At 41.3% G+C, this 122,500-nt stretch overlaps 2 protein-coding genes across 4 annotated transcripts; both read right to left on the minus strand.

The window, feature by feature from the left end:
• Positions 1-9,236: 9,236 nt before the first annotated feature.
• Positions 9,237-11,965, minus strand: LOC123516246. 3 transcript variants are annotated; one of them, XR_006678134.1, is made up of 3 exons: positions 11,703-11,965; positions 9,981-10,168; positions 9,237-9,651 (listed from the first exon to the last, which is right to left on the minus strand). XR_006678134.1 is itself a non-coding variant. In XM_045275480.1 (2 exons), the coding sequence occupies exons 1-2, from the start codon at positions 9,843-9,845 to the stop codon at positions 9,253-9,255; spliced, it is 474 nt and encodes a 157-aa protein (XP_045131415.1). In that variant the 5' UTR covers positions 9,846-9,968; the 3' UTR covers positions 9,237-9,252. The 3 variants fall into 3 exon arrangements, 1 of the variants encoding a protein (XP_045131415.1); XR_006678133.1 differs by having other exon boundaries at positions 9,981-10,277; XM_045275480.1 differs by lacking the exons at positions 9,981-10,168; positions 11,703-11,965 and adding an exon at positions 9,771-9,968.
• Positions 11,966-31,970: 20,005 nt separating this feature from the next.
• Positions 31,971-112,966, minus strand: LOC123513916 (transmembrane protein 131-like). Its single transcript, XM_045271403.1, is given in 22 exon segments — positions 31,971-33,483; positions 34,482-36,776; positions 46,898-47,102; positions 59,881-60,139; positions 65,529-65,713; positions 66,159-66,328; positions 67,595-67,823; positions 68,290-68,481; positions 69,371-69,595; positions 71,745-71,915; positions 72,772-73,007; positions 73,957-74,109; positions 75,908-76,016; positions 83,348-83,531; positions 86,720-86,883; positions 88,026-88,148; positions 89,811-89,924; positions 92,398-92,521; positions 107,214-107,265; positions 107,268-107,296; positions 107,944-107,972; positions 112,883-112,966. Coding segments are annotated over 22 exon segments (5,838 nt in total). The 3' UTR covers positions 31,971-32,977.
• Positions 112,967-122,500: the final 9,534 nt, after the last annotated feature.

Below are 122,500 nucleotides of genomic sequence, written 5' to 3' on the forward strand. Positions count from 1 at the left end.
ACACCTGCTACTACTTATGATAAAAATGATAATGATGATGATGATACTAATAATAATTAATAATAATAATAATAATAATAATAACGTGAATAAGTAAATCATTGCAAAACCAGTGTGACTTCATTATAGACTTGCACCACAATGAAGCTTTTTTCGTCCTGATTATTTTCATTTGTAAGTTTCCTGTTTACATAACTACCAGATCATTATTAGTTTCGCACGACTTTTTCCGTCAGAGGATGCGATTTATGAACCAATCTGGTCTACGAATCGATGCGAAAAGAACGATAACGGCGTGATGATTTAATTACCTAGTTATCAAAGAAGGAAGTCAAGTATCCTCCCCATGCTGAGATTGATTGCATGGAAAAGAAAAACATGTACGAATTCAGAATACTCTTGGTAGTTGAGGTTACTTGTCTAGAAGATAATTGACAATGTTCTCCAACTTCCGAGTGATAGATATTTAAATTCGTCTTGGCAAACGCTATTCACTAGTTTCCCGACTTTCAAATTTCCGCGAAGAGTTACTATGCCAGATACTTTACCTGTGTGCACTCAAGAGGCCGTATACCTAGCGAATAAAAACATGTTTTGTACAGAATATACGAAAAAATCTTTTGTATATTGTCTATATTACTTTATCAGACATGCTTATTTTTACTCGTTTTAGTTCTTTAAACGTTCAGTATATTTACTGTTAAACATCATCAGATTTTCTGGCTTTGTTTTTACTCCAAGGTACAAAATGTTTAGAGTTGTGTTCTTGCTGAATCTTGCCACGTTGATGATCTTCGCGTTGGGCATGGTAAAGACGCCCACGCTTATAGTGGCCGCCAACAGTATAGATGACGTGGAAGGGACCTCCTCTGAAGATCTCTCTGCAAAGGAACTGAAGGTTGACGACCTCTCAGCAGAACTGGACCAAATTCATCAGGATTTGGCTGCTCTAAGCGAAGCCCAAGAAAATAAAGCAGATGACATTTCTACAAGTGAGAGCCTCAATGAAAAGGAAAACCGAAAGGTAATGAAATTAATCAAAAAGAAACTTCTTGGATTTCCTATTAATGAGTCGCAGGAAGTTCTAGCAGAAGAACCACAAGAACTCCCTTCAGAAGACATAGTAAGTTTAGCCAGCACTCAACGCAAAATTGTTAAGGATGTAGATCCATCCACTAACAAACCTGGCAACAGAAGTACTGGTGAAAAGAAAGCTGAAGACAAAACGTGTAAGAAAAACATAACACTGTCACAAATCATAAAGCCAAACCGTAATACAACTAAGGAAAAAGAGTTTGCTGTGAAATCTGAAAAGAAAGTTAAAGTAGTTCCCTCTGCAGAAGTAGATGCAAATCAGTTCATAAAAAAACTTGTTCCTGTTTTAGTTAAAGAAGGAAAAACAGATGAAATAGTCGATCCGAAAGAAGAAATAGAGATAGTCAAAGAAATAATACCTTTATTGAAAACAGTAGGAAAAAATAAAATCACAGTGACCGAAGAAGTAGAGGTCGACATAGAAATAGGATTCAAAACGTACAGAGAAATCATGATTCAAAACAAAGAAGATAAATTACCTGAGAAAGTAAGAGGTGCGGCAGAAGATGAGAAGACATCTATGATAGAATCCAACATGATCACTGTGGCTAAAGACCGATTTTACGAGAACCCAAAAGAGAAAGGTATTATTGGATTAGATGAAGTGAATGAAACGGAACTTACGTAACAGGAAACAGAGGAGTGGTCAGACTTTCTTCATACCAAACTGATGTAGCGATATTCTTATTGCTGTGTATCGCTTCACGAGTTTACTTTTACTTATTGTTATCTCTCTATCTACCTGTATATTCTATCTCATTGGTGGGTTGCCTTATTTCTTTCTTCAATTTCTTAGGTTATTGCTGTTCACAGGCAGTGCTATGCTAAAGAAATTTGACGAATATGTTGATATACCTGTGTTAGTGTTTAAGAATAGCTGTCATACTAAAAGGTTACGAGATCATAAGGAATGGAAGTGTGTGTGTGTGTGTGTGTGTGTGTGTGTGTGTGTGTGTGTGTGTTTACCTAGTTGTAGTTTTACAGGGCCTGGGCTTTATGCTCGTGTGGCCCAGTCTCCATATCTACACTTATCCAATCTTACTTTAAAAGTGTGCACACTCGTTGCAGACACTACTTCTTCATCCAAACTGTTCCACGTCTCAATACATCTCTGCGGGAAACTATATTTTTTAACATCTCTCAGACATCTTCCCTTTCTCAGCTTTTTACTATGCGATCTTGTGCTTCGGATGTCATATTCTTCTCTCAGGATTAGTTTCTCATTAACCACTTGGTCCATTCCGTTGATCAATTTATAAACTTGTATCAGGTCTCCTCTCTCCCTTCTTTGTTCCAGGGTTGGTAGATCCATAGCCTTTAGTCTCTCCTCATATGTCATCCCTTCAAATTCTGGAACCATTCTTGTAGCCATTTTTTGTAGCCTCTCCAATTTCCTTGTTTTTTTTTTTTTTTTGTGGGGTCCACACTACTGTGTGTGTGTGTGTGTGTGTTCTTTTGTGCAAACATTCATGTGGCTATATATACTATATTCAAGAAACACTCATTCACTTTACCTTGTGAAATAATGGAAGATGATTTGTTTGATGGCAATAAAAGATACACCAACATCTGCCTGAAGGATACAGTCCTCTCTCCCCGCTCCCTGCGATAAGGAGAGAAGGGGAGATATTTTTAGGCGCACAGAGTTGCCCTCCCTCACACCCGACACTCATATTTCGTGTAAAATCAGCATACAGTGAATCTTACAAGATGTAATACTCTTTTTGTCAGTATAATGTAAAGTTATATTTCCCTTGCAACTGGTAGCTTTGTAGAATTCCTATGTAGAACTCTGTACTAGATCATCTTGCTGATATACCACGTACTGTTTGCTTGAAGGAAACAGGCCTCCCTCTCCCTCGCTGTCCCTGTGATAAGGAAAGAAGATACACCACGAGCTTGCGTTTCTGTTCTCTCCTCTGCGTTGTTTTGCAAACTATACATTCCCTCTGTCCCTTCTTATGTGGCCTTCCTGGTGCTGGAGGAACATGTACAGGAAATGAGTTTCCAGTCCTACAGCTTGCAGGCGCTCCAGTCCTTCCTGAGCTGCACGGCTCTGTCTACCTGGACCTGAATGTGTAGGCACTTGTGTTGCAAATCTTTCCAGCATTTGTTTTCTGACTTTCATACTGAATACTCTTAGAGATGACTTGTTGCCTGTTTTGGTCATGTAAATGTTGCATGTATTCAACATGCAAATATCTATCATGTGGAAAAATACTTTCCTATACCACTTGACACTTATTCTTAGGCTGTCCACTGTACCTAGCTGCATATCAACTTTATCAACGAGTCTCATGTTGATGTTATAATGAGCGACAATATCAGGTTTGAAGATAGGCTCATTTGTTCTCCTGTGAACCCGCTGGGTATCTTTCATCTGGCCAGTGTGGATAGTAGAAAGAAGATGCACTGCTCTTTTATCGTGCCATTTCATTACTATCATATCATGTCTTGAATCTGATTACATCACCTTTTTTTGTTACTCCAAAGTTTGGCATATATTTTCTCTTTGATCTGACAGTGCCCACTGCACCAGTATTATTATCATGTAATACCTTGCCAGCTGAGGACTCGTATACCAATTATCAGTACACAATACATGGCCTTTTCCCAGGTAATCTTTCAGGAGTACATCTACTACTGAGCCAGAGAATCCACTAGGATTGTTTTTAGTCGAATCATCAATGTTACTGCCAGAATGGATGCAAAAATCCAGCACAATTCCGGTTTCGCAATCACATAGCACATACAATTTGATTCCAAAGCGATGTCGCTTTGATGGTATATATTGTTTGAAAGCTAATCTTCCCTTGAATAGCATCAGTGATTCATCTATAACAACATTCTGAAATGGGTTGAAGTAAGACTTGAATTTATCTGTAAGACTTTGCAGCACTGGTCTTATTTTCCAAAGTGGATCAGCAGTTTCTTCACTAGAAAAGTGAAGAAATCTTAGAATATTACTGTAACTGTCTCTTGTGATTTGTCTTGCAAAAAATGGCATGTATAACATCTGAGCCTTGCTCCAGTAATCATGTCTAACAGCCTTTTTAGAATGAGGCATTAGCATAGTCACAGCTATGAACGTCAAAAGTTCATCTCTTGTGATATGTAGCCATTCTTTCTCGTGCGAGCGAGGGGTTACATCAGATGTTTCAGCATACCGGGCATGATATGCGTTGGTTTCAGTCACTATATGATCCAGTAATTCATTATCGAGCAATGCCAAGAAATAATCACACTTGTCGGTAATGCCAACAGGTTCTCCAGCAAACACAGGCATTGTTGGAGTAAAATCCTCACACTCATCCCAGCAAAATATATCTTCAGGTCGAGCAGCACCTGTGAAACCTTGTGCTGCACTTCTAGGCCTTGATACACTTCTGCTACGCCTTCGTGGCCTGCCATGCCCACCAGGCGCTCCACGCCCACGAAATCCTGCGAGGCGAGCATGTGGCGGTGGTGCAGTTTCTGTATCACTGAGACTGAGAATATCATCATCACTACTGCTATATTCACATCCTTCAGTCACTAAGTCAAAATCACTGTCTTCACTCTCATCAGTGATGTGAAAGTCACTGTCAGATTCATCACTTTCATCAGAAAAAAGTGGGGTAGATTCACCCGGTGGGTTGTCTCCACCCGACACGCCGCGGGAGGTGCCAGGTCTCGCCTCCATGACGAACACAAAGTCTCTGAGGCGTGTGTGAAAACAGTCAAACTGGCAACTCAGCTAGTAGAGAGTGATGCCAGATACTGAGCCTCACTTTTCCATCCTACAGCCCCGCGCCAATCTTCAAATGTCAAGCGGGAAAAATCATGATTACCGATACGATCGCCGTCTCTCTGGACGGAACAATATCATCATTCATGTACGATCACCGTAAGCCAAGGGTTAAGATAGTTTGTCAGGTTTTGAGGACATTTTAAGACAATTTGACATCTCCTCCTCCTCCTCCTCTTCCTCCTCTTCCTCTTCCTCTTCCTCTTCCTCTTCCTCTTCCTCTTCCTCCTCCTCCTCCTCCTCCTCCTCCTCCTCCTCCTCCTCCTCCTCCTCCTCCTCCTCCTCCTCCTGTGCTAATACAATTACTATTATTACTATCCCAGTGTGACCTGTGTGACCTCTGACCTTTTGCCACAGGATTCCCTGGACTGCGACTTCACTGTGACCCGAGAGGAGGTGGCCACTCAACGCTGAGGTCACACGGCTCTCTTCCTTATGCAGGTCAGTGGTGTGGTGTGAGGTGTGGGGAGGTGTGGTTAGGTTACATTAGGTTAGGTTGGGCGGTTAAGGTTTTGAGGGAATTTTGAGGCAGTTTGTCATGTTTTGAGGGTATATTTAAACAGTTTGGCATATTTTAAGGGCATTTTAGATAGTTTGGCATGTGTTGAGGGTATTTTGAGACAGTTTGATGTGTTTGGTGGGCAGTTTAAGACAGTTTAGTATATTTTGAGACAGTTTGGCATGTTTGAGGATATTTTAAAACAGTTTGACATGTTTTATGGCCATATTGAGACAGTTTGGCATGTTTTAAGGGCATTTTGAGAGTTTGACATTTTTTGAGGGCATTTTAATACATTTTGGCAGGTTTTGAGAGCAATTTGAAACAGTTTGGCTAGTTTTCAGGGTATATTAAGACAATTTGAGAGGTTTTGAAGTGAATTGAAGACAGTTTGGCAGGTTTTCAGGGCATATTAAGACAGTTTGGTATGTTTTGAGGGCAATTTTAGACAGTTTGGCAGGTTTTGAGGCCAATTTAAGATAGTTTGACATGTTTTGATGGCATTTTAAGACAGTTTGGCAGGTTTTGAGGGCATATTAAGGCAGTTTGGCAGATTTTGAGTGCAATTATATATATATATATATATATATATATATATATATATATATATATATATATATATATATATATATATATATATATATATATATAGTTAGGCATTTTGCATTATTGTAAATAACAGCATATTCTTATTTGATTTATAATTAACAGTGGTAGTGGTAGCCTTTTCCAAGATATCATACTGGAATAGGTGGAAGCTTGAATTATATATGTATATTAATTTTAATGCAAGTTTAATTTTTGAGTTACTTGTGTTAACCTAAGGATGTAAAATTTCCATAACTAAGAAAGTAACAATTCTGTTTTGTAATCATGTGCATTGTGTATAATTTGTTGCATATTAATTATTTAAGATCATAGCAATACACTAGAAATTTAGAATAAACTAAACTTTTTTCTATTTAATTGAAAAGATTAGGTGAAAGCTCATTTTTCTGAATTGGTCTACTAATGTGTAATGAATTAATATCAAAGGATGTCAGATTTAATTAAAGAGAAACATACACAACAAAATGAGTTTCTTTTGCTAATATTTTGTCTGTTTTACAATTTTTAATAATTTAAAAAATATTTTTGACCGCCAAAATATCGTCAATAAAATTAATAATGAAAATGCACAAGACCAAATGGTCGCTAAAAGAGTAAGAAGTAAGAATTTAAAATAACTGACAAGAATCAGAAGACTGAGAAGATATTCATTTCAATTACTGAGTAATTTACCTTTGCAAATGGCTTCAAAAAGCTTCTAGAATTGCTCCTATTTCACAAACGTTCTCAGAAGGACTCACAGCATCCCCCAAAACAAAGCCTCCCATCTGATAACGCTTACCGTCCACCAACTCATCCTGGTGTCCAGTGCAGTAATCACTATAAGTAGTAGTATCGGTATCGGCCCAATTAGGTGGTATTGGTATCGTTATCGGAATCGGCCAAAATTTTGGTATCGGTACATCTTTAATTTGAGACAGATTTGGCATGTTATGAAGGCATTTTAAGGCAGTTTGTCATGTTTTGAGGACATTTTAAGACAGTTTGGTATGTTTTGAGGGGATTTTAAGGTAGTTTGCCAGATTTTGAGGAGATTATAAGACAGTTTGATATGTTTTGATGACATTTTAAGATAGTTTGTCATGTTTTGAAGACATTTAAGACAGTTTGGCATGTTGTGATAGAATTTTAAGACAGTTTTGCATGTTTTGAGGTCAGTTAAAAAAGTTTGACATGTTTTAACGGCATTTGAGTTGCATTCAGTTCAGTTTACAAAATAGTTAAGGTGACTCAATGTAAACAGTGCACCTCTCATTACAGGAAAGTCAAGTCCCTGAATGCTGCCAAGGAGAGAGACTGCTGCTGGAACACTGCACCACCAAGCCAAGACAAGACAAGCGACAACACAACACAAGCCTTCTACAACACCTGCAGCCATCAGCAACACCCAGAGTACAAGACAACACCTGGAGCCATGAAGAATAGTTAGGATAAATTAGCAGTTTGGCATTTTTATTTTAAGGACATTTTAAGACAAGTTTGGTATGTTTTTATGGTATTTTAAGACCATTTGGCATGTTTTTATGGTATTTTAAGACCATTTGGCATGTTTTTGAGGGCATTTGAAGAAAGTTTGGTTATGGTAATACCCTTTTATTGACATTAACCCCTTCAGTACCATGACACATTTCCATATTCCTTGTGGTGACTATTTGGTGATTTTGTACAGCTTTACAAACTCATGTGGGGGTGAAAATTGTGAAGACTGTGGCCATTAATTTTGTGACCTTCATAGACCTTCGATAATGTCAATAAAATGGTCTAATGGTGCACAAATCTCAAGGTAAAAATGTGTCCCAGTACTGAAGGGGTTAAGAAGGGTGTATGGAAGTGACAAGATTAATGGGCACAGTCTTCACTATTTCAATTCCCCACATGAGTTTGTGAAGCAAGTGTTGGATTCTCTGGACAAAGATGCAGTGTGCTTGTTAAGAGATTGACTCAGCACTCACTCACTCCTTCACTTACTGAACTCAGAGGAATGAAGAATGTGCATTGTTGCTGCTTGTGTGTCAGACAAAGGCCTGTATTCACAAACACTTTGGTGTCTCAACAACACGCCTTCCAAGGCCACAGAGATCACTGGCAGGGTTTTCATGAGTGTTTCTCCACTTAATATTGTAGAAATGTGACTCTGCCTCAGGAACCATAAAAATACCCTTATTCTCTCACCACCACTGTTTTCCAAGGCCACACAGATGACTGGCAGGGTTTTCAAGACTGTTTCTCCACTTAATAATACAGAAATCTTGTCATTCTGCCTTTAGAACTCTCTTCTCTCTCTCTCTCTCTCTCTCTCTGAGTACTTGGTACTTGTTATTTTTATCTTTGAAGTTGAAATTTCTTAAAATTTTGAACTCTGAGTACTTGGTACTTGTTATTTTTATCTTTGAAGTTGAAATTTCTTAAAATTTTTCTTAAAATTTTGAACTCTGAGTACTTGGTACTTGTTATTTTTATCTTTGAAGTTGAAATTTCTTAAAATTTTGAAAAGTTGAAAATTATTGCAGACTAATTCTTTTTAGCAGACTTTAATTCTTTTTATTAAGCTGAAAATCATTGTAGACTGAAAATTTGTGTAGACTTTCACTATTTTGTATATTGTTTTATTCAGTTGAAAATATTTGTGGAGTTTTTTTTTGCAGGCAATGTGTAATAAATAATAATGTAAAAAATTGAATAAAAGTAAAGTGTAGGGAGACTGTTGTATTAAATTTTTAGATCCAATATGCCACCTTATCTCCGGAGACTCTTTAGAGTATTTTCGACTTAGTACGTTTTTAGGGCCCGCTTTTGGGCTTTTTTCCGTTTTTTAGGGCCCGCTTTTGGCCTTTTTTTGCCGTTTTTCTCTAAGATTTTTATTTTTTTTTTGGCCAGTAGTAGTACTGCTGTAATTTTAGACCGTTTGAGGATTTTTCAGCCAGATGGATTTTGGGACCATTTTTTTTACATTAAGTTATGGATGTGTAATTTTTTCTCGCTTTAGTTTAATTTTCTAACAACCACTTTTCGTATTGCTTATGATAATAAAGCTTCAAATCTAGCGTTTTATTTCTGGGGTGTGATCGTTTAGAGCGAGTGTAGGTGGTGGTCAATGGAGGCAATATTGGCGTGTCAGACGGATCCAAGCCAGCTTGAGGCGACTACTCACCGAAACCACCCACAACCCACAAATATTCCCAGGAAATGAAATTTAACAAAACCCACAAATATTCCCAGGATAGGAAATTTACCGAAACAAAAAGGATTTCTTTACACTTTATTATTCAGTAGTGACAACAGATCCAAGCTTCAAGTACAGTGACACCACAATAATGAGGTGGTAGTGGCAGCAAGCGTTGAATAGGAGGATGTCTGCTATGCGAAGCTGAATCTCTCTGGACTGCGGTGGTGGCGGCGGAGTTAGTGGTGGTGGTGTAGCAGGTGTTTGCCAGGCCGCTGCGAGGCGAAGTCCCTCAGTGCCAGTAGCGGCGACGGCGACACGTATTAGCGGGACGGCAGTGAAGGCCCAATGCGAGGCAGTGCCCCTCCGAGTAGCGGTAGCAGCGGCGGCGGCGGCGGCGGCAACGGTCAATGTAGGCGCAGTGCGAAGCCAGAGTACCTTTCCTGATGGTGCAGGACGCACGGGATCGCTGCAGTCACGGCTTCGGATCACCAACTCCTGTAATGGACAAAAATTAACTGATTATCTCCATATGTACCACGCCACACTGTCCTACAATACACACTTCACTGCCTCAGTCAGCCTCACTCGCCCTCCTCGATCGTTATTCCACTTACACTCCAGTTACACCCTTCTCCCTCGTTCTCCTCCCAGCGTCTCCCGTGTGACGTAGCATCCTGGCCCTTCACCATCCTGACACTCCCATCCCTTCATTCTCACATCTCCCACGCCAGTTTCAGTAAACCACACCACGTCAAACCCCCTCAAACTTCTCCCACACCCGATCCTCACACCCACACAACCAATCTTGCCACACATTCATCTACCTGGTTAGTGGAATCTTCCGTGTCTGCCGTCATCTGTAGGTTCTCGTCTCCAATCCTCCGCCTCACCACACCTGCCTCGCCTCTATTACCCACTCATCCAGCCAGTCTCCCTCAACGGCGGCAGCAGCGGTGGCGGTCGTTAAGAGTAGACCGTGTGCGCGATGCAAGGCAGCGAGTCCTTCCCCAACCTTGCGGCGGTGGCGGAGGCGTTAGTGTTGGTAGTGAGCATTGTCCGTTAAGTGCAAGGTAGACGAGGCTCACTACCGCTGTGGAGTCAGGCCTTTGGATCGGCAACGCCTGTAATGGACAAAAATAAGCATGAACAAAGCAGTACCTTGTTTACTTGTTCATTATTATCCCTACAGCTAACAAGCAAGATTGCCCCCTAAGCAAACTCCTTCACTGCCTCAATCAGCCTTTCACTCTTTATTCTACGTATTCTTACCACCACCACCAATACCACCACAAATACATGAACAGCAGTATCTTTCACTAATTATCTCTAAATCTAACGCCACATTATCTTAAACTCCTTCACTGCCTCAGCCAGCCTTTCACTCGTCTACACATTTTGACCAACACCACACATTCCCTTCATGTCTTCACTTCCATCTATAATATACCCTAACTCACTCAAACACTTTATTCCCCCTCTTTGTCCTAAAACTCATCACTGCCTCAGCCAACCTTTCACGCGTCTCTACTCCGTTACACTTCAGTGCCCTAACCCAGCCAAACACTCGCACCACACCATCCCTTCTGTCTCCTATTTTATCACACTGCATTCAGTTAGTTCCCACTCTGCCTCCTCTTGCCACGAGCCATTCACGCTCACTTCATTCCTCCCAGCCATTCTCAACCCTGCCCCCCCACACACAAACCCTCCCACCGTCACCCGTGAACCTCAAACCATTTACGCCTGCCTACCACTTCAAGAACTAATTTCATGGTTATATCCCCAAACTTACCGTTATGCTACCACATCTCGCTTCTAATGCACGTACCTTGAAACACCAGCCTCGTTACGTTAGGAAATCCTGTCCACTCATTCTTTTCGCCGTTTCTGGTACCTATTCTATAACGAGGGAACCACAATGACTAGATAACCTGAAACATTTTAGCCTCAAATATAACTTGGAGTTCTATAGTAACGCGACCCGTTTAATCCCTTCAGCACCAAGACGCGTTTTCATATTCCTTTTGTTACTATTTGGTGATTTTATACAACTTGAGAAACCTTGTGACATCCATACACGCTTTGTAACATCAATAGAATGATCTAATCGTACACACATCAAGGTGAAAATGCGTGACAGTACTGGAGAGGTTAAGCGTAATTCTTCCTTTCTACACGACTACAATGACCACGAAAACACTCCACTTGTTACAGCCATTACACAAATCTATTCTGAACCCACGTTACTCTAACCACACTAGTGAATGAACGACCATCTGCCCTTATTGACAACTAGACCAAGTAAATTTAACACGTAGCGATGGTTCCCGATACATCCTACATTGACACACAGACAGACATCGTACAATTAACCTTCCAATAGACACAGTGCACATCCTACACATACCCAGTTATCTTTATCAGTCAACATTGCTAACAACCTCCAAGTTACTGACTACCAATTTCCTATCACCACTGCAGTGTTTACTCGCACACAACACCAACACCTCATACCTACACTGTTCATTTACATAAAAACCACTAACCTCTCCTGTGCTGTGCTGTGCTGTGCTGTGGTTTGGTGTGGTCCGATAACCTCACAGCAGCGGCACGTCACCCCGCCGCACGAAAACGGACGCAGATCAAGCTTCCCGTTGCTGTTCCTGCCGCTGCTGAACGTCACACCCACAAGACACAGACGGACACCGGGCTGCATAGACTCAAGGGGTCGGTGGTGACGTGGAGGCGTGGTGACTGGAGAGGTGTAGCGAGCGTGGTGTCTCAAGTAATACTGGTCCTGCTGGTATTCTGAGCTACTGACCTTGCTTCGTTTACGTCTCCCGCCCCCCTGGATATAAACTAGCCACGCTCTTTAACTCCATCCAAACCAACCATTACACACACTCAATTGCATTAATTTGTTTCATCAATCATTCTCACCTTCCGTGTAGTACTTACAATTATACACGATTTTTTTTTTTTTTTATCATTATGTAACAGTTTGAAGCTTCCTTCGTAATAAATGATTATGATAAGACAATAATAATAATATTCTCTCTCTCTCTCTCTCTCTCTCTCTCTCTCTCTCTCTCTGTCTGTCTCTAAGTGAACCCTGCCTGTAAATCAACGAATAAAGAAAAAAAAAACCGTATCATTAACGGGAAATTGATTATAATAGGTAATAATAATTCTCTCTCTCTCTCTCTCTCTCTCTCTCTCTCTCTCTCTCTCTCTCTCTCTCTCTCTCTCAAGTGAACCCTGCCTGTAAATTAACGAATAAAGAAAAAAACGTATCATTAACGAAAAATTGATTATGAAAGATAATAATTCTCTCTCTCTCTCTCTCTCTCTCTCTCTCTCTCTCTCTCTCTCTCCAAGTGAACCTTGCCTGTAAATCAACGAATAAAAAAAAAAAACGTATCATTAACGGGAAATGAGTATAATAGATAATAATAATTCTCTCTCTCTCTCTCTCTCTCTCTCTCTCTCTCTCTCTCTCCAAGCCTGCAAATCAACGAATCAATATTAAAAAAAATTAGTAAAAACGTATCATGAACGGATCACTTTTCTAAGGAAGCTTGAGTTGAATTTAGTTGTAAAGACGGAAATGCAACACGTTAGGAGAATAACTGAGACGGAGGGAGGTGGAAAAGGAATTAGGAGGCAAACTAGTGGTGGCTCACACGAGTGAATGGATAGCTAACCCTTTCAGTACCGTGACACATTACGATATCCATGCTCTACGCTTACTACTGGGTGATTTTATACAGCTTCACAAACTTACGTGGGGATTAAGATAGTGAAGACTGTGGCCATTAACGAGAGTGGTGATGGAGCTGGTGCGATTGTTAGCCAGTCAGGCAGTTAGGCAGGAGCGAGGAGGCATTAAGCTACCTCTCTTAATGAACCCCTTCAGTACTGGGACACATTTTTTACCTTGAGATTTGTGCACGGTTAGACCATTTTGTTGACATTACCAAGGGTCTTTGGAGGTCACCAAGTTAATGACCTGCAGGGCTGGAGCTGGTGACCTATGCTTCTTTGAATTATTACACCGCCGATAATGGTGATTGTAGTGATGATGATAATGATATGATGATGATGATGATAATGATGATGATGATGGTGATAATATAGCAGTAGTAGTAGTAGTAAAATAATAATATTAAATAAATAAATAAATAAATAAATAAAATAATATTGATAGTAGTAGTAGTAAGATAAATGATAATAATAAATAAATAAACAAACAAATAAAATAATAATGATAGTAGTAGTAGTAGTTGTAGTAGTAGTAGTAATAGTAGTAGTAGTAGTAGTACAATAAATAATAATAACAATAATAATAACACTAACAACCACTCACAATAACAATCACTAATGCCACAATAATCAGGCAATGTAAAGGAGAAAGATGACTTTAAGGAAATGATTAGTGAGCAGAATGAAAGGTTTGAAAGGGAATGGGAACTGAAGAAAACACAATGGACTGAGTCGAGGGAAGCAGAGATGGTTGGATTACAAGAAATAATTAAAGATCAGTTGAAGGAAGACAAAAAAGAAAGGTCCAAGGAACTGGTTAATGTAATGAAGAATAAGGAAACATTGATAAGAGAAATAGCAGAAAAGAAGAAGAGTGTGTTAATATTTGGGATGAAAGAACAAAATATAACATATAAGCCTAAGAGAATTAAGGAAGAATTAAAACGGTAAGAGATCTGTTCAAAAATCTAAATGATGATGAAAAAAAGACCTACAAGAAGAAGTGGAAGAGATCCATAGACTGGGTCCGTATAAGGAGGAGTGAGCAGACCGATTAAAGTAGTACTGAAGTCACAACAATCTGCGGAGGATATCCTATATAGAACATCAAAGTTAAGAGAGATAGAAGGTTGTAAAGAGGTGTTTGTGAGAAAGAATAGAAATGAGGAAGAGAGGAGAAGATATAAGGAATTGGTGGAAGAGGCGAGAAGGAAAAATGATGAGCGGTCTGAGGAGGAAAAAGAAAAGTTTTTCTGGAGAGTTATAGGGGAGAGAGTCAGAAAGTGGTATGTGGAAAGAAGGAATACGGAGGAACCCCTAGAGGAGCAGTGGGTGGACTAATGTATACTAATATAGATGGGATACTGTCAAGCAGATTGGAATTGCAAGACTATATGATAGTGGAGAAGCCTGATATAGTGTGTTTGACTGAGACAAAATTGCATGAAAAACAAAGATAAATTTGGATAATAAATATAATATATGGAGAAAGGATAGAGAGTAAAGGTGGAGGAGGAGTTATGATTATGACGAAGAAATAAATAAATGTGGATAAGGTTTGGTATGGGAAGAACAACGCAGAAGTGATAAGCATAAGGATAAAAAGTGATGGAAAAGAATTAATAATCATGGTGACCTATGTACCTCCTAAAACAAATTCTTGGACATTAAGGGAATACGACAATATGATCAAGGATACTTTACAGAGTTTGGAAAGTGTATTATCTGGAAAAAGAAAGGTGATACTAGTAGGAGATTTTAATTGTAAGGAGGTGGATTGGGAAAATCTAGTAAGTGGTGTTGGAGAGGAAGCATGGGAGAGAGATTTCTTAATCTAATGATGGAAAATATGATGGAACAGAGGGTGAAGGAAAATACTAGATATAGAGGAGATGATGAACCGGCTAGACTGGATTTGGTGTTAACAAGAGAAGTGTACCTATGTGGAGATATACAATACAAATGTCCTTTGGGAAAGAGTGATCATGTGGTTATGGAAATGCAGATAGCAACAACACAGCGAAGGAAGGACGAGACATACAGGAGTGGTAGATTGAATTATAGAAAGATGGACACAGAAAGTTTGAAAAATTATTTCAGAAAATTAGATTGGGAGGAGATGTTACAAATCAGAGAAGTGCAAAAGAAATATGAGATTTTTATGAAATATTATAAAGAAGGAGTTATGAAATTTGTACCAAAGTATAAACCGAGAGAGGAAGGAAGAAAGGATTGGTTTAATGCAACTTGTGTTAAGGCTAAGGAAAAGAGAGATGTGGCTTGGAAAAGATGGAAAAGAGCAGGAATATACTAAATAAGGAGAATTATAGAGTGGCGAGAAATGAGTATGTGAGGGTAAGGAGGAGGAAGAAAGAAAATTTGAAAAGATATTGTAGACAAGAGTAAGGAACATCCAAAATTGTTTTACAGGTTCATAAATGGTAAACTTAAAAGAGAGAGTCCATTGAAAGATTAAAAGGAGAGCAAGGGATAGTAGATGACCCTAAGAATATAGCGGAATTGCTAAATAATAGGTTTCAGCAAGTATTTACTGAAGAAACAATGTTTGTAAAGCCTCAGAATGTACAAGGAAATGTGCACATGGATGACATTAAGATACCTAAAAGGAGTTATATAAAATGTTGGAGGAACTTAAAGATGATAAAGCGATGGGACCAGATGAAGTTTCAGGAAAATTATTGAAGGAGTGTAGAGAAGAATTGATTGATCCATTATATGATATTATAAGGTGCTCATTAGAAACAGGGAAGTACCAGTAGAGTGGAAGAGAGCTGAAGTGGTGCCCATTTATAAGGGAGGCAGTAAGGAAGAGCCTCTTAACTATAGACCTGTGTCTCTAACAAGTGTGGTCGGTAAGATTTGTGAGAGGGTGATAAAGAAATATTGGATACGGTTCCTGGAGGATCATAAGTTATTATCGGATCATCAATTTGGCTTCAGGAAAGGGAGGTCATGTGTAACAAATCTACTGAGCTTTTATTCAAGAGTGGTTGACAAAATACAAGAGAGAGAGGATGGATGGACTGTGTATATTTGGATTTAAAGAAAGCTTTTGACAAGGTACCTCACATGAGACTGTTATGGAAATTAGAGATTTATGGAGGACTGAAAGGAAAAGTGTTAAAGTGGATGGAAAACTACTTGAGATGGAGGGAGATGAGAACGGTAATAAGGGATGCAAAGTCGGACTGGTTGGTGGTGGAGAGTGGAGTCCCACAAGGCTCAGTGCTGGCACCAATACTTTTCCTTGTATATATTAATGACATGCCAGAGGGAGTAAACAGTTATATTAATTTGTTTGCGGATGATGCGAAGTTGTGTAGGTGTGTGAAGAGTGAAGAAGATTGTGAAATTTTACAGGCAGATCTGGATAAGATTTGGGAGTGGAGCAAGAGGTGGCAAATGGAATTTAATCTGAGCAAAAGTCATGTGATGGAGATGGGAAGAGTGGAAGACGGCCAAGAGGGTCATATAAGATGGGTGAAGAAGTAGTGTTGAAAAAGGTGGAAAAGGAAAAGGATTTGGGAGTGATAATACAAGACCATGGGCAGTTTGAGGCTCATATTGATAAGATGTTTGGAGAAACGTATAATTTGATAAAAATATTGGATTAGCCTTCCATTATATGGATAAAGATATGATGAAGAAATTAATTAGTACGGTAATTAGACCAAGATTGGAATATGCTGGAGTGGTTTGGTCCCCTTATAAAAGAAGCATATAAGGAAGTTGGAGAGATTGCAGAGAATGGCAACAAAAATGGTTCCGGAATTGGCAGAAATGACCTATGAGGAGAGATTAAAAGAAATGAATTTGCTTACCTTGGAACAAAGAAGAGAAAGAGGAGATTTAATACAGGTTTATAAACTGTTGAACGGACTGGATGAAGTGGATAATGAGCAAATGATGTTGAGAGAGGAAAACTTAAATAGAACTACAAGATCGCATAGTAAAAAGATAGCCAAGGAATATGCTTGAAGGATGTGAAGAAATATAGTTTCCCACAAAGATGTGTGGAGGTGTGGAATGGTTTGAGTGAGGAGGTGGTGTCAGCGAGGAGTGTGCATAGTTTTAAAGGAAAGTTGGATGTGTGTAGATATGGAGACGGGCCACACGAGTATGATACCCAGGCCCTGTAAAATTACAACTAGGTGAATACAACTAGGTGAATACACACACACACACACACACACACACACACACACACACACACACAGGACAGGAAAGAGATGGTTGGGCTGATGGAATATATCTGGATTTAAAAAGGCCTTTGATAAGGTACCACAGAGACTGATCTGGAAACTTGAAATGGTAGGAGGAGTGCATGGCAGTTTACTAAAATGGATGGAAGACTTTTGGTAGGAAGAGAAATGAGAACAATAATTAAGGACAGACCATCAGAATTGGTGGAGAGTGGAGTTCCACAGGATCAGTGTTGGCACCAGTAATGTTCGAGTCTACATAAATGACATGGTGGATGGGGTGTCCAGTTATGTGAGCCTATTTGCAGAAATGAAAATTGTTAAGAAAAGTGAGATGTGACAAAGATTGTGAACTACTAGGAAGACTTGGACAGAATATGGAAATGGAGCTGTACATGGCAAATGGAGTTCAACACGACAAAATGCAAGAAATTAGAGTTTGGAAGAGTGAAAGAAAGAAGAATCAGGAGTATGTACAAGATAGGAAATGAAGACATAAAAAAGTCATGAAGAAAAAGACCTTGGGGTGACAATTACCAATGACCTATGAGAGAGACATATAAACAAAATAATTGGAGAAGTATTGAACTTATTGAGGAACATAAGAGTGGCGTTGATATTTAGATGAAGAAATGATGAAGAAAATAATTACTGCAATGATAAGAGAGGCTTGAATATGCAACAATACAGTGGGTGAACTTAAAACACATAAGGAAACTAGAGAAAGTACAGAGGGCTGCTGAAAAAATGGTGCCTGACTTAAGAGATTTGACTTATGAAGACAGACTGAACAGAATGCAACTTGATGGAAAACAGAAGAGAAAGGGAGACCTGATAGCAATATACAGAGTGATGATTGGCATGGAAAAAATGGATAGGGAAGATCTGTGTATGTGGAATGAAAGAATGTCGAGAGGGCATGGGAAAAACTAAAATGGCCACTTATAGGAGAGATGTGAAAAATAGCTTTTCATAGAAGGGTGGAAGCATGGAATAGTTTAGACGTGGAAGTGGTCAAGAAGGAATATTCATGATTTTAAGAAAAGCTGGACATTAGTAGATATGGAGAGAGGACAAGTGAGCATAGCTCTTTTTATGTTATGTTACAATTAGGTAAATACACACACACACATGTATTCCAACATAAATGGAGTGATATCGGGATTTAGAACTCAACGATTACTTGAGGATAAGAACCCAGATATTGTGGGTCTTACTGAAACAAAACTGAGAGAGGAGAAGACCTGATGATGGTTGGAGAAGGAAATATAATGTTTGGAAAAGAAATAGAGTAGGTAAGATGGGAGGAGGAGTGATGTTGCTGGTTAAAAAGATATAAAGGTGGATCAAGTGAAAGAAGGTATGGGAAAGGCAGAAGTGCTAAAGATCAGAGCAGAAACTAATGAAGGAAAAAGAGGCACTACATAGTGGTGTACGTACCACCTAAGACAAATGCATGGTCAGTACAGGAATATGAAGAAATGATAAGAGATACAGGAACATGTCTGGAAGAAATGTTGGGTGGCTGTGAACGAACTATAATGATGGGAGATTTTAATTGTAAAGAGGTGTGTTGGGAGGACTGGTCAATGGAGGATCAGAGACAACATGGGAAATACACTATTGACACTGGCAATGGAAAATGTGTTAACTCAGTGGGTCAAAGAAGATACTAGGTTTGGAGGAGAGGAGCATCGTCAAGACTGGATTTGGTCTTTAGTACAGAGCCAATGGTCATTGAGGAGATGAGGGTGGAGTGCCCTTTAGCAAAGAGTGATCATGCAGTTTTGGAGTTCAAGGTGATAGATGAAGAGAAATCTAGAAGAAATGAAGAATATAAAGTGGGAAGATGGAATTATGCCAAGACAGATTTTGGAAACCTAAAGAAATTCTTTCAAGAGACAAATTGGATGAAATTCAAGAGTGCTAAGGAGCAAATGAAAAGTGGAAGGAATTTATAAAAATATACAAAGAAGGTGAGAAAAATTTGTACCAATAAGACAACATAGAGAAGTTGGAAAGCAGGACTGGTTTAACGATAGATGTGAAAAGGCTAGAACAAGAAAAGAGGATGCATGGAGGTGGAGAAGGAAAAGACGGATTAAGCAGTGGAAAGTTACAAAAGAGCAAGAAATGAATATGTGTTGATTAGAAGAGAAGAAAGAAAGAAACAAGAAAAGGATATAATTGATAAATGTAAAGACCAACCAAGGCTTTTTACAGACATGTGAACAACAACATCAAAATAGAGAAAGTATTGAAAGTTTAGAAGTAAATGGAGTTTGCAGTGAAGATCCCAGGAAATGGCAGAGGCTATGAATGGATGCTTTGGAAGGTATTCACAAAAGAGACTGCTTTTGACAAACCACTGGTAATGGAACAGAAAGGGATTATGAAGGAGTTTCAAGTAACTGTGGAGGAGATCAAGAATATGATGGGGAGTTTAGAAGTGAGAAAAGCTGTGGGACCTGATGGGGTATCAGGATGGATTTTAAGAGAATGCAGGAGCAACTGGCAGAAAAAGTTTGTGAAGTAATTGATGCCTCATTAAGGGAAGGTGTAGTGCCCCAAGACTGGAAAAGAGCTAACATTGTCCCAATTTATAAATCAGGTAACAAGAGAGACCCATTGAACTATAGACCAGTGTCACTTACAAGTGTGGTAGCTAAGATGTGTGAGAGGGTGGTGAAGAATAGATGGACAGACTTCTTGGAGAAAAATGACATACTTTGTGAGTGTCAATTTGGTTTTAGAAAAGGGCGTTCATGCACGACAAACCTGATATGTTACTATTCGAGGGTGATAGATGTAATACAGGAAAGAGATGGTTGGGCTGATGGAATATATCTGGATTTAAAAAAGGCCTTTGATAAGGTACCACACCGGAGACTGATCTGGAAACTTGAAATGGTAGGAGGAGTGCATGGCAGTTTACTAAAATGGATGGAAGACTTTTGGTAGGAAGAGAAATGAGAACAATAATTAAGGACAGACCATCAGAATGGGGTTTGGTGGAGAGTGGAGTTCCACAGGATCAGTGTTGGCACCAGTAATGTTTGCAGTCTACATAAATGACATGGTGGATGGGGTGTCCAGTTATGTGAGCCTATTTGCAGATGATGCAAAATTGTTAAGAAAAGTGAGATGTGACAAAGATTGCGAACTACTCCAGGAAGACTTGGACAGAATATGGAAATGGAGCTGTACATGGCAAATGGAGTTCAACACGACAAAATGCAAGAAAATAGAGTTTGGCAAGAGTGAAAGAAGAATCAGGAGTATGTACAAGATAGGAAATGAAGACATAAAACCAGTCATGAAGAAAAGACCTTGGGGTGACAATTACCAATGACCTATCGCCAGAGAGACATATAAACAAAATAATTGGAGAAGTATTGAACTTATTGAGGAACATAAGAGTGGCGTTCGTATATTTAGATGAAGAAATGATGAAGAAAATAATTACTGCAATGATAAGACCAAGGCTTGAATATGCAACAATACAGTGGGCTCGAACTTAAAGAAACACATAAGGAAACTAGAGAAAGTACAGAGGGCTGCAACAAAAATGGTGCCTGACTTAAGAGATTTGACTTATGAAGACAGACTGAAAAGAATGCAACTTCCGACCCTGGAAAACAGAAGAGAAAGGGGAGACCTGATAGCAATATACAGAGTGATGATTGGCATGGAAAAATGGATAGGGAAGATCTGTGTATGTGGAATGAAAGAGTGTCGAGAGGGCATGGGAAAAACTAAAATGGCCACTTATAGGAGAGATGTGAAAATATAGCTTCCCTCATAGAAGGGTGGAAGCATGGAATAGTTTAGATGTGGAAGTGGTCAACGCAAGAAATATTCATGATTTTAAGAAAAAGCTGGACATTAGTAGATATGGAGACGGGACAGTACGAGCATAGCTCCTTTCCCGTATGTTACAATTAGGTAAATACAATTAGGTAAATACACACACACACACACACAACAAAAAAAAAAAAAAAAAAAAATCTATTTGTTAACGCTAGCGAATAAAGAGCTATTGAAGGAAAAAGTAGAGATGGAGAAAGAAAACCAACAACTAAGGAAACAATGTGAGGAGATGAAGGTTAACTCATGAAAATAGAGATAAAAGTATCCGAAGTGGACTTCAAGAAAGAGGAATGTCTTAATCTAATTGACACCAGGATGAAAGAAGTGAACCATGAACATCAGGAGGTACAAAGGTCCTTTAGGAGATAGTAAAAAGCAGGAAGAGGAAAATAAAGGGATTACGCAGAGGGAAATGGTAAAGGCACTAAAGGAAAATGAGTATGTGGTGAGAGATATTGCTGAAAAGAAAAATGTGTGATCATAATAGGATTGAGGAGGAAACTAACAGAACTGGCAGGACAGGAGGATAAGGAAAATGACAGGATTAAGTCTTTACTGAACAAGATCTCTGTGGAAGAAGAGGACCTATATGCTGAGGTAGAAGAAAGTGTGAGATTGGAGCTTTTGAGGAAGGCAAGAATAGACCATTAAAATTGAAATTAAAGTCTCAGGTGGCAGTGGAGGCCTTGTTGAGGAGGGCTTGGAAACTTAAGGACTCTGAGGAAACCAAAACAATTTACATAAGAAGAAATATGTCACAGGATGAGAGAATGAAAATGAAGGAGCTTGTAACTGAAGTGAAAGAGAGGAATGACGAAAGAACAGAGGAGGAAAAGACCAAGTTTTTGGAGGATGAGAAATGGGAGGCTAAAGAAGTGGTGGATAAAACAGACGGAATAGACATTACATGGAAGAATGAGACTAGGAATGGAATAAAAGTGACTTACACGAACATAGATGGATTTCTGTCTAAGAGGCTAGAATGTATGGATTACCTAAGAAATAACGAACCGGACATAATGTGTGTAGTGGAAACAAAGCTAAGGCCGAAATAAAGCTAGACTGGTTTGTTGTAAAACACTACAAAGTATGGAGAAATGATAGAAAAATAAAGGAGGTGGTGGTATAATGGTTCTTACTAAGGAAGATCTGATAGTGAAGGAGGTGAACTATAGTAAGAGAAATGAGGAAGTGATAAGTATGCTTATAACAGATGGCAAGAGGGACATTAATATTATAACAGTATACATACCACCCAGAACCAGTGCTTGGGAATATGAACAGTACCAAATGGTGATGAGAAATACTCTAGACAGAATGAAGCAAGAACTCATCAGAAAGGATAGAGTGATGATAGTTGGAGACTTTAATTGCAAAGAAATAGTGTGGGAAGACTACAAAGTGGTGAATGGTGGTGAGTGGGCAAAAGAATTGTTAAAGGTTCCAACAAATAACATGATGGCACAGTGGGTGAGATCACCAACAAGGTGCAGGGGACAAGATGTTGCAGCAAGGTTGGATTTGGTATTTACCAGGGCATCTCTAAAAGAGGAAATTGAACATGAATGTCCCTTGGGGAAAAGCGATCATGATGTCCTAAGCTTTGAGCTGGATACAGAATTAAGCATGAATAAGATTGTGGAATGCAGGGAGGAAAAATTAAATTATATTAGGGCAAATTATAACCATATAAGGGAGTTCTTTAATGAAATTGACTGGTCCGTGGTATACCAGGAAAGGGATATGCAATTGAAATATGATAAATTTATGGATTTGTATAACTCTGCTGTGAAAATGTTTGAGCCATATCACAGAAAGAGGACTTTAAATAATAAACAGTGGTTTAATAGGAATTGTGAAGAAGCAAAAAAGAACAAAGAAAAGGCATGGAAGAAACTTAAGAAAAACAGTGATGTATTATCAAGGGAAGGCTACAAAACAGCAAGGAATAGATATGTTGAAGTAAGGAGAACAGCACAGAAGGAATATGAACAGAGGGTGGTGGAAAACTGTGATAGTGACCCAAAAGGTGTTTTACAAATTCATAAATGGAAAACTAAATAAAAGGGAGGCAATAGAAAAGGTAAAAAACGGGGAAGAAGTATATGAAGATGCTGGAGAGATAGCTGAAATTTTGAACGACAACTTTTGCAAAGTGTTTACAAAGGAGGAGCATTTTATGGGAGGAAGGCCTACGGAAATAAAGCAAATGCAGGACATCATGGTTACTAAGGAAGATGTAAGGAAAATTATAAGCAATCTGGATATTAATAAATCAATGGGGCCTGATGGCATATCTGGGAGGTTGCTAAATGAATGTAAGGATCAATTGTTGAACCCCATATTTGATATTGTGGAAACCTCCATACGAACAGGATTAGTCCCGAAAGAGTGGAAAAGAGCTGACATTGTGCCTATATATAAGAATGGTAGTAGAATGGAACCGCTAAATTATAGACCAGTATCGTTGACTAGTATATTGTGCAAGGTATGTGAAGAAGTAATTAAAGCTAAGTGGAGTGAGTATCTAGAAAGTGAAAACATTCTGAGTGAAAGGCAGTTTGGTTTCAGAAAAGGAAGATCGTGTATCCAATTTATTATGTTTTTATTCAAGAGTGACTGACATACTACAACATAGAGAGGGATGGGTGGATGCTATCTACCTGGACTTGAGAAAGGCCTTTGATAAAGTACCACACAATAGACTGATGTGGAAACTAAAGATGATTGGAGGAGTAAATGATAAACTAGCAAAATGGATGGAAAATTACTTAATGGGAAGAGAAATGAGAACAGTGGTGAGAGGAAGGAAGTCCGAGTGGAAGAAGGTAACCAGTGGAGTTCCACAAGGGTCAGTGCTTGGTCCCATCATGTTTTTGATTTATGTTAATGATATGCCAGTAGGAATTGACAGTTACATGAACATGTTTGCGGACGATACTAAAATTATGAGGAGAGTAAAGAATGTGGAAGATTGTAACAAGTTACAGGAAGATCTTGATAAAATATATGAGTGGAGTAAGGAGTGGCAGATGGAATTTAATATAGACAAGACCCATGTTATGAAAATGGGAAGAAGTAGATACAGACCAAACAGGGATTACAGGCTGGGTGATGAGAAAATTAAAGAGACCAATGAGGAGAAAGACTTAGGAGTAACGTGCAAAACACTTTGTCACCGGAGAAACACATTAACAAGATTTTTGGGAAAACATACATGCTTCAAAATATTGGCCTTGCATTTCACTACCTAGATGAAGGAATGATGAAGAAGATATTATGTACCTTAATAAGACCCTAGGTAGAATATGCAGTATGTGTCTGGTCACCACATATGAAGAAAAATGTGAAAAAGGTAGAAAGGGTACAGAGGCTGGCAACAAGGATGGTACCAGGACTCAGGGAGTTAGACTATGAGGAAAGACTGAGGAAGCTGGGGCTGACCACATTAGAAGAGAGAAGAACAAGAGGAGACATGATGACTATGTATAAATTGGTGAACAAGATTGACATACTGGACTGAGAGTTGATAAAGGTGACCCCAAGTAATCATCTCTGAGGACATGGAAAAAAGCTAATAAAGGACATCTGTCTAAATGACGTGAGAAAATACAGTTTCCTGCATCATAGCATTGATAAGTGGAATAAACTGAGCAGTCATGTCGTTGACGCGGTGTGTGTCAATCAGATGAAAGAGAGACATGACAGGAATGGACAACGAGACAGGACACAGAGAGCTTAGCTCAGGCCCTGTAATACACAAATAGGTAAATACAAATAGGTAAATACACACAGTCCGGTAGCTCAGTGGTTAGAGCGCTGGCTTCACAAGCCAGAGGACTGAGTTTTGATTCCCCGGCCGGGTGGAGATATTTGGGTGTATCTCCTTTCACGTGTAGCCCCTGTTCACCTAGCAGTGAGTAGGTACAGGATGTAAGTCGAGGAGTTGTGACCTTGTTGTCCCGGTGTGTGGTGTGTGCCTGGTCTCAGACCTATCCGAAGATCGGAAATAATGAGCTGTGAGCTCATTCCATAGGGTAACGTCTGGCTGTCTCGTCAGAGACTGCAGCAGATCAAACAGTGAACACACACACACACACACACACACACACACACTGACAGACAGACAGACAGTGGTGGTGGTGGTGGCTGAATTGAAGTAAAGTGGTGATTAGTGACAGTGGTCATATGAAGGAGGAGGAGGAGGAGGAGGAGGCAGAGGGTGAGGAGGAGGAGGAGGAGGAGGATGAGGATGAGGGGGATAGGGGAGGAAGAGGAGGAGGTCTCTCTCTCTCTCTCTCTCTCATGGGTCAGTCAATGGCAGCAGGTTTGGATGTGGGCTGTTCATCCGTGACTACATCTCTGCCAGTCTCTACACTGACACTGAGGTTTCCAGGCGGCTCCCTGCAACCATGTCTTCCACTAGAGCAGAACTGTATGCTGTACTGGAGGCGCTCCACATTGTGGCGCCTCTCCATAAGAATGTATATTTCTTTATTGACAGTCAGGCTGCATTGTATGCTCTTCAATCCACCTCTCCAATGGACTGTGATCTAGTTAATAAGTGTCTTGATCTCATCCACGCCCTAGAAGGTGCCGGTGCCATGATCCATTTCATCTGGATACCCTCTCATGTGGGTATCCCGCTAAATGAAAAAGCAGACCACCTTGCTCAGTGTGCCCTACAAGATGACACAGTGAACCCTGGCACTGAGTACACTCTGGGTTATGTTAAGAGTAGCATTAAGGACTTTGTACAAAGTAGCATTAGTGATCAGTTGGAGCTTTGTTGCCATAGGGGCAGTAGCACTAGTCTTCACTATGCATGTGTCTCCCATAGCTGTGCCTACACCTACGGGAGACACTGCATCACATGACAGGGTGGCAATGAGGCCCAGATTAGGCTACAAATACTTTTGGGAAGTCAGTGCTTCTCCTGGTGTGTGCTGTGTGCTGCACCAAGGGGACACACTCTGCATCACTATATCATGGAATGTCCTCTCATTGCTACATTTAGGCCACAAGGTCAGCATGACTTGTACAGCCTTATTGACCATCTCCTAGACTCTGCCACCCTTAGGGATATACTCAGGGAATATCCTCAGTTTGCTCCCAGACTGTAGGATGTTTAGGCAGTAAGGTGTGCAATGTGTATTTATTTATTGAAATAGTACTTGTATTCTTGTTGTGTATACTGTCCAGAATTAGATTTGTGATACTTTAACCTTCTTTGCCCAGGGGGTGGGTGGCAAGGCCCATCCTCCTCCTTTGTTGTAATTATTTATTAATTCAACAATAAATGTATCAATCAATCAATCTTTCTCTCTCTCTCTCTCCACACACACACACACACACACAGCTATGGGCAGCGTCATCATCCCCACACTCACTGCCGCCCATGCATGCTCACGCCCAGGCTTCCCCAGTCAGCCCATGCGCCGCCACAGCCGCCTCATTATATAATGAAGTGACTCAAGACACACAGATCCACGTGTTCTGGAGAAAACTGACGTCTGACAAGCGAGGAGTGTTTGGCCTACGGTAAGTGAAAGAAGCAAATATCAGCTGATAATATAGACATCTTGCCTGCCCCACCCACCGTGAGGATACAGTATGGTGAGGGGGGTATGGCATGCCACCAAGGGGCTCCGGCAGAAGCATTTCCTCACTGGCAGCCTACAGGAGGACCAATCCTGTGTCAGGCCTCCGTGTGACTCACGCAGATGCAGTGTTGCTGATGCTCTCCATGGCCTCCCCTGCCTAGTTGCATGCATGGGGGACTGCAGTGATGGGGGGTAAGTGGTGACATAACAATATCTTCCCAGTTTCTCTCACTCAGATCTACCTGGAAATTCTCCCATCCTACATCCCTTAGCCTTCACTTTCTTTTTTTAGCCTTTTCTTTCCTCTCTTCCAGACAGCTTACACTCCAGCACCAGTATGTTATGGTCTGAGACAATGTCAATCATACCATCCTCATCAATTAAAATGTGGTCCACAATCTCCGCCAGTTTTTTTTTCACCCCTCCAATTGCTAACACTGTACTGTCCTTGTATCTATAGACTGTGAATACAAGTCAATGCACACTCAGTGAGAGGACCCTCCACATGCACAAGAAAAATACTCCATACGTGGGCAGATAAGGCCCCTTTGGACCATTTGGAGGGTGAGAAAATTGGTGAAGTGACTCAGAACGCCTAACTTCATAAAAGCCGTTTTAGCAAGAGATGAGATGTGAAGTTTCCAGTTTAGATTATGAGTAAAGGACAGGCCAAATGTACGAGAGGACAGTTGATTGTCATTGAAGAAGAGGGAATAGTTGTCTGGAAGGTTTTGTCAAATTGATAGGTGGAGGAATGAGTTTCTGAGGTAAGGAACACTGCCAAGTTTTCTGTCCCATCAAGAAATCTTAGAGAGATCAGAAGGGAGGCGTTCAGTAGAGTCCCACATCCAGCGGCAAGCAGCTGACATTGTTCGACATGGTTTCATATTGTACTGTATTTGGTTATTGTGGAGCTGTGGCACTTAATTTATGTGACAAAGATGATCAAGGAGATTCTGTAATGTAGCAGAATTATTTAGATATAACAGATATTCTATAAAAGGAGGTAGTGAGCCAAAATGAGTCAGTCTGTCATTAGAAGAACAGTGATTCAGGAGGTGTCAAAGAAAGGGTTAGTGAGAAGAGTAGCAAGAGCAGAGATAGTGTTGGACTCACTGCTGTTATATCCAGTTCTCTTGCACAGGAAATTCACAAGTTCTCCTTTTTTTATATCCTGGCTTACAACACTTGTAGGTAACTTGAAGAGTACTGAAAAAGCTGTTAAGCTTCCACCCACTAGTGGCACAGGCAATTTTATTTATAGTAGTACTTATATTAGGACCCATATCACCACCCAAGTGCATCTTTGGTGCAACCGCTTAGAACCTGGGTATCATGGTGACATGTAAGTAACTTAAATCACATGACAAATGGCAAAGTTCCAAAGCCATATTTGATAGGATTTGAACCTACAGCATATCCTTCTCCACAGATTGTTAACAGTCTCCTGGTGACGACACTGCAGGACACAAACCCAGTGAGAAACTCACAAATGCTTGGAGTAATATTAATAAATGCATACAATAGTCAATGGCTGAAGGACAAGGAGAAATAAGCCTAAAATCATCCAAGAGATAGATTTTAACAAAGATTTAAGAAGAGTTCAGCGTTAGAAACAGATGTGATGCAAGCGGTGTCATCAGGATGATATAAAGGAGGGAAACATGACAAAATTATTGAAGATGTTTTTTGCCAGATGTCAGAAGTCTTAAGGGGAGTTAGAGTTTGAAAGATTGTGACATTTTCTTCTAATGAAGGAGTGTTTGGCAAGTTGGAGAACAGACTTGGCATGATTCCAGGAAGAAATATAAAGGACATTTGATTCAGATGCTAGAAGGCTCATTTACTTTTTGTGAGCAACCTCTTTATCATGTACAGTAAGAGAGCAGGCTGTGCTAAACCAAAGTCTGGAAGATTTTAGGTTAGGGGTTCTCAACTTGGGGTGCACATACTCCTAGGAGGAATTTTAGGGGTATATGGCAGGTTTCTCAAATACTTCAGTTTTGAATAACTGCAAACCTGTTTGTAGTATTCAATGTGGCCTACATGTGCTAGGCTAGATGTGTCCTCCACTAGAACCAGGACATGTTAACAATGTTAGGAAAGAAACTCTTGGAGTTATGTCATTTAGGAGAAAGCTCTCTTGGACTACAGTTGTCACACAACCTTGCAAACCTATAATTAATTGTTTTATTATTTGTATATGCTATTCATTCACACAATTACTTTCATATCACTGTTACTAGTTACAAGTTGCAACTAGCTGCAAGCAGCACTAGTTCACTGCCACAATGACCAAAAATTGTCTGATATAGTGATGTTTTGGTAAATGTATTGCAAGCTAGTCACTGTGTTTCCCTGTGAAGTATTAGTTCCTATCGACACTACCTCATAGTGACATACTCATATTAATTGAAAATTTTGCCTGCTCCACATATATAATGCTTAATAAACTAAGCCAATAAACCATACATTTATTTTTACCATTCCTGATGCTGCATTGTGGGTAAGAGGTACGTGACCAATACTGAAAGACATCAAGGGGTACATAAGATTGAAAAGGTAGAGAATCCCTGGTTTAGATTTAGAGAAAGAGTGAAGAATGTACGCCTTGATGCCATACACTATCACCTCCACTATGCACTCAGCAACAAGATGGGTCTCTGACACAGAGCATTCTGTGGTCGGATCTTCATTTTTCTACCATGCCTAGTAATTTTGCTTTTTTGTATTCTAACTTACCATTTCACTTGTTACTGCTTTATATTAATTTTCAGCAGGGCCATATAACCACAACATTGCAGCGCCTTCACCCAAATTAATCGATCAGTCACACATTCCTTCTTGTTAAGTGGATGAGGAAAGACAGATGTTTAGGTCTCAGGGCTCTTTATTTGTCCATCAAAAACACGCTTTTATGATGCCCTTCTACTAGGCCAGAGTCGCCTTCACGCTGGGCACAGCAAAAAAAATGGCTTAAGACGTCAGTGAGTGAGTATCATCATGTTCATTCCAAATACTGAGTAGGTCAATACTGCTGTTCTTGCCATAAACGTCAGGTCAAGGCGATGGTATGGAGTCAAAGTCTTTAAAATAACCCACCAGAACTCTCTCTCTCTCTCTCTCATTGTTTCTTCCCTAATACTGTAATTCCACATGGTGTCAATACTAAGCCAATGTGAGGACAGTGTAAGGTCAGTTGGGCTTTTTAATTTGAAGTGGAGGTTGGGCATGTCTGGTGGTGTCTTGGATGGAGCTCCTCTACTTCTTATACATTACCAAGATACAACTTCAACTTGTGACCTTGAGAATCTCCCAACTTAAATTAAGCCAGTCGTGAGGCTGGGAAAGTGTCTGTTGCTTTGTGCTGTGCTTGTCTAATAAATAATATTATACAGAACAAATTATATGGTGTGTGTGTGTGTGTGTGTGTGTGTGTGTGTGTGTGTGTGTGTGTGTGTGTGTGTGTGAGTTGAGCAGGATAGCATGATCCAGTTATGTGTGCTGACTCATAGGTGGCAATGGTGGTGGTGGTGCTGGTGGTGGTTGTGAACTTGGTAAGCAATGTTACTACTTCCCAGTGTACAAGTGAACCTCATAAGAATAATATGAATTTTGTCCTCAACCCTGATTTCCAAATGCAGAATTTGCATTTACAAACAAAATTTACAATAACTGGAAATGTGCTGAATTACAAACAAAAACAACCTTTCAATACAAGAGGTAAGTCTCAAGTTGAGATCTTATACAAACAAGTTAATATGGTTTTTCTCCTGTCTTGATTTTCAAATGCATAATTTTTTGCAATAACAAAAAATAACTTAAATCCTGGAAATGCATTGAATTAAATAAATAAATCTTTAATCTCTCTCAAATTTGTGAGAGTATGTAAGTATGTATTCATATATATATATATATATATATATATATATATATATATATATATATATATATATATATATATAATTATTTTTTTCAAGGAACATAATGACTTACTTCACTTTACTAATCTCAGTCCACCTGTACATTTAAGTGTAGCTGTGTGTGGCCGTGTGACAGTGGTGTGTGGAGGAGAGAGAGTGTGAAGTGTGTGATAGTTATTGCAAAGTAACAGTGATTGGGTTAATGCTGTGCTCTGGTGGTGATGGTGGTGGTATCACGATAGTAAAAATGGCAGTGTGGTGGAAGTGTGCTATATTAGTGTGGTAAACATGTGAAGTGTGTGTGTGTGTGTGTGTGTGTGTGTGTGTGTGTGTGTGTGTGTGTGTGTGTGTGTGTGTGTGTGTGTGTGTGTGTGTGTACAAGTTAGCTCCCAACATTTCCACACATGTGGCAGCAAATGAGGTTGGTATCAGGAGATAAGGCTGCTCACACAACAGACCAGAATACATCAGCAGGGTTACAGTAGTAAGGATGCAGTAGTTGTTGTTGACAACACTGACTGAGAAAAACCTGTGTGTTTGTCTTAGCAGTGTTACTAACAGCTTCACCGTCCTTATTATCATAACCTTAGACTAACATCTCTGTTGTGTGGCTTGGCCAGATCATCCCTTCACCTTACCATGACAGGTTCCTATACAGACTCTTGGAGTCACCAATACTAACAAGTGTGATTGTGATGGCAAAGTAATATGCATGCATGTGTGTGTGTGTGTGTGTGTGTGTGTGTGTGTGTGTGTGTGTGTGTGTGTGTGTGTGTGTGTGTGTGTGTGTGTGTGTGTGTGTGTTTCACTGTTTGATCTGCTGCAGTCTCTGACGAGACAGCCAGACGTTACCCTACGGAACGAGCTCAGAGCTCATTGTTTCCGATCTTCGGATAAGCCTGAGACCAGGCACACACCACACACCGGGACAACAAGGTCACAACTCCTCGATTTACATCCCGTACCTACTCACTGCTAGGTGAACAGGGGCTACACGTGAGGAGACACACCCAAATATCTCCACCGCCGGGAATCAAACCCCAGTCCTCTGGCTTATGAAGCCAGCGCTCTAACCACTGAGCTACCGGGCGTGTGTGTGTGTGTGTGTGTGTGAGTGAGTGAGTGAGTGAGTGAGTGTGTGTGTGTGTGTGTGTGTGTGTGTGTGTGTGTGTGTGTGTGTGTGTGTGTGTGTGTGTGTGTGTGTGTGTGTGTGTGTGTGTGTAATTCACTGTTTGATCTGCTGCAGTCTCTGACGAGACAGCCAGACGTTACCCTACAGAACGAGCTCAGAGCTCATTATTTCCGATTTTCGGATAGGCCTGAGACCAGGCACACACCACACACCGGGACAACAAGGTCACAACTCCTCGATTTACATCCCATACCTACTCACTGCTAGGTGAACAGGGGCTACACGTCAAAGGAGACACACCCAAATATCTCCACCCGACTGGGAATCGAACCCGTCCTCTGGCTTGTGAAGCCAGCGCTCTAACCACTGAGCTACCGGGCCGTGTGTGTGTGTGTGTGTGTGTGTGTGTGTGTGTGTGTAGCTATTCATATAATGCAGAATGTGCTGTATAGCAGCAGTAATCATGCTACCAGTGTGATGTATGAGTGCACTACTATGGACTGTGGCACATGGGGGGTAGTGTGGTGTGGTGTGTAAATGTATCAATGTACTGTATGGGAGTATATCAGCAAGGTGAGAGTGTGTGTTACATTATGCCAGCACAAGTATAGTGTTCCTTTTCCAGTCGCAGCAACATATAGTCTGATCTCACACTGTCTCACAGTGGCATGGTGCAGTCACCCTCGGTCTGCCCCTCACAGTCTGGTGGGTTTGGCAAATTGGCATATTTGTAGTTTCAGAAGCGGTGAGTAATCTGTCGCAGAGTAAGGTTTTGCAAACCTTAAGTTGACTTTATGATCAATGCAGTGAAATCACAAAGAGCAGTGATTTGCTGAGATTAAAATGTCCTAAGGTGGCCATGGCTGTTCAGACAGCAAACAATAGCTCGATATGGCACAAAAAGTTAAGTAAATCAAAAAATATAAACCTCTTGTTTTTCAAATCCAAAACGCTGAACAAAACTGTCCATGAGTGTTTAGCGAGAGAATCTTCCTTCCCTCCATGTGTAGGTGAGCTAGAGCAGTGAAGCCAGCCAATCAGGCCTAAAATCTTAGCAAAGAAAAATCAGTACGTTTGCTTGGCCACGCTCACACTTCCTTGCAACAAAAAGTTAAGTAAAAGGCCGTCCTATGCTACGCTTCAATCTTCTTCATCTGTCAGCAAAAATAAGTGATGCAGAATAAAAGGAACATACTTTCCATCAGAGCCTGCAGCTTGAAGCAAGTCAGGCTCTCGGAAAACGTCAGAATTTTTAAACGATAAAAGATTTGAAAGCTGTGTAGTGGTGGCAGCAGCAGCAGTGGCAGCTCAGACATCCTTCTTGGCAGAGTGTGGCGGCCACAGGTCTGTGGGGTGCGTGGCCGGGGAGGACCAGATGTTCCCCACAGAGTGGAACGGATCAAACCCCAAGCCTTTAGAGACGGCACCGCTGGCGTCATTACCTACTGCCACACTCTGCTGCAGGGAGTTATTCCATGGAGACTGCTGCTGCTGCTGCTGCTGCTGCTGCTGCTGCTGCTGCTGCTGCTGCTGCTGCTGTTGCTGCTGCTGTTGTTGGTGGTGTTGGTGGTGTTGGTGGTGGGAAGCTAGCTGATTCTGTCCTTGATCTGCCCCCCAGAAGGGAGGTGACCAGATATTAGAAAGGGAGTCCCACAGACTGGGGGTGGGGGCAGAGGTGGGGCTCTCGGGATGGTGGTGGGGGTGTGGGGCGTGGTGAGGGTGGTGGTGGTAGCCGGCACCTGTCGCTCCACTCCCCTCAGTCCACAGCGGGCTGGCCACCTGCAAGTGCTCATAGCGGGGCCAGTCCTCCTCACCTGCAGGAAAACATGGATCAATAACCTGGCACACACACACACACACACACACACACACACACACACACACACACACACACACACACACACACACACACACACACACACACCGCGTAGTGTAGTGGTTAGCACGCTCGACTCACACTCGAGAGGGTTCGGGTTCGAGTCCCGGAGGCGGCGAGGCAAATGGGCAAGCCTCTTAATGTGTGGCCCCTGTTCACCTAGCAGTAAATAGGTACGGGATGTAACTCGAGGGGTTGTGGCCTCGCTTTCCCAGTGTGTGGAGTGTGTTGTGGTCTCAGTCCTACCCGAAGATCGGTCTATGAGCTCTGAGCTCGCTCCGTAATGGGGAAGACTGGCTGGGTGACCAGCAGGCGACCGAGGTGAATTACACACACACACACACACACACACACACACACACACACCTGGTCTCAGGCCTATCCGAAGATCGGAAATAATGAACTCTGAGCTTGTTCCATAAGGTAACGTCTGGCTGTCTCGTCAGAGACTGCAGCAGATCAAACAGTGAAACACTCACCGCATAGTGTAGCAGTTAGCACACTCGACTCACAACTGAGAAGGCTCATGTTCGAGTCCCAGGTGCAGCAAGGCAAATGGGCAAGCCTCTTAATATGTAGCCCCTGTTCACCTGGCAGGAAGTAAGTATGGGATGTCACTCGAGTGGTTGTGGCCTCTCTTTCCTGGTGTGTGGAGTGTGTTGTGGTCTTAGTCCTACCCAAAGACTGGTCTATGAGCTCTGATCTCGCTCCATAATGGGGAAGGCTGGCTGGGTGACCAGCAGGAGACCATGATGAATTACACACACACACACACACACACACACACACACACACACACACACACACACACACAGGAAGTATTTACTGACACACATACACACACACTATACATGTACACAAAACAAACAACTGCTATCACAGCTGAGAAAACTTATTCTGAATCACCAGTACTGGGCGCTGAGTGGTGGCACTCACCTTGTAGACTGGGATGGCGGTGGCTGGTGTCATGGCTCTGCTGGGGCAGGCCCGGGGGAGGCCTGAGGGCAGGGGGTGCGCTGAGAGTTTTAGGGTCCCAGGAGTGGATGCTGTGGGGAGAGGAGGGCTCCACGTGCCCCGCACTGTACAGACTGCGAGTGAAGTCATCTTTGAGAGAGTGTTGGGAGAAGGGTGGGGCAGGATGGTGGTCTGGTGTGGGGAGGAGAGGGACGGCCGCCATGGTGGCAGCCATGGTGACGGCGGGTCCCGAGATGCCCCGTAGTGCCCCCAGGGCACCCCCAGCCCCATGAGGGTTGGTGGTCTTCTGGCCAATCACTCCAAGGGGCTTCTCCACTCGCTTCACTTCAGGATTAACCTTGGCAAAGGGTGTGTTCTTGGCCTTCTGCTTGTCCGTGCCGAGCAAGATAGCAGAGTAAGAGGACTCGCGGGGTGCCAGAGGCTGGGGTTGTGCTGGGAGGGGCTTGGGGCTGAAGACTGGGGGGCTGTTGTCCTGTTCCTGTGGTGTCTGGTGAGGGTCCTCCCAGGAAGTGGTGGGAGAGGAGCGGCCACTGCTGCCGGCGGCTGGGGTGCGGGGCGTGCGTGGCGGCTGCTCCTTGTCCCGCCCAGACTCCAGGAGCCTCACTGGCTTGACACTGTACGGCAGCTCCAGACTCTCCGGGACAAAGGAATCCACCGATCCTCCTCTGCCCGACTCCCGGCCCTTCTTGCCACCCTTGGCCTTGGCAGTGCCAGACTCAAAGCCACCGCCGACACCAGCATGGCCGGCATCCTCGTGGTGCGGAATGACTGTGACGCCACGGCTTCCAGACGTCTTGGTGGTGGGACTCTTAGTTTTGGTGTTCTTCTTCTTGGTAGCTCGACTGCTGCTGCTGCTGCTGCTGCTGCTGTTTCCACCTCCACTGCCACCACTGCTGCTACTGCTACTGCTGCTGCTGCTGCTGCTGCCACTGCTACTGCAGCTGCTGCTGCTGGCCTGGCTAGGGATAGGAGGCTCTGGTTGTCTGCCGGAGCCTGCCTCACCGAGGGACAGCTCATCAGTGTTAGAGCTCTCAGTTGTGGTAGAGGACGTCTCCTCCTCCTGGTGAGTGGGGACGGGTCGTGCTCGTCGCCGCACCCTGTGTAGTGCCTCCACCAGCGGCAGGTCTGTCTCTGTGCCCACAGACTGGCGCTGTACAGCCACTGCATCCTCCCGGGTGGTAGAAGAGGAGGAGGAGGAGGAAGGGCAGCGGCGGCCTGCCTCGCGTCCCTCTCCACTGCCGCTGCTGCCCTCCACCTTGCCCACTGCTCGCTGGAAGAAACTCGTCCATGACATGGACCCCATATTCTTGTTGCTTCCTTTAATATTATTATTGTTATTATTGACGTTACTGACATTATTGTTATTATTGTTACTGTTATTACTGATATAATGATTTCCTTTGTTTTTGTTACTATTCTTAGTTTGATTGTGGGCGGCCACATGGTCCGAGGGGGGGGAGGTTGGCCCGCTGCTGTCTGCACTGGCAGCCTTCGAGTCTGCTGGGCGAGGGCAGCGAGTCTTTGTACTTGAGGAGGCAGCCGAACCGTGGCCAGTCTTGCGGCCACCGGAACCAGGCTTGCGGCCATTGGCCACCACATCCTGCATGGCCGTGGCTTTCTTGGGTCGTTCCATCACAGCGTGGCCATTGACGTAGCCATTCCTGAGTCCGGCAGAGGAACCGCGGGTGTCAGATTGACCAATGGCATGGAGATCAAACACTTTAGTCTTGTCGAAGGGCGGCACATGGCCATTGGCTGGAACAGTGGTGGTCATGGCCACCACTGTGATCTTAAGAATGTGGTCAGCCTCCAGCAAGGCCAGCACCACCGCCCCACCCAGCATGGCCACCATCAGCAGCACCACAGCATAGTAAAGCGGCGCCTCCCATGTGGGGCGTGGAACGGCCGCCCCACACTCTGCTAGAAGCTGGGCGGGCACAGTGGCCACCAGGGAGTACTCCACCTGGCCGGAGGGACCCGCCTGACCTGCTACCTCAGCCAGGCTGGTGTGGATGACGAGGCGCTGCTGCACCTTGGCCAGTGTGAAGTCTGGGGTGAAGGCAATGTCCACCCTGTGGCTGGTGTTGGGTGCCAGCTGAAAGCCTCGGCAGTCCAGCACCTTGAAGCCGTAGCCCTCACACTGCGCCTCATTCACCCTGAAGCCCCACACTTGCACCGGCAGCTCTCCCGTGTTACGTGCCACAAACGAACGTTTCACTGTGAAGTTTGGCTGGTAGTAACGGCTGCTGCGCCCACCTGCAATGCACACATGTACCTCTAAGCCTTCCTGTAATACACACACACCTCTCAGCCTTCCTGTAATGATTACCACACCTGTATTCCTCCACAGTGTCACTCAACCAAGTTAGAAACATGTCGCTTTGCAAGAAAAGTTAAATAACTCCCAATTTGGATTTAGAAGGAAGATCATGTATAACAAATCTAATAAGTTTCTATACACAGATATGAGATGAGGTGCAAGAGTAAGAGATGAATGGATGGACACAATGTAATTAGATATTAAAAAGGCTTTTGACAGAGTACCACATAGAAGACTCCTATGGAAAATAGAACATATAGGAGTACAGGAAAGCATTTTAAGCTGGATGAGGGACTACTTAACAGGAAGAGAAATGAGAACAGTGATAAGAGACACCCCATCAAGTTGGAGCACAATAGCTGGTAGCATACCACAGGGGTCAGTGCTGGCACCAACAATGTTTCAAATACAAATTAACAATATACAGGGGAACCTGAGTAGCTACATAAATTTTTTTGTTGATGATGTGAAACTCTTAAGAGTAATAAAGACAATGAGAATTGTATGGAATTGCAGGGAGAAAAATACCATGTAATGAAAATAAGTTAAAGTAATAGAAGACCTACTTGGGAGTACAAATGGGTGAAGAGCTTATAATGAAAAAGAAAGAAGAGAAGGACCTGGGAGTGATTATACAAAACACTCTGACCCCAAAAAGACACATAAATGGATTATTTGCTTTAACATAAAAAACACTAACAAATATCAGGGTGGCATTTAACTACATGGACAAGAGTATCATGAAAACGATCATAACAATGATGATAAGACCTAGACCTGAATATGCAGCAGTGGCGTAGTCATCATATATGCAACAAGACATCAAGAAACTAGAAAGAATCTGAACAGCACCCACAAAGATGATGCCAGAAATAAAGGACCTTCTCTATGAAGATAGACAAAAGGAAATGGAACTACCAACTTTGAAAGATAGACTGTAGAGAGGATGGAAAACATACAGACAAGATTTGGTATCACTGATTTAAGATATAGATACACAGACAACAGGACACTCTAAGAAGATCAGGAAAAGTCAATGTTTGAGGAACATTACAAAGTTTAGTTTTCCAAATAGGACAGTAGACATCTGGAACAGCTTGAGAGATGAGATTCTAACAGCAGAAAGTGAGCAAAAATTTAAGGAAAAGTTGAATAAAACTAGATATGGAGACAAGTCACTATGAGCCCTGCTCTAGCTCTGTAAGATACAACTAAGTAAATACAACAAAGTTACTGGTATAATTAGTAAAAGTGAAAAAGACACAGCAAGGAATATATGGAGAAAAAGGGAGGACATAAGAATTGGGGAGAATTTAAGGCAGTAAAAAATGAATGTCCAAACCCTAAGAGAGGAACAAAGGAACTATGAGAAAGATATAATTGATAAATGGAAAAATGAGCTGAAACTCTTTTATAGACATGAGAATGGAAAAAAAAGAAGCAAACAATAGATATATTAAAACTTGATAATGTCACATAAGAGGATGCAAGATCACAGGCAGAATTAATGAATATGTGTTTTTCATCAGTATTCACCAAAGAAAACAAATTTGAAGGAACAAGAACAGGTCACAGGGACAAGATAGTGAGGGAGATTCATGTGGGTGTCAAAAAAATCAAGAAAATCATGAAAAAATTGGATGTGAATAAGGTTCAAGGGCCGAATGGGTTGTCAAATTGGATATTGAGGAAAAGTAGTGAACGGCTGGCAGAGATATTACTTATCATAGTGTGTTTTTTTTAAGGAAGCAAAAGTCTCTCTAGACTGGAAAAGGGCCAATATTGTACCAATTTTCAAGGGAGTTTATAAAGAAGAACCACTGTTAGGGACCAGTGTCCCTAACATGCATAGTTGCAAAAAAAGCTGAAAAAATTGTTAAAGGCAAATGGATGCAACAGCTGGAAGAGTCACACACACTAAATGGATGACAATTTGATTTCAGAATTGGAAGATCTTGTTTGTTCTTATTGAGTTTCTACAGCAGAGCAATAGATATAATTCAGGAGAGGGACGGATGGGCAGACTGTGTCTACTTGGATCTAAAAAGAAAAAAGCTTTTCATAAAGTACCACATTAAAGATTGCTATGGAAAATAAAAAAAATATAGGATGTTTACAGGGAAAAGTACTGGATTGGATGTCAGATTTTTTAAAGGTCAGAGAAATGAGAAGTGATAAAAGATGAAAAATCAAAATGGTGCAGAGTTATAAGTGGAGTTCCACAGGGAATGGTTCTGGCCCCTGTAATGTTCATAGTTTATATTAATGACATGGTTGATGAGGTGGACAGTTATATAAGCTTACTTGAAGATGATGCAAAGTTACTGAAATGAGTAGATAATGTTGCAGAAAGATTTGAGTAAGATACACAAGTGGAGCAAGAATTGGATATAGAATTTAATACAAAAAACTGAAAAATGATGGAACTAGGGAAAAACAAAAGAAGACAGACAAGATCTTACACTATGGGAGGGGTAGAAATAAAAAAAAAAACTAAGAAGGAAAAGACCTGGGTATTACAATAAATGACAATTTATTACCAGAAAAACACAAACAAAATATTTGGGGAAACTTTGAGTTACTGAGAAAATGAAATGGGCATTTACCTATATAGATGAAGAGATGATGGAAAAAAATAATAGAAGACATGATCCAACCTAAACTAGAATATGCTGCACTTACCTGGTCACCACATAATAAGAAAGATAGAAAGGATTCAAAGAGTCGCAACCAAAATGGTTCCAAGTTTGAGAGACCTCACCTATGAGGACAGATTAAAGATATCAAAACTTTCAACATTGCAACAGATGAGAGAAAGAGGAGACCTAATTGTTATATACAGAACATGGAAGAGGATGGACACAGTTGACAAAGACGACTTATCGGTGTGGGACTCAAGAGATACAATGGGACACAGCATGAAACTGAAAAAGACTGTGTAGAAGAGAAACTAAGAAATAAAACTACCCAAATAAAAGCATAGAAATATAGAACAATTTGGATGAAACAGCATTTCAAGCAAGAAATATTCATAACTGTAAGGCTAAACTGGATGAAGATAGGACAGCACAAATATCGCTCTTTCCTGTAAAGCACAACTAGATAAATACACACACACACACACACACACACACACACACACACACACACACACACACACACACACACACACACACACACAACAATGTTTGTAAAGCCACAGAATGTACAAGAAAATGTGCACATGGATGACATTAAGATACCTAAAAAGGAGTTATATAAAATGTTGGAGGAACTTAAAGATGATAAAGCGATGGGACCAGATGAAGTTTCAGGAAAATTATTGAAGGAGTGTAGAGAAGAATTGATTGATCCATTATATGATATTATAAGGTGTTCACTAGAAACAGGGGAAGTACCAGTAGAGTGGAAGAGAGCTGAAGTGGTGCCCATTTATAAGGGAGGCAGTAAGGAAGAGCCTCTTAACTATAGACCTGTGTCTCTAACAAGTGTGGTCGGTAAGATTTGTGAGAGGGTGATAAAGAAATATTGGATACGGTTCCTGGAGGATCATAAGTTATTATCGGATCATCAATTTGGCTTCAGGAAAGGGAGGTCATGTGTAACAAATCTACTGAGCTTTTATTCAAGAGTGGTTGACAAAATACAAGAGAGAGAGGATGGATGGACTGTGTATATTTGGATTTAAAGAAAGCTTTTGACAAGGTACCTCACAAGAGACTGTTATGGAAAGTAGAGATTTATGGAGGACTGAAAGGAAAAGTGTTAAAGTGGATGGAAAACTACTTGAGATGGAGGGAGATGAGAACGGTAATAAGGGATGCAAAGTCGGACTGGTTGGTGGTGGAGAGTGGAGTCCCACAAGGTTCAGTGCTGGCACCAATACTTTTCCTTGTATATATTAATGACATGCCAGAGGAGTAAACAGTTATATTAATTTGTTTGCGGATGATGCGAAGTTGTGTAGGTGTGTGAAGAGTGAAGAAGATTGTGAAATTTTACAGGCAGACCTGGATAAGATTTGGGAGTGGAGCAAGAGGTGGCAAATGGAATTTAATCTGAGCAAAAGTCATGTGATGGAGATGGGGAAGAGTGGAAGACGGCCAAGAGGGTCATATAAGATGGGTGAAGAAGTAGTGTTGAAAAAGGTGGAAAAGGAAAAGGATTTGGGAGTGATAATACAAGACCATGGGCAGTTTGAGGCTCATATTGATAAGATGTTTGGAGAAACGTATAATTTGATAAAAATATTGGATTAGCCTTCCATTATATGGATAAAGATATGATGAAGAAATTAATTAGTATGGTAATTAGACCAAGATTGGAATATGCTGGAGTGGTTTGGTCCCCTTATAAAAGAAGCATATAAGGAAGTTGGAGAGATTGCAGAGAATGGCAACAAAAATGGTTCCGGAATTGGCAGAAATGACCTATGAGGAGAGATTAAAAGAAATGAATTTGCCTACCTTGGAACAAAGAAGAGAAAGAGGAGATTTAATACAGGTTTATAAACTGTTGAATGGACTGGATGAAGTGGATAATGAGCAAATGATGTTGAGAGAGGAAAACTTAAATAGAACTACAAGATCGCATAGTAAAAAGATAGCCAAGGGAATATGCTTGAAGGATGTGAAGAAATATAGTTTCCCACAAAGATGTGTGGAGGTGTGGAATGGTTTGAGTGAGGAGGTGGTGTCAGCAAGGAGTGTGCATAGTTTTAAAGGAAAGTTGGATGTGTGTAGATATGGAGACGGGGCCACACGAGTATGATACCCAGGCCCTGTAAAATTACAACTAGGTGAATACAACTAGGTGAATACACACACACACACACACACACACACACACTTGCATATTAACCTAGTGTAATATGCAAGATGTGTGAAAAAGTAATAAAGAAGCAATGGATCGGGTTTCTTGAAGCCAATTTGGTTTTAGAAAAGGTCGGTCATGTGTGACAAATTTATTGAGTTTCTACTCTAGAATAGTTGATAAAGTACAAGAGAGAGAGGGATGGGTTGACTGTATTTATTTAGATCTAAAAAAAGGCTTTTGATAAAGTGCCACATGAAAGATTACTATGGAAGTTAGAGGAGAAGGGTGGCTTAAAAGGAAGCACATTGAGATGGATGAAGAATTACTTAATGGGAAGAGAAATAAGGACGATAGTTAAAGATATGAAGTCCAAGTGGAGAACAGTAGACAGCGGAGTGCCACAGGGTCAGTATTGGCACCAATACTTTTCTATATATATGACATGCCAGAGGAGTGAACAGCTACATAAATCTGTTTGCGGACGATGCGAAACTGTGCAGAATCATTAAACAAAAGAGGATTGTGAAATACTACAGGAAGACTTAAACAAGATCTGGAAATGGAGCAAAAATGGAGATGGAATTCAATGTGGACAAAAGCCATGTCATGGAAATGGGAAAAAGTGAAAGACGACCAGTGGGAATCTATAAGATGGGAGATGGAGTAGAACTAGAAAAGTAAAAAGGAAAAGGACTTGGGAGTGACAATGGAAGAAAATAATCAACCGGTTAGCCATATTGATAGAATTTTCAGAGGCGTATAATTTGCTAAGGAATATTGGAGTAGCATTTCACTATATGGACAAGGAAATGATGAAGAAATTGATAAGTACTAAAATAAGACCTAGATTGGAATATGCAGGAGTTGTGTGGACTCCCCATAAAAAGAAACACATAAGAAAATTAGAGACTACAAAAAATGGCTACAAGAATGGTTCCAGAATTTAAAGGGATGGCATATGAGAGACTAAAGGCAATGGATCTACCAACCTTGGAGCAGAGAAGAGAGAGAGGGGATCTGATACAAGTTTATAAATTGATTAACGGAATGGATGAAGTGGATAATGAGAAACTGATCCTGAGAGAAGAATATGACTTTAGAAGCACAAGATCGCATAGTAAGAAACTAAGGAAGGGACGATGTCTGAGAGATGTTAAAGAATTTAGTTTCCCGCAAAGATGTGTTGAGACTTGGAACAGTTTGAGTGAGGAAGTGGTATCAGCAAAGAGTGTACATAGTTTTAAAGAAAAATTGGATAAGTGTAGATATGGAGACGGGACCACACGAGCATAAAGCCCAGGCCCTGTAAAACTACAACTAGGTAAATACAACTAGGTAAATACACACACACACACACACACAGTTATATTAATTTGTTTGCTGATTATGTAAAATTGCTAAAAGAAATCAAAACCCGAGAAGACTGTTTGCTGCTGCAGGATGATATAAGCAAAATCTATGAGTGGAGTGGGAAGTGGAAATCAGAGTTCATTGCCAAGAATTGTCACATAATGGAACTAGGAAATAGCAGAAAACCGGTATGGAACTATCTGATGGGAGAGGAACAAATAATGAAAACCAAAGAGGAAAACGATCTTGGAGTGATTATACAGGAAAATCTGAACCCCGAAAAACACATAAGTAAGATATTTGGATTAGCATATAAAATGTTGACTAATATTAGAGAGGCATTCAATTCATGGACAAAGATATGATGAAAAATATTATTACAAGTATGATACTTCCAAAGCTGGAATATGCAGTAGTGGTGTGGTCTCCAAGCTTTAAAAATGATATAAGAAGATTAGAACGGATCCAGAAGATAGCTACAAAGATGGTACCAGAACTTAAGGACCTAACATATTAAAGAAAAATTGGAGAAATAGAGACATGGAGATAGGACACTATGAGCCCTGCTCAAACCCTGTACAATATAACTAGATAAACATACACACACTCACACACACACACACACACACACACACACACACACACACACACACACACACACACACAAAACAATCTGCGGAGGATGTCCTATATAGAACATCAAAGTTAAGAGAGATAGAAGGTTGTAAAGAGGTGTTTGTGAGAAAGAATAGAAATGAGGAAGAGAGGAGAAGATATAAGGAATTGGTGGAAGAGGCGAGAAGGAAAAATGATGAGCGGTCTGAGGAGGAAAGAGAAAAGTTTTTGGAGAGTTATAGAGAGAGAGTCAGAAAGTGGTATATGGAAAGAAGGAATACGGAGGAACCCCTAGAGGGAGCAGTGGGTGGACCGTAATGTATACTAATATAGATGGGATACTGTCAAGTAGATTGGAATTGCAAGACTATATGATAGTGGAGAAGCCTGATATCGTGTGTTTGACTGAGACAAAATTGCATGAAAAAACAAAGATAAATTTGGATAATAAATATAATATATGGAGAAAGGATAGGGAGAGTAAAGGTGGAGGAGGAGTTATGATTATGACGAAGAAAGAAATAAATGTGGATAAGGTTTGGTATGGGAAGAACAACGCAGAAGTGATAAGCATAAGGATAAAAAGTGATGGAAAAGAATTAATAATTATGGTGACCTATGTACCTCCTAAAACAAATTCTTGGACATTAAGGGAATACGACAATATGATCAAGGATACTTTACAGAGTTTGGAAAGTGTATTATCTGGAAAAGAAAGGTGATACTAGTAGGAGATTTTAATTGTAAGGAGGTGGATTGGGAAAATCTAGTAAGTGGTGTTGGAGAAGAAGCATGGGAGAGAGATTTCTTAATCTAATGATGGAAAATATGATGGAACAGAGGGTGAAGGAAAATACTAGATATAGAGGAGATGATGAACCGGCTAGACTGGATTTGGTGTTAACAAGAGAAGTGTACCTATGTGGAGATATACAATACAAGTGTCCTTTGGGAAAGAGTGATCATGTGGTTATGGAAATGCAGATAGCAACAACACAGCGAAGGAAGGACGAGACATACAGGAGTGGTAGATTGAATTATAGAAAGATGGACACAGAAAGTTTGAAAAATTATTTCAGAAAATTAGATTGGGAGGAGATGTTACAAATCAGAGAAGTGCAAAAGAAATATGAGATTTTTATGAAATATTATAAAGAAGGAGTTATGAAATTTGTACCAAAGTATAAACCAAGAGAGGAAGGAAGAAAGGATTGGTTTAATGCAACTTGTGTTAAGGCTAAGGAAAAGAGATGTGGCTTGGAAAAGATGGAAAAGAGCAGGAATATACTAAATAAGGAGAATTATAGAGTGGCAAGAAATGAGTATGTGAGGGTAAGGAGGAGGAAGAAAGAAAATTTGAAAAAGATATTGTAGACAAGAGTAAGGAACACCCAAAATTGTTTTACAGGTTCATAAATGGTAAACTTAAAAAGAGAGAGTCCATTGAAAGATTAAAAGGAGAGCAAGGGATAGTAGATGACCCTAAGAATATAGCGGAATTGCTAAATAATAGGTTTCAGCAAGTATTTACTAAAGAAACAATGTTTGTAAAGCCACAGAATATACAAGGAAATGTGCACATGGAGGACATTAAGATACCAAAAAAGGAGTTATATAAAATGTTGGAGGAACTTAAAGATGATAAAGCGATGGGACCAGATGAAGTTTCAGGAAAATTATTGAAGGAGTGTAGAGAAGAATTGATTGATCCATTATATGATATTATAAGGTGCTCATTAGAAACAGGGGAAGTACCAGTAGAGTGGAAGAGAGCTGAAGTGGTGCCCATTTATAAGGGAGGCAGTAAGGAAGAGCCTCTTAACTATAGACCTGTGTCTCTAACAAGTGTGGTCGGTAAGATTTGTGAGAGGGTGATAAAGAAATATTGGATACGGTTCCTGGAGGATCATAAGTTATTATCGGATCATCAATTTGGCTTCAGGAAAGGGAGGTCATGTGTAACAAATCTACTGAGCTTTTATTCAAGAGTGGTTGACAAAATACAAGAGAGAGAGGGATGGATGGACTGTGTATATTTGGATTTAAAGAAAGCTTTTGACAAGGTACCTCACGAGAGACTGTTATGGAAAGTAGAGATTTATGGAGGACTGAAAGGAAAAGTGTTAAAGTGGATGGAAAACTACTTGAGATGGAGGAGATGAGAATGGTAATAAGGGATGCAAGGTCGGACTGGTTGGTGGTGGAGAGTGGAGTCCCACAAGGCTCAGTGCTGGCACCAATACTTTTCCTGGTATATATAAATGACATGCCAGAGGAGTAAACAGTTATATTAATTTGTTTGCGGATGATGCGAAGTTGTGTAGGTGTGTGAAGAGTGAAGAAGATTGTGAAATTTTACAGGCAGACCTGGATAAGATTTGGGAGTGGAGCAAGAGGTGGCAAATGGAATTTAATCTGAGCAAAAGTCATGTGATGGAGATGGGAAGAGTGGAAGACGGCCAAGAGGGTCATATAAGATGGGTGAAGAAGTAGTGTTGAAAAAGGTGGAAAAGGAAAAGGATTTGGGAGTGATAATACAAGACCATGGGCAGTTTGAGGCTCATATTGATAAGATGTTTGGAGAAACGTATAATTTGATAAAAATATTGGATTAGCCTTCCATTATATGGATAAAGATATGATGAAGAAATTAATTAGTATGGTAATTAGACCAAGATTGGAATATGCTGGAGTGGTTTGGTCCCCTTATAAAAAGAAGCATATAAGGAAGTTGGAGAGATTGCAGAGAATGGCAACAAAAATGGTTCCGGAATTGGCAGAAATGACCTATGAGGAGAGATTAAAAGAAATGAATTTGCCTACCTTGGAACAAAGAAGAGAAAGAGGAGATTTAATACAGGTTTATAAACTGTTGAATGGACTGGATGAAGTGGATAATGAGCAAATGATGTTGAGAGAGGAAAACTTAAATAGAACTACAAGATCGCATAGTAAAAAGATAGCCAAGGGAATATGCTTGAAGGATGTGAAGAAATATAGTTTCCCACAAAGATGTGTGGAGGTGTGGAATGGTTTGAGTGAGGAGGTGGTGTCAGCAAGGAGTGTGCATAGTTTTAAAGGAAAGTTGGATGTGTGTAGATATGGAGACGGGGCCACACGAGTATGATACCCAGGCCCTGTAAAATTACAACTAGGTGAATACAACTAGGTGAATACACACACACACACACACACACACACGAGCATAAAGCCCAGGCCCTGTAAAACTACAACTAGGTAAATACACACACACACATGTTGCATTTGCCATACTTACTATCACAGTCCTTTAAGTGTTTGGCCCCAATATTGAAAGCCAGGGGGAGGGCTGAGCCAGGCTTACGGTTGCCAAACTTGAGAAAGCCTCTCCCACCGCGGCCCTGGACCAGCATTGTGTCAACGACTGTCAGGTTATTGCGAACCAGCAGCACAGTAGTGTGGGTCCTCTCATCGGGCGGCGTGAAGGACAGACGCACTTTGACCTGCCATGGGAGAAACGAGTGAATTTTGATGTGTGGTTTATTTACCTATCTGTATTTATGCACCTTTTCTCTGAATATGTGTATGTTGGTTGCTGCAACTGCCTTCTCATAACATAAACATAACATAAATAATAGGATAACAAAGAGCCACCAGGGCCCATCTAGGTTATCCTGTATCAGTCGCACAGCGACCTCGTCATCAGTACTTAAAGATACACTTACAAGTACACAATACATTATATACTAATTTTAAATATTTGGCCCATTAACAGGGCTAAGTCTCACTCCAAATACCCACAGTTCTATGTGGAAAACTATACTTCTTGATGTTGTTTTGTCATGGGATGAACTGTGAGGTTAACTAGCAAATTACCAAATGACAAAAAGACCATGAAAATAATTAATCAAAATCATTATCTTCAATAATTTATTTATTTGTTTGTATTTACTATGATTACCATTACATACTATTATTTCCTTTAATATATCCTAAAGGAATGACGGGATTGGAAGAAATTTTAACTGCCCACTGGCGAGGAACACATTGATCAACTTGACTAAAAATAAAATTAATGTTTTCTTAGGCCAGTCACCTGAAAAATTCTGATCACAAGATGTTTTAGATTAAGACGAGATGTACCACAACTGTCAACCATTTGGAACTAAGGAAAAAATTGCACTGACAAATATATCAGAGAAATTTTAAAAATGCACTCTATTAGACTTCTATCAGGGATCTATAAAAACAAAGATGTACTTCAAACTGGTGGAGGAGTACTAAGGGTGTCATTCAGTTACTATATAAGATGGCTGAGTGCCCAGCAAGCCAGATGTTGACAGTACTTCCTTGTGACAGGTGGGCTACATCCTGATGTGATATTCTTACTTTGTTGAATGTCAAGTGAAATAACCAGAATGACCAAATTTTGAAACTTGTGACATAACTCTTCATGTCTGAGACGCTGACCATTTTTCACTGCGACAAAATTTGTGAATTCCCCAGATACCAAGTTAGTTGGGAGAGGTGGTGATAAAAATTAACAATGTAGTCTTGGGGGTGGAAAATGTATGTACCAACCCCTGCTTAACGAAGGGGTTACGTTCCTAAAAAACCCTTCGTTAAGTGAATTTTCATTAAGTGAACCAATTATAACAAGTTTAACCCCTGAAGAGCTTCCATTGAGAGTAAACAAAGCGAGAGTACATCATAGTACAGTAAAAGGTTTAATCCTTATGTTCCAGTGATTAAACTATTTTCCAATATCCCATGTCAGCTAAAAATGGTAAATCTAGAAATTGTCAGAAGACTGTTTGAATACTAATAATTATTTTCTCTTTGTTATTCTGAATACAATGATGTACTTTCTAGCTCGATGTGACCTCTGAAAGTTTAGTTATTGCCTTATCAAGGATTCCTCCTCCGCTGTGTGATCCGTCAAGCAGAAACAGCTCGGTGAGCGATGACACCGCGCAAACACACACACACACACACACTTTCACTCTCTCTCTCTCTCTCTCTCATCTTGGAAGAGAAATTAGGCAGGAGATCAGTGTTAGGCCGAAGGTTGGACCTTCTGAGGGCGACAGGGTGGCTTGGCCCTCTGTCGGGAATAGCAGAGTGGGGAAGAGGGAGCAGGCGAGCCAGACTGGGAAAGATAGTAGTCAGGATGGGCAGAGATGGCAGGTTGCGAGGGGAAGGAAAGCGGAGGCAGTTAGGGAGGATAGGACTAAACCTGTTGAGTGTGAAAACAGGTTCGGTTTGTTGGAGGGGGAGGGGGAGAGTGAGAGTGAGAGTGGAGTGAATGAAGTGGTTGTGGTGAGTGAAAGGAGAAAGAAAGGGATAGAGGAGAGGAGGAGGAGGGTTGTGCCTAGCACACCTCAGGTGTGTGTGGTGGGTGACTCTCAGGTTAGGTACTTAGATAGCACTTTCTGTGGGAAAGACAGGGATAGGAGGACGAACGTGTGTATGCCTGGTGCAGGTGTGAAGGCAGTGAGTGAGGAGGTGCAGAAGAGGGTTGGGGGGATGGAGAGGGAGGGTGTAGTAGTTTTGCATGTAGGTGGGAACGATGTCAGAGCAGATGTAAATGCCAGGAGTCTTAGGAACAAGAAGGACGAGTTATCTAGTTATATAGTTGAGGAGGACTTAGATGTTGTATGTGTCACAGAGGCATGGGTAAATGAGGGAAAGTTTAGGGAAAATAGGAAAGAATATGAAGTAGATGGATACATTATGTATTTACACCAGAGAATTGGTAGGATAGGTGGAGGAGTAGTTATTTATGTAAAAAAATCCTTCATTTCCAGTCAGGTTAATGGTATTAAGGTAGATAACAGAGTAGAGTCCTTATGGCTGGATGTTAGAGTAAACAAAAGTAAGGTTATTAGAGTAGGAGCTTTTATAGATCACCTAACCAGTCAGCAGATGTAGACAACCTTATGGTAGATGAGATAAATAGGGGTGTACTAGTCAGACAATTATCTTAGGGATTTTAATCTTAAGTCAGTAAACTGAGAGGATGGTAGGAGATGCTAGTGAAAATAAGTTTATGGAAAGTTTTCAGGATAACTATTTAAACCTACTAGGGGGAGGAAGGTTTTAGACATAGTACTAACAAATATTGAGCATTGTTTAAAGGAAGTTGAGGTAGGAGAGACTTTAGCAAACAGTGACCATCATATAATTAGATTTATCATTAATTCCAGTAGGGATAATATAGTGAATAAGACTAGAGTCCCAAACTATCAGAAAGGCAATTATGGTAGGTTACGTCAGTTATTAGGAGAGGTAAACTGGGAAGATAGTTTTGAAATAAAACTGCACAGGAGATGTGGGATATTTTTAAGGTTGTAGTAAAGGGTATAGTGATGCAGTGTATCCCTTACAAAGATATAAGGCAGAGAAACAGGAAGCCATTATGGTGGACTCATGAGATAGGTAGCCAGATCAGAGAGAAGAAGAGGGCATACAGAGAGTTGCAGAAAAGTGGGAAGATGTAGATTTGATTAGGTACAGACAGGTCAGAGATGATTTGAGTAAGGTTATAAAAAAAGTAAAAGGCAGGCAGAGATAAAACTAGCTAGAGCTGGGAGTAAAGATCCCAAAAATTATATAGTTATTACAAGGTCAGTGATAAAAGAAATAAGGATAGGATTGGACCACTCAGAAAAGATGGTGTAGTAGTGGATCAAAATGAAGACATAGTAGAATTATTGAATGAACAATTTTCTTCAGTATTTACTAGGAAAGAATAGGAAATCCTGTTACAAACAGTGCGACAGTAGTTTAAGAGCTTTAGAAAATATTGATATAAAACCGGGAATTATTAGGAAATTTATTCTTGAACTAGACGATAGGAAAGCTGGTGGTCCTGATGAGCTACATGCCAGAGTACTTAGGGAGGGTGTAGACAGTATTTCTGAAGCACTTAAGTTAATCTTTGAAAGATCACTTAGGTTTGCTGAGATACCTCAGGACTGGAAGTTAGCTAATGTTACTCCAATATTTAAAAAAGGTAGGAAGGATGATGCGAATAATTATAGACCGATCAGTTTAACTAGTATAGTATGTAAGATACTAGAAAAATCATTAAGGGTAGTATTTGGGAGCATTTAAATGAGAATAGATTAATTAGAGATACCCAACATGGCTTTAGATCAGGGAGGTCCTGTCTTACAAATTTGCTCGATATCTTAGAATATATTACCAAGGAGTTAGATGATGGAAATAGCATAGATGTTATATATCTAGATTTTAGCAAGGCGTTTGATAAGGTACCGCATAGGAGGCTAGTGTACAAATTGAGACTACATGGGATAGGGGTAGGTTAGTTGATTGGATTAGTGAATGGCTTTCTGATAGGAAACAGAGAGTAGTATTAAATGGGGCAATGTCTGAGTGGAAGGAAGTGGTTAGTGGGGTACCCCAAGGATCAGTGCTAGGACCTCTTCTTTTCTTGGTGTACATTAACGATTTAGATATAGGAATTAGTAGCAAAGTATCAAAGTTTGCAGATGATACTAAGATAGCATGTGCAGTACAGGGTGAAAAGGACAATTACAGAATACAACGAGACCTGGACAGGCTGATAGCATGGGCAGACAGGTGGCAGATGGAGTTTAATTCTAAAAGTGTCAGGTTATGCATTTAGGTAAAGACAACACAAACTTTAGCTATGAGATGGAGGGATGTTGGCTAGAGGCAGTAGAGGAAGGAAAGGATTTAGGAGTAGTGATAGACAGGACTATGAAATTTTCAAAGCAATGTTTAGAAGCAAGAAATAGGGCAAATAGGATCCTGGGTTTTATAAATAGAAATGTTAGTTATAAAAGTAAGGAAGTGGTGCGTAGCTTATATAATTCCTATGTTAGGCCCCATTTAGAGTATTGCATACAGGCCTGGTCACCCCACTATAGGCAGGATATCAACATGTTAGAAGCAGTTCAGAGAAGAGCAACTAGGATGATACCAGCATTAAAGCGCCTGGAGTATAGAGATAGATTAAAGGAATTAAACATGTTTTCATTTGAGAGATGTATAAGGGGATATGATAGAGTTATTTAAAATGTTCTCAGATACAAACTACATAGATGTGAGATCTTTCTTTACCTTAGAGGAGGGAAGTAGGACTAGAAATCATGGCAGGAAGATTAGAAAGCAAGGCTGCAGGTTAGATATAAGAAAATATTTCTTTAGTCATAGGGTGGTAGACTTCTGGAATGCATTGCCAGAGACGGTTGTAAATAGCACTAGTTTGACAATGTTTAAAACAGATTAGATAAGCACTTAAATTTATTAGATTTATAATTATGTATAGCACTGCATGATAGTTTTATAAGAAATTTACTATAGTTAAACAAGACATGATCCCCATGTATGGGGACCACAAATTGTAGAGGATTTCACTGCAGGACTTAGCCCTGTTAATGGGCCAAATATTTAGAATTAGTATATAATGTATTGTGTACTTGTAAGTGTATCTTTAAGTACTGATGACGAGGTCACTGTGCGACTGATACAGGATAACCTAGATGGGCCCTGGTGGCCCTTTGTTATCCTATTATTTATGTTATGTTATGTTATGTTACACTTCCAATGAGAGAGAGAGAGAGAGAGAGAGAGAGAGAGAGAGAGAGAGAGAGAGAGAGAGAGAGTATATTCCTTCACCCCTTTTCATATCAAGTTTCAAGCAAATAACATTTAGGTATCATCTCTCTCTCTTTCTCTCTCTCTCTCTCTCTCACACACACACGTCTTCCCAGAACACGAGAGGCATGCCTGCGTCTCCGTGAGCCACTCTGGGTTTTCAATATGATGTTTGGAGTCTGTTCTCCATCACCACTATCTCTGTCTTCTGTCTGTTCTGAGAAAACAGGTGGATCCTCTGAATCATTTTCCGAGTCTTCACTACTGCTGTCTTCACTTTCTTCAGTTTCTTCCTCATAATCACTGTCACTGTAGTCAGGCTCAGAAGCACTGCTAAATAAAAATTATCTGTCTTGTTCCATAGTGTGTTATGAACTGAGACGTCCCTTCGCTCTTATCAGGGTGCTTTCAACACAGTGGGTCGCTGGGGTTGCCAAGTGTCGCCCTCAGAATGGGAGAATAGCTTCGTTACCCCTAAATATACAGAGCTAGTGGCAACACTTAGGGTGGAAAAAGAAGCCAGATACTTCCACTCACCATCTGACTTGAGAAACCGCGCGTGGAGCTCAAACATGAGGTGCGAAAATTCTTGATTACAGGAATGATCGCCGTTGCTACGGACGCACTGATGCAATCGTTCATATACGATCGCCACAACATAAGGGTTAATGAAAGTAAAAATTATGAAGTTAAAAATTTAAGCAGTTTAATTTGACTAAATCATTAAAATGTACACTAATGTATGTATGTAAGTAACTTTATAATGTTGATGATCTTAAATTTATGAAGGGAGGGAGAGTGGAGCGGGAAATACGCTAGCTGGCAACCTGTGGAATGTAAACAAAAGATGCATCGTTGTACCACATACAAAACTTATGTACCACATTCCCACAAGGCTTTCCATTTTATACATTGCAGAGTCACGAGTTCAGGTGGTTCTTTTAGCTTGCAAGGAAGATATGATCTCACAAGCCTTCTTAATAGAGTCTGCTGATTTGAAAATGGTAGACAGTAGATGGAGTCAAGCCATGGTGGGAAGCAATGCTATTAGTTTTCTCACCTCTCTCGTGTCTGTGAATAATATCCAGCTTCACTTTGAGAGTAAGAGACTTCCTGGTCTTCTTAGCAATGCTAGGCGACATTGCAGGGCATTTTCGTAGCATGTAGAGTGAGGGAAGACGGGCTGCTGCTGACGCTGTTATTGTTTTGAACTAGGGGAATGAGTGGTGCATGTTTTGTCCATGAGAGGCGCTGGTGTATTCAAAAGCCTGTCAGCTTGCGTGATACAGCGGGGCTTTCAAACTTTCGTTAAGCGAGTTTGGTATTCGTTAAACGAGCAGATGGTAGTAAAAGGAAACCTTCGTTGTAGCGAAATTTCATTGTGTGAACCTTCATTAAATGGGGGTTGCCTGTATATATTTCTTATTTGTTTTTGAGGTTAAATTGTAAGCTTTAGTATTATCAAAACACCAGTGATACACACACACCTTCAATGCAACACCAGTGATACACACACACCTTCAATGCAACACCAGTGATACACACACACTTTCAATGCAATACCAGTGATACACACACTTTCAATGCAACACCAGTGATACACACACCTTCAATGCAACACCAGTGATACACACACCTTCAATGCAACACCAGTGATACACACACCTTCAATGCAACACCAGTGATACACACACCTTCAATGCAACACCAGTGATACACACACCTTCAATGCAACACCAGTGATACACACACCTTCAATGCAACACCAGTGATACACACACCTTCAATGCAACACCAGTGATACACACACCTTCAATGCAACACCAAAACTTGTTCCAATGAGGTTTTCTCTAAACTTAAAGCAAGCCTGGCACCATCAAACCAATATAAAGAAATATGTTAATACTTATGCTACATTACTGTGTCCATTTTTTTTGTATAGAATCCCACAACTCCAAGAAAAAACAGAGTCATTTAGAAAAAAATGGAGGGACGTGTTCAGAAGAAAAATTTATGGGAAACATTTATTTTATTGTTAATTTTTCAAATCTCTTCCAATGATAAACTTTTATCTGGTTTTCCATGAGTTTCTCCTTTAAGCGCCTGTAGATCACTCGCCTAGTTTACAATGCATTAATAAAATTTTAAATAAAAATTATAAAGGCAAAATATAACCCATGTGGTGGCAGTAACTACAAAAGTACACATCTTTTATATAATACAAAAAAAGGAGAATATTCCCCCCCTTCTTTCACTTTGAACGCTGACTCCTCTCGATCTTATTTGAGTGTCCTGTCGTCCATCTTGTTCCATCTCCTTTCACCAACACCTGGTCTTGTCTGTCTATCTTCTCAATGTTGTTCATTATTTTGTACATGGTTATTAGATCTCTTTCTCTTCTATAGTGCAAAGTTGGCAATCCCATTTCCTTCAATCTTTCTTCATAGTTTAGGTCATTCAGCTCCAGCACCATCTTTTCCAACTTCTTGAAATCTTTTTCATAAGCAGAGACCACACCACACCACACTACACCACTGCTGTGTATTCCACCCTGGCTCTAATCATGGTGGTTATGACCTTATTCATCATACCTTTGCCCATGTAGTAATGAAATGCTTCCCTAATACTCATTAACCAAATATGCCACTTATGTGCCTTTCTGGGGTCCAAGTATCTTGAATAACCACTCCCAGATCTTTCTCTTCCTTACTATTCATTATGATTTCCTCCCCAATTTTATAGTCCCCATTCAGATATTTTCTTACTTTTACCAATTTCAGTCTGAAAAGCATTTGTTCACATTAAATTCCAATATCCACCTCTGACTCCACTCATAAATCTTGTTAATATCTCTTTGTGACTCCATGCAATCAACATGTCCCTATATTACATTTAATGAGTTGCATCACCATCAAACAGATTCATATAACTGCTTGTATATCGTTAGTAGCTTGCCCGGCAAGACACTGTGAGGGCAGCTCCCTTGTCTCTCGGTCTCTTTAATCAAGAAGTAACGGATCATGTCTTTGCATCTATCCCAGCTGTCATCAATATCTAGCCTCCTCCCCAAACAAGGTACCTCAGCCCTTCTGTGGCTTGTCAGGGTGTTCTGGTCTGGGCAGATGGCCACGCGGATAACTACAGGTTCCCCTTTCCCCTCCCAGCCATGTTCCTAATCTTCATCCCTTCTTTCAGATCTAAAGCCACCGTCGCTTCCAGGCCCCGTCTTCATTCCCAGCCACTGACCCTATTGGGTCACCCACAGCCATAACACCGGACCTACCACCCCAACCAACAAGGGAGGAGCAACCAGTGCTAGTGAATCTGTTCACAGCCTCAGCCCTTTTGGCGCCAGCAATCACATCACCCCGAGCCCTCGGAGCCCCGGTGTGCCTCCACACAGCCCCAAAGCTAGCAGGCCCTGCTGCTTCAACAGAGGCTTCTGAAGGTCCCCAGGCCAGCACCTCGTATGGCCAGTGTAAGGGTGGGCTGCCAGGATCATCTGCCATGGCCTCACCTAGCCTTGGGTGTTTCCTCCAGCAAACCTCTATCCACCTTCTTGTCTGATTATGTCTTCTGGCTCCAGCCCACCAGGCAGTCTTGCTTTCTCTTCAGCCAGTCTGATTTCTTGCTTCTTACCTACAGCCACTTCATCGTTTCTCTGCTTCCTCCAAGGTGTCCCTGTCGGTAGTGCCTCCATCACAGAACTCTTTGCGAGGGAAGTGGTGGAAAGAGTGGCAGGGCGGGTCTTCCTGTCTCATCTCTTTACCATGCCAAAGAAAGACTTGGGGAAAACAAAGCAAAATTTTGGACCTGAGCACACTAAACAAGTACAGGCAACCCCCGTTTAACGAAGGGGTTACATTCCTAAAAAACACTTCGTTAAGCGAAACTTCGTTAAGTGAACCGATTATAACAGGTATAACCCCTGATTTGAACTTACATTGAGAGTAAGCAAAGTGAGAGTGCATCATAGTACAGTAAAAGGTTTAATGAAAGTAAAAATTATGAAGTTAAACATTTAGGTAGTTTAATTTAAGTCATTATAATGTACACTAATGTATGTATGTACGTAACTTTATAATGTTGATGATCTTAACTTTATGAAGGAGGAGAGTGAAACGGAAATACACTAACCGGCAACCTGTGGAATGTAAACAAAGTGCGCATCATGGTACTGCATACAAAACTTATGTTCCACATTTCCACAAGGCTTTCCATTTTATCCATTGTAGAGTCACAAGTTCTGGTGGTTCTTTTAGCTTGCAAGGAAGATGAGGTCTCACTAGCCTTCTTAATAGAGTATCTTGACTTGAAAATAGTAGACAGTAGATGGAGTCAAGCCATGGTGGGAAGCAATGTTATTAGTTTCCTGGCCTCTCTCTTGTCTGTGAATAGTACCCAGCTTCACTTCGAGAGTAAGACACTTCCTGGTCTTCCTAGGAACATTAGGCCACATTGCAGGGTGTTTTGGTGGTAAGTTGAACTAAGGAAGATGAGCTGCTGGTGATGCTGTTATGTTTTGATTGGGCAGTGAGTGGTGCATGTGATCTTGATCTTGATCTTGATGCTACAGGTGACACAGAATTTCTTCTGAGTCAGGCCTTTGTATCGGCAGAGCCTGTGTTGTCCACGAGAGGCTTGATCTTGATCTTTATTCTATAGGTGTCTCAGGATTTCTCCTGAGGCAGGCCTTAGTACCAGCAGCTCCTGATGTATTCAAAAGCCTGTCAGCTTGCATGATACAGTGGGGCTTTCAAATTTGGAAAAAAATTACCTGGATAAAACTTCGTTAAAGTGAGTTTGGTGTTCGTTAAACGAGCAGATGGTATTAAAATGAAACTTTCGTTATAGCGAAATTTCGTTGTATGAACCTTCGTTAAACGGGGGTTGCCTGTACTTGAAACCCGTTCACTTCAAGATGGTGCTGGTGACCCAGGTCTGAACAGCACTCCGGAAGGGAGATTGGTTAATGTCCCTGGATCTCCAGGACGCATACTGGCATGTCCCTATCCACCATGGTTTTGCTGGTTTTTGGCATTCCAGGTGGGGAAAGAGACATCCAATTTACCAGACTCCCTTTTGGTCTCTTGCTTGACCAAATAGTCTTCACAAGCTGGCAAGAGTGGTGGGGGCGCACCTAGCAGAGGCAGGTGTCTCCACTCTCATGTACCTAGATGACTGGTTGATACATTCACCCACCAGAGAGGGTGTATCACAGAGCGTGTGGGTGATGTTGAGGGTGTTGGCAGACATGGGGTTCAAGGTAAACTGGGCCAAGTCTGCCCTCACTCCACACAAAAGCTTTGTTGGCTTGGGATTGAGTGGGACATAGTTAGGGCCTCCTTGTTGCTAACCCCAGACAACACCCTTCTGACGCTCTGCTGCGTCACTGTCGGCTGACATGGGAGGTCAATAGATACATCCCGCTCCACCCATGTGACCATCCACAACCTGTGCCCCCGGCTGACAAGGCTCAATTTGCTGGCAGCAGCTCATCACCAATCTCAAGGGATACAGGAATTCAGGTTAGTCCCCCCAAACAATTTTAATTGTGAATCTGCCACTGCCATTACCCGTGGTAGTTTTCCACGGCTAACCTGTTCTTCAGCAGTGGCTACAACAGCAAAAACAAACTTCTCTCCAGCAACAACATTTCCCTGCCACATCACCTTAACTACAGATATCTCTCTTCACTCTATAACCAGAGAATTTTCCTTAGCTCACACACATAATATACAAGTTTATCTTCATTTCCTCTATTACTAAAATATTATGCTGGAATAAGCAGATATGTAATACCTTCTCATATTCAAAACTCTATTTAACCCCTTCAATACGGTGACGCTTATGTGGGCGTCATGAAGCCCCAGTAGCAAATACGGTGACGCCTACGTAGACGTAATATTTCTTTTCTGAGCTTTCTTCAGTTCAGTTGTCCCGTATAGTGTGTTGGATATCAACTACACACGCCGTATGCTGTCCTTGAAATCCTAGTGCTCCTCCCACCATTCTTGTCTCCACCAATCACTAAAGATAAGCTACATGCGTCCCGCCTTGTGTCTAAAATTACCAAATGGCATAGACTGTTCACATCTCTCTCTCTCTCTCTCTCTCTCTCTCTCTCTCTCTCCATTCCTCCCATCTCCCTTTCCTCCTCCCCATCTCCTTCCCTCCCTCCCCTCTCCCTCTCGAAGATAAGTTACATGCGTCCTGCCTTGTAACATTCGTGGCACACACACACACACACACACACACACACACACACACACAAATACAAAAACAACAAATTTTCTAATCTCTCTCTCTCTCTCTCTCTTTTCCTCTGAAGAGAGAAGCGTCCACTTTCTTCTTTGAAGGCGACATAGTGACTAAAAAATAGCAGCATAATACACAAAGACGACAAGTATGACAAGCTTGCACGAGTTTCCCGACTCGGGCGGCACTACCACCCGTATATCATACAGGCGGGCTTTTTTAACATCCGGCGCGAAGGGGTTAACCAAGCCTGTAGAGACTTTCAAGTCAAAATACATCACACTGTTTACTGCTTCAAAACAATTTCTTCATTTTCTTAACAACTCTATCCAGACATGCTTCTCACTGTCACTACAGGCCAACTCAACACCCACACACCCTGATGCTCCCTCAGCACCACTACAGACCCACACACCCTGATGCTCCCTCAGCACCACTACAGACCCACACACCCTGACGCTCCCTCAGCACCACTACAGACCCACACACCCTGACGCTCCCTCAGCACCACTACAGACCCACACACCCTGACACTCCCTCAGCACCACTACAGACCCACACACCCTGACGCTCCCTCAGCACCACTACAGACCCACACACCCTGATGCTCCGTCAGCACCACTACAGACCCACACACCCTGACACTCCCTCAGCACCACTACAGACCCACACATCCTGATGCTCCCTCAGCACCACTACAGACCCACACACCCTGATGCTCCGTCAGCACCACTACAGACCCACACACCCTGACACTCCCTCAGCACCACTACAGACCCACACACCCTGACGCTCCCTCAGCACCACTACAGACCCACACACCCTGACGCTCCCTCAGCACCACTACAGACCCACACATCCTGATGCTCCCTCAGCACCACTACAGACCCACACACCCTGACACTGGCTCAGCACCACTACAGACCCACACACCCTGATGCTCCCTCAGCACCACTACAGACCCACACACCCTGATGCTCCCTCAGCACCACTACAGACCCCCACACCCTGACGCTCCCTCAGCACCACTACAGACCCACACATCCTGACGCTCTCTCAGCACCACTACAGACCCACAAACCCTGACACTGGCTCAGCACCACTACAGACCCACACACCCTGATGTTCCCTCAGCACCACTACAGACCCACACACCCTGACACGGGCTCAGCACCACTACAGACCCACACACCCTGACACTGGCTCAGCACCACTACAGACCCACACACCCTGATGCTCCCTCAGCACCACTACAGACCCACACACCCTGACACTGGCTCAGCACCACCACAAACCCACACACCCTGACACTGGCTCAGCACTACCACAGACCCACACACCCTGACACTGGCTCAGCACCACTACAGACCCACACACCTTGACGCCGGGCTCCAGGGTGATGGCAATGCTGTCTTTGGCCACCCTGGTCTTGAAGTGTTCCTCAAGGGTGCGGCGGTGCTGGGCTAGGCCGCTTGTTATCTCTGGCGCCGGGGGAGGCATGTGGGATGCCCGGGTGCTGCTGCTGCCACCACCACCGCTGCTCCCACTGATGCTGTCCACGTCAATTAGAGAGAAGACGTCACTCCCGGCCAGCCCTCCGCCCTCCTCCCCGAGTAGTGTGTGGTCTTTTGGCAGTCTGTAAGGAAGGCAACAGGATCGGTGAGTCTCAGGTACTGCTGGTGCTGCTGTGGTGACAGTGGGAGCAGTCAAATGAAAGCTTTATTAGGAATTGTTCTTGTTTATATAGCAGTGGTGGTGGTGGTAGTAGTAAGCTGCACACTGTCAGATGTATTTATATAGTAGCAGCAGTAGAAGCTCGTAGTAGTGGTAGCAGTAAGGTAAACACAATTACACATATTCATATAGTAGTAGTAGTAGAGCTAAAAAAAAAAAAAAATTATATATAAAAAATAATAAATAAAAATGAATAAAAAGTGTCCTTTACTACATGATGTTGTTCTAAGTTGAAATAATAAAGCTTACTTCATTTCAATGATGAAATATTGGAAGCTGAAGGAAAAAATTTACTTTTGTGTTGAAAACTTTACTGAAACTATTTCTGCTTGAGAGCAACACTCCAAGCATGGGGACAAACAACACAAACTCTCGTTCCACCCTGAACAATTTAACCAGGACGGCACATAGCTACTGGAATAAAGCACAAAAAACTTTATGGCAGCATAATAATTTGACATAGAAGACAAGTTTGTGTGGTGTGGAAATCAGAGGAAAGGTACAGTGGAACCTCAGTTACCAAATGCTTCCCTTTTGGAACAATTTGTCTTTTTAACCCCTTCAATACAGCAATGCCTAGGTAGGGTGTCACAAAGCCCCAGCAGCATATATGGTGTCACAAAGCCCCAGCAGCATATATGGTGTCACAAAGCCCCAGCAGCATATATGGTGTCACAAAGCCCCAGCAGCATATATGGTGTCACAAAGCCCCAGCAGCATATATGGTGTCACAAAGCCCCAGCAACATATATGGTGTTACAAAGTCCCAGCAGCATATATGGTGTCACAAAGCCCCAGCAGCATATATGGTGTCACAAAGCCCCAGCAGCATATATGGTGTCACAAAGCAGCATATATGGTGTCACAAAGCCCCAGCAGCATATATGGTGTCACAAAGCCCCAGCAGCATATATGGTGTCACAAAGCCCCAGCAGCATATATGGTGTCATGGAGCCCCAGCAGCATATATGGTGTCATGAAGCTCCAGCAGCATATATGGTGTCACAAAGCCCCAGCAGCATATATGGAGTCATGGAGTCCCAGCAGCATATATGGTGTCACAAAGTCCCAGCAGCATATATGGTGTCACAAAGCCCCAGCAGCATATATGGTGTCACAAAGCCCCAGCAGCATATATGGTGTCACAAAGCCCCAGCAGCATATATGGTGTCATGGAGCCCCAGCAGCATATATGGTGTCACAAAGCCCCAGCAGCATATATGGTGTCACAAAGCCCCAGCAACATATATGGAGTCACAAAGCCCCAGCAGCATATATGGTGTCACAAAGCCCCAGCAGCATATATGGTGTCACAAAGCCCCAGCAGCATATATGGTGTTATGGAGCCCCAGCAGCATATATGGTGTCATGGAGCCCCAGCAGCATATATGGTGTCATGGAGCCCCAGCAGCATATATGGTGTCACAAAGCCCCAGCAACATATATGGTGTCACAAAGCCCCAGCAGCATATATGGTGTCATGGAGCCCCAGCAGCATATATGGTGTCACAAAGCCTCAGCAGCATATATGGTGTCACAAAGCCCCAGCAGCATATATGGTGTCAAGGAGCCCCAGCAGCATATATGGTGTCACAAAGCCCCAGCAGCATATATGGTGTCATGGAGCCCCAGCAGCATATATGGAGTCATGGAGCCCCAGCAGCATATATGGTGTCATGGAGCCCCAGCAGCATATATGGTGTCATGGAGCCCCAGCAGCATATATGGTGTCATGGAGCCCCAGCAGCATATATGGAGTCACAAAGCCCCAGCAGCATATATGTTGTCACAAAGCCCCAGCAGCATATATGGAGTCATGGAGCCCCAGCAGCATATATGGTGTCACAGTCCCAGCAGCATATATGGTGTCATGGAGCCCCAGCAGCATATATGGTGTCACAAAGCCCCAGCAGCATATATGGTGTCACAAAGCCCCAGCAGCATATATGGTGTCATGTAGCCCCAGCAGCATATATGGTGTCACAAAGCCCCAGCAGCATATATGGAGTCATGGAGCCCCAGCAGCATATATGGTGTCACAAAGTCCCAGCAGGATATATGGTGTCACAAAGCCCCAGCAGCATATATGGTGTCACAAAGCCCCAGCAGCATATATGGTGTCATGGAGCCCCAGCAGCATATATGGTGTCACAAAGCTCCAGCAACATATATGGTGTCACAAAGCCCCAGCAGCATATATGGTGTCACAAAGCCCCAGCAGCATATATGGTGTCACAAAGCCCCAGCACCATATATGGTGTCACAAAGCCCCAGCAACATATATGGTGTCACAAAGCCCCAGCAGCATATATGGCATCATGGAGCCCCACCTAGTTCACCTAGTTGTTCACCTAGTTGTAATTTTACAGGGCCTGGGTATCATACTCGTGTGGCCCCGTCTCCATGTCTACACACATCCAACTTTCCTTTAAAACTATGCACACTCCTTGCTGACACCACCTCCTCACTCAAACCATTCCACACCTCCACACATCTTTGTGGGAAACTATATTTTTTCACATCCTTCAAGCATATTCCCTTGGCTATCTTTTTACTATGCGATCTTGTAGTTCTACTTAAGTTTTCCTCTCTCAACATCATTTGCTCATTATCCACTTCATCCAGTCCATTCAACAGTTTATAAACCTGTATTAAATCTCCTCTTTCTCTTCTTTGTTCCAAGGTAGGCAAATTCATTTCTTTTAATCTCTCCTCATAGGTCATTTCTGCCAATTCTCTCCAACTTCCTTATATGCTTCTTTTTATAAGGGGACCAAACCACTCCAGCATATTCCAATCTTGGTCTAATTACCATACTAATTAATTTCTTCATCATATCTTTATCCATATAATGGAAGGCTAATCCAATATTTTTTATCAAATTATACGTTTCTCCAAACATCTTATCAATATGAGCCTCAAATTGCCCATGGTCTTGTATTATCACTCCCAAATCCTTTTCCTTTTCCACCTTTTTCAACACTACTTCTTCACCCATCTTATATGACCCTCTTGGCCGTCTTCCACTCTTTCCCATCTCCATCACATGACTTTTGCTCAGATTAAATTCCATTTGCCACCTCTTGCTCCACTCCCAAATCTTATCCAGGTCTGCCTGTAAAATTTCACAATCTTCTTCACTCTTCACACACCTACACAACTTCGCATCATCCGCAAACAAATTAATATAACTGTTTACTCCCTCTGGCATGTCATTAATATATACCAGGAAAAGTATTGGTGCCAGCACTGAGCCTTGTGGGACTCCACTCTCCACCACCAACCAGTCCGACCTTGCATCCCTTATTACCGTTCTCATCTCCCTCCATCTCAAGTAGTTTTCCATCCACTTTAACACTTTTCCTTTCAGTCCTCCATAAATCTCTACTTTCCATAACAGTCTCTCGTGAGGTACCTTGTCAAAAGCTTTCTTTAAATCCAAATATACACAGTCCATCCATCCCTCTCTCTCCTGTATTTTGTCAACCACTCTTGAATAAAAGCTCAGTAGATTTGTTACACATGACCTCCCTTTCCTGAAGCCAAATTGATGATCCGATAATAACTTATGATCCTCCAGGAACCGTATCCAATATTTCTTTATCACCCTCTCACAAATCTTACCGACCACACTTGTTAGAGACACAGGTCTATAGTTAAGAGGCTCTTCCTTACTGCCTCCCTTATAAATGGGCACCACTTCAGCTCTCTTCCACTCTACTGGTACTTCCCCTGTTTCTAATGAGCACCTTATAATATCATATAATGGATCAATCAATTCTTCTCTACACTCCTTCAATAATTTTCCTGAAACTTCATCTGGTCCCATCGCTTTATCATCTTTAAGTTCCTCCAACATTTTATATAACTCCTTTTAGGTATCTTAATGTCCTCCATGTGCACATTTCCTTGTACATTCTGTGGCTTTACAAACATTGTTTCTTCAGTAAATACTTGCTGAAACCTATTATTTAGCAATTCTGCTATATTCTTAGGGTCATCTACTATCCCTTGCTCTCCTTTTAATCTTTCAATGGACTCTCTCTTTTAAGTTTACCATTTATGAACCTGTAAAACAATTTTGGATGTTCCTTACTCTTGTCTACAATATCTTTTCAAATTTTCTTTCTTCCTCCCTCCTTACCCTCACATACTCATTTCTCGCCACTCTATAATTCTCCTTATTTAGTATATTCCTGCTCTTTTTCCATCTTTTCCAAGCCACATCTCTCTTTTCCTTAGCCTTAACACAAGTTGCATTAAACCAATTCTTTCTTCCTTCCTCTCTTGGTTTATACTTTGGTACAAATTTCATAACTCCTTCTTTATAATATTTCATAAAAATCTCATATTTCTTTTATGCAGCAGCATATATGGTGTCACAAACCCCCAGCAGCATATATGGAGTCACAAAGCCCCAGCAGCATATATGGTGTCACAAAGCCCCAGCAGCATATATGGTGTCACAAAGCCCCAGCAGCATATATGGTGTCATGGAGCCCCAGCAGCATATATGGAGTCACAAAGCCCCAGCAGCATATATGGTGTCATGGAGCCCCAGCAGCATATATGGTGTCACAAAGCCCCAGCAGCATATATGGTGTCACAAAGCCCCAGCAGCATATATGGTGTCACAAACCCCCAGCAGCATATATGGTGTCACAAAGCCCCAGCAGCATATATGGTGTCATGGAGCCCCAGCAGCATATATGGTGTCATGGAGCCCCAGCAGCATATATGGTGTCATGGAGCCCCAGCAGCATATATGGTGTCATGGAGCCCCAGCAGCATATATGGCAATACCTACATAGCCATTGTAATTTCATTTTGTTTGTGGCATTGCTGAGTGATGCTGTACTCTGTTCTGGCTGTAAGGAGAGAGTGTGTATGTTGTCCTTGAGATCTTGTTCCTCCTTCCACCATCCCTGTTCCCACCAGTCACACAAATGAGCTGCACTTTGAGGAGGGCTCGTTGGTAGACCTCATGTCGAAGTTCTCTCCTCTGTAGCCTCTGCCTTGTCCTCCATTCCTGTCTTCATTGCCCCATACCCTTACACAGGATGGGGAAAGTCAATGGGGAGAAGGACAAGGAGGGAGAGGGGACACAGATCTACTGCTCCCTTGCCCCTTGTCAGTGGTCATGCTGCTCGCCATTCTCAACTCAAGTCACTTCACACATCCTCAAGAAGACAGACTGGCAGTAGTAACCAAGAGTGCAACAAACATGCAAACCAGAGCACCACCACCACCACCACCACCACCACACCTACAACTAAGACCACAACACTAACTGGTGGTGTATGATGGACAGGATGTGTTGTGGTGCTGGGTAGTGATGCAGCAGCAGGATCTGAGCAACCACCGGCACACTGGCAGGGTTCTCCACAAACACTTCCTGCACGCTGGTGTTGAAGACTTGTGTCAGCGGGAACGTCAGGTGGGACGGGGAACACAGCAGCGGCCATTTTAATGCAGCCTGGAAGTACACACAGGATTTTCATTAAAATATATACAGTATTAGTAGTAGTAGTAGTGCAGTAGCAGTAGCAGTAGCAGTAGCAGTAGTAGTATTAATAGCAGTAACAGTAGAAGTATAAAAAGTTGCAGAAGAGTTTATAAAGACAAAAACTTTATATAATACAGTCTGGAAATATATGAAAGAATATATGAGGCAGAATAGGTGGTAGAAGCAGTGGCAGCAGCAGCAGCAGCAACAGTAATATGAGAGTTGTGTAAGAGGTTATAAAGATGGTAAGAGCTTTCTATAATGCAATCTGGACAACACAGAGAGAAGAGGTTTTGTGAAGGCAGTGGAGAAAATGACAGAAAGAAACACAAGTAAGGAAAATTAGCACAAAAAGATACAGAAGGAGGAGGAGGAGAATGAACCAAAGGACAAGGAGCAGCATGACCAGCCTTACCTGTACTGTGAAGTGGAAGCCGTGGACCTCCGATGTGTGAAGGACAATGGACGTGTTAAAGATCCCAGCGGAGAGGTTGAGGTAACGGCTACGCAACGTGGAGTAGAGAGAAGTGTCTGTGTCGGCCACATGTGAAGTGAGGGACAGTGTGTTGACCCATTGCTGGCCACCTGAGCAACACCAGAAAACAGAGAATTGGTGGGTGCGACTGAATGGCCCATGTGAGGGAGAGGAGGAGGAGACACAAAGGAAAAGGAAAACAAAGAGTAAGAGACACTGAATGGATGATTAGAGAGGAGGGAAGGGGAAGACACCAGGAGGAAAAGGAAGACAAAGAGTAAGAGACACTGAATGAATGATTAGAAAAGAGGGAAGGGAGAGAGACCAGGAAGACAGAGTAAGTGAGACTGAATGGATGATGAGAGGAGAGGATGAATAGCAGCAGGGAGCAAAGAGGGAGGGAAGACAGGGTTACTGAGCAAGACTGAAGGGGCAATGTGAGAGATGCTGCTGGTGTGAATGGAAGAGAGACAGTTAGTGAATAGTAACAGGCAATGAACAAAAGAACACAGAACATAAAAACACAAGAAACCCACAGAAAGCCACTAGGCCTATATGTGGCAGTGAAACATGCCTATCTATTGCCATCTATCATTCCCAGCCATAAATTTGAGTAGTCTTCTCTTTAAAGTTTCCTGATGACTTCACACAGACACATGATTAATGAACCCATAACATTCATCCACCTGTCTCTTGAAAAACTAATTCCCTCCTGTCTCTTTTTATTCTTCATTTTGTCAAGCTGGAGGCCATTACATCTTGTTCTGTTCTGATTACTGACAGAATTTTCCTCCAACCATCCTTGAAAGCACAGCTGGTGATAAGGCCACAACAACCATAAAAAGAGAAAGTAATGGGAACAAAAAGGGAACTAAAGCTTGACTTACTCCTGTAAAATAAATTGAAAATGGGTAAACAAGAAAGTCAGACCATCTCCTGTCCAATTGTGTACTTGACTCTTGGCACTGTCGCCCTCACAGCCAATGGCACTCCTCATTGAAACACACCTGGCAGTGCACTGTGATAACCCAAAGTAGGCGGCAGTGTCAACAGTGCCAAAAATGGAGGAAGAGGTGGAAAAGAAACACAAGTGCAGGGAGGTGAGTTTATTCCCGACTAGTTTCGCTGTTTGCTAGTTGGGAATAAACTCACCTCCCTGCACCTGTGTTTCTTTTCCACCTCTTCCTCCAACTTGTCTAAATATCTGAACAAGTGTCAAAAATGCCATGTTGACCAGACTGTCTAGGAAAAAACATCTTATACACTCTGGAATGCACAGTAAGTATACACACACACACACACACACACACACACACACACACACACACACACACACACACACACACACACACACACACACACATAGCACCACTCACTCTTGCCAGTAAGGGGGAAGCCTGTATAACACTCAGAGCCACACTCCAGCTTGGGGTCAAACACCAGGCGGCCAATGTGACTCTTGTGTCCGGGCTGCAGCGTGGCCAGCCCAGACCGACTAGATTCATATGAGAAGCGTATGTCCCCCGGCAGTGGCTTCACCTCCTTCACCGTCATGGAGTGGCCAAACGTGGACAGGATGTGAAGGTTTTGTTGCGAGATTTTGCCCTGCGGATTAAAAAAAGAAAACAATAACAAACATGGCGATAGAAGAGAAAGAGAAGTACATGGAGAGCAAATGAGATGCAAAGTAAGCCAGAAAACAAAGCTGGAGAAATACATGAGGAAAATCATTCACTAAAAAACAACAGAGAAAGAAAATTCTCAAAAAGGCTGAGAAAATTTACTGTGTGGATTACAGGAAATAAATAAAATATAAAGCAAAAAGGAGGAAGTAAAAAACAGGTGAAGCAAGTAAGAGAGAGAGAGAGAGAGAGAGAGAGAGAGAGAGAGAGAGAGAGAGAGAGAGAGAGAGAGAGAGAGAGAGAGAGAGAGAGAGAGAGAGAGAGAGAGAGAGAGAGAGAGAGAGACCTACAAAACGACTACCCTACACACACACGCGCATCAAAGTGAAGCCAAAACAAACAAAAGGCACACAAGGAACAGAAGGAGTGGGATCTGTGCAATGACTCACCGGGAAAGAGTTATGGAATACAATGGTGTTGGGCACGACACTCAGTGATCCGTCCGCTGTCCTTAATCTGAAGGGAATCTTGATCTGCTCAAACTGTGTCTGTACGTATGACTCTGCGATGAATATTCCCTCTGTGTCCGGCGTGACCACTCCAATGCGGAACACAGCATAGTGGTTTGGCTTCAGAAACAGCTGGTGGGGAGGAGAGGCTGGTTAGGGCAGAGTTTATTTAGGTTAGGTTAGGTTATATTTGACTCAGCTGGTGGTGGAGGAGAGGCTGGTCAAGACAGAGTTTGGTTAGGTTAGGTTACATTATATTTGACTCTTCTGGTGAGGGAGGAGAGGCTGGTCAGGGCAGAGTTTGGTTAGGTTAAATTAAGTCATATTTGACTCAGCTGGTGATGGATGAGAGGCTGGTCAGGGTAGAGTTTGGTTAGGTTATATTTGACTCAGCCAATGAGGGAGGAGAGGCTGGTCAGATTTGTTGTTGTTTTAATTATATTTGACAATGTTCAGTGGTGTAATGATTGAGGAAGTTATTTATGAAAGTGAGTTTCATTGGAGAGAAAAACAGTCGACTACTAGACTGTGTTTCTCTCATATACTTCCTCCCAGCCATGAACACGTGGACATCTGCCCGATCCCACCACCAGCAACGAATCCACTACACCACCGCCTCCTTATATTCATGACAGCCAACATCTAAGACAACAATGCTAAACTCACACTTCACCACACACACCAATACATACTAACACTTTTGATATCTTCTGCTACTATTTTCATACTAACTGCTATTCTGATGTTGCTAAGTGCATGCCTTCCCTCTTCCCACAGCCTCACTCCACAAGATTTTCTACTGCTTCTCACTGCTATTCTGTCCACCCTTCTAATGAAAGAGTTAACCAGTTCTCTCAACCATTCTCTCATCCCTTCCTCTGGTAACCTCTGGAACTCCCTGCCTGCTTCTGTATTTCTATCTTCCTGTGACTTGAACTTGCTCATGAGGAAGACTTCAAGGCACTTCATCTCCACCTTTAGCTGATCCTTTCTGAGCAACACAGTGCTACCAGACACTCACACTCTTAGAGGCGTAGGTCATGTTGTTGCGGGTCCTGATGGAGGTGATGTTCCCCTCCTCCACTCCCATCAGCTCCACTGCACTCCGGGTCAGGTTGGAGCCCCAGCCACACAGCCGCAGTTCCACCGGGTTCTCATTGATGGCATAGAAATAAAGGTCCCGTTGGTCGCCCATCCCCAGCGTCCCAAAGTCCAGCCAGGAGTCACCCCCAAGCGGTGGAATGTACTGTGGGGGACAGAAACAGGGACGGTTTTGTGACACCCGACACAAGAAGGACCAGAGGACATGGAAAATAACTGAAGAGAAGTGTTTGCAGAAGAGACATCAAGAAATATAGCTTTCCTCACAGAAGTATGGCAGTGTGGAATGAACTTACTCATGGCATTGTGTGTGGCATGACAATCTAGAACCCTAAGGAAAATCTGGATAAATGTCAATATAGAGACAGGACAGAATGAGCTGAGTGTGTCTTTTCCTGTATCTCACTAGACAAATACAACTAGGTAAATAAATACAGTGAAGACTCAATACTCAAATGTCCTAAAAGTCAATATTTTCAATACTCAAACACAAAAGTTCAACCTAGTACTCAAAAAAATATCAGGTACTCAAACAGCCACACACATGACTGTCTCATTTTGATACTAGTAAAACTGGTAATACAGTAATACCAAAGCTAGAATACCTTTTGCTATGCAAAACTCTTGAGAGTAATAAAGAGCAATGAAGACTGTATGGAATTGCAAGGAGATATTGACAAGATCAGGGAGTGGAGCTAAAAGTAAAAATTAGAATTCAATTCTGAGAAATGTCATGTGATGGAGATTGGTAAAAGTAATAAGACCTACGTGGGAATGCAAAATGGGAGGAGAGATTACAATGAAGAAGAGTGAAGGGAAAGACCTGGGAGTCATACAAGACACCGTGACTCCAGAATGATACATAAATGTGTTATTTACTTCAACATATAAGACACTATCAAATGTCAGGGCAGCATTTGATTACATGGATAAAAGTATGATAAAAAAACATTATAACCACTATGGTAAGGCACAGACTTCAATATGCAGCAGTGGTACCATCTCCACATATGCAGCAGTGGTATGGTCTCCACATATGCAGCAGTGGTATGGTCTCCACATATGCAGCAGTGGTATGGTCTCTCACATATACAGCAGTGGTATGGTCTCCACATATGCAACAGTGGTATGGTCTCCACATATGCAGCAGTGGTATGGTCTCCACATATACAGCAGTGGTATGGTCTCCACATATGCAGCAATGGTATGGTCTCCACATATGCAGCAGTGGTATGGTCTCCACATATGCAACAGGATATCAAGAAATCAGAAAGAATTCAAAGGACAGCTAAAAAGATGGTGCCTGAGATGAAAGACCTTGCAGCAGTTTAGCTCACTACAGGGGTGGTAGTTTAGCTGTGCGGGCGGTCATAAGCGTATTGGAGGCTCAGCGTTGGTGTGAACAGATGGAGCACAACACAACACAAGGACCAGGAGCGCTACACAAACACTTGCTGATGCTCTACATTTATTTGTTTATCCCTTTTCCATTTAACAACACTGGGGCTGATACACCACAGCACCCGACAACTCATTCACACACCACAATAAACCATTAACCTAACTGGCACTACCAGGTAAAACCCAACTTGGTGCACCTACCCCAACACAATCTGGGTTTACTCAAAAAGTGTTAGATTAACCTCAACATTGAGTGAAACCCTTGCCATAACACCTAACTCAGACCATATGCTTGGCACTATGAGCTTCCTCCCCACACTTCTTCCTCTCTGGTGAAAACAAACAATATGTTAGTTTAAGATTTTACAGTCGAGTAGGAACGAAGCTACCAAGTAGTGACGATGCACTTCAGTCACACACTTGAGATAGATATTGAATCAAAGGAGGGGGGGTGTTCAAAATACTTCACATAGCATTATCTACTGCTTAGGTTGTTACAACCTTACCTATGAAGAAAGACTGAAGGAAATGAGACTACCAACTTTGAAACATAGATGGAAGAGAGGAGATCTGATAACAATGTATAAGATAGTAAACTGTATGGAAAAGTTAGACAGAAAAGATCTGGTATCACTGACAGAATGTGGAGATTGATGGATGAGAGGACACTCCAAGGAGATCATGAAAAGTCAATGTTTGAAGACCAATAAAAAGTTTAGTCTTCCATATAGAATGTTGGACATCTGGAACAGCTTGAGTGAAGAGATTGTAGCACCAGAAAGTGTGCACAAATTTATGAAAAGTTGGATAAAAATAGATATGGAGAAAGGTCACTAAGAGCCTCACTCCAACCCTGTAATATACAACAAAACAAATACACATAGACAGCTTACCTTGGTGAGCTTTCCATTGTATGCGATGAGGGGGATCTTGATGGTGGTGATGTTGGTGTGCACCGTGAGGGAGGTGGAGAGTCTGGCGTCCGTGCCCACACTGAGGAGCCGCAGTGACGCCACGTGAGCGCTCTGCCCCTCCCCCACCACCACTGGCCCCGCCCACCCAACCTGCCAGCAAACACACACACACACACACCAGGTCAGTGCTGATGTCAAGGCATAAAATTTGAGGGGAGGATTGAGAGAGTTTAGTAAGGAGGAAAGCTCAAGACATATATTGTGGTATTTCTCGGTTTATATTAGGGACACATTCCAGAAGGGATCACATGAAGTAAAAATCACAAAGTAAGCACAATTACTGAATCAAACTGCACATAAAGTACATACCAAGTCTGGAGCTTTTCATCTTATTAACTCTTCTCCTCTGACTGATTGTCTTCAGCCTCTTTCTCATCACCACAGTGTTATATCTCTTGCTATCTTCTACTGCTATTTGTATAATAACTGCTTTTCTGATCTTGCTAATTGCATGCCTTCCCTCCTCCCTCAGCATCACTGCACAAGGTTTTCTTCTTTCTCACATCCCTATTCTGTCCACCTCTATAATGTAAGAGTTAACCAGTACTCTCAATCAGTCACCCCTTTCTCTGGTACACTCTGGAACTCCCTGCTTGCTTCTGTATTTCCATCTTCCTATGATTTGACTTCATTTAAGAAGGAAGTTTCAAGACATTTGTCCCTTTCTTTTGGCTAACTCTATGGCACCTGCAAGACAACTAATTAAGTCTGCCTTTTTTTGTTTTCATGTTTCCTTGGTCAGCTTTTCCCTTACAAAAAAGTGTCTGATATAAGAGATGAATGCCGAACACACATCACTGCACACACCAAACAACCAAACTCCCTGAGAGATATATAAAACACAACAGTGGTGAGTGCATTTCTTGACCGAAAACCACACACTACTCAGCCTAATCTAACCTCACTCACACAACCACCTCTCCACACTCGCCACTCACACACTTACCTCAAAGTGCGCTCTAGCCTCATCAGGGAGCGTCAGATTGTAGATAACGACAGGACAAGGGAAGGTGTTGGTGAGGGTGAGATTCCGAGGCTCCCGGCTAGGGTGACTGGTGCCTCCCCCGCCTCCCTCTCCTTCTCTCCCTCCACCTCCACCAAGCACCTCCCCACCCAGCACCCTCTCCGCCAGCGACCCAAGTGTCAGCCCCCCACCACCACTGGACTCTGGAGTGCGGGGGTCTGCACGGGAAGTGGAAGAAGAGGACTGTTAGAGTGCGTGTGTATTTACCTAGGTGTAGTTTCAGGAGGGGAGTAAACTCATGGTGTACTGTCTTTACATCTTTTATTGAATTTCTCCTTGCACAGTACCAGCCATTACAACCTCCTCATCAAGTTCATTCCAATTGTTCACAACTCTATGAGGGAAACTGTACTTCTTGACATCTCTTCTACAGAAACCCATTTGAACTTTAAACCATGTCCTCTTGCACTGTGTGTGTCCAATAGTAAAAAGTCCTCTTTATCCACATCATCCATGCCATTAACCATTCTATATATGTGTGTGTGTGTGTGTGAAGTGTTTTTTTGAAAGTTGTTTTTGTTTTGAATTTGCATTGAAAGTCTAGAATCTTGTGATAGTTATGCTTGTCTCTTTCCATCAGCTGAATTTGTTAGGAAATACTACTACTACTACTACTACTACTACTACTACTACTACTACTACTACTACTACTACTACTCTCTCTCTCTCTCTTGTCCACCCTTTGACTGTCACTTGTAACCATTCCTTAACAATCAATCACTTGGAGACATCTTTACTTGTTCCACAGCCACATCCAATCTTTGAACTGGGAAGAAACTGCAAATTGTATTCTCTTTCACTGTGAACATCTTGTGGCTGCTTATCAAGACAAACACAAATGCTTCTACTGCTGAAAAATTGTGTTGCAGTGAAAGGGCTAAATGTTTTCTCTCTATATATATAAATTTCTCTTTATTTAACATTATATCTCATACTCTCACTCGGCCCCACCACCCCACCTCTCTCTCTCTCTCATACCCAGAGACCCAAAGGAACCTGCATTATTTCCCCCACAGTATGTTGATGAACCCACAGTCATTCACCACAGCCCCCCACCACAATATAATGCCCATACTCTCTCTCTCTCTCTCTCTCTCTCTCTGTCACCTGTGCCTGTGTAGAACTTAGTGATGGATGTGTTGAAGAGCAGTGCCCCATGCAGAAGGTCGACAGTGAAGGGAACGCTTAGCTTGTACGCTGACACTTTACTCTTCACCAAGATCTTCCCGGACACTTTCTTCCCGCTGGTCACTTTGGAGGCTGCAGAGAGAGGTGGGTGTGGTGAGTGTTGAGGTAGTGGTGGTGATGGTGGTGGTGGACAAGAAGCAATATAATGAGGTGTGTACTGAGTGATGTCTCAAGGCAAAAGAGGGATTCCAGTGCCAAGATCTCCTGGCTGAGGCTGGCTGACTCTTTCATCAAACTAGTGTCATAATAGTAGTGGAGCAAGCTGTTTTATACCGACCATACACAAACAACACAGGTGAACACAAGACACTTCCCTCAAAACAAGGCTAATAGTGCTAAGGAGGCCAGGAAGTGTGTACTGGCTATAGATAGACAGCATTAAGGTAAACACAAGGCACTTTCGCTGTTGAACTCCCTGCCTGCTTCTGTATTTCCTCCTTCCTATGACTTTAACTCTTTCAGGACACATGGTTCAAGAAACATATCCTACAATTGTGGATGATCCTTTTGGATTTTTGGGACTGGCTGGCACCTCAGTGGTCTTTTGTTTCTTCTTATCACCCCTTGGCCAGTGCCCCTCTTACAAGGAAAAAGAGACATTAGTGTAATAATACTAAAGGGACATAACTAGTACTCTCAACCATTCATCCCTTTCTCTGACACACTCTGGAACTCCCTGCCTACTTCTGTATTTCCATCTACCTATGGCCTGAATTCATTTAACAAAGAGGTTTTAAGCCATTTATCCCGTGGGAATGGAATATTACACTATCGTAAATATAAACTTGTCAGTAAACCCACAATTGTAGACTTGAAGTATTTATTCTGGACATTTTGAGGGCCACTGCCTTCATCTTCAGCAGTACAAGGTAGAATGAAAAATACAAGTGAACTGAACCAAGAGAAGGGGAAGGGACAGAGGATGAGAGTAACGTGGCACAGTGTGATTGGCCAACCCCACCAGTGAGCTCCACCCTACTCAAACCCTATCAGGACCTGACCTGGCTTTACCACTAATCCCTAGATCTGGTAGGGATTTAGTCACCAGTGCTCTCATTAATGAATCTTCCTTAAACATGCCTTCATTTAGATTATAATTCTTATGGTTTTGTTTACAAACTGATTCTAAAATCTTACGTTTTTTGAAATTGTTACATTTGAATAACATTTGACTGGAATCCCAATCAACTGAGTGGTCATTATCAAAAGCATGGATAAAATTGGCATTCTTAGTGTGACAATTCCTTACACTTCTCTTGTGTTCTTTTAACCTCACATCCAAGGATTTGCCTATTCCTCCTATAGAAACTAAGTTGCAATCTTTACAAGGAATTTTATATACACCTCCTTCAACTTTAACACTCAAATTATTGTGAACAAGGATAGATTTGATGGTGGATGTGTACTTAAAAGCTTTATTTACATCAAGATCTCTGCTGACTGACTTAATACTTTCAAGGTTTTTAACATACAGGAGACATAAATATGGTTTGGTATTGTCTGGGCGGGAACTAGGAGCAAAATGCGTCTTTCTAGCCTTAAGATAACCTTTCTTTATGAACCAATCAGGATACTTTAATTTTTGAAAGATTGACCAAATATTTGAGTTCTCACTGTCTAGGTATTGGGGGCTACAGATTCGTAACGCTTTAAGGAACATGGTAGAAATAACATATAATTTGATGTCGTCGTTATGGTATTTATCCTATTCTCGTGGCTAACTCTCTTAACCCTGTTTGGGGACTGATATCTCACCAAACCTTTTTGTTCATTATTTTTGTTGCCCTTGGCCAGCTTTTCCTTCTTACATAAAAAAGTAAATAAAAAAATAATTTCCCATCACTGACAATGAACAAAGAGAGTGACTCACGATCGAAGGTGACGGTGGCCACTTGAGTCGGCCTGACGGTGCCCGGTGGTATTTTCATGGGCCGGAAATCGATGGTTATCGCCTCATTGACTGGTGTGGTTATCACATTCTGTTGGGGGAAGGGAGGGAATGCTGGGTTACACTGTTAGGTTGTGGCCTGCTGGAGATTCAAGAGGGTAGAGACACACATGTCACTCACAGCTGACTTGCAAGGAGTGAGAGTTGACAAGAGTGACTGAAAGGTGACTGTAAGAAGTGAGAATGAGTAATGGTTGACTGGAAGTGACTGAGAGGAGGTCTACCTACTACTGGGGTGACATGAAAGCGTCATGAAAGCGTGATAGACATTACAAGAACAACTAAGGTGTGTTTTTGTTCCTGTTAGGGTGACAAAGAGGTGAGAGAAGAGCTGGGGTGTTGTAATGAGTTGAGTGGGATGGGATGGACTGACAGTGTTCATATCAACAGGTCACACTAAGTCTTATGCCTGTGAATCAATACATTAGCTCCTGTTTAGATAGGCTTGCCCTAAGAGTATGTTGTCAGTTGTAAATAGTTTGTGTCAGGTCAAATTACAGAACAACAAGACAACAAATTCATGAGTATAAACAGATAAATTTTCAAAACCTTTCAACAGAGGATCAAAATGCTGCTCAGTTACAAACACCAAACACTGCAAGGCAAAGCAAACTGCTTCAGAGAGAAGAGAGAGAGAGAGAGAGAGAGAGAGAGAGAGAGAGAGAGAGAGAGAGAGAGAGAGAGAGAGAGAGAGAGAGAGAGAGAGAGAGAGAGAGAGAGAGAGAGAGAGAGAGAGAGAGAGAGAGAGAGAGAGAGAGAGAGAGAGAGAGAGAGAGAGAGAGAGAGAGAGAGAGAGAGATACATAACATCTGCTACAAATACCAACTCTAGAAAACAACATCTATGAATACAGGTCCAAAAAAGTTGTCGTGCTGTTAATTTCCCTGAGTAGCATCAATCACCAACCCAAACACTCACTGGAGGCCGAGGGAAACAGGCCGGCAGGACGAGGGTATTTGCAACAACAAAATTAATAAACCAACATCCACTTTTCTCACTGCCCCCACAAAACACAAGCTAGGAGGGCTGTGGGGAAGCAGGGGTGTTGGGTGGGCTACAAAAGACCAATGAAATATGGGCAATGAAAAGTCTACAGAAATTTCATTTAATATTCTGCATTTGTTCTAATCTAACTTATCTTAGCCTGGATGACCCCCTTCCCCCTTCACACACTAGGGAATTAACCCCCTTCAGTACCAGGATGCATTTTTATATTCATTCTGCTTACTATTTCGTAATTTTATACAGCTTCAGAAACTTATGTGGGGATTACAACAGTGAAGATTCTGGCCATTAATGTTCTGATCTCCATAGACCCTTCCTAATGCCAATAAAATAGTCTAATCACACCCAAACTCATGGTAAAAATACATTCCAGTACTGAACATACACCTAACCTAACCTAAAAAAACACCTAAAAAATTACATGAAGAGATTCTCACGGCGATGGAGATGTGTACAGCTTTGCACCTTCATCACTAAACATACGAAACCTTTTCTTTACATCTGTATATCACATTTCTTTTTCTTTTCTTTTCTTTTTTTTAAATGTTATGACTTATTGCACCTGTAGGTCTACTTAAAGTGTGTGGGAAGCAGTGTTCAGCTTCCACCCATTAGTGGCGCAGGCAATTTTATTTATAGAGGTACCCCATAATTAGGGCCCATATCACCACCCAAGTACATTTTTGGTGTAAGGCAATAATACCTTCACCTAGAACCTGGATATCATGGTGACATGTAGGTAACCTTAAACCAGTCAACAAATGACAAAGTTTCAAGGCGATTCATGGTGGGATTCGAACCTACGCATGGAAGTCTGCCCGATCCCACACTCACCACCTTATCCACTTCACCACCGCTTCCCTGAATCTTGAATATTGATGTTGCTAAATATCTCACATTGTGAATTTTCCTCCTGAACACTGGCACTGTTCACTTCACAACCATCCAATGAGTTGCCACAGTAACAAATGACAGTGAACCTCTACAAGAAGGCAGAAGGCCTGACTTGTCTCTTAAACAAAAGAAAACTTTAACTCAACGGTTCCCAACCAGTGGTTTGCATAGCCTTACCAGAGGTAGCTTGTGATAATATTAATTTTATCTCATCAATGTTCTTGTGAGTTAACAGATTGTAAATTAGTATGGCAGTAGCTACTGAGGTATATCAGAGTGTGATTGAGTGCGTGAAAGAGTGTTGAGGTGGGATTGGGCGAGTTTGTTGTGTGTGAGATGTGTGGGCATGACCGGAAGGTCGTTGACTTTTCTGAGTGTATGGTGTGTAGGCTCAAGAGCGAGAATTTAGTTCTTTCTCTTGAGCACCGAGAATTGCGAGAGGAAATGAGAAAGCTAAGTGAGGGGAAAAGTGCGAACGAAGTTCTCATCTTTAAGTTGAAGGAGGAGGTTAAGAGGCTTGGGGAGGCAGTGGAAAAATTAGGCAGGAGATCAGTGTTAGGCCGAAGGTTGGACCTTCTGAGGGCGACAGGGTGGCTTGGCCCTCTGTCGGGAAGAGCAGAGTGGGGAAGAGGGAGCAGGCGAGCCAGACTGGGAAAGATAGTAGTCAGGATGGGCAGAGATGGCAGGTTGCGAGGGGAAGGAAAGCGGAGGCAGTTAGGGAGGATAGGACTAAACCTGTTGAGTGTGAAAATAGGTTCGGTTTGTTGGAGGGGAGGGAGAGTGAGAGTGGAGTGAATGAGGTGGTTGTGGTGAGTGAAAGGAGAAAGAAGGGGGTAGAGGAGAGGAGGAGGAGGGTTGTGCCTAGCACACCTCAGGTGTGTGTGGTGGGTGACTCTCAGGTTAGGTATTTAGATAGCACTTTCTGTGGGAAAGACAGGGATAGGAGGACGAACGTGTGTATGCCTGGTGCAGGTGTGAAGGCAGTGAGTGAGGAGGTGCAGAAGAGGGTTGGGGGGATGGAGAGGAGGGTGTAGTAGTTTTGCACGTAGGTGGGAACGATGTCAGAGCAGGTGGGTCGGAGGAGTTAGTGGCAAGATTTCGGGAAATGTTAGGCAAGATAAGGGAGAGTGGTAGGAGGTGTGTAGTGTCAGGAATCTTGCCTCGTGTGTATGTTAGCAGGGAATGGTTGTCTAGAGCCATTGGTGTGAATGATCGGGTAAAAGGGATGTGTAAGGATGTGGGTGTCAGCTTTGTGGATGTATGGGATAGGTTCTATGGGCGAAGGGATTTGTATGCTAGGGATGGTGTGCATCTGAGTAGGAAGGGTGTGGATGTGCTGAGTGGATGTCTGGAGGGGAGTTGGGATGGAGTGTAGGGGTGAGGTAGCAAATGCATTCCAGAAGAAAGATGTTAGACATAAATTAGATAGGATAAACAGAGATAGTGAAAAGATTAGGAAAGATTTCCAGGTGCAAATAGGAGAGAATAAGATTAGGATTCCAAATAAGGAGACAGCATCTAGGAAGGTAGCAGGACTTAAATGTTTTTATGTAAATGCCAGGAGTCTTAGGAACAAGAAGGACGAGTTATCTAGTTATATAGTTGAGGAGGACTTAGATGTTGTATGTGTCACAGAGGCATGGGTAAATGAGGAAAAGTTTAGGAAAATAGGAAAGAATATGAAGTAGATGGATACATTATGTATTTACACCAGAGAATTGGTAGGATAGGTGGAGGAGTAGTTATTTATGTAAAAAATCCTTCATTTCCAGTCAGGTTAATGGTATTAAGGTAGATAACAGAGTAGAGTCCTTATGGCTGGATGTTAGAGTAAACAAAAGTAAGGTTATTAGAGTAGGAGCTTTTATAGACCACCTAACCAGTCAGCAGATGTAGACAACCTTATGGTAGATGAGATAAATAGGGGTGTACTAGTCAGACAATTATCTTAGGGATTTTAATCTTAAGTCAGTAAACTGGGAGAGGATGGTAGGAGATGCTAGTGAAAATAAGTTTATGGAAAGTTTTCAGGATAACTATTTAGTGCAGATGGTAGATAAACCTACTAGGGGAGGAAGGTTTTAGACATAGTACTAACAAATATTGAGCATTGTTTAAAGGAAGTTGAGGTAGGAGAGACTTTAGCAAACAGTGACCATCATATAATTAGATTTATCATTAATTCCAGTAGGGATAATATAGTGAATAAGACTAGAGTCCCAAACTATCAGAAAGGCAATTATGGTAGGTTACGTCAGTTATTAGGAGAGGTAAACTGGGAAGATAGTTTTGGAAATAAAACTGCACAGGAGATGTGGGATATTTTTAAGGTTGTAGTAAAGGGTATAGTGATGCAGTGTATCCCTTACAAAGATATAAGGCAGAGAAACAGGAAGCCATTATGGTGGACTCATGAGATAGGTAGCCAGATCAGAGAGAAGAGGGCATATAGAGAGTTGCAGAAAAGTGGGGAAGATGTAGATTTGATTAGGTACAGACAGGTCAGAGATGATTTGAGTAAGGTTATAAAAAAAAGTAAAAGGCAGGCAGAGATAAAACTAGCTAGAGCTGGGAGTAAAGATCCCAAAAATTATATAGTTATTACAAGGTCAGTGATAAAAGAAATAAGGATAGGATTGGACCACTCAGAAAAGATGGTGTAGTAGTGGATCAAAATGAAGACATAGTAGAATTATTGAATGAACAATTTTCTTCAGTATTTACTAGGGAAAGAATAGGAAATCCTGTTACAAACAGTGCGACGAGTAGTTTAAGAGCTTTAGAAAATATTGATATAAAACCGGGAATTATTAGGAAATTTATTCTTGAACTAGACGATAGGAAAGCTAGTGGTCCTGATGAGCTACATGCCAGAGTACTTAGGGAGGGTGTAGACAGTATTTCTGAAGCACTTAAGTTAATCTTTGAAAGATCACTTAGGTTTGCTGAGATACCTCAGGACTGGAAGTTAGCTAATGTTACACCAATATTTAAAAAAGGTAGGAAGGATGATGCGAATAATTATAGACCGATCAGTTTAACTAGTATAGTATGTAAGATACTAGAGAAAATCATTAAGGGTAGTATTTGGGAGCATTTAAATGAGAATAGATTAATTAGAGATACCCAACATGGCTTTAGATCAGGGAGGTCCTGTCTTACAAATTTGCTCGATATCTTAGAATATATTACCAAGGAGTTAGATGATGGAAATAGCATAGATGTTATATATCTAGATTTTAGCAAGGCGTTTGATAAGGTACCGCATAGGAGGCTAGTGTACAAATTGAGACTACATGGGATAGGGGTAGGTTAGTTGATTGGATTAGTGAATGGCTTTCTGATAGGAAACAGAGAGTAGTATTAAATGGGGCAATGTCTGAGTGGAAGGAAGTGGTTAGTGGGGTACCCCAAGGATCAGTGCTAGGACCTCTTCTTTTCTTGGTGTACATTAACGATTTAGATATAGGAATTAGTAGCAAAGTATCAAAGTTTGCAGATGATACTAAGATAGCATGTGCAGTACAGGGTGAAAAGGACAATTACAGAATACAACGAGACCTGGACAGGCTGATAGCATGGGCAGACAGGTGGCAGATGGAGTTTAATTCTAAAAAGTGTCAGGTTATGCATTTAGGTAAAGACAACACAAACTTTAGCTATGAGATGGAGGGATGTTGGCTAGAGGCAGTAGAGGAAGGAAAGGATTTAGGAGTAGTGATAGACAGGACTATGAAATTTTCAAAGCAATGTTTAGAAGCAAGAAATAGGGCAAATAGGATCCTGGGTTTTATAAATAGAAATGTTAGTTATAAAAGTAAGGAAGTGGTGCGTAGCTTATATAATTCCTATGTTAGGCCCCATTTAGAGTATTGCATACAGGCCTGGTCACCCCACTATAGGCAGGATATCAACATGTTAGAAGCAGTTCAGAGAAGAGCAACTAGGATGATACCAGCATTAAAGCGCCTGGAGTATAGAGATAGATTAAAGGAATTAAACATGTTTTCATTTGAGAGGAGATGTATAAGAGGGATATGATAGAGTTATTTAAAATGTTCTCAGATACAAACTACATAGATGTGAGATCTTTCTTTACCTTAGAGGAGGAAGTCGGACTAGAAATCATGGCAGGAAAATTAGAAAGCAAGGCTGCAGGTTAGATATAAGAAAATATTTCTTTAGTCATAGGGTGGTAGACTTCTGGAATGCATTGCCAGAGAGGGTTGTAAATAGCACTAGTTTGACAATGTTTAAAAACAGATTAGATAAGCACTTAAATTTATTAGATTTATAATTATGTATAGCGCTGCATGATAGTTTTTATAAGAAATTTACATGTATGGGGACCACAGATTGTAGAGGAATTTGCTACAGGACTTAGCCCTGTTAATGGGCCAAATATTTACAATTAGTATATAATGTATTGTGTACTTGTAAGTGTATCTTTAAGTACTGATGACGAGGTCGCTGTGCGACTGATACAGGATAACCTAGATGGGCCCTGGTGGCCCTTTGTTATCCTATTATTTATGTTATATGTTATGTTATGTTATGTTATGTTATATGTTATAATTACATTTTTATGCTCTTACATTTTTTTTTTCAGTGCAAAACAAAATGTTTGCTACATTAGTTCAATGTCATTAGGTGATATTATGGGTGCATGTATACATGCTTGTGAGTGAGTGAAAATTAAGCTGCTGATAGTAAGCCGTAAGTAGGGAGTCACATGGGTTTCAAACTTTTAGGTAAGGGGTCGCGAGTGCCAAAAGGTTGGGAACCACTGCTTTAACTGAACTGACCATGGAAAGCTGTCATTGGTGGCCCACGACTGGCCCCACGACTGGCAGTGAGTGACTGGCTGGACAGGTCCATAGATACCATAACATCCCAATACTCTGCCACCCACAAATCCCAGTTATAAAGAAAAGATAATCATTCCAGTGTTTACTCATGACTGCTGCACACCTTGCTGGACTTGGAAGATCTTGAATTTTGCCACACTGGAGTGCTATCACAGCCGCACTACAGGCATGCCCCGATATTTCTCTGTGTTTACGGCAAGGTCATCAATCCTTCTACGTGATAAGTGAGTTTGGTGCTTGCATCTGATTTGAGAGGATTAGAAGCAACTACCTGATAGAGAAACAGGCAATAGTAAATTTAGTTTAGTACAAATTAAAATATAGAAAAAAAAGAGAAAGAAAAATTCAAACACTTTCATGTCAGGAAAAAGTGAAGCAATGAAACAAGAACACGATTTCCTCACTGACCACATAACACTGACAAAAATAAATGAAACCTCCCAAAAAAGGAAAACAAACAAACAAACAGACTGGCAGGAAGAACAAGAACAAAAAACAAGAACAAAAACCAACAACTACACAAGATCAAGATCAGCGCATTTCAACAGAATAATAATAATAAACATGACATAAATCCCCGACCAGAATGACTTACTTGAATGTGAATGTGCTTGTGGGCCGAGTTGAGGAGGTGGAGGGGGAGGGTGGTGGGCGGGTCATGGGGGGTGCGGAGGCCAAAGTGGAGCCCGTCGTGGGGACAGAAGAGGCCAGGCTGACCCGACACCTCCACCTCCACGGGAACCACCAAATAGTCGCTGTCTGTCTCGCTCGTCACAATCCTAGGTCAGGGAAAGGCCAAGCACAGGTCAGACAAGGGCGGGTTAGCGGTTAGTGGCACGATTTAGCAGAGTTAGGTTAGGTTAGGTTAGGTTGAGTCAGTTTAGGCTAGGTTAAGTTAGGTTAGGTTTGGCTTGGCTTGGTTAGGTCAGTGTGTGTTGGTTTGGTTTAGTTTAGTTTGGTTTGGTTTGGTTAGGTTAGTGCGTTTTGTTTGGGTTGGTGTGAGTGTTGCGTGACGGCTGGGGAGCTGCTTGGCTGTCAGGGAGCACGCCTCACTCCACTCACCATCTCACCCGGGACAAATTCACTGGGTCACATCTCCAGTGCATCTCTCCTCCTCACTCACATCCTCAGCAACAGTGACCACCATTCCTCACCAGTGTCGGTATTCACTGTGTGTTTGGTGATGTTTATTTGTTTTTCTGTCTCGGGTTGAAATACATTTTGTTGTGTACATTTTGTGATGTTTGTGGTGATGAGTGCAAGACAATCCAACTCAGTCATGGATCTTCACCTCTCAGGCTTTAATGTTGTAGATGTAGCAAAACAACAAAACCTCCACAACATCATACTTCTTACAATTTGTTAAGGAAGGCAGTGTTTACAGGCACGCTGGTAGCAACCCTGCTGCTGCTTCCCTTCAGCTGCCTTGCCATAACTTAGAGCAGAGTCCATCTGCCTTCAAAGCTTCTAATGGGGCCGCCGTGGTACAGTGGTACCATCCGCACTTTGGGGTCCGAGGGGTCTCCAAGCGCACGGGTTCGAATCCTGTCCACGGTCTGAGTGTAGGTTGGGGTTCCTCACTCGTGGCAATGGTTTCCTAGCGGGTGGGCTTTGAGATAGGAGATACCCCAAAAAAGTATCTCCTTTAGCTCATAAATTCCTGTAAAAAGCCCACGTGGTATAAAGAAAAAAAAAAAAGAAAAAAAAAGAAAAGAAAAGCTAGACACTGTTGGGTAACAATAAAGTGATGCCACTACTGAGTTTGTGAAAATGCAATCACTCGCTGCCTCACTTCACAAATTTTTGTATGAGGTTTTGCATTTTAAATCTAATTATTTTCTATACCAACACCATTCCAGTCCAACAAGTGAAAATCCACAAGTGAATGGCATTACTATGACCAGTCTGCCTGACACTCACCACTACAAACATCACACCACCAAGAGAACACAGCACTGCATTCCACCCTGGGAACAGAGCCTGTGACACACCACCACAGACACAATGAACAATGACACTGGAGACCTGCACACTACTGGTCACTGCTGCTGTGGCCATGAGTGAGGAGACACGTATTTCAGATGCCAAAGGGTCAATCTGTCCCAGCCCATTATTTCCAGCTTGCCGAGAGGGTGAAGTAAAACATGCAGTCCAAGTAGCCAGTGCCAGCTCAATGCAAGACAGGAGGTTAGCTCAGTATTGCTTAGATAATGTTAGGTTAGCATAGCATGTCCCTTTGGCCAAGCTACACTTTTCTTCTTCCTCATGTCCTTCTTTTCCCACGATAGCAAGGTTGGACATGCAATGACTCTCCTCCACTCTCTCCTGTCTTGTGGTGATTCCTCATTCACTCCCAGCAGGTTGAGCCCCATGCTAGTGAGTCCCTTGGTTAGGTTAGGTTAGCTTAGGTTGAGGTCCATGCTGGTGAGTGCCTTGGTTAGGTTAGCTTGAGTTAATGCATATGGCCAAGGTGTGTCTGTATAGGTTAAAGCAGTGTTCAGTCTTGCCTTTTGTTAGGTTTTATATTTTTAGTGTGTGTGTGTGATTCACTGTGATTCACTGTTTGATCTGCTGCAGTCTCTGACGAGACAGCCAGACATTACCCTACGGAACGAGCTCAGAGCTCATTATTTCCGATCTTCAGATAGGCCTGAGACCAGGCAGACACCACACACCGGAACAACAAGGTCACAACTTCTCGATTTACATCCTGTACCTACTCACTGCTAGGTGAACAGGGGCTACACGTGAAAGGAGATACACCCAAATATCTCCACCCGGCCGGGGAATCGAACCCCGGTCCTCTGGCTTGTGAAGCCAGCGCTCTAACCACTGTGTGTGTGTGTGTGTGTTAGGCAGGGAAAAGCGAACAGGTTACAGGTTGAGTCTGGGAGAAGAAAGATAGCAAATGAAGAAGAAGAAGAAGAAGAAGAAGAAGAAGAAGAAAAAGAATAATAATAATAAGATGAAGAAGAAAACAAAAAGAAAAGAAGAGAAAGAAGAAAAGGAAGTAGAAGAAGTATAAGAAGAAGAAGAAGAAGAAGAAGAAGAAGAAGAAGAAGAAGAAGAAGAAGAAGAAGAAGAAGAAAAGAAGAAGAAGAAGAAGAAGAAAAGAAGAAGAAAAGAAGAAGAGAAGAAGAAGAAGAAGAAGAAGAAGAAGAAGAAGAAGAAGAAAAGAAAAGAAAAGAAGAAGAAAAATAAAAGAAATAAAAATAAAATAAATGAAGAAGAGAAAGAAGAAGAAGAGAAACAAAAACAATAACAAAAGGAAGAACTAGAGGACAATAAGAAAGAGAAACAATAGAAAGAACAAGAAAAGAACAAGAACGCCAAACAAAAACAACAACAACAACAACAACATACAAAGAGGGGAATGAGTCACACCAAAATAGGAGAGAAGAAACACAAACAAAGAAGAAAAAAACAAACAAATTCAAAAGAGAAGATTAATAACAAAGAAACAACAAAAAAAAAAAAAAAATAAATAAATAAGAAAAGTTTGAACCAAGAAAATAAAAATAAATGAAAAATGAAAACTGAAGGAAAATAAAAACATAAACTAAAAAAAATAATAATAAATAAAAATAAAAATGAGAAATTACAAAAATAGAGGAAAATTTGAAAAAAGAAAAGAAAAATACAAATAACAATAAAAGTGAAATTATGATAAACTACAAATGAGAGAGAGAGAGAGAGAGAGAGAGAGAGAGAGAGAGAGAGAGAGAGAGAGAAAAACTTCTGATTCTGAATATAAATAACAAGAAAACAAATAATTGACATCTCTCTCTCTCTCTCTCTCTCTCTCTCTCTCTCTCTCTTATGTTCCCCAAAATGCACAACACAATACAACAATTCAAATCTCTCTCTCTCTCTCTCTCTCTCTCTCTCTCTCTCTTATGTTCCCCGAAATGCACAACACAATACAATAATTCAAATCTCTTTCTCACTCTCTCTCTCTCTCTCTCACCTGACATAAGCAGTGTGGTTGTTCTCTCGCCGCGCCACAAAGTTAGCCCTCATGAGCGGCTGTGTGTGGTAGGGCGGGATATTCCACATGGCCTTCTGTCCCTCCTGCAGGCCAGACAACAGCTCCAGGTGCAGGTCGCCTCCGGTGCTGTACATCTCTGTCACCTGCAACAATCACACACTTAGGAGAGCTGGATGGGTGTGTGTGTGTGTGTGTGGGTGTGTGGGTGTGTGAGTAACTGGCTGGCTATGTGGGTGAGTGTGTGGATGGGCGACTGAGTGTGTGGCTGGGTGGCTGAATGAGTGGCTGGCTGACTGACTGACTGACTGACTGGGTGGGTGGGTAACTGGCTGGCTGGATATGTGGGTGAGTGTGTGGATGGGTGACTGAGTGTGTGAGTGACTGATGGACTGACTGACTGGCTGGGTGGATGGATGGGTGAGTGTGTGAGTGAGTGACTGACTGGTTGGCTATGTGGGTAGGTGTATGGATGGGTGACTGAGTGTATGGCTGAGTGGCTGGCTGGGTGAGTGGGTGGGTGTGTGTGTGCAAGCATGGCAAGGTCATGGGACACACAAAGCCACTCCTCTGATCTTGTGTTACAGTGTCAAGTTTGGAATAATCAAGAGAATTTTGCTTTTGTCACCTTTTGTTGTGTCTCTGAGAACACTTGAAGCTGTTAACCAAAGAGCCTCATAGATGACAAAGTGACAAGTATACACAGTGTTAATATGAAGAGTGGTACAGGAAATGTCATCTTTTATATAAGCTGCACTGGAATATGAGCAGATATGTAAGCAACACTGTTTTACGTGATTTTTTTTTTTATGCAGGAGAGGAAATTGGCTTAGGGCACCAAAAAATGGAAAAAAAGGCCCACTAGGTTGACAATTCCCTTAAGGGTCATATGAGTTATCCAGAAGTGAGGGACAAATGTCTTTAAACCTCCTAATTAAAAGAAGTCAAGTCATAGGAAGATGGAAATACAGAAGTAGGCAGGGAGTTCCAGAGTTTACTAGAGAATGGTATGAATGATTGAGAGTACTGGTTAACTCTTGTATTAAGGAGTTGGACAGAATAGGGGTGAGGGGAAGAAGAAAGCCTTTTGCAGCAAGGCTGCAGGAGGAGGGGAGGTTCACACACACACACACACACACACACACACACACACACACACACACACACACACACACACACACACACACACACACACACACACACACACACACATAGCTCTTTTCCCGTATGTTACAATTAGGTAAATACAATTAGGTAAATACACACACACACACAGTGAGTGACTCACCTGCAAGGAGTGTGGGTGGGGATTGTGGAGTTGGATGAGGGGGGAGTAGGATGAGTTGAGGGGCATTCTGACCCCCACCAGCGGCCGCAGTCTGTAGGGGTTACTGGTGCCCACCGCCCGCACCTGCAACACACAACATGGAACATGAACACCACAGGTCATTTACGATCACCTCAGGATTGTGGGTCATCCATCTGTCTACCCATCTACCTCTGTATACCTACTATCTGTCTATCTATCTATGTATCTATCTATCTATATGTCTATCTATGTGTCAGTCTGAATACCATGGCAGCAATACCACTTCAGTAGCTGACTCATGCACACACACACACACACACACACACACACACACACACACACACACACATGGGTTTGCCAGCCTGGCAGTAGTTAATCTCCTTTTAACAGATGCTCTGATCTTTCACCATGACTGATTTCAAAGGCCACAGAGATGACTGGCTGGATTCTCAAGAATGTTTCCCTTGTTCATAATGTAGGAATCTTGCTAATCTGTCTTTAGACCAGAAAAATACCCTTAAAAATACATGTAACTTTAACAAGAGCCTTTTCCAAACACAGGACTGCTGCCCACTGGCCTGCTGAGTCTGAAAGAAGCTCAACCTCCCCTGAGAACTAATGACATCCCTTCACCTTCACTGAGCTCAACAACCACACAAGTTCAGTCAATCTTGATTACAGCCACAGATGAAGCAAAGCAGTGTTTTGTTCAACTTCACCACAACTTTCAATCTTTAAATGGTAAAAGACAAAATAATTGTGGAGACTAAAAGTTCAGGAATCAAATCTCATTACACTCTACTAACAGTCACTGCCTCACTATGGCCAACCATTGTGAAGTTATGCTGAAAACAAAACATTATATCTTCTTAGACATCAAATCCTGAATGATATGCTGCCTTCACATCTTGTATGAAAAATTATAATGAACAAAATTAAAAAGATCTTCTATAAAATGATATCAAACAACAAATTAAGAGGGATTCAGTATGGGAAATGACATACAACACAATTAAGAGATTTGGGATAAAAAATCATATGGAAAATTTCTCTGAGTAGTGAGTTGCATGTGGTGTTCCTTCATCCAGCACTGTGTGAGGGACAAAGCAGGGAGGAGGCAGGGCAGGGACATCTTTGCACATAACCCACGCCAAACACCACCACAGCCACACACACCACCACCAGACAGTCACCACATATCCTGACACACACCACACACCACATATCACACATCTTTACATATACCCCATGCCAAACACCACCACAGCCACACACAACACCACCAGACAGTCACCACACACCCTCACACACCACACACCATCACAGCTACACATCACAACAACACTGGACAGTCACCACACATCTTGACACACCACACACCACAACAGCCACACACAACACTGGACAGTCACCACACACCACACACTACCACAGCCACACACAACAACACTGGACAGTTACCACAGATCCTGACACACCACACACCACACACCTCACACACCACACACAACAACACTGGACAGTCACCACACACCCTGACACACCACACACCTCACACACCACACACAACAACACTGGACAGTCACCACACACCCTGACACACCACACTACCACAGCCACACACAACACTGGACAGTCACCACACATCTTGACACACCACCACACCACCACAGCCACACACAACACTGGACAGTCACCACACACCCTAACACACCTCACACCACCACACCACCACAGCACACCACACCACACTGCACTACTCACCCCATATTTATAGGTGCCGATGGACGTGTGTATGAAGATGGTGTTTTCAATGAGGCCTTCTTCCCGCCCCAGGAACACCACGTCGAATGAGGTGTTTCCCCCGGGCACCACCACCTGCAACACACCACACGCTGCACTACACACATTGATACATGGACACAGAGACAGATAGAGAGATAGATAGATAGATACAGAGATAGATAATTAGATGGGTAGATGGATAGATAGAAAGATAGACACATAGTTTAATGATCACAATGTATAGGAATATCAATCTTAATATCCAAAAATAATGGAAACCCAAAATAGAGACAAATCAAAGACACACACACACACACACTTAGACACATACATGGTTCAGGTGATCCGCTAACCACTAATGATTGACACAAACATTTTCACCAGCTGGTTGATATTTCCGCTAAGTTTGGAAAGCGTCAGTGAGCAAAGCAACTTCCTCGAAATAAAGCCAGTTAATGTAATCCATACCGTTTTTTTTTCACGAGCAATGTAAAAAGTAAAAAGTATACTTTAATTTTACGTCATCAAATCCTCTCTGCTGTGGTTGACCTTTCCTATAAGATGTGCCATGTCACGCCACACTGACAGCAGCTTGCCACTCACAACACCAGACAGACAGATTTTTAAAAGGGGTGTTCAACTTGCAGCTACCAAAGCCTTAGTGTGTTCAACTTGCAGCCACCAAAGCCTTAGAGCGTTCAACTTGCGGCCACCAAAGCCTGGGAACATCAAGACGTGGGATGTCCAGGCAGTGCTTCATACACTCAGTTCTCTGTACCCCTTGGATACACTCACCTTGAAATAACTCACATGTAAACTGGTCACACTAATGGCAGTGACTCAAGTGGCTAAAATACAAACACTTCATTTACTTATGCACAACAGTATTTCCATTGAGGAATTTTCTATTTCAATCCAGTTAGGGACAACATTAAGTAATCCAGTCGGGCACAACATTAAGCAATGCAGGCCTCAAGTTAACATTCAAAATGTCACTTTATAGCTTATGATAAGGATGTGTGTGTGTGTGAAGCCCTGCACAATTACATCAGTCAAACAGAGAAGCTGAGACTCAAACTGCAACAGACAGTGAATAAATTAATTATCAGTTTTGTCAAACCTCACAAACCTGTATCTAAGGACACTGTAGTGCGATGCATTAAGGTTGTGTTGGGCAGGGCTGGCATTGGTACCTCTATATTCACAGCAGGCAACGTTAGGTCAGCAGCAGTTTCACAGGCAAAGGCTCTCTTGGTGTCTATTGAATGTACTATATATTGCTATAGCTGGTCGACTCGGGTGGTAACGTTTGCAAAATTCCATGATAAACAAATTGTTAGAGGATCAGACCCCTTTCAAGATGCTATACTGCAAGCTGATCGCTGATGTTGTCCAGCACGGAGGACCAGCGCTTATGTATGCATGATGTATATGTTCATTGTGTTCAATTATTCACTTTGTGGTTTGGGATCCCGCAGGATATTGGTATGAAGTTATTTCTCAAGTCATTTGTGACATTATGGGCTGCACAAAGGAACAAATGCTGCTGTTTAGAGAAACATTACCATGTTTCTTGAACACAATAAAACTTATGTATATGTCCATAATGTATGCTTTTCTTTTGTTGTTTTGCCTCAGGCACAAAGCAAGTACATAGTTACACTTCAGGAACGACACCCAGGTGGCTTCAAAGACTCGTAGGAAAGCTCAACCACAGCAGAGGGAATTTGACAACATAAAATCTAAAAAGTGTATGAGACATTGCAGGTCAGTTGAAGTATGCTTGTAATTTTACAAAGAAAATCACCTCTCCCAGGGGTGAGCTTTCATGTGCCTCCTTCTTCCACCCTTTTTGTGGCATATGTTACTGTCATTCATTTTGTAACTGTGTGTCATGTGTATGGTTGTAGGCTCTGAAGTCTGTCGGTGAGGTGTGATGTGGCATATCTCACATGAAAGCTCACCCCAGCAGAGGTGATTTTCTTTGGAAAATTACAAGTACACTTCAATTGACCTACAGTAAGTCTCATATCTATCTGGTACTACCTTCTAACTTCAAATGACTAATTAAAGTTGCAATGGTTTTTAAAGCTATTTTTCAAGATTCCAGTGACACATTAAGAGCATTTTTACAGTATTAACAAGATAAACAGTCCTGACACCCTGGCTAATCATTATGTGGCATGAGAGAAGAGCATTTGAGAATACTCGTCTTTCTGCATCCTGGAACTCTTTGGAATGCTCTCTGTCTCTGCTGCAGCTCAGTACATTACTAACTCTGCTCTGTGTTTAAAAGTGAAGGCCCAAACACGCACCACAGTGAAGGTAAAGTCGTGTAACAAGAGTAACAAATGTCAGCAGTTAGCGATTAAAGTTATCATCTGTTTCTTTGGCAGATAAGCTGTCTGGCGTAACGAGACTATCTTTTCACTTATGTAGCAGATTACTGCTTAACAAATTTCTACATTAGTGGTATCTATCTTGATATTAATGCTATGAAATTCTCTCTCTCTCTCTCTCTCTCTCTCTCTCTCTCTCTCTCTCTCTCTCTCTCTCTCTCCCTTACCTTGTCTTGGAAGAAGGTGCAGTGGAAGTGCAGCGTGTTGCCAGACAGGGAGTGCAGCTGTACACTGGTGTCTGGACTGCTGTTCTGCACCACCACCTTCCTCATGAGTGGCATGCCTGTCGGACTGGACACAACACAACACAAGGCTGTCAGGCAACACCTACATGAAAAATGTATCCAAACACTCTGGGATTAATGCCTTCAGTACTGGGGACACATTTTTACCTTGAGTTATGGGTGTGATTTGACCATTTCATTGACATTAGGAAGGGTCTATGGAGGTCAGAAGATTGATGGCCACACTCTTCACTGTTTTAATCCCTCTCTGAAGTGTCTGAGGCTGTACAAAATATGAAATGCATCCTGGTACTGAAGGGGTCAATGCCTTGCCTGCTCAACTAATCACACCTCATTCTCTGCCACAGACACACACACACACACACACACACACACACACACACACACACACACACACACACACACGGAAATAAGGCAAATGCAGGACATCATGGTTACTAAGGAAGACGTAAGGAAAATTATAAGCAATCTGGATATTAATAAATCAATGGGGCCTGATGGCATATCTGGGAGGCTGCTAAATGAATGTAAGGATCAATTGTTGAACCCCATATTTGATATTGTGGAAACCTCCATACGAACAGGATTAGTCCCGAAAGAGTGGAAAAGAGCTGACATTGTGCCTATATATAAGAATGGTAGAAGAATGGAACCGCTGAATTATAGACCAGTATCGTTGACTAGTATATTGTGCAAGGTATGTGAAGAAGTAATTAAAGCTAAGTGGAGTGAGTATCTAGAAAGTGAAAACATTCTGAGCGAAAGGCAGTTTGGTTTCAGAAAAGGAAGATCGTGCGTATCCAATTTATTATGTTTTTATTCAAGAGTGACTGACATACTGCAACATAGAGAGGGATGGGTGGATGCTATCTACCTGGACTTGAGAAAGGCCTTTGATAAAGTACCACACAATAGACTGATGTGGAAACTAAAGATGACTGGAGGAGTAAATGATAAACTAGCAAAATGGATGGAAAATTACTTAATGGGAAGAGAAATGAGAACAGTGGTGAGAGGAAGGAAGTCCGAGTGGAAGAAGGTAACCAGTGGAGTTCCACAAGGGTCAGTGCTTGGTCCCATCATGTTTTTGATTTATGTTAATGATATGCCAGTAGGAATTGACAGTTATATGAACATGTTTGCGGACAATACTAAAATTATGAGGAGAGTAAAGAATGTGGAAGATTGTAACAAGTTACAGGAAGATCTTGATAAAATATATGAGTGGAGTAAAGAGTGGCAGATGGAATTTAATATAGACAAGACCCATGTTATGAAAATGGGAAGAAGTAGATACAGACCAAACTGGGATTACAGGCTGGGTGATGAGAAAATTAAAGAGACCAATGAGGAGAAAGACTTAGGAGTAACCGTGCAAAACACTTTATCACCAGAGAAACACATTAATAAGATTTTTTTGAAAACATACAACATGCTTCAAAATATTGGCCTTGCATTCCACTACCTAGATGAAGGAATGATGAAGAAGATATTATGTACCTTAATAAGACCCCAGCTAGAATATGCAGCATGTGTCTGGTCACTGCATATGAAGAAAAATGTGAAGAAGGTGGAAAGGGTACAGAGGCTGGCAACAAGGATGGTACCAGGACTCAGGGAGTTAGACTATGAGGAAAGACTGAGGAAGCTGGGGCTGACCACATTAGAATAGAGAAGAACAAGAGGAGACATGATAACTATGTATAAACTGGTGAACAAGATTGACATACTGGACAGAGAGTTGATAAAGGTGACCACAAGTAATCATCTCCGAGGACATGGAAAAAAGCTAATAAAGGACATCTGGCTAAATGATGTGAGAAAATACAGTTTCCCGCATCGAAGCATTGATAAGTGGAATAAACTAAGCAGTCATGTCGTTGACGCGGTGTGTGTCAATCAGATGAAAGAGAGATATGACAGGAATGGACAAGGAGACAGGACACAGAGAGCTTAGCTTGGGCCCTGTAATACACAAATAGGTAAATAGGTAAACACACACACACACACACACACACACACACACACACACATGGAATAGTTTAGACAGTGGTCACAAGGAATATTCATGATTTTAAGAAAAGCTGGACATTAATAGATATGGACGGGACACACACATAGCTCTTTTCCCGTATGTTACAATTAGGTAAATACAATTAGGTAAATACACACATATAATTTGCTGAGGAATATTGGAGTAGCATTTCACTACATCGACAAAGAAATGATGAAGAAATTGATAAATACTATAATAAGACCTAGATTGGAATATGCAGGAGTAGTGTGGATCCCTCATAAAAAGAAACACATAAAGAAATTGGAGAGGCTACAAAAAATGGCTACAAGAATGGTCCCAGAACTTGAAGGGATGACATATGAGGAGAGACTAAAGGCTATGGATCTACCAACCTTGGAACAAAGAAGGGAGAGAGGAGACCTGATACAAGTCTATAAATTGATCAACAGAATGGACCAAGTGGATAATGAGAAACTGATCTTGAGAGAAGAATATGACATCCGAAGCACAAGATCGCATAGTAAAAAGCTGAGAAAGGGAAGATGTCTGAGAGATATTAAAAAAATATAGTTTCCCGCAGAGATGTATTGAGACGTGGAACAGTTTAGATGAAGAAGTAGTGTCTGCAACGAGTGTGCACACTTTTAAAGTAAGATTGGATAAGTGTAGATATGGAGACGGGGCCACACGAGCATAAAACCCAGGCCCTGTAAAACTACAACTAGGTAAATACAACTAGGTAAATACACACACACACACACACACACTGAAAACACAACGTTCAATGTTTAGCTAAATATTTAGTCAACACAAATCCACAACTGTTGTAAAGGAACTGAGAGTTTACAGGAATAAACTGTCAAAGGTTTATGGGAATCATTTTAGTATATGAGGATCTGTTTCATGGAGTGATTCTTCCTTCAGCTTAGTGTTATGCACAAGTCACGTTAATTAATGGCAACAAACCTTTACACTTCAACTGAATAAAATTTCAAAAAGAGAATGAAAACCTAACTTTATAAATCTTTTTGTGTAAATTAACTTTCTGTAGAAGAGAAATCAAATATCAATCTTCAAAGGAAATTATCAATCAAAAGATTCTGCTGAGCCAACAGTGAAACAAACATATGCCAGTGTTAGTGTCTCACCATAAACAGCCTCTCACACTACCACCACCACCACTCTCTCAACCCCATCCCCCCTCTCCTACCCAGCTCACTTCCTCTATACAGCTGTGGAAAAGGTAGAGAGAGAGAGAGAGAGAGAGAGAGAGAGAGAGAGAGAGAGAGAGAGAGAGAGAGAGAGAGAGAGAGAGAGAGAGAGAGAGAGAGAGAGAGAGAGAGAGAGAGAGAGAGAGAGAGAGTGTGTGTGTGTGTGTGTGTGTGTGTGTGTGTGTGTGTGTGTGTGTGTGTGTGTAATTCACTGTTTGATCTGCTGCAGTCTCTGACGAGACAGCCGGACGTTGCCCTACGGAACAAGCTCAGAGCTCATTGTTTCCGATCTTCGGATAGGCCTGAGACCAGGCACACACCACACACTGGGACAAAAAGGTCACAACTCCTCGATTTACATCCCGTACCTACTCACTGCTAGGTGAACAGGGCTACGTGAAAGGAGACACACCCAAATATCTCCACCCGGCCAGGGAATCGAAAGTCCTCTGGCTTGTGAAGCCAGCACTCTAACCACTGAGCTACCTGTGTGTGTGGTGTGTGTGTGTGTGTGTGTGTGTGTGTGTGTGTGTGTGTGTGTGTGTGTGTGTGTGTGTGTGTGTGTGTGTGTGTGTGTGTGTGAATTTATCTAGTGTTTTACCTCCATCCTCTGTCAGCGATACCAGGTCTTGTTTATCTATCTTTTCCATACAGTTTACTAATTTACACATCAATATTAGGTCTCCTCTTTCCCATCTATCCTTTAAAGTTGGTAGTTTCATCTCCTTCAGTCTTTCTTCATAGGGAAGATCCTTTATTTCTCATGTACCAGTCCTTTGTATCCTTTCTAGTTTCCTGATGTCTTTCTGCCTGTATGGTGACCAGACCACTGCTGCATATTCTGGTCTAGGTCTTATCATAGTGGTTAGATCTTCTCCATCATACTCTTATCCATGTAATTGAACACCACTCTGAAGTTAGTTAGTGTCTTATATGTTGAAGCAAATAGTCCATGTGTGTGTCTTTCTGGAGTCAGGCTGTCTTGTATAATCACTCCCAGGTCTTTCTCTTCACTCCTCTTCATTATAATCTCTTCCCCCATTTTATAGTCCCACGTGAGTCTTCTATTACTTTTACCCATTCCATTACATGGATATTAAATTCTAATTTCTACTTTTGGTTCCATTACCAGATCTTGTCAATATATTTCTGCAACTGCATACAGTCACCAATCTTCCTCAGTACTCTCAAAAGTTTTGCATCATGTGCAAACACATTTATGTAGCTACTCAAACCCTCTTGTATATCGCTGACGTATACTTGGAACATAACTGGTGCCAGCACCGAACCCTGCAGTACTCCACTGGTTACTGTGTTCCAGCCTGATGGTGTGTCTCTTATCATTGTCCTCATTTCCCTATCTGTTAAGTAGTCTCTATCTGTTAGGTAGTCTGTCATCCACTTTAAGATATTTCCCTGTATTCCTCTAATGTATTCTATTTTCCATAAGAGTCTTCCATGTGGTACTCTGTTGAAAGCCTTCTTAATATCTAGATACACTGTGTTAACTAATCCATCTCTCCCTTGTACTTCATCTATTACTCTCTTATAAATTTGTTATGCATGATCTTCCTTTCCTGAATTCAAATTGCAAGTTATTTATTATTTAATTTCCTTCCAGATATTCCAACCTTTTTTCTTTTATAACAATTTCATAGATCTTTCCCACAACACTAGTCAGTGACACTGGTCTGTAATTCAGGGGCTCAGTCTTTTTTCCTCCTTCGTATATTGGGACTATATTTGCTCTTTTCCATTCCCTTGGTACCTTGCCTTCCATCAGAGCTGTTGATCACATTCCAGATTGGCTCCACCAGTTGTTCTGTGCATTGCCTCAGTGTCCCTCCTGACACTCCATCTGCCCCATTGCCTTCCTCACATCCACCCCTTCTAGCAGTTTACTGACTCTGCTTGCACCACAGTGTTTCTTAATCCTTCTTGTGCTGCTTGGTTGTTTGGTTCTATGAAATCTCCTCTTCATTAAATACTGATTTAAAGCTCTCGTTCATAAGTTCACTCATTTCTTCAGGTGTTTCACGTGTCCTATTTCCTTTAATTCACTTAGTGATGGTCTTTCTGTTTGTCATTTTTTTATTTATATACTTTTAAAAAAGCTTTGGTTCCTTTTCACATCTCTTCACGACATCTTTTTCAAAATTTCTTTCTTCCTCGCTTCTTAATCTAATGTATTCATTACTTGCCTCTTTATACTGCTTCTGGTTTACTTCATCTTGTTGCTTTCTTAATTTTTTCTAAGCTGCATCCTTAAACTTTTTAGCTCTTCCACATACACCATTATACCATGTGTGTTTGCTCTCTTTTACTCTGTATTTGGTGTGTGTGTGTGTATTTACCTATTTGTATTTACCTATTTGTGTATTACAGGGCCCAAGCTAAGCTTTCTGTGTCCTGTCTCCTTGTCCATTCCTGTCATATCTCTCTTTCATCTGATTGACACACACCACGTCAACGACATCACTGCTCAGTTTATTCCACTTATCAATGTTACGATGCGGGAAACTGTATTTTCTCACATGATTTAGACAGATGTCCTTTATTAGCTTTTTTCCATGTCCTCAGAGATAATTACTTGTGGTCACCTTTATCAACTCTCTGTCCAATATGTCAATCTTGTTCACCAATTTATACATAGTTATCATGTCTCCTCTTGTTCTTCTCTCTTCTAATGTGGTCAGCCCCAGCTTCCTCAGTCTTTCCTCATAGTCTAACTCCCTGAGTCCTGGTACTATCCTTGTTGCCAGCCTCTGTACCCTTTCTACCTTCTTCACATTTTTCTTCATATGCAGTGACCAGACACAAGCTGCATATTCTAACTGGGGTCTTATTAAGGTACATAATATCTTCTTCATCATTCCTTCATCTAGGTAGTGGAATGCAAGGCCAATATTTTGAAGCATGTTATATGTTTTCCAAAATATCTTGTTAATGTGTTTCTCCGGTGACAAAGTGTTTTGCACGGTTACTCCTAAGTCTTTCTCCTCATTGGTCTCTTTAATTTTCTCATCACCCAGCCTGTAATCCCAGTTTGGTCTGTATCTACTTCTTCCCATTTTCATAACATGGGTCTTGTCTATATTAAATTCCATCTGCCACTCCTTACTCCACTCATATATTTTATCAAGATCTTCCTGTAACTTGTTACAATCTTCCACATTCTTTACTCTCCTCATAATTTTAGTATCGTCCGCAAACATGTTCATGTAACTGTCAATTCCTACTGGCATATCATTAACATAAATCAAAAACATGATGGGACCAAGCACTGACCCTTGTGGAACTCCACTGGTTACCTTCTTCCACTCGGACTTCCTTCCTCTCACCACTGTTCTCATTTCTCTTCCCATTAAGTAATTTTTCCATTTTGCTAGTTTATCATTTACTCCTCCAATCTTCTTTAGTTTCCACATCAGTCTATTGTGTGGTACTTTATCAAAGGCCTTTCTCAAGTCCAGGTAGATAGCATCCACCCATCCCTCTCTATGTTGTAGTATGTCAGTCACTCTTGAATAAAAACATAATAAATTGGATACGCATGATCTTCCTTTTCTGAAACCAAACTGCCTTTCACTCAGAATGTTTTCACTTTCTAGATACTCACTCCACTTAGCTTTAATTACTTCTTCACATACCTTGCACAATATACTAGTCAACGATACTGGTCTATAATTTAGCGGTTCCATTCTACTACCATTCTTATATATAGGCACAATGTCAGCTCTTTTCCACTCTTTCGGGACTAATCCTGTTCGTATGGAGGTTTCCACAATATCAAATACGGGGTTCAACAATTGATCCTTACATTCATTTAGCAACCTCCCAGATATGCCATCAGGCCCCATTGATTTATTAATATCCAGATTGCTTATAATTTTCCTTACATCTTCCTTAGTAACCATGATGTCCTGCATTTGCTTTATTTCCGTAGGCCTTCCTCCCATAAAATGCTCCTCCTTTGTAAACACTTTGCAAAAGTTGTCGTTCAAAATTTCAGCTATATCTCCAGCATCTTCATATACTTCTTCCCGTTTTTACCTTTTCTATTGCCTCCCTTTATTTAGTTTTCCATTTATGAATTTGTAAAACATTTTGGGTCACTATCACAGTTTTCCACCACCCTCTGTTCATATTCCTTCTGTGCTGTTCTCCTTACTTCAACATATCTATTCCTTGCTGTTTTGTAGCCTTCCTTGATAATACATCACTGTTTTTCTTAAGTTTCTTCCATGCCTTTTCTTTGTTCTTTTTGCTTCTTCACAATTTCTATTAAACCACTGTTTATTATTTAAAGTCCTCTTTCTGTGATATGGCACAAACTTTTCACAGCAGAGTTATACAAATCCATAAATTTATCGTATTTCAATTGCATATCCCTTTCCTGGTATACCACGGACCAGTCAATTTCATTAAAGAACTCCCTTATATGGTTATAATTTGCCCTAATATAATTTAATTTTTCCTCCTCGTTCCACAATCTTATTCGTGCTTAATTCTGTATCCAGCTCAAAGCTTAGGACATCATGATCGCTTTTCCCCAAGGGACATTCATGTTCAATTTCCTCTTTTAGAGATGCCCTGGTAAATACCAAATCCAACCTTGCTGCAACATCTTGTCCCCTGCACCTTGTTGGTGATCTCACCCACTGTGTCATCAAGTTATTTGTTGCTACCTTTAACAATTCCTCTGCCCACTCACCACCGTTCACCACTTCGTAGTCTTCCCACACTATTTCTTTACAATTAAAGTCTCCGACTATCATCACTCTATCCTTTCTGATGAGTTCTTGCTTCATTCTGTCTAGAGTATTTCTCATCACCATTTGGTACTGTTCATATTCCCAAGCACTGGTTCTGGGTGGTATGTATACTGTTATAATATTAATGTCCCTCTTGCCATCTGTTATAAGCATACTTATCACTTCCTCATTTCTCTTACTATAGTTCACCTCCTTCACTATCAGATCTTCCTTAGTAAGAACCATTATACCACCACCACCTTTATTTTTTCTATCATTTCTCCATACTTTGTAGTGTTTTACAACAAACCAGTCTAGCTTTATTTTGGGCCTTAGCTTTGTTTCCACTACACACATTATGTCCGGTTCGTTATTTCTTAGGTAATCCATACATTCTAGCCTCTTAGACAGAAATCCATCTATGTTTGTGTAAGTCACTTTTATTCCATTCCTAGTCTCTTTCTTCCATGTAATGTCTATTCTGTCTGTTTTATCCACCACTTCTTTAGCCTCCCATTTCTCATCCTCCAAAAAAAACTTGGTCTTTTCCTCCTCTGTTCTTTCGTCATTCCTCTCTTTCACTTCAGTTACAAGCTCTTTCATTTTCATTCGCTCATCCTGTGACATATTTCTTCTTATGTAAATTGTTTTGGTTTCCTCAGAGTCCTTAAGTTTCCAAGCCCTCCTCAACAAGGCCTCCGCTGCCACCTGAGACTTTAATTTCAATTTTAATGGTCTATTCTTGCCTTCCTCAAAGGCTCGCAATCTCACACTTTCTTCTACCTCAGCATATAGGTCCTCTTCCTCCACAGAGATCTTGTTCAGTAAAGACTTAATCCTGTTATTTTCCTTATCCCTCCTATCCTGCCAGTTTCTGTTAGTTTCCTCCCTCAATCCTGTTATGATCACACATTTTTTTCTTTTCAGCAATATGTGTGTGTGTGTGTGTGTGTGTGTGTGTGTATTTACCTAGTCGTATTGTAAGGGGTTCGAACATGGCTCATAGTGTCCCATCTCCATATCTCCATTTATCTAATTTTTCTTTAAAGTTATGCACATTATGTGCTGTAATAACTTCATCACTCAATGCATTCCACTTTTCCACCGTTCTGTGTGGAAAACTGTTTTTTTTTTCAAATATCCTTCATACATTGCCTCTTCCTGATTTTCTTTACATGCCTTCTTGTCCTTCCAGCTTCTGTCACCAGCACCAGGTCCTGCTTGCCATTAACTATTTTATACAATGTTATTAGGTCTCCTCATTCTCTTCTATATTGTAAGGTTGGCAGTCCCATTTCCTTCAGCCTTTCTTCATATGTTAGCTCCTTTAGTTCCAGCACCATCTTTGTAGCTATCCACTGGATCCGTTCTAATCTTCTTATATCCTTTATCAAGCTTGGCGACCACACCATTGCTGTATAATCCAACTGTGGACATATCATACTCGTAATCATTTTTTTTCATCATATCCTTGTCCAGGTAGTGAAATGCCACCCTAATATAAGAACATAAGAACATAAGAAAAGAGGGAAGCTGCAAGAGGCCGCCAGGCCTACACGAGGCAGTCCCTGTGTGCTTAAAGCTACCTAATTCCATCTGTCATCCACATCTATGAACTTATCTATCCTTCTTTTAAAGCTCCCTATTGACTCAGCCCTGACTACATGACCAGTGAGACCATTCCACTTATCAACCACTCTGTTGGAAAACCAGTTTCTTCCCATTTCTTTCCTAAACCTGAATTTTTCAAGTTTAAACCCATTATTTCTGGTTCTGTCTCCCTTATACTACTTAAATACTTCTATCAGGTCTCCTCTTAACCTACGTCTCTCTAAGGAATGCAGATTGAGTTTTTTCAGTCTCTCTTCATAGTGAATATCCCTCATTTCCTGTATCTTTTTAGTCTTCCTCCTTTGCACTGACTCCAACAGAGCTGTATCCTGCCTATAATGTGCAGACCAGAATTGTACCGCATAGTCAAGATGTGGCCTGACCAGCACCAAGTATAATTTTAGTATTACTTCAGGACTCCTGCCTTTAACACTTCTAAAAATGAATCCCAATACTCTATTCGCCTTATTCCTCCCTGGCCTAAATACATTGCTTCCTTCTATCGAGATTGGAGCTAACTACGACTCCTAAATCTTTCTCATACTTGGAACTTCCTAGTGCCACGTTGTCTATCATGTACCTATTGCTTGGATTATCTCTACCTACACTCAGCACCCTGCACTTGTTAATATTGAACTGCATTTGCCATCTATCTGTCCATTCCTTCATCCTATCCAAGTCTGCCTGCAAGGCCACGGCATCTGAATCGGACCTAATTAATCTACCTATTTTTGTGTCATCTGCAAATTTACTAATGTCACTGTTAATTCCACTATCCAAGTCGTTCATATATATTAGAAATAATAATGGTCCTAAAACTGAGCCCTGTGGCACCCCACTAACTACTTCTCCTCACTCGCAATTAGATCCATTAATTATTACCCTCTGTCGCCGGTCATCTAACCATGCTCTAATCTAGCCTAATATTTTACCCTCTATACCGTGTGCTTTAACTTTCTTTAAGAGCCTCTGGTGAGGTACCTTGTCAAAGGCTTTACTGAAATCTAAGTATAGAATGTCACAATTATCACCCTTATCTGCCTTACTATAAAAGCTCAACAAGTTTGTAAGACATGACTTTCCCTTCGTAAATCCATGCTATGTTTGACTTATCAAGCCGTGTTGGTCCTGGTGTTCCCTAATATTTTTCACTATCATTGATTCCATTAATTTACCCACACTTGAAGTTAAGCTGACAGACCTGTAATTAGACGTTAGGGTTTTATCTCCCCTCTTAAGTATGAGAACCACATTAGCTTCCCTCCACATTATCAGTACTTCACCTGACTCCAGTGACATCTTAAAAAGTACCACTAAAGGCTCGTTGATGACTTCCTTGCATTCCTTTAGGACCCTTGGCTATACTTCATCAGGTTCTGGTGACTTGAATTTCTTTAATTTATCTATCTCCTGTTCTACCATCTGTCGTGAGGCAAGTGAGGCCTATGGCGAGCCAGACATGGCCTCAGCAGAGGTGAGCGTGTTAAATACAGACCGTCAGTGATTAACAACCAGGATCTCCACAAAAGATCTTGGTATGGCAGTCTAAACTTTCTGTAACAAAGGGATAGCTGACAAAAAGAAAAAATCCACAAGTATATGAGAATTAAGGGAGTCTCATAAATCTTAGGTGTGGTAATCGGATGTCTCAAAAAGGTTTGACAAATACAATAAAAAGTACGCACGCTACAAGGGAGCCCAGCGTGCTATGAAGAATAACTGAGAAACAAAAAACATGGTGAATGAGAGGCATGTGACCCAGTGGACAATAAATTGTATACGTGCTATGAGAAGTAACCGAGGGAATTCAGAGAACTAAGGAAAAATAGGGTGAATGAGAAACATGTGATCCAATGGTGAATCAAAATGTAACAATGGCCACAGTACACATACAAAAAAAAGAAAAAAAATGTAATGGTAACATATTTAAGGAAAGCAACAGGTGAAGTGGACAGAGAAGGCCAAGGTAGCTTCTACCTCTAGACTTCTCATCACAAAGCCTTGGGTCGTCCTCCTCTGCCTTGCTACATTTGAGAGTAATACTTAGAGTATTTTCGTAGGTGCCTGTTGTGGTCTGGTGGTGTGTACTGTATTATTCTAAGTTAATTTTTTGTGATCTTTTGCATGTAGTGATCAGTGAATTAGTGGTGTAGTGATGTTATAAGGTTACTGGTTTAGGTTAGGTTAGGTTAGGTTAGGTTACTGGTGTTAGATGCATGACGTGTTGCTGTGCTAAATATCATGACAGCTTAAGATGAGTTACTGAGGAAGTAAAGAAACTGTAGTTTGAGTTGAGTAGAGTACAGTGAAGAAGATTCTTAGAGAAGTGTGGTCATGTTGTTTTAATGTGTAATCGTTACACTTGCTTATATGTTATTCAATGAATATAGTTAGTGTTGAGCTGCGTTTGTGAATGTCCCACGGAAGAATCCACTAGCCTTAGTCACTTGGTTGTCCTTGACCTTGCAGGACATAAGTGCATAAGTAAAGCAACAGAGTATTAAAGGTAAGCAGCTTTATGTGGTAGCCTGCTGTTACGAAGCATTCCCTTAGTTATATGAATACTAACTGTCAGCTTTTCACTATCCTCTGCCCTAAATATCTGTTCACTATCTGGGACTTCCTGTGTGTTCTCCTAGGTGAAGACAGTTAAAAAATACTCGTTCATAATTCTACTAATCTCTTCCGCAGAACTAACCATAGTCAACATTTTATATGATAATCCCAATATCTTACTTATGTATTTTTCAGGGCTCAGAGTTTCTTTTATAACCACTCCCAGATAATTTTCTTCTTTAGTCTTCATTATTTGTTCCTCTTCCATCAAATAATTCCATATTGGTCGTCCCTTACTCTTTCCTAATTCCATTACATGACACTTCTTGGCACTGAATTCTAACTTCCATTTCTTATTCCACCCATAAATTTTTTCTATATCTTCCTGCAGCAACAAACAGTCTTCTCCAGTCTTAATTACTCTTAACAATTTTGCACCATCAGCAACAAATTAATATACCTGGTCACTCTGTGCTGTACGTCGTTTACATGTACCTGGAACATGATGGGGCTAACACTGACCCCTGCAGCACTCCACTTGATACTTTACTCCAGGATGAGTATGTGTCTCTGATCATTTTCATCTCTCTGTCCTTCAAGTAATCCCTAACATAATTCTTCTCAGTCCTCCTATGTTCTCTAACTCCCAAAGTATTCTGCTATGTGGGACTTTATCAAAAGACTTTTTTAATGTCTGGGTATACTGTGTCCACCCATCCATCTCTGCTCTCCAGTCTTCTCTTGAGTAGAAACTTAGTAAATTTGACAGACATAATCTTCCTGTCCTGAACCCAAATTGTCTGCTCGATATAACTTGTTTTTATTCCAGATATTTAATCCATTTTTCTTTGATAACAATTTCACGTGTCTTCCCCACAAGTGACATCGGTCTATTAATGGCTCAGTTGACTTTCCAGCTTTGAATATTGGGATTATGTTGGCTCTCTTCCATTCCAGTGAGACTCTCCCTTCCTTTAATGAGCTTGTAACATTTCCAAAACTGGTTCTAACAATTGATTTTTACATTCCTTCAGTGGCCAGCCTGACACACCATCCAATCCCATCGCTTTTCTGACACCCAAATGATCTAGTAGTCTTCCAATGTCTTGTTTGTACACTATGATTTCCAGCAATCCTAGTCAATGCAATGTCCTATTTGGTTCTGTAAATTCCTCTTCTTCAGTCAACACAGTCTTGAAAACTCTCATTCATTATTTCATTCATTTCTTTTGCTGTTTGGTATGTCTTCCCTCCTTTGACTATTTTTTCTATTGTTTCCTTATTCATCTTACCATTTATATACTTGTGTATTTACCTAGTTGTATTTACCTAGTTGTAGTTTTACAGGGCCTGGGCTTTATGCTCGTGTGGCCCCGTCTCCATATCTACACTTATCCAATCTTACTTTAAAAGTATGCACACTTGTTGCAGACACTACTTCTTCATTTAAACTGTTCCACGTCTCAATATATCTTTGCGAGAAACTATATTTTTTAACATCTCTCAGACATCTTCCCTTTCTCAGTTTTTTACTATGCGATCTTGTGCTTCGAATGTCATATTCTTCTCTCAGGATCAGTTTCTCATTATCCACTTGGTCCATTCCGTTGATCAATTTATAAACTTGTATCAGGTCTCCTCTCTCCCTTCTTTGTTCCAGGGTTGGTAGATCCATAGCGTTCATATGTCATCCCTTCAAATTCTGGAACCATTCTTGTAACCATTTTTTGTAGTCTCTCCAACTTCCTTATGTGTTTCTTTTTATGAGGGGTCCACACTACTCCTGCATATTCCAATCTGGGTCTTATTATAGTACTTATCAATTTCTTCATCATTTCTTTGTCCATGTAGTGAAATGCTACTCCAATATTCCTTAGCAAATTATATGTTTCTCTAAAAATTCTATCAATATGGCTTACTGGTTGATTGTTTTCTTCCATCGTCACTCCTAAGTCCTTTTCCTTTTTAACTTTCTCCAGTTCTACTCCATCTCCCATCTTATAGATTCCCACAGGTCGTCTTTCACTCTTTCCCATTTCCATGACATGGCTTTTGTTCACATTGAATTCCATTTCCCACTTTTTAGTCCATTCCCAGATCTTATTTAGGTCTTCTTGCAGTATTTCACAATCCTCCTTTTGCTTTATAACTCTGCACAGTTTCGTATCATCTGCAAACAGATTTATGTAGCTGTTCACTCCTTCTGGCATGTCGTTAATATAAATGAGGAAAAGTATTGGTGCCAATACTGACCCCTGTGGCACTCTGCTTTCTACTGCTCTCCACTTGGACTTCATATCTTTAACTACCATGTGTGTGTGTGTGTGTGTGTGTGTGTGTGTGTGTGTGTGTGTGTGTGTGTGTGTGTGTGTGTGTGTGTGTGTGTGTGTGTGTGTGTGTGTGTGTGTGTGTGTGTGTGTGTGTTGTAAATATACCTTCACAAGTAACAAACATAATCTTAATGTACATAATAAAACACTTAAACCCTGCCATCTCTCTCTCTCTCTCTCTCTCTCTCTCTCTCTCTCTCTCTCTCTCTCTCTCTCTGTCTCACACACACACACACACACACACACACTGGTGACTTACTGTTCTTTAAAATCTAGGTGTGGTGGATCAAAAACGATATAATTTTTGTGGAGACTCCCTTGTCATCTATAATGTCCCCATATCTGTGGAGGAAAGACCAGGGTGTCAGTCAGTGTGGCCAGGGCATGGTGGTGGTGGTGTTGGTGGTGGTGGTGGTGCTGGTGGTGTCATTGTTAATATTAATGTTATTGTTGCTGTTGCTGTTACTACAACTATTGCTGCTTAAACTACTACTGCTGCTGCTGTTACTGCTGCCACTACAACTGTTGCCCACTACTGTTGTTGCTACTACTACTGCTACTGCTATGATGAATACTACTACTACTACTACTACTACTACTACTACTACTACTAGAACTATTACCACCACTACTACCACTACCACCACTACCACCACCACCACTACTACTACTACTACTACTACTACTACTACCACCACCATGACTACTACTACTACTACTACTACTACTACTACTACTACTACTACTACTACTACTACTACTACCACCACCACCACTACTATCACCACCACCATCACTGCTACCACCACCACCACCACCACTATTACTACGAAGCTACACATTTCTCTATTTTTCCCTTATGAACTTTGATATGGTCCAAACTCCCCTTAGTGTTGTTGTCATCCCACACAACATTTCAGCTTTGGTTCTTTCTCTTTGCTTCTGGAACCATCTCATGAGTGTAAACAAGGAAGATGGGAGCAGCTTACCTTATTTCGGTTTCCCCTGTTTTTATTATCTGCAAATAGAAAAAAGGACAACATGAACACAAGAAAGGATATTTGTGCAGTATCTAACCTAACCTGACCTATATGAAATGTGCTTCCCTGCTTCCATGTATCATCCTTACCCTTAAAACTGTCTTATCTTTTAATCTCTTCAGCACCAAGGCATGTTTTCATATTCATTCTGCTTACTATTTGGTGATTTTATACAGCTTCAGAAACTTATGTGGGGATTAAAATAGTGTAGATTCTGGCCATTAATCTTCTGACCTCCATAGACCCCTGTTAATGTGAATAAAATGGTCTAATCACATACAAAACTTAAGGTAGAAATGTGTCATGGTAAAGCTCTCTAATGACGCGCCACAAACAACCTGATCACTGACTTCACTCATCGAACATTCTATTTCAGAACCAATTTGTTTCTAAAGCTCTCTCTTGAACCCAAATTCTTCAAACTTGGGTCAGTGATTTTTATTTCTATTCTGATTACTGATGCTGAAAATTTTGCTAATGTTTCTTTGTTATGTCCTCCACACCACTTCAAGACTTCACTCAGGGCCCTCTCAACCACCCCTGTTATGACCCCTGCACACACACACACACACACACACACACTTCCTCAAGTTCCTCTCATCTTACATCTCTTCATGTATTCTAAACTCAATAGCTCCAGTCTCATTTTGTAAGGAAAACTCCATCATCAGCCAAAGGCAACAAATAATGTAGTAAGAAAAAGGCCCACTGAGGTGCCAGTCCTTGAACAGAGCTCAGTGTTAGCCAAAAATACAGGACAAGTGTTTTGAAACTTCCTCACTAATGAGTTCAAGTCACAGGTAAATGGAAATACAGAAGCAGGCAGGGAAATCCAGGGTGTGCCAGAGAAAGGGATGAATAATTGAGAGCACTGGTTAACTCCTCCATTAATGAGTTTGACAGAATAGCAGTGAGAGAAAGAAAAGAAGTCTTGAGCAGCAAGGGTGGGGGCGGAAGAGAGGTATGCAGTTAGCAAGATCAGAAGAGCAGTTGGCAAGAAAATAGGAAAATATAGTAAGAGATGAAACATTTTGACAGTGAGAAAGAGGCTGAAGACACTCAGTCAGAAGTGAGGAGTTGATAAAACAAAAAAACTTCTGATTTTACAGTCAAAAAGAGTGATGTGAGTAGAGACTGCTTCCCCCCACATACATCTGAACCACAATCCATACATGGGCAGATAAGGTCCTTGTACAGAGTTAGCAGTTAGGGGGGGGTGAGAAAAAATGGCAGAGACGCCTCACAATGCCTAACTTCATAGAAACTGTTTTCACTGGACATTCATCCCATTCTTTTGGCTAACTCTTCACCCTGTTCAAGGACTGGCATCTCAGTGGGCATTTTTGTCTCATCATTTTGCCTTTGGACAGTTTTCCCCTATTACAGGAAAAAAAGATGTGAAGTTTGCAGTTTAGGTAATAAATAATGGCCAGACCGAGGATATTCAGTGTAGAAGAGAGAGAGACAGCTGAGAGTCACTGAAGAAGAGGGGATAGTTGATAGTTGTCTGGAAGGTTGTATAAGGGACAGCTGAGTCACTGAAGAAGAGGGGATAGTTGTCTGGAAGGTTGTATAAGGGACAGCTGAGAGTCACTGAGGAAGAGGGGATAGTTGTCTGGAAGGTTGTATAAGGGACAGCTGAGAGTCACTGAAGAAGAGGGGATAGTTGTCTGGAAGGTAAGAGACAGCTGAGAGTCACTGAAGAAGAGGGGATAGTTGTCTGGAAGGTTGTGTCGAGTTGATAGATGGAGGAATTGAGTTATTGAGGCATTGAACACTACCACTACTCGGCCCCAATCAGAAATGTTAGATCAGAAGGGAGGTGTTCTGTGGCTGAATATTTCTAACTATGAGTACTCCAGGAAGACATGAGAGGAACACTGGACAAGGACAAAAAAAGATCCACTGAGGTGACAGTCCTTAACAGAAACATGGGAAGGTTATGCAAAATTGGAGGGTGTGTTTTGAAGCCTCTCTCTCTCTCTCTCTCTCTCTCTCTCTCTCTCTCTCTCTCTCTCTCTCTCTCTCTCTCTCATATATGGCATGAAAGCATGATTGTGAAAGAGGAATACTGATAATAATGGCAGGAAACTCTCTCTCTCTCTCTCTCTCTCTCTCTCTCTCTCTCTCTCTCTCTCTCTCTCTCTCTCTCTCTCTCTCTCTCATTTTAATATATCACTATCTCAAATTTTCCTTTCATATGTATAAATTTGATAAAGAAAAATAAAGAAATACATTAAAACAATAAATATTTACTCTTAAAAACTAAATATCAAACTGTCACTTTCATTATTATTATTATTATTATTATTATTATTATTATTATTATTATTATTAATATTGATATACTACTAATATTGATAAATCTGTAAATGGAGAGAGAGAGAGAGAGAGAGAGAGAGAGAGAGAGAGAGAGAGAGAGAGAGAGAGAGAGAGAGAGAGAGAGAGAGAGAGAGAGAGAGAGAGAGAGAGAGAGAGTAAACAAAAGATCAGTTTAGAGCAAGAAAAAAGAGAAAGAGAGAGCAAACTGACACATTTCCCAACCTTTCAATTTGACCAGACCTTGACCTTTGACCTTTGACTTTCACATCACAGCGACTCCAGTCAGACATTAGTTCTCTCTTGCTGGGATGTGACAATAAAACAACCAGCTATTACCACCATGAGAGTATTGGCAACCTTCACTCAGCATGTTGGCAACAGTGCTTGTCTTCCTGTCACTCCTGGTGGCTGAGATGAAGCCAAGTAACACTGACACTACTAACTGATACTCCTTGATAACTCACCCCAGTGTTCAATCAAGCCATAATCCTACAGACCAGAAATAATGCCAATATTATACTAGGATTCATTTTCAGGAGTGTTAATCCTTTCAGTACTGGGACACATTTTTACCTTGAGATTTGTGTACGATTAAACCATTTTATTGACATCAGGAGGGGTCTATAGAGATCAGAGGATTAATGGCCACAGTCTTCACTATTTTAACCCCTTCAGTACTGGGACACATTTTTACCTTGGGATTTATGTACGATTAAACCATTTTATTAACATTAAGAAGGGTCTATGAAGGTCAGAGGATTAATGGCCACAGTCTTCACTATTTTAACCCTTCAGTACTGGGACACATTTTTACCTTGAGATTTGTATACGATTAAACCATTTTCTTGACATCAGGAAGGGTCTATGAAGGTCAGAAGTTTAATGGCCACAGTCTTCACTATTTTAACCCATTCAGTACTGGGACACATTTTTACCTTGAGATTTTGTGTACAATTAAACTATTTTCTTGACATTAGGAAGGGTCTATGGAGGTCAGAGGATTAATGGCCAAGTCTTCACTATTTTAACCCCTTCAGTACTGGGACACATTTTTACCTTGAGATTTGTATACGATTAAACCATTTTCTTGACATCAGGAAGGGTCTATGAAGGTCAGAAGTTTAATGGCCACAGTCTTCACTATTTTAACCCATTCAGTACTGGGACACATTTTTACCTTGAGATTTTGTGTACAATTAAACTATTTTCTTGACATTAGGAAGGGTCTATGGAGGTCAGAGGATTAATGGCCACAGTCTTCACTATTTTAACCCCTTCAGTACTGGGACACATTTTTACCTTGAGATTTGTATACGATTAAACCATTTTCTTGACATCAGGAAGGGTCTATGAAGGTCAGAAGTTTAATGGCCACAGTCTTCACTATTTTAACCCCTTCAGTACTGGGACACATTTTTACCTTGAGATTTTGTGTACAATTAAACTATTTTCTTGACATTAGGAAGGGTCTATGAAGGTCAGAGGATTAATGGCCACAGTCTTCACTATTTCAATCCCCACATAAGTTTCTGAGGCTGCATAAAATCACCAAATATGTAATAAGAAGAATGAGTATGGAAACACGTCAAGGTACTGAAGGAGTTAAAAGCAGGAGTCCCAAAGTAATATTATAGTTATATTTGGCACATCTACAATATGGTGTACAGTTCTGGTCACCACATTATAGGGAGGATACAGGTCTGTTAGAAGCAGTGCTAAGGAGAATGTCTGAAAGGATACAATGGATGAGGGATATTCACTACTACGAGATTGAAGATACTAAATTTGTATTCCTTAGAGGCGTGTGTTTAGAGGGACCTGATAGAAGTGTTTAAGCGGTACAGGGTTACAACAAAGGGACATGAGCAAAGTTCTCAGGATCAGCAGCCAGGATAGAACCACAAATAATGGGTTCAACCTTGAGAAATTTAGGTTTAGGGAAGGAAAGAGAAGGCAGTAGTTCTCTGAAACAATGGTTGATGAATGGAAGGGACTCAGTCATGTTGTTAGTGGTGAGTCAATAGAGAGATTTAAAAGATTAGGTAAAGTTATGGATAGCAATGATAGGTGGAAACAGTAGCTTTACTCACACAGGGACTGCCACACACAGACCTGACAGCCTCTTAAAGCTTCCCTCACTGTATCATGTTCTTATGTTCTTACAGCATCAAAAACATACAGGAAAAATTAAACACAGTAGCTAAATAAGTGAAGTATTCCCTCTTTGACAGAAAAAACACATAAAAATCAAGTTAAAAAATAAATAAGTTAGATAAGCACTGTCTTCCCTCCCTCAAAACTGAAGAGATAAAAAAATAAACAAGTTAACAATGATCATAAAATAAATGTGTGTGTCACTCCCACCAGGCCAGCTAAACAATAAATAAACAATTCAATCAGCGCTGGAGTGTTCTCTTCAATTATTCATCGTGTTGGCAAGTGTTTCTGTCTCTCCCAGTGGGCTGAGATACACTGCCTTCGCTAGCCGGGACACACTGCCTGCCCCTCACTCATCCTCCCTGCTATTAATTCACTGGCCAGGACACACTGCCTGCCCCTCACTCACCCTTCCTGCTATTAATTCACTGGCTGGGACACACTGCCTGCCATTCACTCCCCCTCCCTGACACACTGCCTGCCACTCACTCATCCTGACACACTGCCTGCCACTCATCACCCTCCCTGACACACTGCCTGCCACTCATCACCCTCCCTGACACACTGCCTGCCACTCATCACCCTCCCTGACACACTGCCTGCCACTCATCACCCTCCCTGACACACTGCCTGCCACTCATCACCCTCCCTGCTACTAACCAAAGCACTGCACTATGGAGGGGAAAAGAAAAGCACGACAGAAGCTCAGATGAAAAAAGATAAATACAAATGCTAAAATTATCAAAATTTGGCTAACTACTGGTCTCACAATGCTTTTATTTCCCTTTGTTCTGTTGTCATAATGTTTCCCACACACACACACACACACACACATATTAATAAAAAAGAGATAACAATCACTGTAACATATGTGCCACCAAAAACAAATTCATAGACCAATCAAGAATATAAAGACATGATAGATGACACAATAAGGAGTCTAATGAGAAGCGTTAAAGAAAGGAGAAAAGTGATATTAGTAGGAGATTTCAACTGTAAAGAAGTGGACTGGGAAAATTATGAAAGTGGTATGGGGGAAGAAGCCTGGGGAGAAAGATTCTTGAACCTAATGATAGACAATATGATGGACCAGAGAGTAAAGGAATGCACAAGATTCAGAGGAAACGACGAGCCGGCGAGATTGGACCTAGTTTTTACAAGGGGTATACAAATGAATGACGATATAAGATATAAGTGCCCATTGGGAAAGAGTGACCATGCAATATTAGAAATAGATATAGAAGAAGGAAAGGAAGATAGAGACGATTCATACAAAGGAGACCGATTAAATTACAGAAAGGCTGATATTGAGAATCTCAAGAACTATTTTAAAACGTAGACTGGGAGGAGATGGAAAACTCAGAGACAATGCAAGACAAATATAACTTATTTTTGGAAATATACAAAACAGGAGTCAGGGAATATGTCCCAAAATATAGACCAAAAGAAGAAGGAAAGAAAGATTGGTTTAATGCAAGGTGTGCTAGGGCAAAGGAGAAAAGAGATGGAGCATGGAAAAGGTGGAGGAGAAATAGGAATCCAACAAACAAGGAAAACTTCAAGGCAGCAAGAAATGAAAATGTTAAGGTGAGGAAGGAAGAGGAAAAAAACTTCGAAAAAGATATTGTCGAAAAATGTAAGGAGCAACCAAAATTGTTCTATAGATTCATAAATGGAAAAATTAGGAGAGAGCGGAATGGTGGAAGACCCAAAAAGTATGGCAGAACTATTAAATAATAAATTCCAGGAGGTGTTTACTAAAGAATCCAAATTTGAGAGGACACAGGGTAATAGAGAGACAATCTATATGAAAGAGATTAAAGTAACCAAGCTTGAAATAAAAGAGTTAATGAAGGAACTGGATGAAGAGAAGGCAATGGGACCAGAGGAAGTCTCAGGCAGAATACTGAAAGAATGTAGGGAAGAACTAGCAAGTCCTATATACAATATCATAAAATGCTCAATAGAAAATGGAACAGTACCAGTAGAATGGAAAAGAGCTGAGGTGGTTCCCATATATAAGAGTGGAAGGAAAGAAGAACCTTTAAATTACAGACCGGTATCACTAACTAGTGTAATATGCAAGATGTGTGAAAGAATAATAAAGAAACAATGGATCGAGTTCCTTGAAGACAACAAATTAATATCAAATAGCCAATTTGGTTTTAGAAAAGGACGGTCTTGTGTAACTAATTTATTGAGTTTCTATTCTAGAATAGTTGATAGAGTACAAGAGAGAGAGGATGGGTTGACTGCATCTATTTGGATTTAAAAAAGGCGTTTGACAAAGTGCCACACGCAAGATTACTGTGGAAGTTAGAGGAGAAGGGTGGCTTAAAAGGAAGCACATTGAGATGGATAGAAAATTATTTGAGGGGGAGAGAAATAAGGACGGTAGTTAAAGATATGAAGTCCAAGTGGAGAGCAGTAGAAAGCGGAGTGCCACAGGGGTCAGTATTGGCACCAATACTTTTCCTCATTTATATTAACGACATGCCAGAAGGAGTGAACAGCTACATAAATTTGTTTGCGGATGATACGAAACTGTGCAGAGTTATAAAGCAAAAGGAGGATTGTGAAATACTGCAAGAAGACCTAAATAAGATCTGGGAATGGAGTAAAAGTGGAAATGGAATTCAATGTGAACAAAAGCCATGTCATGGAAATGGGAAAGAGTGAAAGATGACCTGTGGGAATCTATAAGATGGGAGATGGAGTAGAACTGGAGAAAGTCAAAAGGAAAAGGACTTAGGAGTGACGATGGAAGAAAACAATCAACCAGTAAGCCATATTGATAGAATTTTTAGAGAAACATATAATTTGCTGAGGAATATTGGAGTAGCATTTCACTACATGGACAAAGAAATGATGAAGAAATTGATAAATACTATAATAAGACCCAGATTGGAATATGCAGGAGTAGTGTGGACCCCTCATAAAAGAAACACATAAGAAAATTGAGAGGCTACAAAAATGGCTACAAGAATGGTCCCAGAACTTGAAGGGATGACATATGAGGAGAGACTAAAGGCTATGGATCTACCAACCTTGGAACAAAGAAGGAGAGAGGAGACCTGATACAAGTCTATAAATTGATCAACGGAATGGACCAAGTGGATAATGAGAAACTGATCCTGAGAGAAGAATATGACATCCGAAGCACAAGATCGCATAGTAAAAGCTGAGAAAGGAAGATGTCTGAGAGATATTAAAAATATAGTTTCCAGAGATGTATTGAGACGTGGAACAGTTTAGATGAAGAAGTAGTGTCTGCAACGAGTGTGCACACTTTTAAAGTAAGATTGGATAAGTGTAGATATGGAGACGGGGCCACACGAGCATAAAGCCCAGGCCCTGTAAAACTACAACTAGGTAAATACAACTAGGTAAATACACACACACACACACACACACACACACACACACACACACACACACACACGTTTGGAAAAGAAATAGAGTAGGTAAGATGGGAGGAGGAGTGATGTTGCTGGTTAAAAAAGATATAAAGGTGGATCAAGTGAAAAAGGTATGGGAAAGGCAGAAGTGCTAAAGATCAGAGCAGAAACTAATGAAGGAAAAAAGAGGCACTACATAGTGGTGTACGTACCACCTAAGACAAATGCATGGTCAGTACAGGAATATGAAGAAATGATAAGTGATACAGGAACATGTCTGGAAGAAATGTTGGGTGGCTGTGAACGAACTATAATGATGGGAGATTTTAATTGTAAAGAGGTGTGTTGGGAGGACTGGTCAATGGAAGGATCAGAGACAACATGGGAAATACACTATTGACACTGGCAATGGAAAATGTGTTAACTCAGTGGGTCAAAGAAGATACTAGGTTTGGAGGAGAGGAGCATCGTCAAGACTGGACTTGGTCTTTAGTACAGAGCCAATGGTCATTGAGGAGATGAGGGTGGAGTGCCCTTTAGCAAAGAGTGATCATGCAGTTTTGGAGTTCAAGGTGATAGACGAAGAGAAATCTAGAAGAAATGAAGAATATAAAGTGGGAAGATGGAATTATGCCAAGACAGATTTTGGAAACCTAAAGAAATTCTTTCAAGAGACAAATTGGATGAAATTCAAGAGTGCTAAGGAGCAAATGAAAAGTGGAAGGAATTTATAAAAATATACAAAGAAGGTGAGAAAAATTTGTACCAATAAGACAACATAGAGAAGTTGGAAAGCAGGACTGGTTTAACGATAGATGTGAAAAGGCTAGAACAAGAAAAGAGGATGCATGGAAGAGGTGGAGAAGGAAAAGACGGATTAAGCAGTGGGAAAGTTACAAAAGAGCAAGAAATGAATATGTGTTGATTAGAAGAGAAGAAAGAAAGAAACAAGAAAAGGATATAATTGATAAATGTAAAGACCAACCAAGGCTTTTTTACAGACATGTGAACAACAACATCAAAAATAGAAAGTATTGAAAGTTTAGAAGTAAATGGAGTATACAGTGAAGATCCCAGGAAATGGCAGAGGCTATGAATGGATGCTTTCGGAAGGTATTCACAAAGGAGACTGCTTTTGACAAACCACTGGTAATGGAACAGAAAGGGATTATGAAGGAGTTTCAAGTAACGGTGGAGGAGATCAAGAACATGATGGGGAGTTTAGAAGTGAGAAAAGCTGTGGGACCTGATGGGGTATCAGGATGGATTTTAAGAGAATGCAGGAGCAATTGGCAGAAAAAGTTTGTGAAGTAATTGATGCCTCATTAAGGGAAGGCGTAGTGCCCCAAGACTGGAAAAGAGCTAACATTGTCCCAATCTATAAATCAGGTAACAAGAGAGGGAAAAATAATGGATTAAGTGGACAAATAATGGATTAAGTGGAAAACACAATGGATAAGTGGACAAAATAAATTCAAGTGGAAGAAATAATGGAAAGATTGACAAAAAATAATAGAGATTGACAAATTAATGGAAATGGAAAACATAATGGATTCAAGCTGGAAAGATATAAGAAAGTGGAAGAAAATAATGGATAGCTGAAAAATAATGGAAAGTGAAAATAAGAAAAAAGTGGCAAAATAAGGATTAAGTGGACAAAATAATGGAAAGTTGATAAATAAAGGAAAAAGGACAAACATAATGGATTAAGTAGATAGAGTAAGGATAGTGGAAAAAATGGACAAAGAAGAAAAAATGGAAAGTGAAAGACTAATGGATTAAGTGGAAGAGAATGGAATGTGACTAAATAATGGATTAACTGACAAATTAATGAAAGTTATGACAAACATTAAAGGATGTGAGAGGAGAATAAAGTCTAGAAAGAGAGGAGAAGAGATGGTGAACAACAACATCAAAAATAGAGAAAGTATTGAAAGTTTAGAAGTAAATGGAGTATGCAGTGAAGATCCCAGGAAATGGCAGAGGCTATGAATGGATGCTTGGAAGGTATTCACAAAGGAGACTGCTTTTGACAAACCACTGGTAATGGAACAGAAAGGGATTATGAAGGAGTTTCAAGTAACTGTGGAGGAGATCAAGAACATGATGGGGAGTTTAGAAGTGAGAAAAGCTGTGGGACCTGATGGGGTATCAGGATGGATTTTAAGAGAATGCAGGGAGCAACTGGCAGAAAAAGTTTGTGAAGTAATTGATGCCTCATTAAGGGAAGGTGTAGTGCCCCAAGACTGGAAAAGAGCTAACATTGTCCCAATCTATAAATCAGGTAACAAGAGAGACCCATTGAACTATAGACCAGTGTCACTTACAAGTGTGGTAGCTAAGATGTGTGAGAGGGTGGTGAAGAATAGATGGACAGACTTCTTGGAGAAAATGACATACTTTGTGAGTGTCAATTTGGTTTTAGAAAGGGCGTTCATGCACGACAAACCTGATATGTTACTATTCGAGGGTGATAGATGTAATACAGGAAAGAGATGGTTGGGCTGATGGAATATATCTGGATTTAAAAAAGGCCTTTGATAAGGTACCACACCAGAGACTGATCTGGAAACTTGAAATGGTAGGAGGAGTGCATGGCAGTTTACTAAAATGGATGGAAGACTTTTGGTAGGAAGAGAAATGAGAACAATAATTAAGGACAGACCATCAGAATGGGGATTGGTGGAGAGTGGAGTTCCACAGGGATCAGTGTTGGCACCAGTAATGTTCGCAGTCTACATAAATGACATGGTGGATGGGGTGTCCAGTTATGTGAGCCTATTTGCAGACGATGCAAAATTGTTAAGAAAAGTGAGATGTGACAAAGATTGCGAACTACTCCAGGAAGACTTGGACAGAATATGGAAATGGAGCTGTACATGGCAAATGGAGTTCAACACGACAAAATGCAAGAAAATAGAGTTTGGCAAGAGGAAAGAAGAATCAGGAGTATGTACAAGATAGGAAATGAAGACATAAAACCAGTCATGAAGAAAAGACCTTGGGGTGACAATTACCAATGACCTATCGCCAGAGAGACATATAAACAAAATAATTGGAGAAGTATTGAACTTATTGAGGAACATAAGAGTGGCGTTCAGATATTTAGATGAAGAAATGATGAAGAAAATAATTACTGCAATGATAAGACCGAGGCTTGAATATGCAACAATACAGTGGGCTGAACTTAAAGAAACACATAAGGAAACTAGAGAAAGTACAGAGGGCTGCAACAAAATGGTGCCTGACTTAAGAGATTTGACTTATGAAGACAGACTGAAAAGAATGCAACTTCCGACCCTGGAAAACAGAAGAGAAAGGGGAGACCTGATAGCAATATACAGAGTGATGATTGGCATGGAAAAATGGATAGGGAAGATCTGTGTAGGACATGTCGAGCCTAACTCAAGAGATAAAATGGCCACTTATAGGAGAGATGTGAGAAATATAGCTTCCTCATAGAAGGGTGGAAGCATGGAATAGTTTAGACGTGGAAGTGGTCAACGCAAGGAATATTCATGATTTTAAGAAAAAGCTGGACATTAATAGATATGGAGACGGGACAACACGAGCATAGCTCTTTTCCCGTATGTTACAATTAGGTAAATACAATTAGGTAAAATACACACACACAGAAATACATATAAATGGATTATTTGCTTCAACATACAAGACACTAATGAACATCAGGGTAGCATTGAATTACATGGATAAAAGTATGATGAAAAGATATCAACCACTACGATAAGACCTAGACTAGAATATGCAGCAGTGGTCTGGTCGCCATACAGGCAGAAAGATATCAAGAGACTAGAAAGGATACAAAGGGCTGCTACAAAGATGGTCCCTGAAATAAAGGATCTTCCCTATGAAGAAAGACTGAAGGAGATGGAGCTACCAACTTTGAAGGATAGACGGGAAAGAGGAGACCTAATAGTGATGTATAAATTAGTAAACCGTATGGAGAAGATAGATAGACACTGACGGAGCAGGGAGACAGACACACAAGAGGACATTCCAAGAAAATCATGAAAAGTCAGTGTCACAGGAATATCAAGAAGTTCAGTTTTCCACATAGGACAGTAAACATCTGGAATGGATTAAGTGAAGAGATTGTAACAGCAGAAAGTGTGTACAAATTTAAAGAGAAATTAGATAAGTGTAGATATGGAGACAGATCACTATGAGCCCCACTCGAACCCTGTAACATACAACTAGGTAAATACAACTAAGTAAATACACGCACATACACATAATGAATAATGAGTGTAAGGTAATGAGTTAAGCATGAAACTTATTGAGAAAAGAATGAAACTTAATGAAAGACTGCAGCTAAAGTTAAACATGTGAATGAAATGTGTGTGTGTGTGTGTGTGTGTGTGTGTGTGTGTGTGTGTGTGTGTGTGTGTGTGTGTGTTACCTAATTGTATTTACCTAATTGTAACATACGGAAAAGAGCTATGCTCGTGTTGTCCCGCTCCATATCTATTAATGTCCAGCTTTTTCTTAAAATCATGAATATTCCTTGCTGACCACTTCCACGCCTAAACTATTCCATGCTTCCACCCTTCTATGAGGGAAGCTATATTTTTCACATCTCTCCTATAAGTGGCCATTTTAGTTTTTTCCCATGCCCTCTCGACATTCTTTCATTCCACATACACAGATCTTCCCTATCCATTTTTCCATGCCAATCATCACTCTGTATATTGCTATCAGGTCTCCCTTCTCTTCTGTTTTCCAGGGTCGGAAGTTGCATTCTTTTCAGTCTGTCTTCATAAGTCAAATCTCTTAAGTCAGGCACCATTTTGTTGCAGCCCTCTGTACTTTCTCTAGTTTCCTTATGTGTTTCTTTAAGTTCGAGCCCACTGTATTGTTGCATATTCAAGCCTCGGTCTTATCATTGCAGTAATTATTTTCTTCATCATTTCTTCATCTAAATATACGAACGCCACTCTTATGTTCCTCAATAAGTTCAATACTTCTCCAATTATTTTGTTTATATGTCTCTCTGGCGATAGGTCATTGGTAATTGTCACCCCAAGGTCTTTTTCTTCATGACTGGTTTTATGTCTTCATTTCCTATCTTGTACATACTCCTGATTCTTCTTTCACTCTTGCCAAACTCTATTTTCTTGCATTTTGTCGTGTTGAACTCCATTTGCCATGTACAGCTCCATTTCCATATTCTGTCCAAGTCTTCCTGGAGTAGTTCGCAATCTTTGTCACATCTCACTTTTCTTAACAATTTTGCATCGTCTGCAAATAGGCTCACATAACTGGACACCCCATCCACCATGTCATTTATGTAGACTGCGAACATTACTGGTGCCAACACTGATCCCTGTGGAACTCCACTCTCCACCAATCCCCATTCTGATGGTCTGTCCTTAATTATTGTTCTCATTTCTCTTCCTACCAAAAAGTCTTCCATCCATTTTAGTAAACTGCCATGCACTCCTCCTACCATTTCAAGTTTCCAGATCAGTCTCTGGTGTGGTACCTTATCAAAGGCCTTTTTTTAAATCCAGATATATTCCATCAGCCCAACCATCTCTTTCCTGTATTACATCTATCACCCTCGAATAGTAACATATCAGGTTTGTCGTGCATGAACGCCCTTTCTAAAACCAAATTGACACTCACAAAGTATGTCATTTTTCTCCAAGAAGTCTGTCCATCTATTCTTCACCACCCTCTCACACATCTTAGCTACCACACTTGTAAGTGACACTGGTCTATAGTTCAATGGGTCTCTTGTTACCTGATTTATAGATTGGGACAATGTTAGCTCTTTTCCAGTCTTGGGGCACTACACCTTCCCTTAATGAGGCATCAATTACTTCACAAACTTTTTCTGCCAATTGCTCCCTGCATTCTCTTAAAATCCATCCTGATACCCCATCAGGTCCCACAGCTTTTCTCACTTCTAAACTCCCCATCATGTTCTTGATCTCCTCCACAGTTACTTGAAACTCCTTCATAATCCCTTTCTGTTCCATTACCAGTGGTTTGTCAAAAGCAGTCTCCTTTGTGAATACCTTCCGAAAGCATCCATTCATAGCCTCTGCCATTTCCCTGGGATCTTCACTGTATACTCCATTTACTTCTAAACTTTCAATACTTTCTATTTTTGATGTTGTTGTTCACATGTCTGTAAAAAGCCTTGGTTGGTCTTTACATTTATCAATTATATCCTTTTCTTGTTTCTTTCTTTCTTCTCTTCTAATCAACACATATTCATTTCTTGCTCTTTTGTAACTTTCCCACTGCTTAATCCGTCTTTTCCTTCTCCACCTCTTCCATGCATCCTCTTTTCTTGTTCTAGCCTTTTCACATCTATCGTTAAACCAGTCCTGCTTTCCAACTTCTATGTTGTCTTATTGGTACAAATTTTTCTCACCTTCTTTGTATATTTTTATAAATTCCTTCCACTTTTCATTTGCTCCTTAGCACTCTTGAATTTCATCCAATTTGTCTCTTGAAAGAATTTCTTTAGGTTTCCAAAATCTGTCTTGGCATAATTCCATCTTCCCACTTTATATTCTTCATTTCTTCTAGATTTCTCTTCGTCTATCACCTTGAACTCCAAAACTGCATGATCACTCTTGCTAAAGGGCACTCCACCC

The sequence above is a fragment of the Portunus trituberculatus genome, chromosome 5 (assembly GCF_017591435.1).
Source record: "Portunus trituberculatus isolate SZX2019 chromosome 5, ASM1759143v1, whole genome shotgun sequence".
NCBI lineage: Eukaryota > Metazoa > Arthropoda > Malacostraca > Decapoda > Portunidae > Portunus > Portunus trituberculatus.

Excerpts from the sequence above, each read along its gene's own strand:
- LOC123516246 (XM_045275480.1), bottom strand. The coding sequence starts at position 9,845 with ATGGTGAAGGGCCAGGATGCTACGTCACACGGGAGACGCTGGGAGGAG. Across the intron at positions 9,652-9,770 it reads GAGAAGGGTGTAACTGGAGT|GAGTTGGTGATCCGAAGCCG; the intron begins GTAAGTGGAATA and ends TGTCCATTACAG.